This window comes from Panthera leo, chromosome A3, assembly GCF_018350215.1.
Source record: "Panthera leo isolate Ple1 chromosome A3, P.leo_Ple1_pat1.1, whole genome shotgun sequence".
In the NCBI taxonomy this organism is placed as follows: Eukaryota; Metazoa; Chordata; class Mammalia; order Carnivora; family Felidae; genus Panthera; species Panthera leo.
The window spans coordinates 30386730-30530908 of NC_056681.1; the positions used below are offsets into that span (position 1 = coordinate 30386730).

Consider the following 144179-nt stretch of genomic DNA (forward strand, 5'->3'; position numbering starts at 1 on the left):
AAAACCAGATTTCTCGAATCGACATTTTCAGGGAATCGGGGAGAATCTGATTGTTTCCGGCTGGTAGAAAGTGAGGAATTGAAGTCCATTGATTAACTCCTGGGGGCAGGGTAGGGAACTTTTGCCTTCCTCTCCCACTCAAGGTTTTTACTTGCTGGAAGCTGGCAAGGCTGGCTCCGAGCTTGGGATAGGACTGAGTATGAGGGCTGCATGTGTGAGGCTCAAAAGGCAGCTTGAGGAGTCTTGGTAGATAGAGATTTAAGATGGAGTCTCGGTAGAGATTGACTTAGAGCGTTTTCTTTCTGCTGTGCAGAATAATTTAAATAACCCTTCCCCTTGGAGATAGAATATTGTTTGGAGTCTTATCTTGTGTATTTTTGTGCCTGCATTGCTGTTGAAGGCCATGAAAGGTCTGTATAAAGCAGCCTTTGAACTAGAAGGTAACCTCAAGGCCCTGCAGCCTCCTTGTGCCTGGCAGGGACCTAGGTTGGAAGAGTGCAGGGCTGGGTCACCAAGGGAGGAGGGGCGGCCGGATCCCTTGGCACCCTTTTGTGTTGGCCGCGTGGGGGCAGCAGAGGCACGTGCCAGCTCTGGGACCAAGGGCAGCTGCCTGCGGGGCAGAGAGTGGCCATTTCTTAAGGGCGCCCCTCAATGCAGCTGGGCACCAGCGGGTTGTGGGTACTGTCAGCCTGGTGCAGGCCAGCCGAACTGGAGGAAAGCTGTGGGAATGGGACTTGTGGCTCCCGGGAGCCAGTCAGCCTCTCTTTTGCTGCTGTTGGCCTTTGTGGGCCTCGGCCCGAGTCCCCTCTAATCTCGTCTGCGCTTGGTGGCCCCACCTTCCCTACAGCCATCAAAGACCATGTCCCTACCCACCTGCTGATACGCAGTTGTGCTCCTGGGAGCCCCTGTGCCCCAGACCCTCCTCCCCGCTTGCTCTTCTCCAGAGGAGGTGGGGGAGGGAGGGAGCCTGCTTCCCTGGTGGAGACCCAGGCGCCTGTGCTGGGGTCCCCTGCTCTCCCCACACGTACTGTGCTCATGAGGCTGTGACCAGTGCTTACATGGCTGGCCTCATACAGCCTTTGTTCTCCCTGCAGTTTAATGGGAACAGACCTGCCTGAGGTCACACAGCTAGACCTGGGCAGAGCCGCCTCCTGCATTGCGTTCACCTTCCGTGTTCTGCATCCTTGCCACTTCCTGCTCTTGAAAGGCTGCCTCTGTGACTTCTCTGCACTTTGTGTCCAGCCAAAGTGTCACTGCCTGGGAGGGTGCCTGATCAGTCACCAGTGGGTCGTTACTAAGTCTAACGGACATTTCACGTCCTCTTCTTCCGTTCTAACACAGCAGACCCCTCTTGCTTTTCCTTCTGCCTCCCAGGCCACCTCTGCCCGTGCCAGCCACTTCTCCTCTGAGGACAGATCTTGCCAGCCCCCTGGGCGCAATTCTGGACTTCCCTAAGCAGTCATCAGCCCTGGACATTGATTTCCAAGGTAGCGGCCCCTCACAGCCCTTGCCTTTGAGTTGTAGCCCCCCCGGCAAGGACTGCCTTCCCCTCTTAGCACTGTGTGTCCCCAAGGCCATCTCTGCACGGGAGTTGCTCACATTCTCTTCTGAGCCTGATCCCGTTTACTGCCACTTTGCTACCTCTGGCTTGTGAGATGCATGTAAACTCCCACCGCCTGGCACCACTGCCAGTCCCTGGTGTAAGCTACTGCCGTCTCAGCAGCGTCCTTTCCAGTCTGCCCTCCGTGAGTTGGCGAGGGCCCCCCGCCCTCCACTGGAGGCAGTATGTGTACGTGTGGGGTGGCTGCGGTTAGGACCCAGGTGGGAAAGGAAGGTGGCCTAAGCCAAGATTGGAGCAGTAGACGAAGGCTGGGATGCGGTGACTGGATAGTGGTGAGGGAGTCCCAGTGAGGCACCCAGGCTTGTTGAGAAGGCTTGGTTTTGGATTGCCAGGTCTTGATACCAAAAAGGCAGCTGAATATTTGGGTTGGAGATTAAAGACCTGCAAATGATGTCTATCTAGGTGGGAATTTAGTGAATATGAAGGTTAGAGGGAGAATAACTAGATGGGCAGAGAAGGAAAAGGCTGCAGAGCATGGTCTGAGAAGGGGCTGAGGGAGAGGAGCTCTCCAGGCACCTGCATTCAGAGGAGGTTTAAGAAGTGGTCCAGATTTGTTGCAGGGTCACAGATGGCCTTGAGGGGGCCAGTTTCCCCCAAGCTGCGGAGCCAATGCTGACCTGCAGGGCTTCTTGTGAGTGGCGGTGAGGAGAAACAGCAGTCACCACGGGGGGACTTTGGGAGTCTAGGTGTGTTTTTTCCCTCCTGACAGAATAGTTGGTATTTCCAAGCCGGAGATGCAGCTAGAGAGGTGGGGGGCAGGGTGGGCTAGTTCCACCACCTCAACCCCCCTGGGCGCTGACTCCTGCATTTGTGAGACAGCTGGTGTGTCCCGTGGCATCTGCAGGGCTGAGGCCAGGGGGGGCAGGTGGGGTCTTGGCCACCTCCTTCCTTGCTGTGGCCTGGTGCTCTGCTCACCTCTGACCTGCTCCCCACCCCATGGGGGTGCAGGCCCGAAGCTCCTTCATCACAATCACATGTTGCTGGGGACCAGCTCATTTTGATCAGAGCCACTTACCTTGACTTTCCGTTGCTACACAGGCTCAAGAGGGGTGTAGGTGATCTCAGGCTCCTCTGAGTTGAAGGGTACATGCTCGGCACAAAGTATTTTCAAAACCTGCTTTTTATTTACATTTAAGTCAATTACATGCATGTTTTGTTTTTAAAACAGGAGTAATTAGCCAAAAATGCATTAAAATTTTAAAATAGCAATTAAATATACAAAAATATAGCTTACAAAAAACTGCGGATGTTTAAAAATATTCTGCTGCAGAATTCTTAGTGTACAAACACGTCTATGAAACCTGAGGTTCAGAGTTTCATAAACTTTTTTTTTTTTTTTTTGAGGGAGTTATACAGTATCTAGTGAGTAAACCCCAGTGGGCTAAACTACAGGACTAAACTACCCCCCTCCTTCCTGGCAATGATGTCAAGAAACCCAGAGACGACAGTTATGAGGAACACTCTTGGAAGACCAGGCTCTCTCCAGGAGGAGCTTCCCTAACACCGGCACCACCGGCCCCACCTACCCACCTGGCTGTAGCACGGCCTGGGAGGGACCGTGTGCAGCTGGCCCTAGATGCAGGTACAGGGAGCTGAGAGGAGCTTCACCAAGTACAGACCGGTCCCTTGACATTGGCGGGGACCACATTCTAGGTCCATGTCCCTGGAGCAGGGAGGGTGTTCTCCCTGACCTGAGAGCCACAGAAGTGAGCACTGGATTGGTAAGCAAGGGTGCAATGCTCGGTCTGAAAATGGAACCAAACTATTAGCATTTTGCAAAGTTGGGCTCTAAAGCTGAACTGGACAAAGACAAACTTATTGAACAAGCCCCTCTATTTTTCTTGTGATATTCCCACTCAAGTGGAAGCACAGTCCATGGCATGGGGGATCTTTCATTAATATTATCTACTAAAGAACCACTCTGGTTAACAACTGCAGATTTCACCAGAATTTAGACATTGTGAATTTAGACACATTCATCTCTTTTACTTAAGAAACTCGTAATAGCTGATGTGAAAGACATTCTAACCCAGGGCCAGCTAGTCAGGTGACAGAAGGGTGGCATTTCACATACAATTCCTTTCAAGTTTCAGGTTAGGGGCCTAAATTGCACTTTTAATCCAAGGAAAGCACTGGGCTGCTGCTCTGGGAGGCAGGAAGCCAGGGAGGGGGGTGAGAACCAATGTAGGAGTCCATGCCCCTCACCCTAGGGCTGCCTGGAAGAAGCAGCTTTGTAAGACATTTTTTTCTTAAAAGATTTCTGTTGTCGAATGGAAAAAATTCTGTGGCAAGCATTTTCTTTTTAATGTGTGCATAAAGAGTGGGGAGGGAAAGGGGGCAGAGCCAGGACCTTGAAGATGGACACTGAAGTGTGTGTATCTATGGTTAGTCTTGAGGAGACTGGCCACCTACCTGCTTAGCGTCATCTGAGACATCTGTCCCCCAAACAGAAGGATGCCTCAGGCTTCAGTTGCTGCTGCTTATCAGACTCCTGCCTCAGAAACACAAGAACTCGCCTAAGAAATGACAGTTGTAGCCAGACGTCACCCCATCGGATGGGGTTGGATGGGGACCAGGGAGGTGTAAAAGCTGTTGGACCTGGACGAGAGGCCTGCATTGCTGTTCTCAGCAACACAGCAGAGCCTGCTGTTGGGTGTCCTGTCACAGACCAGACTGTCCTTGTGCAGTCTGGAAACTGGTGGTGCTCTCATATTATCTGAGTGTGTGGTAAGGGTCAGGGAGGGATTGCTATTTCTGCTTTGTATGGAAAACTAGAATTTTAGTATGCTGCAATCAATAAAAAATGCCTTATTCAAAAGGGAATGTGATTGCAAAGACATCCTCCAATTATGGGCTCACCTTTTACAGGTATTCGGACTTCTGAGATGGCTCTTCCCCCATGAATAGGAATGCTCCTTGGATATACTGGTCTGGTATCACATGAGTAAAAGAGAAGAGTTATATATACACGTGTGTAATCCCTGTTTATGCGTAAATGGCCATTTGAAGGATCTGCATGGAACATAGTGGAACACAGCGGGTGTTCAAGGGGCAATAAGTTGGGCTCGCTAGGTCAGGGATGCAAGGAAGACTCATGATTTGTGAATTATATGAAGGGATTACCTATTCAAAAATTTATGGAATAGCTGCCACGGAGCACCATGGGCAAAGACAGATGGAGGTGACTGGCAAGATCAGGAGAGGAAAAGGAAGGGACCCAGGTAAACGCAGGCCTTACCCCAAGGGAGCTCCTGTATCTCAGGAGGCTCTTGCTGAGGTTTTGTTGCTACCTGAGCTACAGAGGAGCCCTATGTGACTGGCATGATCCTGCCTATAATAAGGAAGTTCCACAACCCCAGGCCTACTGCCCACCAGGCTTTGGACATTGTATGGTCCTCATGAGAGCCAGCAAAAATGTCACTACAATTCTTAGAGGGCAGAGAAGGAAATCAGCTTCGGGAGGCTACCTTGCATAAAGACACATGGCTGGTGAATGGCAAGGGATGATTAAACTCACTCAGCACTTTTTCTGTCCAGAGCCTCCCTGTGTTCATTCCATAATTCTCAGAAAGCCTTTCAGAAAAACTACTACAGTTCAGAATAGCTTAGCAGAGCAAGACCAGGCCACAGAGGTGGCAGGCTTTGGAGTGGGGCTGTGGAAAGGTACAAATTGGTCCTCTAATGGGTCCAAGGGACTTGGCACTGAGGCAAAGGATCTTAATTTTGTCAAGATGTGTTAAGAACAGGCTATCTGGCAATGATGGAATGTTCCCTGTATTCCTCAGCTTAGACTTCCCCTTGGGCCATCTACTCGCATCTGGCCATTTCTGTCTAGTCCAGCTCCCTGCCTTGGTGGGCACAGGCTACGAGGACCTCACCTGCCAGGGACAGGCCCAACCACATCACACTGTGGCAGAGAGAATCGGCAGATGACAATGTCTTATGCCTACTTAATCAGGAATCAAGTCAGGCTGGTTTTGTTCCCTGTTTCTAAAGCCACCTGAATTCAGCTGTACTCCTAGCAACAACTAGATAATGATGCAGCCACCCATGGAGTTCAGTTGGGGCTGAGTTACATTCTTTTAACCCACAGCATACAAGTAACATCCGATCTTTGAGCTGCTTAGACACAGCAAGACAAAGTAAAAAAAAAAAAAACAACCAAAACCTGCCATGTCACCCCCCAGTGGCCCAAGAGCAGACCAAAGTCCCCACGTGTCTACAGATTAACAAAAGATCACCAACAACTTCCCAACAAAAGATAGATGTGGCCAGGGTGGCCTCAGTGTAAGGTGTGAGCCTGTGCCAAGAGTATTAGGGGATCCTTAACTCATTCTTTAAAAAGTTCAGATGAAGATTTAACCTTGTCCACAGACAACTGTGTTTTAATCAGAATTGAAGATATAAATTAAGCCCTGGCCATTGGCAATAATGACAGTGCAGCACAGAGTCCTGGAGGAGGAGGACCCAGGTGTGGGGAGCAGGTGCATTCAGGTTGTCTTGCTAAGAGTGGCAGGAACTACTACTCTGGGTGACACTGGCCGAGCTGCAGTGGGACACCGAGCCAAGAAAGGAGATGGTGAGCAGAGTGAATATTCACCACTCCATATCCAGCCCCACCCTGGTGAAAGGGTGGCATTTAAAAAGCCCTCCGCATTCACAGGTGTGGAGGTCACGTTAGTGGCACCTCGTGGGGGTTGGTGCCCAATGGAGAGTGCACGGCATTCTGGCGCTTTCCTCTAATGGCTGGAAATATGCACCAACCATATCAACTTGCCCTTCCTGTGACAGGGAAATGAACTAATCTACCCACACATACAGGGGCAGAAAAAAGCTGCAACTGATGAGTTATAATATTGCCAAAGCTGTGAGCTGAAATCATTTGCAGTTTTTAGAGCATGCGAATTCCTCCCTTCAGGGGAAAAATTCTCTTTCCTGTTGGAACCTTGTAACAAGGTGAGATCCGTCCCAAGCCATCCCATGGGGAATGGTGGGTGTTGGCCACAACTGAGGCTAGTCTAGAAGCAGACCTACTTTTGACACTGGTCACTGGAAACATTTCACTGTAAACTGGGTGCTTTGCAGCATTCAACTCCATTGTGCTACCAACACAATGCAGAAATGGTGAAAGTAGCGCATGAAAATCTTTTCAAGGATGCCCAACAGGCTAAGGCTTTCATATAAAAATACCCCACACTTCCTTGCTCTGTTGAAGCAGCCAGTTGGCGTGACATGAATAGGTCACAAGGAGGAAACAGCCAATTCTGACCAACTGGATTTGTAATTTTCCAAACTGGATTTTGTCCAGCACTTTCCTAGGCTAATGGGAATTTTCCTCATCTGACCCCAGCCATCTGAGCCAAGGACAGGTTCTGTCTCCCATTCTAAGATGGTAGAGACGAATCCAGAAAAAAATCCCTGGAGACATGCCATGAACAGAGTAGTAAAGCTTCCCCCATTCTCTCTCCATACCATGCAGACCACATTTCCAATGAGAAACTGTCCTCACTCACACCTGGGGAATGGAGCAGAGGCAAAGCTGTTGACGAAGAGTCCACCCTATAACAGAAGGAGGTGGAAAGCAGTGCCGTGGAAAAGAACTTTCTATCTGACCCAAAGCCACTTCAGATGGCAAATTTATACAGTATTCATGAATCCGAATGGACTCTTCAGTCATTTCTAGAAAAGTTGGACAGAAAGAGCCAAAGAGCAGCATGCATTTCTCTCCTATAAAGACACTTTAAATTACTTATCGCAAGTCTGAATACTGAGGCACACACCAATGGGTGAACAGCCCTACGGGAGCTTCCTGAAACTATTTACAATTTCAAGTGGATCCCTCGCTTCAGAATTACAGAAAGATCTTATTTGGGATGCTTCAAATTGTTAAAAAGCCAATGACAGGCATTTTCTCTTAAGTAGAAACACAGGGCAGGAGAGGGAAGGAAACGGAAGGAGTGGAGAGAGGCAAGGGAGTCAGCATCCTCTCATCTCAGCAGGGCCCGGAAGACTGGCCATTCTCAGGAAGAAGCTCCCCTTGGGAGCCATCTGAGAGGCTCACAGCAGCTCCTTACTGAGGCAGTGGGCTAAGACCAGCAGCTGCACTGGAACCCCACTGTAGGGGTGGGCAGCACCCTGAGGCTCCCTGGGTCACACACAGACAGCACATCCCCTGCTGGGGCTCCAGATGGGCGGCCTGGCTGGGCTTCACTGGGGAGTTTGGGGGGGGGGGGGCGGGCAAGAATAAGAGGAAATGACTTCTGACCAAGCCTTTCCAAGCGCATCTAATGTGTTTAGATGATTTGATAAGCAAGTGTCATGAACTTGAGGGAGAAGGAGTGGCAAGAGGGCACTGCTGCTCTGTGGTAACCAAAGCCCCTGGGTTCCAAGATGACCTTATCAAAGGAACATAATGTGAAAAGCCTCGTTGGCACTGCCTCACCAATCACTGGCAACCAGTCGGGCTTCAACTGAGGTAACCGCTGGTTTTACTTGGCTCAGGGACTGCCAGGAGGGTCTGCTACTGCAAAAGCATGCACGGTCTGCATAGAAGCTCATCTGTCCGCAGGGTGGGGGTTGGGGTGCGGGGGGGGGGGCTTTAAACACCTGCCCTCAGTTCCCTTCTCTAACAGTCCTATCTTCCCTTCTGCTTGATAAAGATTCACCTTGACATGGAGAAAAGTATCTGGGAGACAGAGTAATGGCGTCAGCAAGAGACCCTCGTGAAATTTCTTGAACGTAACCGGAAGGCTTATCCATCATCCACTCCTCTTCTCTTGGCATGGGGTAGTGTCAGCGTGCTTTGGTTGTCACAAGACCCAGCAGTCTGGCTTCCCAGTGTAGCTGGCCCGAGTTCTTCATGAGGCAAAGGAAGTGGCAGCTGGTGCCCCAGGTAGAGCAGCCAATGCAGAGACCGCTTGTGTTCCTCCTGGCTCCATATGGATGTCGGATCCCACAGCAGTTTGGTCCTTGGGGGAGCTATACGATGTTCTCTGCCCCGGGCAGGGGCCCCTGCGGGGGTCCACGGTCCTGCTTACTGTGCAGCTGGGCCAGCTGCAGAACTGGCATGTTGCACAGTGGACATACTTTACGAACCTCGAGCCACTTAATAAGGCACCTGCAGGATGAGACAACACAGGAGGAAGATGTCAGTCCCAGGCTTATGGCGCCCCCTGCCAGATGCCTCATGGGTTAAACACATCTGCCCCTCTAGCCAGGGGCTGATGTGAACACTCAGATCCCAAGCAGCTCCACCAGCAGGTGGAGAATGCCTGTAACCCTCTGGAGAAATCAAAGCCTCTAATCTTCTAAAAGGTGATACGAATCAGCCACAGCATGCTATACCCTCGAATCATCCATGACTTCTTAAAGGATGAAGTACACTGAGGAGGGTGGTGGGAAGTAGGAGAAATAAAAGTTTTTAATAGAAATGAAAACAAAAAATTGTGAGAGAAGAGGGAATATTAGTATGTTGGCATAGGAGATGGCTTCACACTCCCACTTACATTCATACTTTATTTATTTTGATTTAAAATAACTGGTTTTAAGTTTTTAGGAATAGAAACTCTCGTTGGAAAATTCCATTTAAAGCAGCTGTTCGTAGCCTCAGCTCTAAGGAGGTGTGGGCTTATTTGGCCCTCTGCCCAAAGTCCTGCCTGGCAGTCATGTTCCACCACCCCGGTCCCTCCTGATGTCACGTATGTACACACACACACGTGCACGCACACACCTCACTCCACAGGGTGCGTTGAGCTTGCTGCATTGCAGACTAATCATGAAGCTGTCCGGCTTGTCTGGCACTGCTCTAAACCCACAAGTAAGTGGCTCAATGTGCCTCAAATTCAGGTCCCTTTAAATAATTCCACACCAGGGGCACCTGCGTGGCTCAGTCAGTTAAGCGTCCAACTTTGGCTCATGATCTTGCCACTGGGTGAGTTCGAGCCCCGCGTCGGGCTCTGTGCTGACAGCTCAGAGCCTGGAGCCTGTTTCGGATTCTGTGTCTCCCTCTCTCTCCCTCTGCCCCTCCCCCCTTGCTCACTTGCTCTCTCTCAAAAAACAAACATTAAAAAAAATAATTCCATACCAATACTCACTTTCTGTGAAAGGCATGCTTACATGGACAAATGCCCAACTCATCTCGAGGCTTGAAGTCTTCTAGACATACTGCACAGAGCTGAAAGACAATTGCACACATGAAGCAGAGTGCTAAATACTCTCCCAGGCCCAAAAGTAAAGTGCAGGCCCCCCGAAGCCAGCCATTTGAAGGGACTTACAAGGTCCCACAACTCCTTAAGTGAAAGAAGCAGGCTTGAATGGGCGAGGTCTTCTGAAGAGTCTCCTGCTCTTCCTGTCATACATCTTCAAGATGGAGGGCAGACAGGAGAAGACAGAAAGCAAGAAGCAGCTTCCTTTACTTCAGTAGTCAGAAGAGTCTGACTTGGCTTATTCTCAGTAGACAGGCTAAACATAAAGCGGTTGTCCTGGGTGGGTGAGGGGCTGGCTTCGCCAGGGAATGCTCTGCCCGCTCAGCAGCACGGCCCCTGAGGGGAGTGCTCATGCCCCGGGCCAGGCCCTGGAGCCCTCCTTTGGTTTTCACAATGTAGACACTATAAACTACATGGCACAGCCTGTGGTGACGTGCTTCTCACAGTCCCTGGGGTCCCTCACTTATGGGCTGCCTTGTCAACGTCTTTGTCATATATAAAGTTATTCAAGAGTCTCTAATAGTTAAACTTACGAAAATACACAGACGGGGCCAGGCTCACTCTCTGACAGGTGGCTAGGCTCCACTGCCTGGAAAGAGGCCTTCACTTCCAACCACTACTCCTTGGGCACACAGCAGCGTCCAGAGACATCAAGTATTGTTGCATATACCCACTTCACAGGCAAGAAAACAGAGGCCTGGAGCCACCCTGGTGAGTGGCCGGACCTGGCTGAGGACCCAGGTCTGTTGCACTGATGTGCTGCTGTCCTACTTGTCTCCTGCCCAAAGGTTGAACTCCTCCCTGCTTGTTTCCCTGTCCATCTCCAGGGATCCTGATTCAACCGTCACCATTTCTTGTCCATCCAGCTGACACGGCCTCCCTGTTGCCTGTTTCTTAACCTATGATGTGTAGCCCAGTGTCTTACGTTATGTGATAGGCCACGTGGCTCTTGGTGCCCTGTGGCCAGTGCTGTGAATCTCAGTTTTCCAACACCCTTCTCTGGGGAGCTCTCAGGAGCCTTGTACACAGCAGATAGGATCTTCACAGGAGGAGAATGGTAACTGTCTTATCAAGACTCAGCCTTACCATGGAGACAGCAGGAGAGCAGGGGAGGAGGAAGGACAGAGAGCTGGCCTTGGCTCAGACACCCACTAGCTGTGGGACCTCTGTTCTCATGTGGCCTCTCAAGCTCTGTTCCTTCATCTGTAGAGTGGGGACACTACCTGCCCCACTGTCATCAGTTCAGACTGGGGACAGGGCTGAGGAGGCAGTAAGGCAGTCTACCAATACCAGTTGTTTTTATTTATGTTTAAATTTCATGACGGGAACACTGTTTTTAAGCCCATTTTTGACTTCTGCAGGAAGGCTGAGAACGAGCTGTGTGGGTAAAGGTGAGAAACTAGCAGTTCCAGCCTTGGGGGTGATTTTTTGGGCTTCTGCTTAAAAGGAGAAATGATGTTCCCATCTGGTAGGCATTCTGGGAAGGCCCAGCTTTCCTCCCAGCACAGGGAGGGAAACAGGGTCAGGACTGCTGGCTCTGCCCCGTGGAGATTCAGCACTGATCCTACCAAAGGGCAAGAAGTTGGACAAGCCACTCAATTTTAATTTGCTTATTTTTCTAGGATCCAAAATTAGATGTGTAGCCTTTTTAAAATGGAGTTACAATTAATGGTTATAATGTGCTATTATGTTGTTAAACAAATTCTAAAACCATAGTCACCTGTAAGGAAAAAAAGGTTAAATTCTGACATGTTAAGTGCCAAAGGTGACCAAAAGCAAGGGCAGTCATGAAGAGAAAAGCCTCCGATCTGACTTTTCAGAAGTTCCATGAAGGGCCAAACTAATTTTACAACTTTACAGGTCCTATTTTGCACTTTATAGTATTTCAACAACAAACTGCTTCTCCATTGTAACTTCCCATACCTTTTTAAAAAGGGAGGTATATTTCACATAATATTCATCCCTTTAAAGTATACAATTCAGCATTTTTTAGTATATTCACAGAGTTGTGCAACCATCACCACTATCTAATTCCAGAACATTTCATTCCATGCTCCCAAAGCCCACACCCATAAACAGTCACTCCCCATTCCCCCTTCTCGCAGTCCCTGGCAATCACTTACAACTTTCTGTCTTGATGGATTTGTCTATTCCGGTCATTTCCAGAATGGAATGGAATCATGAAATGGTATCACACAATAAGTGGTCTTTTTTTGTCTGCCTTCTTTCATTTAGCAAAATGCCTTCAAGGTTTATTCATGTTGTATCATGAATCAATATTTACTTTTATGGCTAAATAGTAGTATGGATATACTATATTTGTTTATCCATTCATTAGTTGATGGTTACTTGGATTGTTTCTACCTTTTAGCTATTATGAATAATGTTGCTCTACTCTAAACAAGTAACACACGTTTTCAATTCTCTGGGTATATATCTAGGAGTAATTGCTAGGTCATATGGTAATTCTGTATTTAACTTTTTGAGGAATTACTAAATTGTTTGTTTCCCAGAATGGCTACATCATTTCACATTCCCACCAGCAGTGTATGAGGGTTCCAATTTCTCCATATCATCAGGTAATTTTTATTGTCTTTTTGATTATAACCATCTTAGATGGTATGAAGCGGTAATCTCATTGTGGTTTTGATTTGTACTTTCCTAATGACTAATGATGTGCTTATCGGCCTGTTGTATATCTTCTTTGGAGAAATGTCTGTTCAAAATTCTTTGTCCACGTTTTTAGTTGGGTTATTTTTCTTTTTACGGGTTGTAAGAGTTCTTTATATATTCTAGATACAATTCCTTATCAGATAGCCAACTGATTTTGACAAAGGTGCAAAAAAGCATTTCAATGGCAGGACAACCTTTTCAACAAATGGTGTCGGAGCAATTGGACATCCATAGCTGGCTATCACCAAAAGCCCGATATCACGCCTAAAGCATAAGCAATTGAAGGAAAAAAGTAAATAAAATGGACTTTATCGAATTAAAAAACTTTTGTTCTACAAAAGACCTTGTTAGGATAAAAAGGCTGATATAAAATATTTGCAGTTCTTTTTATTTTGTAGGCTTTTTATTGAATTGTAACTGTTATTTCTATGTTGTGGATACTTCCTACTCTTATCAGATAGAAGATCTCCAAGTATTTTCTCCCTGTGGGTTATCTTTTTACTTTCTTGATAATAAGGGTTTTTAAATTTTGATGAAGTTCAATTTATCTTTTTCTTTTGGTTGCTTGTGCTTTAGGTGTCCTATCTAAGAAACCATCGTTTAACCCAAAGCCACGGAAATTTAGATCTATGTTTATTTCTAAGAGTTTTGTAATTTTAGTTGTTACATCTGGGTCTTTGGTCCATTTTTAATTTTTATATATGGTGTGAAGCAGAGCCCTAACTTCATTATTTTATACAATTTGGTTATCCCAGCACCATTTGTTGAATCAACTGTTCTTTTCTTATTGAATGTCTTGATGCACTTGTTGAAAATCAATTGACCATAATTGTATACATTTGTCTTTTTTTCTTAAAATAACTTTTTTGGGGGTGCCTGGGTGGCTCAGTCAGTTAAGCGTCCAACTTCAGCTCAGGTCATGATCTCATGGTTCATGAGTTCGAGCCCCGTGTCAGGCTCTCTGCTGACACCTTGGAGCCTAGAGCCTGCTTCGGATTCTGTGTCTCCCTCTCTCTCTGCCCCTCCCCTGCTCTTTGTCTCTCTCAAATAAATAAATAAATAAATAAACAAACAAACAAATAACTTTTTTTTTTTTAAGTTTGAGAGAGAGAAAGAGTGTGTGCATGCGTGTGTGAGTTGGGGAGGGGAGAGAGGGAGAGAGAGAATCCCAAGCAGGCTCCATGCTGTCCAGCTCAGAGCCCCGATGTGGGGCTTGAACCCATAAACCGTGAAATCATGAGCTAAGCTAAAACAAAAAGTTGGATGCTTAACCAACTGAGCCACCTAGGTGCCCCATATAGGTTTGTTTCTGAACTCTCAATTCTATTCCAGTGATCTGCACATCTCTCCAACTGGTAGGATCACACTGTCTTCAAACTGAGGCTTTGTGTTAAGTTCTAAAATTGGGAGATGTGACTCCTCCAACTCTGTCCTTTTGCAAGATTGTTTTCAGCTATTCTGGGTCTCTTGCATTTTCATGTGCATTTTAGGATCTGCTTGTCAATTTTCACCAAAAAAAAAAAAAAAAAAAAAAGGCAGCTGTGATTTTGATCGGGATTTGTCGATTCTGTAAATATTTGGGGGAATATTGCCATTTTATCAATAGTAGGTCTTCCAAACCACAAACATGGTAGGTTTTTCCACTTACATAGGTCTTCTTTAATATCCTTCAATGGTATTTTGTACCTTTCAGTGTACAAGTCTGAGCTTTTGTTAAATTAATTCCTACCTGCTCTTTTTGATGCTGGTGTAAATGGAATAGTTTTCTTAATTTCACTTTTGGATTATTCATTGCCAGTGCATAGAAATACAGCTGGTTTTTGTATGTTGATCTTATTTGTTGCACTCATTTATTAGCTCTCATGATTTTTGGTGGATTCTGTAGGGTTTTCTGTTTTTATAAATTCATGTCATCTGAAAGTAATAGTTTTCCTTTTTCCTTTCCAATCTGGATGCCTTTTATTACTTTTTCTTGCCTGACTGTTCTGGCTAGACCCTGCAGCACAATGCAGTACAATTGCAGTACAATGCTGAATAAAAATGGCAAGAGCAGACATCCTTGTCTTGTTCTGATCTTAGGGGAAAAAGCTTTCAGTTTTTTACCATTAAGTATGATGTTAGCTCTGTGTTTTCCATAGATCAAGTTGAGGAAGTTCCCTTCTATTCCTAGTTTGATGAGTGTTTTTATCATGAAAGAGTTTTCAATTTTGTTAAGGGCTTTCTCTGCATCTACTGAAGTGACCATGTGTTTGTTTTTTTTTTTTTCTTCTCCCTTTATTCTGTTAATAGGGTGTATTACATTGATGGATTTTTCTTTGTTAAACCAACCTTGTATTCCTTGGGATAAATTCCATTTGATTATAGCATATAATTCTTTTTATATGGTGGTGGATTTAGTTTGCTACTATTTTGTTGAGGATTTTTTCTCCTATGTTCATAAGAGATACTGGTTTGGAGTTCTCTCTCTCTCTCTTTTTTTTTTTGTGTGTGTGTGACGTCTTTGTCTGGTCTTTACATTAGGGCCTGATAGAAGGAGACAGGAAGAGTTCCTCATCACTCTTCATTTTTTGAAGTCAAAGAATGGACTATGATAATGTTAGCCCTGCCAGAAGCTGGGATAGGAAGACACATTTACTGACTGGTTAGTCTATAAATACTTGAGTTTGCTTGTTTTACATGTTAAAAGTAGAAAAGTTCTTAACTGATGGCACCTGCAGAAAGCAGAAGGAAGCTGAGTCAAGTAGCTCCAAAGTAATTTTTTTGCAGGTTGGGGAACAGCAGAAGCTTCAAGTCTGTGGGGGCAGTTGGGACAGCATGTGATGACTCCAGACTCAACACCTAGGGCCACACTATTTTTTTTTTTTTTGTATCCAAAATGTGTTTATTGGGATGGTTTCCCACTCGTCTTGATTCAGGGTGCTTTTAGTGCTGCTTTTATCTGAAGGAGCATCCTTCTGTTAAGTCTTACTTTTCTTTGTGTAGGTTGGCAGAGGAGAGTGAAATAGCTAACGCACAAAATTACTATTTGTGCATGGTTAAAGGTGGTGGTGATTTTACAGCAACCTGGGCATTTCACATTCATGAAGTAGGAACTGGGGCTCTGCACTAGATGCTTCTTCTTGCGTTTCCTCTTCTCCTCTTCTGGAGAGGGAATGGAGGAGCTTCTGTGTGAGGGCATTTTCTGGTTGGGGGAGGTTATCACCATGGGAAAGGCTAGGGTCACACTCTTTCCCTATGCTCAGAAGCTGGATAATATACCCATTCTACTCAACTTTCTTAAATCTCAATTTCTACAAATGCAAAATAAGGAATAATACCTATCTTATCTGAGTTTTTAAAAATGTGAGTTACCTTGCTCTTAAGATAATTATATGAAGTAACAGACATGTTGGTAATCTTGCCACCTTGTACACTGATTCCAGAGGCAGCATTTCTAGTTCAGAGGTGTCATTTAAGGTTGGAATCTTTGGGAACTATGAAAGCAACCTACAGATAGTTCTGCCATTCAGGAAAGGTCCAGCTTTCTGGTTCCAAATGAAGTACAGTGGACAGTCCCTTCCATGGCCCTCATATGTTCATATCCTTGGCCCACTGCTGTACATGCCTCATTGATTTGTGACCTTCTCTCCTACGGGGCCAGTGTTCTCTAACGGAAGGGAGGGACTATACCCACTCAATCTCTAGGGTCCTACATACTTTCAGTTCTTTAGACACGCTTTGGATTTTTGTTGTTGTTTGTTTTTAACTATTTTTGCAATTTTAACAAACCTTGGACAAACCTCAGTTGGGCTCCAAATATTTGTATATTTTTAAAAGTAAAATTCGAGAATGTGATATGTAAGAAGATGGATCAATAGTCCTAGAAAGACTGAATGGGTTTAAATCTCTTTCTATATAAGACAAGGATGTGGTAAAACTTGCACTGCCAGAGCCACCTCCTCACTGGAGCAAAGGGAAGGGGATGAGCCTATGGGGAGGTGAGGAGAAGAAGGAAAAGATATTTTTTACTTTACATAGGGGGCAACTCCAATGGGTCCAACCTTTCTGTAGTCTCTTCTTATGGAAAGCAGGGCAGAGCAGGGCTACAGTGTACCTGCCACATTACTCCTCTGCCTGACCTGAGAAAACCGATGGCTCTTTCTAGTCCTTGTGCAGCTAGGTTCCCAGCTGGTGCCGAGATGCAGAGGGAAGCAGGGTGTCCTTTCCCTTTTGTATGTACAGGCAATACCTGATGGAAGGGGGGTTGGGCCTGAATTTATTCAAACTTGGAAGCTACATGGATGGCTCTACCACTGTATTGTGGATGTGGACTCAGGGTTCTACAAAACTATGCATATTCTGATTGACCCATATAAGCACAGCAGGTAGATGAGGCCTTCTCTGGTGGGGTGGCAGGACAGAAAGAGTGCAGTGTGGGGGCACATGGATGGTTCAGTCAGTTAAGCATCTGACTCTTGATTTCAGCTCCAGGTCATGATCTCATGGTCGTGAGGTCATGCCCCTCTTCAGGCCCCATGCTGGGCGTGGAGCCTGCTTAAGATTCTCCCTTTCTCTCTCTCTATCTCTCTCTGTTCTTTCCTCACTCATGCATGAGCTCTCTCCCTCTCTCTCTTCCCCCAACCCCCCAAAAAATGCAATGCAACAACAAAATCTGAATAATGGCTGAAAATCAGCCTTGGTTAAAGTCAAACCTACATATTTATGAAGCTGAGTAAACCACAAACAGGATAAATCCAAAGAAATCTATGCTCAGATATATCATAATTAAGTTATTGAAAACTAAGGACAAAAAAAACCTTTGAAAGCAGTTGGAGAAAAAAGACACTGATAGAGGATCAATGACTTGAATGACTGAATTTCTCATTGGTAATGGTGAAGGCCAGAAGAAGTGGCACATTTTATTTTTATTTATTTATTTTTTCAATATATGAAGTTTATTGTCAAACTGGTTTCCATACAACACCCAGTGCTCATCCCAAAAGGTGCCCTCCTCAATACCCATCACCCACCCCCCCTCCCTCCCACCCCCCATCAACCCTCAGTTTGTTCTCAGTTTTTAAGAGTCTCTTATGCTTTGGCTCTCTTCCACTCTAACCTCTTTTTTTTTTTTTTCCTTCCCCTCCCCCATGGGTTTCTGTTAAGTTTCTCAGGATCCACATAAGAATGAAACCATATGGTATCTGTCTTTCTCTGTATGGCTTATTTCACTTAGCATAACACTCTCCAGTTCCATCCATGTTGCTACAAAGGGCCATATTTCATTCTTTCTCATTGGAAGTGGCACATTTTAAAAGTGCTGAAAGAAAAGAAGTGTCAACCTAGAGTTCTACGCCCTTCCTTCAGGAATGAAAATGAAATAAAGACATTCTCAGATGAAGGCAAACTAGTAGAATTCAGAACCAGCAGATTTGCTCGAAAAGAAATGCTAGAGGAAGTTCATCAGATAGAAGGAAAATGACATTAAGAAGGAAACCTGATGGTAATGCAAGCTGGTGCAGCCACTCTGGAAAACAGTATGGAGGTTCCTCAAAAAATTAAAAATAGAACTACCCTATGACCCAGCAATTGCACTATTAGGCGTTTATCCACAGGATACAGGTATGCTGTTTCAAAGGGACACATGCACCCCCATGTTTATAGCAGCACTATCAACAATAGCCAAAGTACGGAAAGAGCCCAAATGTCCATCAATGGATGAATGGATAAAGACAATGTGGTATATATATACAATGGAGTATTACTCGGCAATCAAAAAGAATGAAATCTTACCATTTGCAATGACGTGGATGGAACTGGAGGGTATTATGCTAAGTGAAATTAGTCAGAGAAAGACAAAAATCAAATGACTTCACTCATATGAGGACTTTAAGAGACAAAACAGATGAACATAAGGGAAGGGAAACAAAAATAATATAAAAACCGGGAGGGGGACAAAACAGAAGAGACTCATAAATATGGAGAACAAACTGAGGGTTACTGGAAGGGTTGTGGGAGGGGGGATGGGCTAAATGGGTAAGGAGCACTAAGGCATCTACTCTTGAAATCATTGTTGTACTATATGCTAACTAATTTGGATGTAAATTTTAAAAAATAAAAAAAAAAACAGTGCAAAAAAAAAAAAAAAAAAAGAAAAAAAAAGAAAAAGAAAGTATGACCCAGAAAAAAAAAAAAAGGAAACTTGAAGGGGCACCTGGCTGGCTCAGTTGGTTAAGTGTCCGACTCTTGATTTCGGCTCAGGTCGTGATCTCACAGTTTATGAGCTTGAGTCCTGCATCAGGTTCTGTGCTGACAGCATGGAGAGTGCTTGGGATTCTCTCTCTCTGCCGCTCCCCTGCTCTTTCTCTCTCTTTCTCTCTCAAAATTAAATAAACATTAAAAAAAAGAAGAAGAAGAAGGAAACTTGAAGGGGCATCTGGGTGGCTCAATCAGTTAAGCGTCCAACTCTTGATTTTGGCTCAGGTCACAGTCTCACAGTTCATGGGTTCAGGCTCTGTACCGATGGGATGGAACCTGATTGGGATTCTCTCTCTCCTTTCTCTCTGCCCCTCCCCTCAGCATATGCACACACATGGACTATATATATATATATATATATATATATATATATATATATACACACACACACACACATTAATAAAAGAAACTTGGAATATTAGGAATGAAGAGCAACAGAAATGGTAAATATCTGAATATTTATGACTATTTTTCCTTTCCAGAATCCTTTAAAATATATTTGACAGTTATGAGTAAAAAATATAACACTGTCAGATGGATTTTCAATGTATATAGATGTAATATGATAGCAACTGCATAAGTGGAAAAAGGTAAAAGGGTCTATCTACATGGTGGAACGTTTCTACGTTCCAACTGAAGTGCTAAAAAAATAGTTCCAGGTGTATTTATTTTGTAATTCTCTAAAATATTACACAAAAAAGATAAAGCTAAAATCACAAAAGATACTAAAAATGGATTACTAAAAGTCTTCAAATAATCCAAAGGTGGCAGTAAAAGGGAAACGAGAATGAAAGAGGGAAAAACAGAAGACAGGTAATAAAATGGTAGACCCAATTACAAACATCAATAACTGCCTTGAATGTAAATGGTCTAAACACACCAATTAAAACAAAGATTGGCAGAGTGGATTAAAAAAAAAACCATCATGACCCAACTTTATGCTATCTATAAGAAAACTCACTTCAAATATAATTCTATGGGTAGACTGAAAATAAAAGGATGGAAAAATACAGGCCATGGAAACATTAATCAAAAGAAAGCTAGAGGTGCTGTACTAATATCACACAAAGATTCCAAAGCAAAGAAAACTGCCAGAGATGAAGAGGGATATTATGTCTTGACAGAGGGATCAATTCACCAAGAAGACATAAAAATCCTAAATGTATAATAAGCACTAAAAACAGAGCTTTATATAAAGCAGTATATACATACATGGAAAGACATAATGTGTTTTTAGATCGTAAGACTCAACATGGTAAAGATGCCAATTTTCCCCTGACTTACAGATTCGATGCAATCCTAATCAAAATCCCAGGAGGACTTTTTCTTCTTTTTCGTAGATATAGACTAGCTGATGCCACAATTTAAATGAAAGAGCAAGGAACTAGACTAGCTAAAACAGTTTTGGAAAAGAAGAATAAAGTTGGAGGAATCCTATTGTCTTATTTTGACTTATTATAAAGCTGTGGTGTTGGTGAGGGAATGGGTGCATAAATCAATGGAACAGAATGGAGAACTGAGAAAGACAGTCACAAAATATGGCCATTTGATTTCTGACAAAGGAGATTTAATGGAGAAAGCAACTACTCAACAAAAACTAGAGTTGGGGACACTGTGGTGAACAAAGACTAAATGCAAATAGGGAGCAGATCGTAAACTAATGCCAAGATTCTCCAGCTTTTCTTGAAGAAACCCAGATCTGGCAACAAGTGGCCATGACAACAATTAGCTAGAGCTGAGTGCTAGCAACTCCTTTAACAGGACCTGCATTCCCCAGTATGTCACAGATTCCATAGCACCTTTCTGTTTTTCGACACTAGATGTCAAGAAAATGTTTTTCTTGACATTAGAGGTCATTTAGGACTCCACTTACATGACTGTTCTGTTGTTTCTCTTAGAGATCTCCTTCTCTGTATCTGTTTCTCTATTAAAAGATGGAGAAATAAAAACAGGGAAGACTATGGGTATTAAGAGGATATTTTTCTTTGTAGAAGGATAATATATTATGTTTTGAATATGTATATAGTACCTCCTTAGCTTCACTCAGTGTAAGTGTTGCTTGACCCCTATACTGGTAGAAAAAATTAAACAAAAATGATACAGTCATAGATGTAGAGCTAACTAATAAGCTGGAGGGGGCAGGGGTGGTGTCTGGGCATCTGAGTTGGTAAGGTCCCAGGAAGGCTCCCTTAGGGGAGCAAAAGCCAAGAAGTAGCTATGTGATTATGCAATATCAGACCCCTTAAGAACTTCTCAGTATATGTCCCAGATAACACACAGCACCCTTTTGCACACCCCAGTGTGACTTGCTTGTTTACAGTCTTCTGTACCAGATTGTTAACTGCCTAAGGGCAGAAATTAGTATTTTACGCTCCTTTGTGTCTCTGTAGTTTAGTAAGTGTCTGACATGTTTTACGTATTCGATAACTCTAAAATTACTGTAAAAGTAATGTATTATTTTCCTTCTTTAAGACCATTACATATAAAACTAACATCACTTTTGGGGCGCCTGGGTGGCTCAGTCGGTCAAGCATCCGACTTTGGCTCAGGTCATGATCTCGCGGTTCGTGGGTTAGAGCCCTGCGTCAGGCTCTGTGCTGACAGCTTGGAGCCTGGAACCTTTTTCGGATTCTGTGTCTCCCTCTCTCTCTGCCCCTCCCCTGCTCGCACTCTGTCTCTCTCTCCCTCAAAATAAACAAACACTAAAAAAAAATTTTTTTTTTAAACTAACATCCCTTTGACCAACTTCCCCTAATCTTTTTTCTCTTCTCTCCATGTCCCACGTGATCATGTGTCCTTCTCAAACCCAGTAAAACACCTTGCAGTATGCACATAAATCCATGAACAATATGGTGTTTATTTTAGTTTACATATGTGATATAAACATTTATATCACTTTATAACTTGTTTTCAGATCCCATTAGAGATCTATCCCAATTGACATATTTACAGATAGAGCTCAGTCCTTAATTTTGTCTGCTTTTATAGTACCTCACTGTATGAATCACTAGATCAGGTTTCTCTTCCTTCCCCCCCTCTCTTGGTAGATAATCTTTGGTAGTATATCATGTTTTATTTATTCACTACACCACTGAAGGACATTTAGCTTGTCTTTGATTTTTCACGATTCTAATTATTCACTAATAACAGTATCCATATCAAAATTCCATGTGCTTACATGGGACAAAGCTATGTCATCACTGTATAATTAGGCTACAGGAATGCACACACACATAAAAGTCTGACAAAATAGTTTCATCACCAAGAAATGCAACTGGAAAAAACCAAATGAACTGCAAAAAATACATGATTGCCTCTGGAAACAAGCTATATATAGAGCAAGGTTAGGTTTTCCTAGCTACAGTTTCAAATAACAGGGAGAGGGGATCAGCAGCTTAGTCCAATTTAGCAAAATTGGAATTGGTGAGTGCAAGTGAAATACTAACTCTGATACATAATGATGCAACCAACACAGTGTACTCATTCAAGATAAAAGATCCATTATAAACTAATGGGTCAAAACCAATAAGGAAGACTTTGTTCCTGAGGAACCTGGTTATTCAATATGGGTAATGTATGTCAGAATTTAATTTTTCCATTTATGGTCATCAAAGAGACCCCAAATAGAAAAGAGATCATCCTCTATTACTTTATGTTAATTTTGGGAAAATTTAAAAATCAAACAAATTGATGCTTGGGTTTATTCCAAGGTTAGATCTAAAATGCTATAACACAGCAACTCTTTGTTAAAAAAATGCAGATGAACTATTGGGACTTCATCAAGATAAAAAGCTCTGCACAGCAAAGGAATCAGTCAACAAAACTAAAAGGTGATTCCATTCCAGTGGAATGGGAGAAGATACCTGCAAATGACATATTGGATTAAAGGGTTAGTATACAAAATCTATAAAGAACTTACCAAACTCAATACTCAAAAAACAAGTAATCCAGTGAAGAGATGGGCAGAAGGCATGAATAGATACTTTTCCAAAGAAGACATCTAGATGGCTGACAGACACACGAAAAGATGCTCAACATCACTCATCATCAGGGAAATACAAATCAAAACCACAATGAGATACCACCTCACACCTGCCAGAATGGCTAAAGTTAACAACTCAGGAAACAAAAGGTGTTGGCGAGGATGCAGAGAAAGGAACTCTCTTGCACTGTTGGTGGGAATGCAAACTGGCACAGCCACTCTGGAGAACAGTAGGGAGGTTCCTCAAGAAGCTAAAAATAGAACTATGATCTAGCAATTGTACTACTAGGTATTTATCCAAAGGATATAAAAATGCTGATTCGAAGGGGCACATGTACCCCAACTGGTGTGTGTGTGTGTGTATACATACACACACATACATGTATAATGGAATATTACTTGGCAATTGAAAAGAATGAAATCTTACCATCTCCAACAATGTGGATGGAACTGGAGGGTATTATGCTAAATGAATTAAGTCATTTAGGAAAGACCAATATCATATGATTTCACTCATGTGGAACTTGAGAAACAAAGCAGATGCACATAGGGGAAGGCAAGGAAAAATAAGATAAAACAGAGAGGGAGGGGCACCTGGGTGGCTCAGTCGGTTGGGTGTCTGACTTCGGCTCAGGTCATGATCTCACAGTCTGTGAGTTCGAGCCCTGTGTCGGGCTCTGTGCTGACAGCTCTGAGCCTGGAGCCTGCTTCGGATTCTGTGTCTCCCTCTCTCTCTGCTCCTCCCCTGCTCATGCTCTGTCTCTCTCTGTCTCAAAAATAAATAAAAACATTAAAAAAAAAAAACAAAAAAAACCCAAAAAAACAGAGAGGGAGGCAAACCACAATAGACTCTTAAATACAGAAAACAAACTGAGGGTTGCTGGAGGGAAGATGGGCGGGATGATGGGCTAAATGGGTGGTGGGTACTAAGGAGGGCACTTGATGGAATAAGCACTGGGTGTTATATGTAAGTGATGAATCATTGGGTTCTACTTCTGAAACCAATGCTACACTATATGTTAACTAACTTGAATTTAAATAAATTAAAAAAAAAAGGAAAAAAAATATGCAGAAATAGCAAAGGTGCAGTAGAAATTTTCAAAGTGTTTGACGATAACAGAAATCATTGTTTTATTATTATTGAAATAATTTCACAAATTAACTCTTTTTGAAGAGACTGGCAATGTAGCTGCCCCACAATGAGATTATATAAAACACAGATATTATAATTTGCAGCTTTCCAACTCCTTGCTTTACAAATAAATTAAAGAACTCAGAAAGGAAGAGAAAAGGGTCCTAAAATTAAAAATAAAATCACTGGGTTCTACTGAACGATTGTAGTCAGAGATGACACAAAGAGTAAAATGAAAAAGAATTCTGGGGCGCCTTTGTGGTTCAGTCGGTTAAGCATCCGACTCTTGATTTCAGCGCAGGTCATGATCTCACAGTCCCTGAGATTGAGCCCCACATCGGGCTCTGTGCTGACGGTGCAGAGCCTGCTTGGGATTCTCTCTCCCTCTCTCTCTGCCCCTCCCCTGCTCGTGCTGTCCCTCTCAAAATAAATGAACATTAAAAAAAATTCTCATAGACAATGTGTATGAAAGTGTACAGCAGGATACACACATACTTTTGATTTACGTTACAAAGCACAGTAAAATTGTGAACACCTGGGAGCCAACCATGCAACCTCATCACTAGACAATCCTAAGGAATCATATCTTCCCTTATGTTCTTCTCTATTCTATCCCCTTGCCTCATCTCCCCAAATCCCCACCCCCAAGAAGTAATCATTGTCTCTTTTGTGCCATTGATATGAAGGAACTACTAGGAATATTTTTAAGAGTGAAAGTAGTGCAAACTCATCTTGAGTAGAAAAACAAATTTGTATCTATCTACTACTCATATCAGGGACAACATGCAGCATCCCTATTACTATGAAATCTTACATCAGCACCATTTCTATTAAAAATATGAGTTGTATTACTCTTTTTTAAAAAAATTGCTTTTAACGTTTATTCATTTTTGAGGGATAGAGTGTGAGCAGGGAGGGGCAGAGAGAGGGAGACACAGAATCCAATGCAGGCTCCAGGCTCTGAGCTGTCAGCACAGAGCCTGATGCAGGGTGTGAACCCACGAAGAGGGAGATCATGACCTGAGCTGAAGTCGGACACTTAACTGACTGAGCCACCTAGGCACCCGAGTTACATTACTCTCTTATGTCTTCTCACAATTGATTTTTATGTGACCTCACTTTCAATTATCCTATTAAGGGCTGATAAAAATAAGCCTAATTTTTTTAACTTCTTAAAATAAAGATAGTTAAGCATATCACTTCTATTAGATAATAGCTCAAGAAAAGATTAAAACGCTTAACAGGGGGCCTGGCTCAGTTGGTGATCGACTCTTGATTTCAGTTCAGGCCATGATCTCATGGTTTGTGGGATCAAGCCCCACGTCTAGCTCAGCACTAACAGCATGGAGCCTGCTTGGGATTCTCTCTCTCCCTCCCTCTCTGCCCCTTCCCCAGTCGTTCTCTCTCTCTCTCTCTCAAAATAAATTAATAAACTTGAAAAAAAGATTAAATATTTATAGGCAACTTACCTCATGTAAATTCAGTTCTTTTACTTTCTCTTTTAATATAACCTGTAAGACATAAAAGTATGTCATACTCATTTAAATGTGTAATTAAAAAATATCTCATTATACTCACATATTTTTCTATTGTATATGTTACTCATTTCCCCTCTTATTCAATATTAGAGAAAATCTCTTTTATAGCTTGAGACAGAACATTTTTTTAGCAACATTCTTTCTTTGAAAAAAAAATTTTTTTAATGTTTATTTTTGAAGGAGAGAGAGATAGACCACAAGCGGGGGAGGGGCAGCTAGTGAGGGAGACACAGAATCTGAAATGGGCTCCAGGCTCTGAGCTGTCAGCACAGAGCCCAACACAGGGCTCAAACTCATGAACCGTGAGATCATGACCTGAGCTGAAGTCAGATGCTTAACCAACTGAGCCAGCCAGGTGCCCCAGCAACATTTTTTCAACTTGAGCAATGATGCAATGTTCTCCCAAAAAGCAATTTTAAATCCCTTTGGGTATAGATTAACTTTTAGGAAAAGACATTAATACATTCTCATCTGGACTAAGTGCTAACCTAGGAGGAAAATAAATGAGGTCGACTCTCATGGTTCAGTAAAACACAGTATTGGCTGATGGGAAGTGAACGATTACTAATATATAAAAGATTAAAAAATAAGGTCAATCTTAATTTTAGAAGTTTTGCTTATTATTTTGCATTACTATCCCCAGGAAATTTTAGCTCTACCCAGAGTTATGTAAATGAACTTAAAATTCATCCAGTCCCTAACCTGACTCTGTGGTGACTGGATACCAGTTAAAAAAAAATGCCAAGTGATACGAGGATGGATTATTATTTAAAAAGAAAGTTTCTGAGAATAAACAGCTTATTAGAACTACATGCCATCTTAAAGTGAAAAAACCGGCAAGTGAAATTTGGAGAAAATCTCCCAATTTTGAGTATCTTATATTCCTGAACCAAAAATGGTTTTCAGGGCATATTACATTATCAGAAATCAAAAGCTACCATCCGGCCACACAGGGATGTACTAAATTTCCAACTCAGTAGATTTTAAAGACCATTTTACTTTCTGTCTTCTTACTGTATTAATTCTATCAGTCAATTTCACTTCTTGAATAACCATCAAGGCCAATTTTACTTTCTACTTAGCTTACATACAAATCTTATAGGCTGTCAAGTTTACGATAATGTTGAGACAACAGGATTCATTCATTTAGAAAAACTAAAACATTCAACTCTGTGTATAAATCCCACATGAGACCTATGGGAAAGAGCGTGGGGTTACCTATGAACATCAGTGTATACATCTAAGGAACTTGACAAGGAGCTCAGGTTTCAAAAAGACACGAACAAAAGATGTATAAAAAAAGATACGTAATCCTAAAACAGTGACATGGTCCTGTAGTGTCAGTGTCAGTTAAAGGTTAAAGGCCCAGGGGCGCCTGGGTGCCTCAGTTGGTTGAGCGGCCGGCTTCGGCTCAGGTCATGATCTCACAGTCCGTGAGTTCGAGCCCCACGTCGGGCTCTGTGCTGACACCTTAGAGCCTGGAGCCTGTTTCAGATTCTGTGTCTCCTTCTCTCTGACCCTCCCCCGTTCATGCTCTGTCTCTCTCTGTCTCAAAAATAAATAAACGTTAAAAAAAAAAAAATTAAAAAAAAAAAAAAAAAGTTAAAGGCCCAAATAAGCTAAAGCTTGCCCCACAACCCTTCAAAAAAAACCAACAACAAAACCCAACAAAAAAACTAAAAAAAAAAAAAGCAAACAAAATCTAAACAACAGAAAGCAAAAAACTAAGGACAACAAAAATAATTTCATACTTTTGACCAAAACAAAATTAAGGAACACCTAGACCCACTGTTTGGAGTAAAATGTTAATGGATGACACATGGAAGAAAAAACAAATTTTACTTGGCCGTCAAGAAAAGCTAAGTTTATTACCTTAAAAAACAAATCAGTAAAAGGATGATAGTACAAAGGGCTAGGGGTTAACAATAATGACCCAAGTATTTGGATTTCTGGTGGTGTGACATTAATAGAAAGGGGGAGGAGATGAGATCACTATAATACAACTGGTCCCCTCTGAGGAGCTGGTGTCTTCTACTGGAAGAGGTGAAAAAAAAAAAATTCATTTCATGGAATCTCTGAATGCCACTAGATTAACCATAGCTTTAAGGATTATAAACCACAGCATCTCCCTTTAGCAAAATGTTGGCTAAACCTCCCTGTTATATTATTATATCATCTGAACTTTCTATAACTTCAAATAATACTTAAAGAAAATACTTAAAGAAGTTGACCTATTTTGTATTACAAACTGGCAAGTGAAATGCTAAAATGAACGCAAGTAAATTCAGCCCCAGATTAAAATATGAGTGGAAACCTAAATTCTCATTTTTTGGCAACAAAACAAAACAAACAAAAAACAACCAAAAAAACAAAACAAAAAACATAAAGATCAAAGCCAATCTGAAGTAAATTTCTCACCTGTTTGTAGGCATAAAATTCTTTGTGTGCTTGATGTCTTAGCCTAAAACACAGAATATGAGTAATGTGATATTGAGGTTTCCAATGTAACAGTTTGATAAAAATCTTAAACAGATTTTTGATATTAATTTATATCATTTATTGTTTAAAATCCAAAACCTTTATCCTGAAAAATACCCACATGACCTGTTACCATGTTATGACAATAACCATAAAATATTTTCAAAATATTAACTCAAGTGAAATCTCATTAAAACAAAATCTTAACACAACAAATATTTTAATGAACAAGCCTCAATTTATATTGGTGATAGTCCACTGGTTTCAGTAATATTTAATATATTACATTTTTCTTAATTAAAAAAATTAAGTATAACATCCATCTAATAATGTACAAAAACTTTAAGAATACAGTTAAATATGTTAAAATATATGTATTTATACACTGCTGTAACTATCACCCAGATCAAGATATAGAACATTTCCAGGACCCTTGAAATGACTCGTCCCAATCAGTATCTACTCCTAAGAGGTACCCCACTATCTTGATTTCTACCATTACAGATTAACTGTGCTTGTTTTGAGCTTCACATAAATGGATCATTTGGTACACTTTTTATGTTGGCTTTCAGCTAACAAATACTTGTGAAATTCATCCATATTGCAGTAAATCTTTCTGACTGACATATAGTGCTCCACTGTGTGAATATAAGACTATCCATTCCACTGTTGATGAATATTTAGGTTACTTCCAGTTTGGGGCTATTATAAAGCTGCTATACAAATTCTTTTACATGTCTTTTAGCAGACATATAGACTCAATTCTGTTGAGTATATACGTAGGAGTAGAATTGCTAGTCAAAATGCTTATACCAATTTCTACTCCTAGATGTAATGCATGAGAGCTCTAGCTGTTTTACATTTTTGCCACTACTTGGTAGGGTTGATTAAAAATTTTTTTAGCTGGACTAAAGCCCAGGGCTCTGTCGGTTAAGCATCAGACTTTGGTCAGGTCTTGATCTCATGGTTCATGGGTTCGAGCCCTGTGTTGGGCCCTGTGCTGACAGCTCAAAGCCTGGAGCCTGTTTCAGATTCTGTGCCTCCCTCTCTCTCTCTGCCTCTTCCTCATTTGTGCTCTGTCTCCCTCTTAAAAATAAACATTAAAAAAAAATTTAGCCAATCTGATAGGCCTATTCAGTGGTAACTCATTTCAGTTTTAATTTGCATTTCCCAAATGATGTTAAGAACCCTTTTATATGCTTATTGTCCATTTGTATATCTTCCTTTAAAAAATACCTATTTGGGTCTTTAAAAAATGAGTTACCTTTTTCTTATCAATTTTTCTTTACATATATTATATATATATTAGATATCTAATATATCTAATATATATATGTATACATACATATATTAGATATACTCTGTTGGGTCTATGTACTGCAATTATCTCCTACTCTGTGGCTTGCATTTTCACTCTCTTGATGGGTGTATCTTTTGATGAACAGAAGCTTTTAATTTAAATTAAGTCTAATTTATAAACTCTCCCCAATAATGTCAGTTCTTTTTGTGTCCAGTTAAAGAAATCTCTGTCTACCCCTAGATCATGAAGATACTCTCTTGTGTGTACTGTGAAAACAATGTGTTATTTTACCTATCACATTTAGGTATCCATTTGAAATTACTTACAATCCATCTGAAATTAGTCTTTATATATATGATGTGAGTAGGGGTTAAGATTCTTTTTATCCACATGCAGATTTTCATTTGACTCATTTATTGAAAAGTCCCTATTTTCCCTTTTGCATTTCAGTGGCATATCTGTTGGAAGACAGACCCAATATGTGGGTCTGTTTCTAGAGTTTCTATTCTGTTCCACTGGTCTATTTGCCTGTTCTTGTATACTAGGTTGAACAGTGTAAAAAATTCATGTCTGCTGGAGCCTCAGAATGTAGCCCTATTTGGAAATAGAGTCTTTGTAGATTATTTAGTTAAAATGAAGTCATATTGGGATTAGGGTAGACCCTAAATCCAATACAACTGGTGTCCTTAGAAGAGAAGAGAGAACATACAGAAACACAGGGAAGAAGGCCAGGTAAAGATAGAGACAGACTGAAATGATACAGCTACAAGCCAAAGAACATCAAGGATTTCTGGTAACAACCAGGAACTAGCAGAGGCAAGGAAAGATCCTCTCTTAGAGCCTTCGGAGGAAGCATGGACCTGCTGACACCTTGATTTCAAACTTCTAGCCTTCAGAACTGGATTTAATGTTTATTTATTTTCGAGTCAGAGAGAGCGCGAGCAGGGCAGGGGCAGAGAGAGAGGGAGACACAGAATCCAAAGCAGGCTCCAGGCTCTGAGCGTCAATGCAGAGCTGGACATGGGGCTCGAATCCACAAATCATGGGATGAGATCATGACCTGAGCTGGCCAAAGTTGCATGCTTAACTGAGCCACCCAGGTGCCCCTAGTGGGTTAGGTGTATTAAATGCATTTTTGATTATGATATTCTCAACTTACATTGGGTTTACTGGGATGTAACCCCACTGTAAGTTGAGGAAGATCTGTACGTGTATATTGTTCTCCAGTTACTTTCATCTCTGTCTTAAAAAGGTATTCTCCTACTTAAAACTAATAGCAGTATAGGGATGCTTGGCTGGCTCACTTGGAAGAGTTATGCAACTCTTGATCTCAGGGTCGTGAGTTCTAGCCCCACATTGGATGTAGAGATTACTTAAATAAACTTAAAAAAAAAAAAAAAGAATACCACTATAACTTTTAAGTGTGTCTCCTCTCACCTCCATGGTTCATTCCTTCTCACAAATCCTTCACAACTAGCTCACTCTCCTTAATACTATTTATATTATACTGTATTTATTAATATGCCTGAATCTCTTAAGACAAACACCAAAATACTTCCTTGATTCTATAGCAAACTGCACACCTACCCTACCCCAACCTAGTCTTTTCTCAGCCAAGATTCTTCAAAGAGGAGGTCATATTTCTTGTATTCATTTTCACCTGCTGGTCAGGCCTTGCCCCATTACAGTCCACCTTTCATCACCCCTGTATCCATGCTACTGAAACTTTTCTAACTAAAATTATAGACGCAAGCTTAATTGTCAAATGTAATGGGAACTTTTGACATAACTGACTTAATCCACTGAAATGCTACTTGTGGGGTTCCTGTCCTATGATTTTTCTTCCTATCTTCTTCTATCCCCTTCTAGTCTCTTCTATGGGATCCTCTTAAATATCAGTGTTTTCCTAGGATTTTGTCCTGGATCCATTTTATTTCTCTATACACATTCTTTCTAGGGGACCCTCCTGGCCTCAGCTTCTACCTATTATTACATGACTCCCTTTTTCTAGACAGATTTCTTATAAGCTTTAGACCTATATATCCAACTGTGTACTAAATATTTTGACTGTTACACAAAAAAACTGTCATCCCATGTCTAAAATGGAATCTATCATCTTTCCACCCCAAACTTGCCTGTTTAGCTCTATAAAGGGACTGCTATCTTCCCAGCTGCCTAAACCAGAAGTCCAGGAACAATTCTGAGCACATCTTTTCTTGTCCATCATTAATATCTGGTCACCAAATTCTGTTCATTTTCACCACCCAAATATTACTCACAACCATCCATAACACCCTATGTAGCTCTACTGTCATTATCTTGGTTTAAGACCTTAAAATTTTTGTTAGATAACTCAAAATCCCCCCTATAACTTTAGTTTTCAATTTTTTCTTATTTTTAAGTGTTTATTTTTGAGAGAGAGAGAGAATATGAATGGCCTGAGAATGAGAATGAATGGGGGAGGGGCAGACAGAGAGGGAGCCACAGAATCCAAAGCAGGCTCTGGGTTATCAGCACTGAGACCAATGTGGGACTCAAACCCAGAAACTGTGGGATCATGACCTAAGCTGAAGTCGGATGCTCAACTGACTGAGCCACTTAAGACACCCCAGCTTTGATCATTTTAAAGGAGCTGAATCCATAAATCTCCAGATTAACTGCAAATGACTTGTTAAATCCAAATTTAATATATGAAAGGTTAAAACTAACACTAGGTTCATCAGAAAGGAAAAGCTCCTTACATCATGATTTAATTTTCAAAATGGTACCACTGACTTGTAAATGAAGTTTAGAAATGTTTGAACATTTCTAAAATATTGGTTTCTCTAATTAGACAAGATAATTTTATTTTAGTATAGCAGATCCCCGCTTATTTGCTTTGTTAGATAAATAATAAAAAAGATACAGAAAGGATAAAATGAAGTACAATGGTAATATATGAAGACAACCGTTATCATTTTTTTCCCTTTCTCTACCTATTTGCTTGATTATTCAAAGGAATACAATGAAGTAAAATGGTGTTTCACAATTGATTTCTCAAAAAACTTACCCAGAATCACAATTGGTATATTAGTGTTTTTCTTAAAACAAGGTTAAAGGCTTAATTCTTAGACATAGTAATAAAAACTATACTATGAGCTAGCTTGAATATTTTAGAATATTTTACATATATAAAACTCCTTCATTAATGAATCTTTAAAAAATCTTTTGTGGGGCGCCCGGGTGGCTCGGTCGGTTAAGCATCTGACTTCGGCTCAGGTCATGATCTCACGGTCCGTGAGTTCGAGCCCTGTGTCAGGCTCTGTGCTGACAGCTCAGAGCCTGGAGCCTGTTTCAGATTCTGTGTCTCCCTCTCTCTCTGCCCCTCCCCTGTTCATGCTCTGTCTCTCTCTGTCTCAAAAATAAATAAATGTTAAAATTAAAAAAAAAAAAATTTTGTTATATTATTTTATCTTTTAAAATATAATTTGGTTTCAAATATTAAATTCACAAATTTCTTAGTTAAAACCACTATTTATAGCGAAACCAAAAAATTTAGTAGATCTGAGAAAAGAAATAACAACAACAAAAAATCAGCAGTCCTCTGCCATCCTCCCCAAAGATAATCATATTTTAAGGTTATGAGGTCCTGTTTTTGCTATGGCTAATTCCTTCATTCAAAAAAAAAAAGCCAAATATTTACATAACATTTATCAAACTATTATTAAAAAAATGTTAGAAAAAAGAAATTTCTGCAAATAACATTTTTCCTAAATGCTATATTAGTTAAGTGTTTATTTATTACTCTGAGAAAGACCTAAAAATCCTAAGTAGCCAGCATATCTATGAGAGGTAAGAAGTGATTACATTTTGTGAGAACTTCAAAAAAGATTCAATTTCTGTAGGAATGCAGACTTATTTATCAGAATATTGGAAACAATACACTAAATTCATTCAAATTTGACCATCAGTGAGTAGTCACTGGTGGCAACAATTAATTATTGCTTAAAGACATCTGATGAGGGTACGTATCGTAACCATAATCACATTCTGTACAAGCACTAAAAATTGTTAGAGGTGTAGGTGTTTAATAAAATCCAACTTTCTACTCTTTTACTCATAAAGCTCTTTGAACAATACAGTATATTAATTTTTACAGTCTTTAAGTTTCAGCTTTGAAAACTTAAAAAGAATAAGACGTTTGTTTAAACAATTATGAGTAAGTCAACTGTGAATCTTTACTGGCCAAATCCATTACTCCTTCATGTGAGGTGTTATCCTTTGTCACTTCTCCATACACGTGCTGCAGAGCTTTTGGAATATTTAGTGTTTTATGCAGATAATCAATCACCTGAACACTTGACCAAAGGAACTTAAAATCTTAAGAGACCACAAGAACCTGTTTAAAGGCTTGGACCTTGTCTTGGACATTGTTTTCTAATCCCTAATGACTTTAGCTAACAATGACGCAACACCATCCTTGAAAAGATATCTTGAAATCTTTGTGAATGTAGATTAAATCTTGGGAACAGATAGTAAGTGTATCTGGACCAGGTGCTAATATGTTAGAAAAATAAATGGGGACAATTTTCTTCTATAGAGTAAAACACATCCATCAACAAATAGGATTGAAGACTGTATAAAGGTGTTTTATTCATTAGTAACTAACTCACAGAAGGTTAAAATGTTTAGCAACCTTAATTTTAGAAAATTTGCTAATTATTGCACATATACAATTTTTTAACCTAAGGGCAAAAAGCTGATTTATAATTGATTAATATATTCTGAAGTAACACAGAATGAAAATTGATTACCTAATCAAGTAGCAACAGAAGAGTAAACTAAGGATGAAGACAAATATAGCAGTGCCAAAAACCACAATATATATGTTGAGAGGCAGATTCTGGAATCCAATATTAGGCATCCTGAAGTTGTAATGTGGGAAATCCGAGCTCATGGATGAACTGTGGGGGGGAAGAAAAGAAAGGAAAAAAATTAGGTTATAAAGACTAAGAACCAAGATAGCATTATCTTTGAATGTATATAGACGCAATAATTTTCTTAAGACTTGACCCCATTTGAAATAAATATGATAGACAAAGAGTTAATATTCTTGCCATTCATTTATCATGCTATAAATATATTTTATTTTTAAAAATTTGTTTTTTAAAGATCATCAGTTTATTTGAAAGGTGATCACCAGAGGATAGCACTTTAAATTTCCAATATTGATAAATTTTAAATTGTGACAATTTAAAGTTATAAATAAGGTTATTTTCCCTTCCTTTAACACATCATAATATTGTTTTAAGGACTACAATGAAATATTTTAGGCTGAAAACTTTCTTAGTATCCTCTTAAAAAGGTTTTGAATTTCTTGTCTAGTTGTGGGGTTTTTTCCCCCTTTCTTTTAAATTTAAATTTTAGTTAATATATAGTGCAATACTGGTTTCAGGAGTAGAATTCAGGGATTCATCACTTACATACATCACCCAACTAGCCCATCTCCCACCTCCCTCCCTCTGTCAACCCATAGTTTGTTCTTTATCATTAAGAGTCTCTTGTGGTTTGTTTCTCTTCTCTTCCTCCGCTCCTTCCCATATGTTCATCTGTTTTGTTTCTTAAATTCCACATATGAGTGAAACATGTTATTTCTCTTTCTCTGACTGACTTACTTCATTTAGCATAATACACATCATTGCAAATGGTAAGATTTCATTCTTTTTGATGGCTGAGTATATATATATACATACCACATGTATGTATATATCCATTCTTCTTTATCCATTCATCAGTCGATGGACATTTGGGCTCTCTCCATAGTTTGGTTATTGTTGATAATGTTGCTATAAACATTAGGGTGTATGTACCCCTTTGAATCTGTATTTTTGTATCCTTTGGGTAAATACCTAATAGTGCAATTGCTGGATAGTAGGGGAGTTCTACTTTTAGCTTCTTGAGGAACCCCCATAGTGTTCTCCAGAATGGCTGCACCAGTTTGCATTCCCACCAACAGTGCAGGAGGGTTCCCCTTTCTCTGCATCCTCACCAACACCTGTTATTTTTTGTGTTGTTAATTTTAGCTATTCTGACATGTGTGAGGTGGTACCTCATGATGGTTTTGATTTATATTTCCCTGATGATGAGTGTTATTGGGCATTTTTTCATGTGTCTCAGCCATCTGGATATCTTCTTTGGAAAAGCGTCTATTCATGTCTTCTGTCCATTTCTTAACTGGGTTATTTGTTTTTTGGGTATTGAGTTTGGTAAGTTCTTTATAGATTTTGGATACTAACCATTACCAGATATGCCACTTGCAAATATCCTCTTCCATTCCACAGGCTGTTTTTTGGTCTTGTTGATTGCTTCCCTCACTGTGCAGCTTTTTTTTATCTTGATGAGGTCCCAATAGTTCATGCTTGCTTTTGTTTCCCTTGCCTTCGGTGACAAGTCTAGTAAGAAGTTGCTCTAGACAAGGTCAAAGAGGTTAATGCCCGTGTTCTCCTCTAGGATTTTGATGGTTTCCTGTCTCACATTTAAGTCTTCATCCATTCTGAATTTATTTTTGTGTATAGTGTAAGAAAGTGGTCCAGTTTCATTCTTCTCTATGTTGCTGTCCAGTTTCCCCAACACCATTTGTTGAACAGACTTTTTCCATTGGATATTCTTTCCTGCTTTGTCAAGGATTAGTTGACCATATAGTTGTGGGTATGCCACAAATATTTATTCAGTACTTACTATGTACTTGACACTACTCTAGAAACTTGAGATCCTACCTAAAACACCTTTACAAGTTACATTCATTCATGAAAAGGTACTTCACTGAAGTAATGCCAGGAATCAATAGACATATGAAAAAGTTCAACCTCAAAGTGCAAACTGTGCCCCACCCCGCCAAAACAAAAACAGAACAAGTCTTAAGATCTTAAAAACTTTGTAACCTTTAAAGTAAGGAACATTAATAATGGTAAAATATTGGCAATAACTTAGATATCTCACAAGGAGGTAATGATGAAATAATTTTGTTAAGTCATGTTACAGTATTATGAGGTCATAAAAATCTGTTTCGGTAAATTTTAATGTCAAGGGAAATATAAGGATATGTGGGAAAAATTAAGCAGGATATAGATTGTATATTAAACATGATCCCATGGGGCACCTGAGTGGCTCAGTCGGTTGAGCATCCAATTTCAGCTTAGGTCATAATCACACAGTTTGTGGGTTCAAGCCCTGTGTCGGGCTCTGTGCTGACAGCTCAGAGCCTGGAGCCTGCTTTGGATTCTGTGTCTCCCTCTCTCTTTTCCCCTCCCCTGCTTGCAACTTTGTCTCTCTCTCTCAAAAATAAACAAACATTAAAAAATATTTTAAAAAATGATCCCAATTTTGGAAAAGGTTAAAAAAAAGGATATATATGTACACCTATATGGGTAGTACACACTGGTATGTATGTGTGCGTGTATGGCAGAAAAAAGCCTGAGAGCTAATATGTCAAAATGTTAACGGTGGCTTGTGGTTTATTTTTTTTTTTATTTTTTAATGTTTCATTTATTTTTGAGAGAGAGAGAGAGAGAGCGAGAGAGAGAGAGAGAGAGAGAGAGAGAGAGAGAGAGAGAGTGTGAATAGGGGAGGGACAGAGAGAAAGGGAGACACAGAATCTGAAGCGGGCTCCAGGCTCTGAGCTGTCAGCACAGAGCCTGACGCGGGGCTCAAACCCACAAACCGCGAGATCACGACCTGAGCCGAAGCTGGATGCTTACCCAACTGAGCCACCCAGTCGCCCCCATTTTGATTTTCTTCTTTTTTTAACTCCCTTTATTAAGTCAGGCCCTGTTCTGAGCATTTTAATGACTTTATTTTATCTCCACATAAAACTTCTATGTAGGTAGGTACCATAATATCTCCCATTTTATAGATGAGGAAACCAAAGATTAGAGAGTTTTGGTCACATAGTCATGACTGACCAAGTATGTACAGGAGCCAGGGCTTCTCCACCTCCAAAGCCAGTGCGCCCTCACCCTATATGTTCTACAATCTTTTTCTTGTGTTGTTCTTATAATCAGAAAACAGCAAATATTGTTTAAACCTTAAAAAGGGGGATATTTCTGTCCGTTTGGTAATACCGATCTCACCACATAGTTCAAAACCCAAGAATGGAGGCTGCCCCCTTCATTAGATGATGAGCTACAGTAATAAAGTGGCTCATCACACCTTCTCACTAGAACTTTTCTTGTCATTTGGATCCATTGCAAAATGGTCAAAATGAAGACCAACTGCCAGGCTTGATTATCAAGACCACATATTGATAACTGAATTATAACAATCATTACTGCCAAAATCAAAACAAAAGTAAACAAAAACCTACCAAACAAAGCATTTCAACTTTTATTTATATAAGGTAAATTAAAAATATGTTTACTGATTTTTAATGTCTTTCTTGGTTCCCAGAAGAGTATACTTAAATTGCAGACACTACTGAGATATTGACTGGCTGTATCTAAAATCTAATGTCTTATTATTACTTTAATTTCCAGCTTCTAATAACTTATACCAGGAAGTCAACAGCACAAAGAACAACTTCATCCCATGGAAACTCTTCTCTGAGAACTTCCAAACATAAATAATGGTTAATATTTAGTTTTGAACTTTCAGCCATTTTCTGCAAGTGCTTTTTTACTCAGATAGATAATTTCCTTTTTCCTATACTCAGATCATCTTGGAAGGGAAGGAAAGAGTTAAGGACAACTTTACTAAATATATCTAGCACATACATTATAGAGTTGTAAGAAAAGTACAGCTGCACAAAACTTCACCCTTAATCTCCACATTGCTGACAGGGCCTCACCTGATGACCCTTGCTACAGTCAAGACTTTGATGATGTCCTTCAATCCCTTAGAAATATCCCTCACCAGACAAATTGGGCTTGGTAAAAGAACTCTCACTTTAGGAAACAAGAGATTAAACATCCATGCTAGAAGGGCTAACAGAGAGGAAATAGGCAAAAAGAAAGTGGTGTGGTAGAAAAAAGGACAGGTTAATAGTCAGCAACTTCAGATGTTGCTCCGAGGATAACAGTAGCTAGATGTCAGCATTTGGCCCATCTATACCTTAATTATCTCATCTTCAAATGGAGTAATGCCTATGCTACCAACTTCATTGGATTCCTGGAAGGATAAAATGAGACCACAGATACTGAAGTGTCTGAGAACTCTAAGAGTCATGACCAAATACTAAAGTTTTAGTGTGTGTGTGTGTGTGTGTGTGTGTGTGTGTGTGCGTGCGCGTGCATTTGGCAGGGACTGGAGGAGGGGTGACATTAAATAAAAGAACATAAAAGAAGCTCTGACAAAGATCAAGTCTCTGGAGAGGATTTCACCAAACCAAGCACTCCTTTCTCAGGGAGCTCCTCTGCACACACTGTCAAGCTTTGTGTCAAGGGGCCTGCCAATCCAGTCCCCAGTGGTAGGAACTGGAAACTTATCCTTTCTAAAGGCAGCCATCAATACAGGCCAGCAGAGCATGTGTCAGTGGTGTTGAGAACACTGCCCTGCAGGAGTCCTTGCACTGGGTGGCACCACCAACAAAGTCTTGAGGAATTTTGAACAGGTACACAGATATGCAGACTGAGAGGTAGCGCTGCCATTAGAGGGGAAAGACATCTACCTCGGTGCTCCTGAGAGCTGGCTGGCTGCTGAGACTTTCCTAGGAGTTCTCCCTTCTTAGCAAGGCCTTACAACCTATTACCAGAGGGGTGAGGTTGGCAGGGGATATGCTGATGCTGAACACATTTTAGGAATTTTCTCCTTTTCCTTTGATGAATGAAATTGCTTAGCTACAATTGATATGTTGGCCCAATAGCTAAGTAGAGGGTGTATTATTCCAAGATGTTAATCCTGGTGTAGTGACACATTAGTTTTAGAATATTTTCATCATAATATCTTTTCAGTATGAGTATTAATAACCCTTTAAAATGTCATCTTTAAAAAGAGAGCCACTATTCATCATCCTAGTAATAAGCATACTTTGCTACTGAGGTATCACAAATGTAAAAGTTACTTAGGAACTGCTCCTTGTGAGGAGAAACAACATACAATATGCTACTGGATTTTACTTGCCATTTCTGACTTAATTCACGTGAAAACCTTTTTCCTCCTTATGAAATTCATAGTTGCTGAGATCTGTAGTTTCAGCCTAAATTTCAAACCATCTATCTAATTAGGTTATTTATAAAAAGAAAGAAAAAGAAAAACACAGAAGATCTGAGTATTTTATGAGCAATGGGATTTCCCACCAAAATACAAGAGATATGGTTCCACAGGGGACCTGAGTTGAACACAATGCACCACAGCTAGACAGGCTACAGTAGTGTTCTTGAAGTGTGTTTGGTAGCCACATACTTCCTAGGCCAGTTCCTGTTCCCTGGACAATATCACATCATCATCTTCCCAGTAGTTAGTATTCTACTTTAGCTTCAAAAACGCTCAGACAGACACCAATAATCAGACTGCTGTATTTTATAATTTATGGTTCACAAACCATTAAAAAAAATCCTATACTTGTTTCTTATAATACAAAAGCCCAAGAAAAACTTAAGAACAATTATTTTGGGTTTTTAAAATCTTTTTTTTTTTTTTTTGAAACATGAGATTTTTAATTTACATTAAAAAAAATGCACCCATATTGTATGTACCGGTCAAAGAGTCTGGACAAACGAATACACCCATGTTACTACAACCCTAATCAAGATACAGAACACTTCCATTTACCCAGAAAGTTCCCTTGTACCCCTTTGCAGTTAATCACCACTCCCACTGATCTGATTTCTATCATTACCGATTAATATAACAGAATTCCTGGTTATCTTTTTTAGTTGTATTACTGATTTCACGGAAGAAATTTTCACTATGTCCTTTATATAGGTGTTCCTTTCCATTTTTTAAGTCCTTCTTCAGTGGAGCACTTTCTTTTTTCCTATTGTTTTTTAGGTCTTCAACAGAAGAAACATACAATTCACTTGCCATGTTTTGTCCCAATCAAATTCTACAAGAAAATAAGAACTCTGAGGTGCTCATGAATGAAGCAGTCAAGCCCCTTCTATGGTGAGGCATCTGCTGATATGGACAAGTCTCTAGTAGCTAAGAGAACAGAAGTGCTAGCTACAGCTTAGTCCAGTGGGCTCCCTCATTAAGCTAGGAGGGAATACAAAGGATGTGGATACGCACAGAATTTTCTTTTACTGATGTTGTTCTCTAATAAAAGGTGGTTTTCACCTTTTATTTTCATAGAATCATGAAAAAACCTTCAAGTCTATGGTCCTATACAACTGTTGGTGGGCAACATGTATGGCTAATGCACACATAACATGGTCGACACCCAGGACTGCCTAAACATTCTTGTGCACTTCTGCCCCAGTACTATTTCTTGAAAAGATATCGCCTGCCCCATTGAATTGCCTTGGGACCTTAACAGAAAATCAGTTGACCATAAATATGTAAAGATTTATTTCTGGGCTCTGAATTACTTCATTGATCTGTATGTCTTTCTTTATTCCAATTTCACACAGTCTTGACTACCATAACTTTGTGGTAAGTTTTGAAATAAAAAAGTGTTAAGTCCTCCAACTTTGATGTTTTTCAATATTGTTTTGACTATTTTGGTTCTTTGTTATTACAAATAAAATTTAGGATCAGCTTGTTAATTTCTGCAAAAAAGCCAGCTGAGATTTTGAAGGAGATTGCTTTAAATCTATAAATTTGGGAAGAACTGCCATGTCAATAATATTGTCTTCAAATGCATGAACATGGAATTTCTCTCATTTAGATGGTCTTTCATTTCTTTCAGATATGTTTTGTAGTTTTCAGTGTATTAGTCTTGCACTTCTTTTGTCAAATTTATTCCTAAGTGTTTTATCCTTTTTAATGCTACTGTGGATGGAATTGTTTTTTTAAATTTGTTTTGGGTTGTCCAATGTTTATATATAGAAATAAACTGATTTTCTCTATAATGATCTTATATCCTGTGACCTTACTGAACTCATTTATTAGTTTTTTTTTTTATTCCTTTGCATTCCCTAAATGCAGGATGATCACTTCATCTGTGAATAAAGACAGCTTTATATCTTCTTTTCTAATCTGATTGTATTTCATTTTTCTTTCCTGAATTAATTGGCTAGAACCTCCAGTACACTGTTGAAAAGAAGTAGTGAATGCAGACATCCTTTGTTTCCATTCTTAGAGGAAAAGCATTTAGCATTTTATTATTAATTATGATGTTAGGATTTTATGTAGAAATTTTATATGCAAATTTCTTTTATTCCTAATTTGCTGAGAGTATTTAATCATAACAGTCTATTATATTAATTGTTTTCTGATGTTAAATTAATCTTGCATTTCTGGTGTAAATCTCAGTCACAATCATTTTTATATATTCTGGAAATCAGCTTTGTGGAGGATTTATGAAGCTACAGTCATAAAAGATATTGGTCTATAGTTTTCTTTTTTTTTTTATAAAGTTTATTTATTTTGAGAGAGAGAGTGAGTGAGTGAGCAGGGGAGGAGCAGAGAGAGGGAGAGAGAGAGAATTTTAGGCAGGCTCCATGCTGTCAGCACAGAGCCTGATGTGAGGCTCTAACTCACGAACTGTAAGATCATGAACTGAGCCAAAACCAAGAGTTGGACCTTTAACCAATGGAGCCACCTACAGGTGCCCCTGTAGTTTTCCTTTCTTGTGACTTTTTTTTTTTTTTTTTTTTTTTTGGCTTTGGTATCAGGCCAATACCCAGGATACCAAGGTATCATGGTAAGATAACATACTAGTCTCAAAATGAGTTGTGAAGTGCCCCAGTTCCTCTATTTTCTGAAAGAGTTCATGAAAAATTGGTATTATTTCTTCTTTAAATGTTTAGTAAAATTCAGTGAGCCTATCTGGGTTTGGGTTTTTCTTTGTGGGAAGACTTCATAAGTTATTCAATTTGTTTACTGTTCTAGGTCTATTCAGATTTTTTATTTCTTGAGTCAGTTCAGTGATTTGGATCTAAGAATATGCCCATTTCATCTGCATTTTAACATTCATCGTTCATGGTATCCCTTTATAATTCTTTTAATTTTTCTAAGATTTGGTAGTGTGTATCCTCTTTCATTCGGGATTTTAGTAAGTTGTATCTTCCTTTTTACTTGATCAGTTTAGCTCAGAGGTTGGTAAACTAAGGCACATGGCTTATTTTCACATAGTCTATAAGCTAGGAATATTTTTCACATTTTAAAAGGTGTGCTAAAAACTCAAACAAACAAGAATATATGAAAAAGACAACCTGTGGCCCTCAAAGCCCCAAATATTCACTCTCTGGTCCCTTATAAAAAAAATTACCAATTCTTGCTTTAGCTAAAGTTCTCAATTTTGTTAATCTTTTCAAAGAACCAACTTTTAATTTTACTGATTTTCCTCTGCATTTCCTTGTTTTGTATTTCATGGATTTCTACTCTGATCTTTATTACATCCTGCCTTCTACTTGGTTTGGGTTTAGTCTGTTCTTTTTCTACTTCCTTATAGTGGAAGCTTAGGTCATGGGTTCGTATTCTTTACTCTTTCACTTTAAAAAAAAAATTATTTACTTATTTGGAGAGACAGTGAGTGCATGCATGAGCAGGAGGGGCAGAAAGAGAAGGAGAGAGAGAATCCCAAGCAGGCTCTGCGCTGTCAGCCTACAGAGCCCAACATGGAGCTCAATCCCGCGAACCATGAGATCATGATCTGAGCTGAGACGAAGTCAGATGCTCAACTGACTGAGCCACCCAGGTGTCCCATCTTAACTCTTTTCTAATACAGGCATTTACAGCTATAAATTCTCTCTCTAACCTCTGCTTTAACTAGGTCCCTTTAATTTTTTATAATTATCAAAGATCTATTTTTTTGAGCAATAATTAAAAAAATAATTTACAGAATTTATAAAAAAACAAGTAGCAAATGATTATTACAAAAGTGATACCTTTGAATATAACTTTCAAAATTTTACTTTGTCACTTTTTTTTTTTTTTTTTTTTTTTAGAGAAAGAGAGAGAGCGTGATTGGGGTCGGGGCAGAAAGAGAGGGAGACACAGAATCTGAAGCAGGCTCCAGGCTCTGAGCTGTCAGCACAGAGCCTGATACGGGCCTCGAACTCACAAACCATGAAATCATGACCTGAGCTGAAGTCAGACGCTTAACCAACTGAGCTACCCAGGTGCCCTTTGTCACAACTTCTTAAGAGGCATACCCTGCATATGCTTAAAAATTTTTGGGGTGAAATTCACATAACATAAAATTAACCATTTTAAAGTGAGCAATACCAGTGTTATTTAGTGTCTTCACAATGTTGTGCAACCATCACCTCTAAGTCTAAAACATTTCATTACTCTAAATTCAGAGACACCCTGTATCCATGAAACAATCATTCCCTACACCTTCTCTACTCCTAGCCTTGGCAATCACCAGGCTATTTTCTCTTTCTATGGATTTACCAATTCTGGATATTTCATATATATAGCATCATTCAATAAATGACCTTAGTATCTGATTTCTTTCTTCGCATGTTTTTGAGGTTTTTACCCATATTGTAGCATGCATCAGTACTTCATTCCTTTTTATGGGTGAACAATATTCCATTGTATGTATATATTACAACTTGTTTATCCATTCATCCGTTGATGGACGTTTGGGTTCTTTCCACCTTTTGGTTACTGTGCTGCTATCAACCTTTGTATATAAGGATTTGCTTTAGCACCTGTTTTAGTTCTTTTATATATATTCCTAGAAGTGGTATAAGTGGGTCATATATATTTCTACATTTAACTTTTTGAGGAACCATCAAACTGTTTTCCACAATGGCTATACCACTTTACATTCCCAGCAGCAATGTACTTTCTTCATAATTCAACTTTCTTCATATTCTCAATATTTCTTATTTTCTGTGATTTTTATTTTTTAAAATATCCACTCTCATGGGCATAAAAGTGGCATTTCACTGTGATTTTGATGTACATTTCCCTAATGAGTAGTAACGTTAAACATCATTTTGTATGCTTATTTCACTTGTCTATATTCTTTGGAGAAAAGTCTGTTTAAGTCCTTTGCACATTTTTTAAAATGGGCTGTCTTTTTGTTGCTAAGCTAATAAGAGTTCTTTCTGTATTCTGGATACTAAACCCTTAATAGACACATAATTTATAATTATTTTCTCCCATTGTGTAGTTTGTCTTTTATGTTTTGATAATTTCCTTAAATGTACAAAAAGATTAAATTTTGGTGAAGTCAAATTCATCTTTTTTCTTTTGTGGCTCATGCTTTTGGTGTCATACCTAGGAATCTATTGCTAAATCTAAGATCATGTAAGTTTACCTCTATGATTTTCTTCTAAGAGTTTTCTAGTTTCAGTTCTTATATTTAAGTCACTGGTCCATTTTGAGTTAATTTTTATGTAGGATATGAGAAAGGGATCCAACTGTATTCTTTCGCATGTGAATATCCATTTATCCTAGCATCATTTATTAGACTGTTCTTTCCATACTGGTCTTCACACTCTTGTCAAAAATCAACTGGCCATAGCTGGTTGGGATTCATTTCTGGACTCTCAAATCTATTCCATTGGTTTATACCAGTACCACATTGCTGTGATTACTGTAGCTTCATAGTAAGTTTTGAACTGGAAGTGTTAAGTTTTCCAACTCTGTTCTTTGTCAAAACTGTTTTGGTTTTTTAATTTTTTTATTTAAAAAAAAAATTTTTTTTTAGCGTTTATTTATTTTTGAGACAGAGAGAAACAAAGCATGAACGGGGGAGGGTCAGAGTGAGGGAGACACAGAATCTGAAACAGGCTCCAGGCTCTGAGCTGTCAGCACAGAGCCCGACGCGGGGCTCGAACTCACGGACCACGAGATCATGACCTGGGCCGAAGTCGGCCGCTTAACCGACTGAGCCACCCAGGCGCCCCAAAACTGTTTTGGTTTTGGGGGCCCCTTACAATTCCATAAGAATTTGTGGACTGGCTTTTCCATTTATGCAAAAAAAATGATTGAAATTTTTATAGAAATTACACTGACTCTATATATTGCTTTAGGTAATCAATCCATTATTTTGGTTATTGTATTTTCATTTTCATCCAGTTCAAATGTTTTCTAATTTTGTGTTTTCTTTACCCATGGGCCATGTAGAAATATAGTATTTAATTCCAAATATTTGTGGGTTTCCCAAATTTCCTTCTTTTGGTGATATCTAATTTAATTCCATCATGATCAGAGAACACATCTTGTCAGGTTTCACTCCTTTTAAATTTATAGAGACTTGTTTTATGACCTAGCATAAAGTTTCCACTAAAGTTTAGTGGAACATAGTCATGCTCATTCATTGATGCTTTGTCCATGGCTGCTTTTGAGTTAAAACAGCAGAGTTGAGGCTGTGACAGAGACAATTCAGGTAATAAGTCTAAAATACTATGTGACCCTTTAAGAAAATTTTAACCAACACCTGGTAGCATATGGTCTATTTTGGAGGTTATTCCATGTGTGCTGAAGAACAATTGGTATTCTGCTGTCATTAGGTAGAGTATTCTATAAATGCCTGTTAAGTCAAGTTGGTTGATAGTGTTGGTTCAACTTTCATAGATCTTTGGTGATTTTTGGTGTAACTGTTCTACCCATTGAGAGTGAGGTCTTAAAATTTTCAATTCTTATTGTTGAATTACCTATTTTCCCCTTTAATTTTATCAGTTTTGCTTTGTGTATTTTGGGGCTCAGCTGTTAGGTGGGTATTTGTTTTTAACTGTTATATCTTCCTGATAAATTGATCATTTTATTATGAAATGTCTTTGTCTCATAATTTTTTTAAAAGTCTATCTTGTCTGTTGTTGGCATAGCCACTCTAGCTCTCTTATGCATATTCTTTGCAAGATTTCTCTTTTCCCATCATTTTCTGTCTTTGAATTTGGTGTGTCTCTTGTGACAGAATACTGTTGGACCTTTTTTTAATCCAGTCAGCCAATGTCTGCCTTTTAGTTGAAGTAATCTAGTCACATTCAATGTTATTATTGCTATGCTTGGGTTTATGTGCCATTTTGCTATTTGTTTTCCATATATCTCATGTCTTTTTTCTGACCTTTTTTGTATTGAGTGGATATTTTCTAATGTACCATTTTAATTCCTTTTTTGAATTTTAAAATATTTTTCCCTAATTGAGAATTTATTGACATAATTGTAGATTCATATGTAGTTGTAAGAAATAATAGATCCTTTGTATATTTTTCCAAATGTCCCACAGTGCTAACATTTTGCAGTATAAATCATAACTATACAGGGCGCCTGGGTGGCTCAGTCAGTTAGGTGCTTGACTTCAGCTCAGATCATGATCTCGCAGTTCGTGAGTTTAAGCCCCCATTGTGCTCTGTGCTGACAACTCAGAGCCTGGAGCCTGCTTCGGATTCTGTGTCTCCCTCTGTCTGCCACTCCCCTGCTTGTGCTCGGTCTCTCTCTCTTTCTCGCTCAAAAATAAACATTAAAAAATCATAACTATATATTAGTTATATTTATAACGATAACATCACAAACGGGATAGCCATTGATATAACCAAGCTTACTCAGATTTCCTCAGTTTTCCTTATGCTTGTTCCTGCATGCATGCATGTGTGTATCTACCACCACAGAGAAGAATACTGAACAGTTCGAACACCAGAAGGATTCTTTCCTGACAACACACTACTGCCCTTCACTCTCAGGACCTAACCTTTGGCAATGACCAGTATGTCCTCCATGTCTAAGATGCTGTCATTTCAAAATTGATACATAAATGGAATAATTATGGAACTTTTTAGAGTTAGCTTTTAGCTTTTTCCACTCAGCCTAATTCTCTGGAGATTCAGGTAGGTTATTGCATGTATAGTTTGTTCCTTTTTATTCCACAGTTATGTATGTACCACAGTTTGTTTAGTCATTCATCTGCTGAAGGACATCTGGGTTGTTTCCAGTTTTGGCTATTACAAAAAAATCTGCTATGAACATTTGGGTACAACACACTTCTAAAATCCGTGGGTCAAAAGAGGTCTCAAAGGATACTTACAAAAAAATACAGTAAAGTTGACTGAAAATGGAAATACAATACATCAACATTTGTGGGACACAGATCAAGCAGTACCTAGAAGGAAATTCATACCACTAAAATGTATAACATTAGAATAGGAGAATTTCAAATCAATCTAAACTCTACATCAAGACTCTAGAAAATGAGCAAAATAAACCCAACTTAAACAGAAAGAAGGAAATAAAGAGCAGAAATCAATGAATTAAAAAAAGGAAAATGATCTAGAAAACCAATGAAACAAAAAGCCAAGACTGTTCTTTGAAACGATCAATAAGGGGCGCCTGGGTGGCTCAGTCGGTTGAGCGTCCGACTTCGGCTCAGGTCATGATCTCACGGTCCGTGGGTTCGAGCCCCGCATCGGGCTCTGTGCTTAGAGCCTGGAGCCTGTTTCAGATTCTGTGTCTCCCTCTTTCTCTGACCCTCCCCTGTTCATGCTCTCTCTCTGTCTCAAAAATAAATAAATGTTAAAAAAAAAAAAAAAAAGAAAAGAAACGATCAATAAAACTGACAAACCTGTAGCAAGGATTAAAAAAAAAAAAAAGGCACAAATTACCAATATTAAAAATTAAACAGGAGGTATCACTACAGATCCTGCAGCCATCAAAAGGATTAGGGCATACACACATAAATTTAACAACCTAAATAAAAAAGACCAATTCCTCAAAAAACACAAACTACCATAACTCTAATATAAAGTAATCTGAATAGCTTTGTAACTTTTAACAGTTGAGTGTGTCATTTAAAAATACACAAAAAAGAAAGCTCCAGGCCCATATGATTTTACCCGAGAATTCTACCAAATGTTTAAAGAAGAATTAAAACCAATTATTGAAGATCTCTTGTGGAAAACAGGAGGAAATACTTTCTAATTAATTTTTTGAAGCTAGTATTACCCTGGTTGCCAAAGCCGATAAGGACAGTATCTCATGAACATAAACATAAAAATTCTCAACAGAATTTAGCAACTAGAATTCAGCAATATATAAAAAGAATTTTATATCAGGACCAAGTGGAGCTTATTCCAAGGATGTAAAGCTGGCTTAATATTTTTTTAAAAAATCAATGCAATCACTATATTAAACAGCTAAAGGATACAAAAAATCATATAACCATAATAATTAATGCAAAAAAAAAGCATCTGACAAAATTCAACATCAATTCAATATAAAAACCCCCAGAAATACAGGATTAGAAGGGAACTTCCTTGACTTGATAAAAAGCATCTACAAAAAATAACAACAAAAAAATCAAACACAAAAATACATGTGTTAAAATGTAGTGAGCCACAAATGGGATGTATAGCTTTCATGACTAGGAGGGAAGACTATGAAGCAAAGAAAACTGGATCATTTTAGTAAAATCTGAGAAGGAACAAAAGTTGTATGTGTGGGGGAGTAGTCATAAGAAAGCAAATGAAGGAAATATAAAATAAAATGGTAGGAACAAGATCTAAAGTTAATTATGAGGAAAATAAATGGTTTAAATCCCCTTAATAAAAAAGAGACTCTAAGACTACATAAAAACAATAATCAGTTATATGCTGTTTATAAGAAAATACTTAAGACAATTCTAAGAATTTTCTAAATGAGGATGGTGATAGGAAAAATGAGCAAAAATATTTCACGTAAATATTGTATAAGTGTCAATTTCAAACAAGTAGAAATGAAGGCAGAAACAGGTTACATGGAACAATGATGCTTTATGATTAAAAAATTAGAGGTATATATAACCAAATAAGACATATAGACATAAACCTTTACTTAACACAGCATCCAAATACAAAAGCAAAGGTTATTAGAAACACACTAAGAATTTGGTAAAAATATAACCATGGTGCAGCCTAAAGAGAGAGAGAAAGAGAGAGAGAATATAAACAATACCATTAACAAATAATAAATATACATTTAGAACTTTGTATCTTACAGAGAAAACATATTCTTTTCAAATGACTCTGGAACATCTACATTTAGATAAACTGTTTATTATAAGGAACATTTAAAAGACCACATTCTGTGCCCACAATGCAATAAAATTAACTCAACAGTAAAAAGATAAACAAAAGAAAACTAACTACTTGGGAATTCAAAAAATAATCTTTGAAATGACTTGGGTCCAAGAGGTAATCAAAATAAATTATAGGCCATTTAGAAATTAATCACATTGGAGGCAAAAGCCTTGTACTAAGAGAAAAATTCATAATCTTCAATCTTGTATTACCAATCTTTATGAAAATAAATGAGCAAAAGAATTCACTTTAGAAGCTAGAAAAAGAGTAAATCAAACAGAATAAACTAGAAGAATGTATTAATAAAGGTCAAACAGAAATAGATGGGTTAAAACAAACAAAAAATTCCACAGGGGAACTGAAATCAACCAACTAACCAATAAAATATTAAGAATGTGAAAAAGATAAAAACTAGTGTTATGCTGACATTTAAAAAAATCTCTTATAAGAGAATTCATTTATAAATGTATGATTTTATAGGAATATATAGAATTTTACAGGAATAAGAACCAAACTGGCTCAAGAAGAAATCTTGAAAATATACAACTGTGTCTTCATAAAAAGGTCCAGACACTGATGGCAATGGAGGTGGAACTCCATCTAAACTTGTACAGATAATTCCACTACCAAAAAAACTGACCCAGAGTACAGAAACAAAGAAAAAACAAAAAAGGTAGAGAGCATCCCAACATCTTTAAGCAGGTAAGCATAATCACGAAACCAAAACTAAAACTATATAGTGGAGTTCACAAACTTGAGGCTTATGTGCTAAATCTGGGCTTGTGAATATGTTTTGTTTGGCATATACAAAGTTTTAAAAATTGAGATTAACAGTTTAAATTTGGGAGATATACAATTTGTGGGGCACCTGGGTGGCTCTGTAGATTAAACATCTGATTCTTGATTTTGGTTCAGGTCACGATCTCACAATTTGTGAATTGGCGTCCCAAATTGGGACTCTGTGCTGACAGTGTGAAGCCTCCTTGGGATTCTCTCTCTCCCTCTCTGCTCCATATATATATATATGTATGTATATATACATATACATATATATGTATACATATATGTGTGTGTGTATATATATATACATATATATATATAATTTGCAATGTCCAGCTTTACATGGAAAAAGATCAGAAGATCTAATAATTTTGGGCTTCATTCTTGCAGGGCAACAATTGCTCAGTGGCCTTGAGGCCTCCAAGCTACTATGTTGCTGTGCAACTGGGAGGTGAGGAGGGGACATTCTTACATAGTAGGGTAAAGCGCACCCCTGGGCTAAGTCACTATGCTCTCATTTATCACAATTTCCACTATCCCCTAATACTCCCTAACTCTGAACCAAATGTCAGTAGGTCACTTGTACTTATCCTGTTACTTTTCTCAAAGTAGATAAATATTTCTACCTCTATCGAAAGAAAGAAAGAAAGAAAGAAAGAAAGAAAGAAAGAAAGAAAGAAAGAAAAAGAAAAGAAGGAAGGAAGGAAGAAGGAAGGAAGGAAGAAGGAAGGAAGGAAGGAAGGAAGGAAGGAAGGAAGGAAGGAAGGAAGGAATCAAGGACTGTATGATTTTGTTTTCTACCCAAGTGTACTTGAGTGATTCAATTTTCTGCCTGGCCCTATTGCCACCAAGTTTGTTGCCTTTCCCTTATGATTTCTATCTTTGCTTTTCCCACATCAGATAATAGAAATTCTCACCTATATTCTTTCTTAATACCTACATGGTATTTAACCCATCTAGAAACTATTGCGTGGAAAAAAGGCCTAAAATTGTTTTTCCAAATGGGTAGTCATCTATTGCAAAAGCATTTGTAAAGCTCTTTCTCCACTGTCTTAAAATTCTACCTTTTTCAGAGTCACTTTTTACATATATCTGGGTCTGTTCCTGGATTCTGCAGTCCCTTCACTTTTTTCTATCTATTATAATGGCCTGCACCAGCATGCAATGTTTTGTTTTAATATAGCTTTATCATACCAATAATTAATACATGATAGGGCAATATTTCCATTATTACTCTTCTTTTTTAATATTTTCAGTAAGTCTTTATTATTATTATTATTATTATTATTATTATTATTATTAGAGAGAACATGTGCATGCATATGGGAGAGGGGCTGAGGAAGACAGAGAATCCTAAGCAGGTTCCATACTCAGAGTACGGAGCCCAACATGGGACCCTATCCCATGACCCTAGGATCACGACCCGAGCTGATACCAAGAGTTAGATGCTCAACGACTGGGCCACCCAGGTACTCCTCAAGGCTTTCTTATACCATTTTTTTTTTTTTTCAGATAAACAAAAGATATCCTGTTGGGAAGTTGACTGAAAGTATATTAAATTTATAGCTTACTTCAGGGAACTTATTTTTCATTTATTCTAGTTTCATTTTATGCCTTTCAGTGGACTTTATAGCTATATTCATACAGGTTTTATACTTTCCTTTAGTTTATTCCTAGTTGTTACATGTACTTTTGCTGTTATTATGAATGGGATCTTTTCTTCCATTATGTTTTCTAAGCTGGTTATTCCTGGCATAGAGAAAAGCTACTGCTTTTTGTATATTTACTTTGGAGCCTAACATGGAAAAATTTTTTAGGGTAGGTGTGACTAAATGCCTACATAAAAATAAATCTTAATAAAGCACTCACAGCTCTGAGCAGTGAGACCCCAAGAACAACTAGCTACAAAACATACACCAAGGCAAATGAACATAGTGACTTTCAATCAGGCTTTTTACTTATATATCACCTAAAATAATTGTTATAAATATATTCTCACCAAATATAACTTTACTTTGAACTAGGTGATCTCTGGCTCATTGTTCTGACAATAAAACAGAAAATTTACAAGTTGTCTCTCAAGACCCTGCCCAAATGGTACAGTGCCCAAACAGTATGTGCTTTAGAAGATGCAATCTTTTTGTTTCCTAAGCATAACCAAAGATGGTCTCAGGAATGAATTACAAATATAAGAAAACCAAGATACATCCTTGTTTGTTTAGCTAGAGCATAGGAAAACAACTGCAGAAGAGATTATTCTCTCAGACCTGTGACTGAGGTTTCAGCTGATGAGCCACAGTGTGGCCTTACTAGGCTGGCCAGGACCTGGCTCTACTGCAATAACTTGAGCCTAAAAGAATTAGATGGCAGGTTCTATGTCTCTATTAATAGTCAGGAGCAGATGTGGAGCCTCTGCAGCTCAGTCCAAGCTGACTGTTCTCTACTTTGTCAGAGGCCAATAAAACCACAACACATCTATTATGAGTTGGATTTGGTATATTTCACTACTAAAGAATACAGGAATTTGAATGTGTGCATCTCTGGAAGGATGCCTAAGAAATTGATAACATGAGCTGCTTTTGGTGAGGGGATGAGGTATCTAGGAGGACAGAGTCTTCATTATAGAATTTTCTGCATCTTTTAAATTTTTTGTATTTAAAGTAAAAGAAAAAATCCAGTGATGTATCTGACTAGTATTTGTCTATGTCTATAAAAGCTGGTAGAGCCAATGGTATTAAAAGATTTAATGTTTATTTTTGAGAGAGAGAGGAGCACAGAGTGCAAGTGGGGGAGGGGCAGAGAGAGAGGGGGAGACAGAATCTGAAGCAGGCTCCCTCTGAGCTGTCAGCACAGAGCTCTGCGCAGAGCTCGAACTCACAAATGGTGAGATCATGACCTCAGCCGAAGTCGGACGGTTAACCGAATGAGCCACCCAGGCTTCCCTGGTATTAAAGGATTTAAAGGGAGCAAGTATTAGAAGTCCATTTGTATAGAAGCATAAAGTATATGTACAGAATTAAGCATACATTTCCTGCCATATCTACAGTGCACCAGTGAATGTCAAGCATTTAGGTCCCCCAGAAAGCATCCCTATACCACGTTAGAATACTTCCAAGTTTAGCAGAGAAACACTGCTTAAAATCACTTACACTCCTTGATTCTAAATCTATTCTAATGTACCAAAGTTATACAGTAATTTTAATTCCGTTTCCCCCATGTGACTTACATAAGAGAAAGTACAAAAGTTTTACTCATGCCTAGTCAACACTTGAGTTCACCTGAAAATTCCTTTTTTTTTAACAAAAAACTTTTTAAGTTTATTCATTTATTGAGAGAGAAAGAACAAGAGAGGGAGGGTCAGAGAGAGCGGGGGAGAGAGAGAATCCCAAGCACTCGACGCTGTCAGCACAGAGCTGGATATGGGGCTCAAACTGTGAGATCATGACCTGAGCTGAAACCAAGAGTTGGATGCTTAACCAACTGAGCCACCCAGGTGCCCCTGGTTCACCTGAAAATTCTATTTCTCATGATAAGTCTGTAAATTGACAGTCTTCTGAGCTTTGGTCAACAAGATTTTCCTAGGCCCTGGTTATCCTTGAGTATAGGTTAGGGTTGCATTTCCGTATGTGCAGAGGCCCAAACCCCAGAATGCAGAACCTCAGGCAGAGGTCATGCCCTGAGGTGCTTTGTGCCTGAGTACCTAAGCTGCTCCTCTTAGATGGTACCACCAACTCACTTCCTTCAAAGTGCTCCAGTCTATCACTTTCAGAAATTTCCTCTGCATTCCCAGTCTTTTATAATCTCCTCTGGTACTGGGCTATTGGAGATTCTAAGATACCAGGGCTCAAAAATCTTTCATCTTCAAAAGGCAGACAACTAGACAAGATAATTGGTTGGTATTCTGTAAATATTTCTCTAAATGCATCTTGTGTTATCTGAGTTACAAGTCTAAGGTCATTTTTATCTTTCATCCTCCAGAGGATAGTTATTTCCAGTGTTAAACTGGTAAGTAGGTATGTGAGTATACTGTCTTTAAGTGTCAAATCTGGAAAATAAGTACATGCCAAACTCTCAACCTGGAGGCAAAGGTTGGTTTTTCTCTACAATAACTTCAGTTTTTCCTTTACTGAAACTTCTTCCTATTTATAACACTCCCCCCCCCCCCCCCATTATTTGGAGGAGAGTTGCAGGAGCAAAAAACTAGGTATACAGGATTTGTTATAACCTATTTGTCTATTCCATGAATTTTAACCTGAATCTTTCCATTTAGCCTTAATTTTATTGACCACTCCACTATTCTTTAAAAAAATTTTTTTAATATTTATTTTTGAGAGAGAGAGAGAAAGAGAGAGACAGAGTGCAAGCGGGGGAGGGCAGAGAGAGGGAGACACAGAATCCGAAGTAGGCTTCAGGCTCTGAGCCGTCAGCACAGAGCCTGATGCAGGGCTCGAACTCACCAACTGTGAGATCAAGACCTGAGCTGAATCAGATGCTCAACCCGCTCAATCCACTGAGCCACTAGGTGCCCTGACCACTCCACTATCCTGATAAGATTTTTTTCCCCTTAAGGGATGTACATTTTTTTAAAAAATATTTTTACCACGGTGCTTCAAGGTGTTTTTTTTTTTTAATTCTAACTAGTTCTTTTTAATAGTCTTTGTGTCTTTTACTCTTTTCAGTCCTATTATTGACAATTCCATTCCTTCTACATTTCAGTTTTTTTTTTTTTTTTCCTGCTTCTTCTATTACCATTGTTTTCTCTGGTTTTGTACACAGCTTTTCTCTTTGTTGGTATTGCCCAAGTTCTAAAATCAAGGCTGTGGTGCTACCTTTGCTCGCCACAACTGAATTGTCTTCTTATACATTTTATATTTCAGATGTTTGTTATTTTGGTGGGTCTCTTTTTACTCTGTCATATTCCCAGTAATTATTCTGTGTTGGCTCCATAAAGACTTTCTCTCCATTTTTGTGTTAAGTCTCTATTTTCAGTTTAAATCATTCCATCAGATTTTTATGAGACTTCACTTTGATGATGGTGAGGTATTCAAATTTGATGTCTTGTATTCCTTTCTGACCTCTGTCCTAAGCACAACCATACATACAATATAATTTCACAAATAATCCGCTTATCAGCACTTAATGACCAACTTCTATTTAATTCAGTCTTGTGATTCAGTCTTGTGATTAAGGACGGAACTCTTAAAAGAGTATGGATTGTAGGAAAAAGAGCAGAATAATGCTGAGATAGGAGTACAAAATGAGAAGTTGTAAAGAAGGAAAATACTCTCAGGTTGAACTTTACATCATAATTACAAAGGCAGTACAAAGAAATGAGATGTAATGAGCAGTTCTCATTCTTAGCATGAAAACAAACCCTAAATGTAATATACCTGCTTACTTTTAGAAATAAGCTGATTCCCCCCACAAATGTTTTTTCTCACAACAAAAGAAATAAAAATGTAACAGGAGAGCAATGCCTGTGTCACTCAAAACCATACTCTAATTACCTGGGGATGTTTAATTTTCAACATCTCTCAAGTTTGATGAATGGGCCAGTGAGCCTCTTTCTTTAGAGCCAGATCTTATTCTACATTAATGGCTCATCATCTCCTGGGTTCTTGTACAGGTGGGCATAATAGACACCTGCAGAGCACAAAACAAATATAATTCTTAAAAACTGGTAAGTGCTTCTAGTTGCTGGAGTAAATGTATTATTGTTGGTGTAATGCTAATCTACTTATTTACTAGAATTATTAAAAAGATGGATCATGAAAAGAAAAATCTTCAGTATGAACTTTAAAAAAATTTTTTTGATTATGTTATGGATATGTTATTTGAGAAATGGTTATCTTTTCTATTCCTTCAAGAAAACCAACTTGATTATACAGAAGGAATTTAAATGATTATTTGCAGATGACAGTAAAATAAAAAAGAATACTTACTAATAAATATACACAATCTATATTAAGAAAATATGAAAGATACAAAAGAAGATGTAAATAACTGAAAATATATATCTGCTTCTTGGTTGTGGAAACTCAATATTATAAAGATTATCAATTTTCTTTAAATCTATAGATTTAATGCAGACAAAATGAAAAATACTGCCATAATTTGGCTTTTTTTCTGGAGGCTGGAGGGTAGTTAGAGAAGCTAGTTCTAGTTCAACAGGAAAAATGAAAATGGGAAAATAGCAGACATATTCCAAAAAAGAAAAACTTGTGTTACTACCACATGAACTGACAGATTACAGGACAGAATAGAGATGTGATAATTAATCATAGCTGCAGTTTGCCAAATATCTCCAGTTTTCCATCTTCTGGGCACATGTATGACTATACTGATGGTGTGAGACTCTTCAGGGCCCTCTTCCCTTTAGCCAGGACAAAGAGCAATGTTCAAGATGGTGGCAACCCTGTTGGCCTAAGTTACTGAGTGAAAGTCATGGTGCTGAGCCTCCAGCGACCCTTGATGGACATGTACCAAAAGGAAAGAAATTTCTTATTATAAACCACTAAGAGTTTGAGGTGGTTATGGCGGTTTAACCTAGCCTACCCTGGTGGATACAAGAAAGCTGGAGAGCAGTCTAAATTCATATAGGAATATAATATATCATAAAGTTGATATTATCCAGTAGTTGATATTACCCATTAGTAAGCACTCACACATTAGTGACATTGCCAATTAGTAAAACTGTCAGCCTCCATGAGAACAACTTGACAAAATTATGCATGAATTTACCCATTGACCCAGCAATTCCACATTTAGGAATTTAACTTTCAAATGTGCTTACATGTCTACTCAAAAACACATATATACCAGGCTCTTCTTTGCAGTCCTGCTTGTAATAGCAAAAGGTTGGAAGCAACCTAAATATGTAACTGGTTACAGTTTATCACCATAAACTAATTTTGCAGTTGTTAAAAAATGTTGTAAATAAGATACCTAGGAATAAACCTAACCAAAGAGGTGAAAGACCTGTACTCTGAAAACTATAAAACACTGATGAAAGAAAGTGGAGACAACATAAAGAAATGGAAAGACATTCCATGCTCATGGATTGGAAGAAAAAATACTGATAAAATGTCCATACTATCCAAAGCAACCTACACATTTAATGCAATCCCTATCAAAATATCAACAGCATTTTTCACACAGAACTAGAACAAACAATCCTAAAATTTGTATGGAACTACAAAAGACCCCGAATAGCCAAAACAACCTAGGAAAAGAAAAGCAGAGCTGGAGGCATCACAATTTCAGACTTCAAGTTATATTACAAAGCTGTAGAAATCGAAACCGTATAGTACTGGCACAAAAACAGACACATGGTCAATGGAACAGAATGGAAAACCCAGAAATAAAGCCACAATTCTATGGTCAATTAATCTTTGACAAAGCAGGAAAAAGTATCCAATGGAAAAAAGTCTCCTCAACAGATGGCATTTGGAAAACTGAACAACAACTTGTAAAAGAATGAAACTGGACCACTTTCTTATACCATACACAAAAATAAATTAAAAATGGATTAAAGACCTAACTGTGAGATCTGAAACCATAAAAATCCTAGAAGCGAACACAGGCAGTAACCTCTTTGACATTGGCTGTAGCAACTTTTTTCTAGATATGTCTCCTGAGGCAAAGGAAACAAAAGCAAAAATAAGCTATTGGGACTACATCAAAGTAAAAAGCTTCTGCACATCAAAGGAAATAATCAACAAAACTAAAAGGCAACCTACAGAATGGGAGATGATATTTGCAAATGATATATTCAATAAAGGGCTAGTATCAAAAATACATAAAGAACTTATAAAACTCAACACTGAAAAACAAATAATCTAATTAGGAAATGGGCAGAAGACATGAAGATATTTCTCCAAAAAAGACATAAAAAACGAAACAAAAAAATTAACCAAAAGACATACAGATGGCCAACAGACATATGAAAAGATGCTTTACCATCACTTATCATCAGGGAAATGCAAATCAAAACTACAATGAGATATCACCTCACACTGGTCAGAATGACTAAAATCAACACAAGAAAACAAAGGTGTTGGGAGGATGTGGAGAAAAAGGAATCCTCTTGCACTGCTGGTGGGAATGAAAACTGGGCAGCCACTCTGGAAACCAGTATGGAGGTTACTCAATAAGTTAAAAATAGAACTACCCTACGATCCAGCGATTGCACTACTGGGTATTACCCAAAGGATACAAAAACACTAATTCAAAGGGATACACGCACCCCCATATTTATTGCCCCATTATTTTTTATTTTTTTATTAAAAAAATTTTTTTAATGTTTTTATTTATTTTTGAGACAGAGAGAGACAGAGCATGAGCAGGGGAGGAGCTGAGAGAGAAGGAGACACAGAATCCAAAGTAGGCTCCAGGCTCTGAGCTGTTAGCACAGAGCCTGACGCGGGGCTCTAACTCACAGACTGTAAGATCATGACGTGAGCTGAAGTCGGACGCCCAACCGACTGAGCCACCCAGGTGCCCCTGCCCCATTATTTACAACAGCCAAAATATGGAAACAGTCCAAGAGTTCACTGATTGATGAATGGATAAAGAAAATGTGGTATATATATATATATATATATATATATATATATATATATATATATATATACATACACACACATACACACACACATACAGTGGAATACTACTCAGCCATAAAAGGAATGAAATCTTGCCATTTGCAACAACATGGATGGATGGAGCTAAAGAATGTAATGCTAAACAAAATAAGTCAGTCAGAGAAAGATAAATACCATATGATTTCACTCATATGTGGAAGTTAAGAAACAAATGAGCAATGGGGAAAAAGAGAGAGACAAACCTAGAAACAGACTCTTAACTATAGAGAACAAACTGATGGCTACCAGAGGAGAGGTGGGGGGTGGGGGGAATGGGTAAAATACGTGATGGGGATTAAAGAGTGCACCTATAATGATGAGCACTGGGTGATTAAAAATGTATTTTGTGCTGATTTGGCACAGTTTGCATGATAATATTACTAAGTAAACAAAATAAAAACAAGGTACAGATCTGTGTATGTGGCACATTACCATAAATGTAAAAAGATTAAGAGAGAAACTAGCTTTGCATATGCCTAAAACATCTCTTAAAGGATATATAAAAAACTGGCACCAGTGACTGTTTCTGACAGGGCTGGAGGAAGACTGACTTTTCATCAAATATCTGTTTAAAATACTGAACCTGGGTGGTTCAGTTGGTTAAGCCTCCAACTTCGGCTCAGGTCATGATCTTGTGGTTCACGGGTTCGAGCTCCACGTTGGACTCTCTCTGCCCCTCCCCTGCCTATGCTCGCTCTCTCTTTCTCAAAACTAAATAAACATTAAAAAATAAATAAATAGAATACCTTTTATATCTTATAATATGTGCATACATTACTTACTAAGGAGGCTACAACAGAAATTTAACTGTAAATGTAAATAGAAAAAGGTTCCCTGTGTTGTTTGTAAAGATTTGTAAGGATTTTTCAAATTTGATTATTATTTAAAAGACTTGGTTGAAAATCCTGGCCTTTTTGGGACAGATTTGGTGAGGAAAATTTTCCATAAGGATTATTAGATATTTCATAAATATCCTATGGCTATCCATCTTAAATCAACATTTGCTTAGGATAATTATCTAATGATTTTAATTCTACTTTTACAAATTATATAAATTGTTTCTTCTCTCATTATCTAATATTTCTAGAACAATGTTAAAAATACAATGGAAATTGTTTTCCTCATAATCTTATGAGATTGTTGTTTTATCAATAAATAAGATGTGTAGGGGTGCCTGAGTGTCTCAGTAGGTTGAGCATCCGACCTTGGCTCAGGTCATGATCTCACAGTTCGTGAGTTTGAGCCCCACGTCTGGCTCTGGGCTGACAGCTCAGAGCCTGGAGCCTGCTTCGGATTCTGTGTCTCCCTCTGTCTGCTCTGCCCCTCCGCTGCTTGCACTCTGTCTCTCGCATTGTCTCAAAAATAAATAAGCATTAAAAAATAAAAAATAAAATATATAAATAGGATGTGTATAGCACTGAGACACAGACACAGGCACATATATACATACCATATATTAAGGAAGTTTCCATCTATTCTTAATAAACTACTTTTTTACTAAATTGGAAAATGCATTGCTTGAGGATAACAGATTTTATTTTTTCATTTTACCAACTCGGTAACAATCTTTTTAATATTTCTCTTCTTCAAAGATAAGCAATTGAAAAAAAAAAAGAATCTGCTGCAGATCAGCATTTTTAGAATGTACCAATATATTGATACTAATACAAAGTTTAAAATTATGTGTTTCTGCCCTGTCTTGAGAGACATTTTGTTTAATTTGTGGTTCACTAAAACTAGATACTCCAAAAAAAAAAAGATAAGCAATTGAGGACTACCGATGAGCAGCTCTGACTTCACGAGATCTTCTATTTCTTTGGCCTTTTGGTCTTGGCTTTAAATTAAAAAAAATTTTTTTTAATGTTTACTCATTTTTGAGAGGGAGAGAGAGAGACAGAGCACAAGCAAGGGAGGGGCAGAGAGAGAGGGAGACACAGAATCCAAAGCAGGCTCCAAACTCTGAGCTGTCAGCACAGAGCCCAGTGAGGGGCTAGAATTTACACTGTGAGATCATGACTTGAGTGGAAGTTGGATGTTTAATCTACTAAGCCATCCAGGCACCCCTGGTCTTGGTTTCAGATTGGGATTTTTGAAAAAGAGCCTGATTGATCTACATGAGGCTGCTTTAATGAAACAGCTAACAATCAAGACAAAGCAAGAAGAATAATTAACATCTGATTGAAACCAGACAGCAGTCCTTCACCAGGTACTGAATCAGAGCATTAAACCACCTGAAATATGGATTTAGAATCAACTTTATAACCCTTAGATGTAAAATTTAAAAAAATTAAATTTCGCCACAGACACCTCAGCACTACTTAAATATATTGGCTGAGCTTTTTTTTTTTTTTTCCAATTTGTTATAGAATAACTTACTTTTGGAAACAAACTACAAGTTTGTATATAAGCCTCATATAATTGGTAGACTGGACATTGTACCTTTCTAGGGTCTTTTTTGAAAGTAGATCCACAGCTTCCACTGATGACTTTCACTTTAAATTTCAGGAAAACCAACAAATTTGGAGCTTTCATATTTGAAATTCTCTTCTTAGTGTTATGACTTCTAAAGCAAAAGGGCTAGACATTGGCTTAAATAAGTAAAAATAATGTTCATGTAAAATCTCTATATTAAGTATACTATACAATATTCAGCTTACTGCTTTGTGGTTCTTAGTCATATTGGTTCAAGTTCAAACTGACTGTTAATGATAAAAGACTCAAAATAATGTAAACACAATTATAAATATATCACCTATGGATTCTGATTGCACTCAATGCTACAATACAATTAATCTAGGGAAAAAAATAACCTTAAAAATCTCTGAAACTGGAGAATCTTTTTTCTTCAAACAATTCTTTAGGATATGAACCAAAGTGAACATTTTGCATAGTGTTTTAGAGTTTATAACTAGCATTCACATATATAAATCTCATTTAATTCTTAAAATCACTGTGGGATGGGTATTATACTTTGTATTCAGATGAAGGAATTGAGACTAACAAAGGTCAAGGTAGCTGCCCTACAGAAAACAATAGTGAATGGTGGAAGAGGGACTGAAACTCACATCTGAATCCAAATCCTTTCTTCTTCCCATAAGATCCTACTGCATCCTACTGTTGCATCCTACTGTTAGTGTTTCAATGGATGTACAAATGATTTCTGGGATTCCTGTGAGCAGTGAGTATGCTGATGCATCCTGGTTCATTGTTGTTGCCTTAGAGAGAGACTCAAGAAAGGCCAACAATATAATTACCAAACAATTTGGAGCTGTGAATATACATGTATATTTAAACTTTTAATTTTGAAATAATTTTAGATTTTCAGAGAAGCTGCACAAGTTACCATAAACCTTTCACCTAGCTTCCCCTAATGTTAAAATCTTACACAACCACCAGGACAGGAAATCAAGACTGGTGTAACACTACTGTACTGCCGACTTCATTCAAATTTCACCAGTTTTTCTATTGATTTTTTTTCTTTTCTAGGATCTACTCCAAGATCTCACATCCCATTTAATTGTGTCCCTTTATTTTTCTCCAATCTGTGACAAAGAACTGTGTCTTTTAAATTAAAATTAATTAAAGTTTATTTTATTCTGATTCTGAAAATGTCATGGCATTTCTGGAAACAGCACTGACTATTGAAAACATCACTTGGGAATGGCTGGGCATACATGATAACCAAGAACACATCCTGAACAAAGAGCCAGAGTGGCCTGAAAGACAGAAAAAGAGCCACTCTTTAAATAATGGAAAAAGTCAGCTGTGATAATCTGGAGAGGTCAGTTGTATTTAAGACGTTTGTCTACAGAAAATACACGAACAATCACTTGTAACTCCCTGGAAAAACACAGGTTACCAGACAGAAATCAATGCAACTCTGTTTAATGGAGCTGTCATGAAAGGTTATTATTATTATTATTATTATTATTATTATTATTATTTTTAATTAAAGGACTTGAGTTTGTTCAGTCTATAGATAAGGTAACTTAATATATTCAAGTATACGAAAGGTTATTAGAAGGCACTACATTTCCTTTACATATGGATCACCTTTTGTAAATTGTATCATAAAAGTGGCTGAGTTGTGGCTAACTCTAAATCAAACCTGAACCACTGGGAAGGTGCACAGACAGACCCTGTTCAAGTTACTTTGGGGGAAGTGCCAAGAAGGTCCTCTATAAACTTTTATAGGTTACCTCCTATTCTTGAAAGTTCTGGGTTGAGCACATTAATTCCAGAACTTTATTGGTGAATTCTCAATTACCAAAAAGGTAATGGTTTTTTAGAATTCATTCGTACAGCTTAGAATCCCTGAAGAAGAAAGATTACATGGCATAAACTATACGTACTAAAACCTAAACAAGGAAGTTAAGTAAACCACAAGCACTTCTAGAGTAGTAAAACAAGAACAAGTTAACAAATGAAAAAGATTCTGTTGATTGAATATTCTGTTATTGTACAGCCTTAAAATGAGAGAAAACAATGTCTCTGTGGTTTAGAAATTCATCAGCCAGGAAATGAGGGTAAATCAGAGGGCTCCACCGCAGTAAGTGAGCTCTATGGAAGATGCCATAGCAGAGGCATTAAGTGCAGATTCAACCTTAGCCATTTCCCTCACTATGGCTGTGGGCAAGTCTCAATTCCCTCATATGTTAAGTGGGGATAGTTACCACATCTGTCTCTGGAGGGTGTACCTGGTATATAGTGAGTGTTCATCAACATTATCAGGGTCTTTTCTAGTTCTTTGTTGCAAGGTTAGCATTGGAATTAGCGTCTGAATTTTCTCGTGTCAGGGATAATATGAGTCTAGGCCGCGTTTTCCTGGGTCATTCTTTTCCAATCCAAATCTTTGAGCCTGGGCCACAAGTGGACTTCTTTCTGATGTGACTTGGAATAGGGAATTCTGGGAAATGGGAATTAGTTTAGCTACATTTCTTCAACAACAGTTATAGATGGCTGATCTGTGTAAATCAAAAGCCTATCAGTTTTTAGATCTTAATTTTGTAGGAGAATTCTACAGCCATAAAACACCATCTAAGATGTTCATGACTAACTTAGCAAACCTCAAATAGTTATGAAGCCAGCGAAGTGTACAGGCTGTCTGGTACTTTGACACTGGTGATGATTACCTTAAGTTTATAGATAGTTTACCTTGTATTGCCTCAGGTTTATAGATATTATAGTCCTATGCATAGCCTCAAAGGCTCTCCTTTGTCTACTGGGATCGCTTTGTTCTTTTAAGAAAGATATGGGAAGACATCATCCTTAAGAGGATTTTAGGCAGACTATGGAACAGCTGAGATAATGGCACAGATGAAACATGTTATTTCAATATTCTGGGGGTGAGTCTGGTTCTGCTGATTTTGTATTTTCAAAAATTCTGAAAAGGTCATAATCATTCCAAAACAGTGAATAATTCTTCTCTAAATGGGTTTTTAAGAGTCAAGACTTGCAATATCATTAGCCCTTAGAGGCTCTTTCCTATATAAAAAAATTTTTACAAGACCACTACTAATCTTCATCATGCAAAACACTATTATTTTGATTTTGTAGATGGATATATTAGAGACTATTTATAAGTTTGTAATTTTTCTCCCTTTTCAAGATCAAGAATAAGATGGGTGGCTCAGGTCAAATGAAGCCTTACAAGGCATATGTTCTCTCTAAAGTCATTGTACATCTAGGGTTGGGTCTATTCTCTGCTTGATCAGTTCTCTTGGGGGCTACTGGGCTCAGTGGGAAAAATTCACACTAACTAAACTCACAAGAGCCTGGTTCATAAATCTTAATATCAACTCATGAATTCAAACCAGGAAATTGACCTAGCAATTCTCTCTTGGAAGATCTTATGCATTAACCCAGTTACAGAAAAGAGAATCACATATTCTTAAGAGATGTTCCCATTACATTGTCAGCTCTTCACCTATAAAATGACATTTCCATTTTGAGAACCAGTATCACCTACTAGAAATAGAAAACACTCCTTCTTTAATGGAAGAGATACAATGGCAAATGCTCCTTAGTTTTCCCTTTCATTTATCATCAACCAGATTGTAGTGGACTCCCCACCCCCAGTATCTTTTCTTCCTTTCTTCCACTATAGGTAGAACTTTTAGTGAGGCACATGGCTATACTTCCCACCTTTCCTTGCAGCTATGCATGGCCATATGTCTCACGGATTCACATGTGATGATTCACATGGAAATATCTCATAATTATGCTTAACAGAGCAGTGAAGGTACCTTCTACTTTCTGCTTCATCCCTCTCTCCATTCTGCTTCCTGTAATGTGGATATCACCATCTTGCTCAATAAGAATATGGTTTACACCCAAGAGGGAGGGTAGAGTGCTAAGAAGGAAAAAGGGACAATTTTAGGTAAGCAGTCCCTGATGTCATGGAGCTCCATACCAGACTTGTGCCAACTATTACATGAGTGAGAAATAAAATTTAATCTTGTTTTAAGCCACTTTTTGTTTTGGGTTTTCTGCTACTCATAGCTGAATATTTATCTCATATATAGATGTTCTGGGTGAGTATTATTTTAAATTATTTTATACTAATAGTCCATTTGGAATATCAGACCATGGCTCCAAATTCTATTTCAGAAAAATCTGATTTTCGCTAAATTGATATTTAGCCTTCTGTCATGACACCACATTAGAAAACTAATTAGAACACAGGAAATCCGACATTACAACACCCTAACCTCTTGATGTAATGTAGGAAGTAGCCTGGGCCCATCAGTAGTACATTTACCAATTACCTTCACAGAATCACAGAGTTAAAGACCATCAGCACTAATTAAGTATCATAGTCCAATTGCTCCAATTTATAGAGGAAGAACCTGAGGCACAGAGAGGTCAGGTTTTTCAAAGTCAAAAGGCTGGCCTTTGTTTTTTGTTCTTTTTTTTAACTACATCCACAAATTTGAGGGGGAAGATGCTCTGAAGATTGTATTTCTGTGTATCCTATCTCCAACATTTATACTAATATCTATCTATCTATCTATCTATCTATCCATCTCATTGGTTATCCCCAAATAAAATATCTAGGCTTTAGCTCACCAAGCTCACATAAAAATAAAAAATGCAGTATGTAACCACAGACATTAGCACGTAACAGGTAGCACGTAAACACAGACATTATATGATAATGTCTGAGGTATGCAGAATATTCAACAGGAAAATTAGTTACAAAAGGAAAATAGCAAATAAAAATGAGAGTGTGCAACAGTTTGTTACAACAGTCCCACAGAGTTATATCTTATTATCCATATTGAATGATGTACCTATAATTATGACATTATTCACATACACAAATGAAGCTAAAAAGAATGCTGAGACATGAATGAATCTTTTCCACAGTCTATGTTAGAACACCATTCTTGGGTTGGCAGTTACAGTAACTATTTGTAGAACTTTTCTCATCATCTGTGATTGACAACCAGTCCTGAGATACCAGTCAACTTTACTTAAAAGAAAATCATTTCATCTCTTCTCCCTACAGGATAGGTTAGTGTACCTCTATGAATCTTTTTAAACATGTTTACTCATTTTTGTGACTGGAGGGATGGGCAGAGAGAGGGGACAGAGGATCTGAAGTGGGCTCTGCACTGACAGCACAGAACCCGATGCAGAGCTTGAACTCACAAACTGTGAGATCATGACCTGAGCTGAAGCTAGATACTAACTGACTGAGCCACCCAGGCGCTCCCAGCTCTAGGAATCTTAGTATCTCTTTTTGTTATAAAAGAGAACATAGATAGACCTTGAAAATATCATGCTAGGTAAAAGAAGCCAATCACAAAGGACCACATATTGTCTGATTCTTTTTATATGAAAGCCCAGAATAGGTAAAATCTATAGAGATACAAACAGTAGATTAGTGATTGCTTAGGGTGGAGAACGGGCGAGCAGAAGGGGCAGGATGGAAGAGTGATGGCTAGGATACGGATTTCTTTTTGAGATAATCCAATAACAATGAGAATATTGTTAATATTAACAATGAGAATATTCTAAAAGTGACTGTGGTGATGGATGCCTAACTCTGAATATACCAAGAACCACTCACTGCATTGTACACTTTCAATGTATGGGCTATAAATTATGTCTCGGAAAAGCTGTTTAAAAAAAAGGGGAGAGGGAAGAGAACAGACTTAAGACAAACATTAGAAATGATGTATCCAGAATCTCCTAAAAAGTTAAGAAAGTATGCAGAGCAGTTAAGTGGTAACAATTTTTTTTAATATCATCTGACTGCTATTGGAATGGAACCAGCCACAGCTCAGTAGCCAGGTGAAAATGGCAGCATCACGGTCTCATCCTTATGAAAAGGAGATCACTGACATGTAGCGAGGATTGTTTGTTCTTGTGTTCCATTTTGTGTTCAACTCTTTCCATGTTCCATCAAATTGCCTAACAGCAAAAATCATTAGGAGAGCACTTTATTAAATGAGATAGACCATACTCACAATATCTCTGAAGTAACTCAATTATAAATTCAAAAACTCTGAAACATTCCATTAGAATTACCTTCATTGAAGCACACAGTTAACAAATAGTAGGGCCAGAACTTAAATACCACATGCCTTTTTTTGCCTTTAGGAAATTAAACTTGTAATTAACTGCAAAAATGTATGCTAGGTTTATAAGAGTTGGAAAGTTAGTCTGAATAAAATCTAAATGTGAGTTCCACTGATTTCACTACATTTGTTCTTATTTATCTTAGCCTGCAGAAAGTATTGAAATTCCTTATGAGGAGCCAGTTTTCATTTGCTTTATAGGAACTTTTAAGTCAGATTATATTTAAAATGTCAGAAAAAGAATATTAGAACTACAACCTCAGATCTAATAAATTCAGAATTGAACTATACCTTAACTTCATTAAACGTACTGGAGCTATTTAATAACAGTTATTTACCACAACATGTGAGATTTCTATAAATTCAGACTGAACAATACCTGGCTCTTAAAAGATACTCAGTAAGGGGGTGCCTGGGTGGCTCAGTCAGTTAAGTGTCCAACTTGGCTCAGGTCATGATCTTCCAGTTCGTGGATTCAGGCCCCGCATTAGGCTCTGTGCTGACAGCTCAGAGCCTGGAGACTGCTTTGGAGACTCTGTGTCTCCCCCTCCCTCTGTCCCTCCCCTGCTCAAGGTCTGTCTGTCTTTCTCTCAAAAATAAATAAACATTAAAAAAAAAAGATACTCAATAAGAATTTATTGATATGAATAAAGGCAAGACAGTAAATCCAAGCAGCATACTGGATGAAATAATTGAGATATTCCTAAGAAGACAAAAGCCACCCTTGTGTGAGAATACACAAGCTTTGTGGCCTCCAAAGAGGAGAGTTTCAACCCCACAATTCCAGTACTCCACCACTTTCTAGCCCATACAGCACTTAACAAACAAGGAAACAAGACAAAGGCTGCATCTTGGGGCCCAGGCCCAGGGGCTTCCTGCTGCATTAAATGAAGGTGAGGAGGCAACAGCTGAAATACAATTTCCTAGAGGGCTCTTAAAAACAACAACAACAACAACAACAACAACAACAACAACAATCTTCATCCTAATAGTGAAATCAACTCTACTACTCAGTAAGTGCAATGACTTAAAGAGAGTAGGTGTTCCACAAGCATCTGTGTTAATTCTAAAGTAGGAAAAGGTAATGGGTTTTTGTTTGTTTTTGTTTCTTGTTGGGTTTTTTTTGGTGCTGAAACCTAGGAAAATATAATTTTCAATACTAAAACCATTTCAGAGTCCTGATGAGGAATAGTTAGTTTTTATACTTAGCTCAAATGACTAAAAATAAGTATAGATCTTATTGATGGTCTCTTGAAAGATCCCTTTATAACAGCATTCTTTATCTTTCAGAAAAGACACACGGTATTATTATTTAAAAATAATAGTAGGCAAGGGTATGCCTATGAAAAATCATATTAGCACAAACTTTTAACGGCTTTCTCAAGTAACATTACAGACTCTCTAGAGATGGTCACTAAGCTAAGAACACTGGCCTCTTTAATTTTCATTTGGTATCAAGGTTACTTTCCCCACAACACACAAATTCAAAAGATGAATAAAAACAATCTGGATTAAGGTAAATGAAGCATGACAAATAAGTAAGGCTTTTTTTTCAGCATGACTTTATTTAGTAGTTTTACTGGATAAGAATATGAAGACATGAAGTTAAACAAGAAGTATTAGGAGAAATGGTGATCAAGAGACACATAAAGTACAATTTAAATAAAAAGAATGATATCCAATAAAGAATTCTCCCTGTCTTTAAAGATATTCAAACAGGGGCGCCTGGGTGGCGCAGTCGGTTAAGCGTCCGACTTCAGCCAGGTCACGATCTCGCGGTCTGTGAGTTCGAGCCCCGCGTCAGGCTCTGGGCTGATGGCTCGGAGCCTGGAGCCTGTTTCCGATTCTGTGTCTCCCTCTCTCTCTGCCCCTCCCCTGTTCATGCTCTGTCTCTCTCTGTCCCAAAAATAAATAAAAAACGTTGAAAAAAAAAAATTAAAAAAAAAAAATAAAGATATTCAAACATTAGTTCTACAACATACAACTCTGATTTCTTTACACACAATTTCACAAAAACACTGACAATATTTTAAGGACACACACACAAAATGCTCAGCCCGGGAAGAATGAATGGATAGATATTCAGGGGCTGGGCCAAATTGACTCTGGAAATCCCCTGATTTTTTAATCCTAATCTAGTACTCTTTCCTCTTCACTGCTTGATTCTAGTCTATAACAGGCTTTCATATATACACCTTGGACTTTCAGAGCAACTGGAGTCCACATTCTCAATTGTAAAAGAAAAGCAATCGTTCACATTTTGCTATAGTACTCAGAATTTCACTGTGACACTCATTAAAACAAAAGATTAACTCAATTCTTTTTATTCTGATTCAAACTCATTATCTTTTATCAAGAACACAATTATTATAAAAATACTTGACAGGGGCGTCTGGGTGGTTCAGCCGGTTAAGCGTCCGACTTCAGCTCAGGTCATGATCTCACAGCTCGTGGGTTGAGTCCCGCATCGAGCTCTGGGCTAACAGAGCCTGGAGCCTGCTTTGGATTCTGTGTCTCCCTCTCACTCTCTACCCCTCCCCTGGGTCATGCTCTGTCTCTCTGTCTCAAAAATAAACATTAAAAAAATATTAAAAAATATACTTGACAGCCTCTTATACAAAGCATATTTCAGGGTAACCCTAAATAGCCCTACTTGATGAGATAGTCTTCTTTACAGAATTCCTGTTACTAAATGTGGATCAGATAACAGAATAAGAAAATCACCATTCTGCTGCAATGGATGAAATATGACACTGACATGACCATCAGTGGAGTCTTTTATCATTACTACAAGCAGGGTAGCCAGGCACAACAGCAGGCCTCTGGATGTGGTATAATATTAAGCACCTCCTAAGCATTCTTGCCAAAGCACTGAAGTCTGATTTTAGTCAAGCCTCTAGAGCTAACTTCCATTTGTAGGAAATACTAGGAATAGATTAATAAACTCACACCATGAAGAAGCCAACAGACAAATCCCAAATGTGAGATATTCCACAGGACAAATGACCTGGTTCCTGCAACTAACTAGTCCATGACATACCAAAAAAGGTGGGGAGAGAGGGTGGGAAGAGGATGTGCCCTAGATCAAATTAGACACGAGAGACAAAATGACCAAAAGTGGTCCAGGGACTTTGAATCCTGGTATGAACAAGACATCTCTAAAAAACATATTCTTGAGATAATCAGGCAAACCTGAATAGGGTCTATCTATTAGATGACACCAAGAAGTAAATGTTAATTTTATTAGGTGTGAGAATGGCATTTGGGGTCTATAAGACAATGTCTACTTTTTTTTAGAAATACATTTAGAAATATGTCAGGGTACATACACTGAAATGCTGGAGATTTGCTTTAAAATACTTCAGCAAACAGGGGCGCCTGGGTGGCTCAGTTGGTTGAATGTCTGACTCTTGATTTTGGCTCAGGTCATGATCCCAGGGTTTTGGGACTGAGCCCGCACTGGGCTCTGTGCTGAGCATGGAGTCTGCTTAAGATTCTCATTCTCTCTCTCTCTCTCTCTCTCTCTCTCTCTCTCCCCCTCTGCCCCTCTCCCTTGCTCACATTCTCTCTTCTAAAATAAAAAAATTAAATATTAAAAATTAAAAAAAATACCTCAGCAAAAGAAGGTGAAAGAAAAAAGGATAAATGAAACAAATGTGGCAAAACGCTGGTAACAGCTGAACATCTTGTGATGGGCATATGGAGGTATGTTGTACTATCTACTTTTGAATATACTTACAATTTTTTTATAATAAAAAAATGAAAAAGAAGAACCTCACTACCAGAGAAGTATGAAAAACAGTACAGGTGGGTGTTGTATGGAAACCAATTTGACAATAAACTTCATACACTGAAAAAAAAAAAAAAGAAAAAACAGTACAGGTAAATCTTTTAAGTCATATTAATCTTGGGTAGAAAATAAACGGATCAATAAAAAAAAATCAATGGCAGTTGATTATTTAGAAATCGAGTTATAAGGAGAAACATCAATTTTCTCTCTGTACCATATGGTCAGTGCTACAGACTGAATGTTTGTATCCCCCAACCCTCAATTCATATATTGAAACCTAATCCACAATGCGACTGGTATCTGAAGGTGATTACATTATGAGGGTGAAGCCCTCATGAATGGCATTAGTGCCCTTATTTTTTTTTAATGTTTATTTATTGGGGTGCCTGGGTGGCTCAGTAGGTTAAGCGTCCAACTTCAGCTCAGGTCATGATCTCCTGGTTTGTGGGTTTAAGCCCCACATCATGTCAGCTGTGCTGACAGCTCAGAGCCTGGAGCCTGCTTCAGATTCTGTGTCTCCCTCTCTCTGCCCCTCCCCCACTCACACTCTGCCTCTCTCTCTCTCTCAAGAGAGCGTGTTCGTGTGCAGGCAGAGGAGGAGCACAGGGAGAAGGGGATAGAGGATCTGAAGCCCATGTGGGGCTCAAACTCACAAACTGTGAGATCAAGATCTGAGTTGTACACTGAGCCACCCAGACACCCTGGGATTAGTGCCCTTATAAGAGGCCCAGCCCAGATAGCTCCCTTGCCCTTATCCACCACATGATGACACAGCAAAAAAGCAAAATGTACAATCTATGCACTAGGAAGTGGGTTCTCACTAGACACCAAATCTGTAGGCGCCTTGATCTTGGACTTTCCAGCCTTCAGGACTGTGAGAAATTTCTGTTATTTATAAGACACCCAGGCTAGGGTATTTTGTTATAGCAGCCCAAATAGACAAAGACATTCAAACAGCTACGGAATATATCATTTTATTCCTGAAGTAGGTTATTCCACTGAAAATCCACAGCAGAGAACAAGCAGTTTCACAGACTACATTAAAAAAACACAACTTTTAAGAACACAGCTGTTGGCTTTCTCTCCTCAGAATTGTGTCATGCTTTTATATAATTCTGGAGTTCTAAATGGGTGGTGGTAGTGAACTGAAATAACAAAAATTGAGACACAGAAAACAGAAATCACAGCTGCATTTTGAACTGAATGCTATGAATTTTTTTCTTTTTATGTAATCATTTGATCGCTTTTCTAAGAACCCTGGACCTACTTCACATCCCTCCTGAAATAGTATTTTAACTTTTTAGTATGCAATGTTCATAATGTATTCCACACAGAGTGCTGATTAAGGCTCCTTGGAGCTCCATTTTCTTATCTTCCAAGTAGTTCAAAGTAAACCAAACAGAAAAATCAATAATCTTCCAGAAACATCTTCAAAGCATAAAACATTTCATTTCTAATGGAGCAGTGGTCCTTAACATTTTTTTTAGGGTTATGAATCCCTCTGAAAATCTTTTTATAGAAAAAAATGTAGATTTTTTTCCAAAGATTTTATCATAGCTCTGAAGGCTCCTGTTAGAAACCTTTGTAATACAGTGTTCTCATGGATATGCAACTCTAAACAAAGTACAAATTCATCAACTCAACACTAAAGGCCTCCCATGAATTGGCTCAGACTTTTCAACCCCATTCACCACTATTTCTCTAAGTACCACACTTTAGTCAAATGCATTAGTTATGGTTCCCTGAATATGCCTCCCTATCTTTGTTCTGGATATTTCCACCATCTGCACATTTCAGGCTATCTCGACCATTTATTCTTCATGGTCTGTCATAAGCAATACAACCTCCATGAAACCTTCCGATTCCCTAAACCTCCCTCTGAACTTGTCTTCTATCCTATACTTTCAAGACTTTTCCCCATTTTGTATCATGGTTTATCAAATACTTATCTAATCTGGGATTCTGAGTAACACAGCAGTGAAAAATGAAAATTATCACTAAAGAAGTTCTTACCCCTACAACAGGTTGAATGGTGGCCTCCCAAAAGATATGTCCACATCTTTACCTGAGGAATATGACCATATTTGCAAAAATATGCAAAAAGGGTCTTTGCAGATATAATTAAGAATCTGGAGATAAGATCATTTTGGATTGTCCGGGTGGCCCCAAGTCCAAGGACCACGTCTTTAGAATAGAAAGAAGAGAAGGCCATATGAAGAGAGAAGCAGAGATTAGAATTATGTAATCACAAATCAAGGAATGGGTGGAACCACCAAAAGCTGGAAAAAGCAAGGAAGGTTTCTTTCCTAGAGTCTTTGGAAGGAGTGTGGCAGGCAGCCTTGCTGACATTTTGATTTCAGACTTCTGATCTCCAGAACTGGAGAAACCTGGAAGCCATCCACTTTGTCATAATTTGTTATGACAACACTAGGAAACTATATAGTCCTTTCTAGTTATTTTTATTTGCTTCATTTTTTGTTTACTGTGTAGTTCTGCAATGGTTAATTACTTCAAGAGCATCAGAAGAGATTTTAAAAAAATGTACAGGCTCTTCAAATCTCTCCTTATTTGCTTGCTATTTTCTGCAACAGTCTCTGAATTCCCTTTATCAACAATCTTCTCAAAGTACCAGTGCAGGATAGCATCTGAATAGGAAAGAGCTGTATTCTTGTGAAAGTTGACATTATCAACTGTGACATGTGGTGGGTTGGAGGACGAAAACCTGGGTTCTAAACTTGGCTTCTGACCTTGTGAACCTGAACAGGTTACTTCTTAGACCTCTTATCATCTATGAAAAATCCTTTGAGGGTTGCTGTGAGGAGAAAATAAGCAATACATGTAAAGCTACTGACAAAAAAGGTATTTAGTAAAGGTTAGCTAATGTGAAGGATGATTTTCTGGGTATAATATTGCCCCTGGCTATTAATCTACTGTTCTATGATTAAAAAAAAATCACTCTTACTGCCATAATAGTTCATCCTGGACTGTTTTCAAGGACAATTAATAACTTTAAGTAAAAACTTTAATTATAGCCAAGCATGAGACTTTCCAGCATATTTCCAAAGAAGTTTTGCAATTTCTTTCCTGCTAAAGGAAAAGAATGAAAGCCTACACCTCTGATTTTCCTTCCCACCCACTTCCTATAAACTACATTAGCTCATACTTTGGTGTTTCATTATCTGCCAAACTTTTTCTTTCAGTTCAAGATGAAGAGCCTATTTGGATAGGACACCTACATTCTATTTGAAGTTTATATCATTGAGCATAATTTTTCATGCTCAGAGTTGGGAGAAAATAATAAAGAGATACAAATAGTTCATAACTTTTTGGTTTGCCTAGATGAACTTAACAAATATAGATGACGCAGCACCATTCAATCTCCAAATTAAAAAAAAAAAAAATTTTAAAGGTAACATAAAGCGTACTGATAGACTGTGGCAAAATTATTAATTTTTAGAATTCAATAAACACTGTCATCAAATGAACTGAATGCTCATACTTGTAATGCCATATTTGTACTTCTTTTGTTCTCAAATTATTCTGACATTCCAATTTTAGTATATGCGCTGCCGAAGGGAACACCCAAATTATTCTGACATTAAGTTTGCTAATGGAAGAACTGTATCTGATATAAACACCTGCCTAGTTGTGAAAACATAAATAACAGACAAAATGAGACACAGATTTTCAGGCAACACACATAATTAACCTTCTACAGAAACCTATGGTTTATATAGGAGCAAGTTCTTTGACAAGGTGAAAATTTACTAATCTGAATGACCAAAACTTTAGAAGATTAAGAACAGGAAAACCTCACTTTAAGAAAAGTCAATAAATGGGGTGCCTGCGTGGTTCAGTCAGTTAAGTGTCTGACTCTTAATCAGGTTCGTGAGTTCGAGCCCCTCAGCGGGGGCTGTCAGTGCAGAACCCACTTGGGATTCTCTCTCCCTCTCTCTCTCTCTCCCTCTCCCTCTCTCTGCCCTTCCTGGGTGCATGCTCTCACAAAATAAATAAACTTAAAAAAAAAGACAATAAAAAAAGGAACTTGGAAAGTAGGTAGGTAAACTGGAAGTTATTTACAATGTAAAAACATTCATTATGGTTACTTTAGTAGTAAGCAACTCTAATACACCTAATAGCACTAAATGCATAAAAATTCAAGTTGCATTACACTTTTTCAGAGCAAATTCACAATTTAATGTGAGATTCACTTGTAATGGCATCTAAAAAGTGGCTTTCTTTCCTTGCCACACAGGCTTGCTCCAACTCTCTGGAGTACCATGGAGGCAGAGAGCAACTCTCTGGTGTCAGACCGTCCTTAGGGCAGATGGAAGGCCCAGGCTGGTTTTCCCAGGAATGACCAACCAAAAGTAAGGCCGCTGGCCAGCTACTCCTGGGCCAGCTGGCATGGAACAAAGTGTCTGGTTCCTACCTCCAGAGCAGGGGAAACTCAGCCAGCTGGCTTTCAATGGACGGCACTAGTTGGAGTGCTCACAATTCCTTTCAAACCATCTGGCATTCTTTTTGAACCCTAAATTTACCAAGCACTACACTCTGCTCTCCGAAATGCTCAGATAATTGGAGGAATCCCCACTGCCTACCTAGATAAGAAAAGAAAGAGGTAGAATAACTGCTAAATCAATTACTTCAAGAAATAATTTCTCAAGTTAAAAGTTGCTTTCAATTTTAGCTTGTACATTATCTACCTTAAAATCTAAACTATTCCCATGATTATCAGGTAAACTTTCAAAGTAAAGATCAAGTCAAATAATAAGGAAATAGGCTAAACAGACAATTTAACATGCAGAAAAGTTGTAAAAATCCCTTAAGGCTTGCAGGACCTGACTCACTCTACTCTGAACTTCTACAGAGCCTGTCTGTATCCTTCAAAGTCCCTAAAAGTGGACTTTGTATTGCTACATATACTTATCTTCCCAGCCACCAAGTTAAGTGAAAACAACAGTGTCTTACAGCTACTTCTGAAAAAATATCTATTAATGATGTATTGGGTGTTTTAAAAGTTCCATTTCTAGAAATATTAGAAAACTTAATGTGGAATAACATGAAGAAAGGGCCTCACTTCCAGGCAAGCCAAAGAACAGGATTTGGCTTGAAATAAAAAAAATATTTTATCAAGTGTTCAAAATGATTTATTAAGTGACCAACTGTTGGGAAGTGCAGAACTTGCTATAGGGTGTTCACCTATCAATTGTAGATCATTTTACTAATCTATCACATGGGGTAATATGAGGAATAGAGATGCAAGCAATCAGAAAAAGGACAAAAACAGGTGAGTCACATTTATAGCCAATATACCTTATGTGATGTAAGTACTCTGAACAAAAATATTAGATCAAATATTAGAAACTGAAGAAGGCTATACAAATAACTGCAATTGTAATTTTCACTGTGTTTACCCCCATGCCAAGTACTGACTTTAGCATTTTACATATTATTTCATTTGACCCACACAACAAACATATGAGGTGGGTACTATTATTATTTCCGTCTTGCAGGTGAGGAAACACAGTCATCAGGAAACCTGTCCAAGATCACATGGCCAAACTGAAAGAGCTGGAATTCAACTCCAAGCATCTGGGTGCAAAAAATGACAGTATTAAGTTATACTTATGAAAGAATGAAATGTAATATAGAGAAAAATTCAATTAATATAGTCTTTGTAATGTTTTCAACTCTAAGTGTAGCATAAGGTGGTAATTAAAAAAATAAACACTGATTTTTTTGTCAGAAAAAATTTTTTTAAAAGCAAAAGCTAGGGGCGCCTGGGTGGCGCAGTCGGTTAAGCGTCCGACCTCAGCCAGGTCACGATCTCGCGGTCCGTGAGCTCGAGCCCCGCATCAGGCTCTGGGCTGATGGCTCGGAGCCTGGAGCCTGTTTCCGATTCTGTGTCTCCCTCTCTCTCTGCCCCTCCCCCGTTCATGCTCTGTCTCTCTCTGTCCCAAAAATAAATAAAAAACGTTGAAAAAAAAAATTTAAAAAAAATAAAAAAAAAATAAAAGCAAAAGCTAGTCTACCAGGTTAAAAATGTCAGTTTTACCCTTTTTTGCCCATACATTGAGTAGGTACTTGTGCCAGTTGCTATTCTAAGGGACATGGTGGTAAACAGGGCAGATGGAAGTCATTGCCTTCTTGGACCTGATGTTCCAAGGGGGTAAGACACACACACACACACACACACACACACACACACACACACCAGTTAACAACAGAATTTCAGAGAGTGACACATTTTACAAAGAGGTAGGGAGGAAATGTACAGTTCTCTTTTGAGACATTTAACCATGACGGTAAATGAAGAGGATGGATGGGAGGTCAGAGGGAAGTTTTTAATTCTGTTGTAATTTTAAAATTATTTTTAAAGATGGGCAATGTCAGAGCATGTGTGCATGCTGACATGGATAGTGGCCGTGGAGAGTTGCTGATGATGCAAAAGACAGGCATATATTCAGAAGTGAAGTCCTTGAGTAGGTATGAGGGGGAATACAGAAGGGAGGGAAGTTAGCCTCTGATAGGAAGAAAACATGGGCCCTAAAGAAGGTGGATTTCTAGATTCAGTGAAGGGAAGCTGAGTGGTATCTGTCTTATAACTTCTAAACCTCAATGAAATATGAAGCCTGCTTATCTGCATGAGGAAGGGTGGGCTGCTCATGAGTTAAAGAGTGGGAAGAAATGATTAAATGGTTACAGGCAAAAACATTAGGAATCTGATAGCCTTCCTGGGCTGAGAGCATACTTCAGTTTTCTGGTCATGAATCTGAAGTTCTCTAATATTCAACTACTTAATGTGTACTCAAGGAAAAGCTAGATGAGGGATAAGGCAACTGTAAAAAGAAAACAATTCAAGGCTAAAAAATAAAATAAAAAATATGTATCCATGAGCTATATATCAGAGTCACTGACAATGTCCAATTAAACTGTTGTCTATCTACGTAGCTCCATTTGTCTCCATCTTCTCAGAATAGAAATTCTTGTAAGTAATATATTTGTTGTATTTAGTCATGACATATTTAATTATGAAGGTTAAAGATTGTTTCTTTTTGGTCATGAATGGTTCTGTCACTTCCTAAGGTGGATTTAAAAAAATGAACTGGATAGTCTTATTGTAGATTCCAGAGGTGATTCCATTTCATGGCTTGAAGAAACTTCCTCTGTGTTAACTGAGATCCTAAAACAGAAACATCCTAAAATCTTCCAAAGTGGGAGAAAAAAGAGAATGGGGATTAGACTTGGGTTGGACTTCTTAACAGAAATACCAGAAGCCAACAGAACAATGCCTTCAGAAGAGGGTGGCTAATTTTTGATGTAGAATTCAATATTCAGCTAAACCACTATTCAAGTGTGAGGGTAAAATGAAGACATTTCCAGATACGCATCTTCTGAATTCAGGAAGAAATTCAGTTTGTATGTCCCCTTTCTCAGGAAGGTGCTAAAGAATAAGGAAGAGATAGGATCCAGGAAATAAAGGATCCAACACAGTAGGAGGGCAAAAGGAATTCCCAAAGTGATGACAAACGGAAGTCCTAGGTGACAGCTAGGAAAAAGAAATACAACAGATTACCTGGAAATACTGAAAGATTATTAGTTTTGTCAGAATTTGAGAATGAGTCAGTGACTGGGACAAAGAAAACTAAGCAAATGAAAAACAAACAAAAGAGGCAATTATTTAATTTAGAGAAACAAAGTCATACAAGACAGCAAATGTAATTGTTAGTACCCTACAGGGCTCATCTGTGAATAACAGGTACACTGTCAGTCATATAAATACTGAATACTGACTTGACTGGGAAGTATAGGTAGGAGTGGGGGGATGGAAGGATGGTTATGTAGGACAACCAAGTCCTCAACTTCCAAAATAGAACTCCGCAGATAATGTCCAATGACAGATAATCAAGAAGTTTAAACATTAAAAATCAAATATAAAGGTAAATATCCGAAGGAAGTGTTGAGAGTTGAAGGTGGTTCAACATTCTGAAATTGCTGGTTTTTCACTACTCCCTAATCTAAAAAATGGCAATTTCATATAGTTTGAACTAATACATTATAATAACATAACTTTATTACTGATTTTTAAATGAGCTACCATTTGAAACAAAACAATTATTGATAGAAAATGCTCAACAGAAAACAAAATTCTACTTTCTGTTATCAGACATTGTTGGGGGGACAACATATCCCAGTTTGGAGTAAAAAAGTATCACCATACATGCTATTACCATCACTGACATAACAATATTAGTATTGCTAACAAAGAATACATTTACTAGTAAAACAACATTTAACATAATTTAATCTATTTTCATGACAAAGACATTACTTTAGAATTTTCCTTCAAACATCATACTACACAAATGCTAATCTATGGGTCGGTAAAGACTTTGATTAACAACATGGCTGAATAAAATGGCCAAGATGTTTTTCAGTTCCTTTCTTGATACAAATAATAGCTAAGTCACTCTTGCAAAATTAAAGTTCCACAATACTGCGGTACTATGCAAGCCTATTTCAGTGATAATTCCGGTTATACTACTCTGTTTATCTAAGTCTTCCCCTTGTGGTTTGTTTTAAGGGAATTCCTAAAAAAAAAATTTCATGCCGGCAGTTATAAATTATCGGGTTTGCTTCAATATTAGTGACACTAGTTTATGAAATTAATGAAGCCTTTATTTGTAAGTTAACTTCTTTTATGTTCAATGACATTGAAATTTTATTTAAATTCTACCATAAAATCAAAACTTCTCCAAACTGAAAAGCCAACCTTTACTAACTTTAACTTCTACAAAAAAAGAATTTGACTATGCTAACATAGACTTTTACCAAGAATAAAATATCCTTATCCAACCAATGGAAAATTTCCCCTTCAAATTAAAAGCAAATGTTTTTAATAGAGGAAATATTCATAAACAAACACATGCTATGGAAGACTGCTTAAGTTTGGATTTCATTTTGCACTGAAAAACACCAGGAATTAAAATACACGTGATTAAAAAATAAGCTTAAAGAGAATCTTAAAACTGAACCAATTCAATTATTCACATCACCCAATAAGATCCTCTTATTTTTTTTTTTTTACCACCACTATGTTCAATCAAAAGATCATCATAAAAATATATTTTGGAAATATGTTTCTTATCAACAAGTGTAGCTAATTTCCTATCACTCTGCAAAATTGTAAGAGTAAAAAAGAAACTGAAAATGCAACCAACAATCTTCTAAAACTTACAAGATCTGGTTTAAAAAGAGAAAAAGGTCCAACCGAAACAGCAAGGAATAACTGGTACTCTTAATGCCTCCTTTTCATCGGTCTGCATCAACTGTAACTCTTCCTAACTCCACCAAGACAACAAAGTGAGGCGGTCCGGCCCACGGAACCCAAGTCTGTGGGAACCGCAGAGCTTCCCTCTCTCTCTGGGGATGAGGACAAGGATAAAAGGTGTTCTGTTTTCCCCTAGTCCTGTAAGAGGAGCCATTGAGCTGGGCCACACAACCAGACAACAGAACACAGGAAAATTCAGATCAAAGCAAGGGCGCATGCCAGGAGAATATGCAATAAAACCCTTTGCCAAAGCATTTAGGAAAAAAAAAAAAAAAAAAAAAAAGGGCAGCAAGGAGGTGAAGAGACCATCTTCTTAACACAGGGAGGCAGGGAGAAACAAAATCTGCTTGTACTGAGGAGCTGAGAAAACAGTGTCCTAGATATACCGAAGTATTTCTGTGGACGTGTATAGGAGTGAGTACCTTGACACCACCAATGAACGAAACCCCAAAGGCGGTGTCCTATACGTCCTGGAGTATTCCCATACACACATATATGAGCATATTTCCATTAACTAAACCCAAAAAGCAAAGTGTTGTAGGTATAGAGAGGAGAATATTAATTTCCAACCAACATATAAAAACATTCACTTTCAATTAAAACACGCTGGTTTTGCAGTAAGAAACATACAATATTGTTTAAAGAACACCAGAGGCAGAATTGGGTGGAGGTCTGATAAAGTAGTGTCTCTTTTTCTTCAGACCCTTTTTAATGATCTTTGATTCTCTCATTTCATAGGGGACACGGAGGAGGGACACACACACACACACACACACACACACACACACACACACAATTAGGTCTCCAGAAACAAAGGAGGGTCTCCGGCCTATGGAAGCACACACGCCCCCACCCACAGACAGGGGGCCACCACCTGACTTTAATTAATGGGTAAGCTGAGGCAAGAGGTCTCACCCCAGCCCACAGCCATACGCACAGTGACAAACGGGCACGAGACCAACGCCACAAAGAAAGGGGAGGGGCAGGTGGGGACCAGGAAAACACTGCCACGCCGCGCCCCCTAAAGCGCGTTCCCATCGCCAGAGCAGAGACAGCCGTCCTCACCATCCTCGTCCTCGCCTCCCCGCTTATCCAAGCCGCCACCCAAGCCCGGGGACCGACGCCGGGCAAGGGCTAGCGGGGCGTGCGGGGAGCCGCGAACCTTCCCTCTGTGACCTCCGGGTGACGGACAGCCTCGCGCCGCCCTTTGTGCGGGACGCACCCCCGGCCCCGGGGGACCCCCTCCGCGTCCCTCCCGGCCTGGGCCGCTGTGCCACCCCTCCTCGTCGAAACGCCCGGAGAGTGAACGGGGGAGGCTGGCGCGGGCCCGCGGTCTCCTCAGCATCCCGAACCCGGAGCCGCCCGGTCCCCTAAGCCCCGGCCCGGGGGCGACGGCCCCCGGCGCTCCGCCCTCGCTCCCTCACTTACTCGGGTGCGCCGGCTGCGGCGGCGGGTGTGCGGAACGGTCAGCGCCGGGAGGCGGGCGACGGGCGGCAGACTGCTGGCGGCGAGCGTCCGTCGGGACAGAGCGCGGCTGAGGTGGCGGCGGTAGACTGCGCTCGGCGGCCCCCGACGAGGGGCGGGCCCGGCGGGGGAGGGGCGGGCACCGCGCCTCTCATTCATGCAGCGGGGGCGGGGTGAGGGACCCGGATGCCCGGGCAGCTCCCGCCCACCTCACTGAGGGCGCTGTGGCTTCAGAGTCTGCAGTGCGCACGCGCAACGGTTGGTGGCCTGGCCTGGTCCCGCCCCGCCCACTGGAGGGTGGGGGCGGATACTCCACGGGCCGATTTGTCGCGGACAGATCTATCTACTCTCTCATCTGTTTAGTATTTTTGCATGTTCTATAAACATTTTTTTTCAAGAGAGGGCTTGGAACGCTACCTCCTGCCTACCATCCAGTCTGCCAGTCTCCGGGGGCACAGGAATGCCCATTAGTTTGATGGAAAGACAGCGCACACCGCCCCCACCCCCCGTTTCTCTTGCAGCAGGTCCTGTCAGCTGAATGCTGGAACCACAGTGGGAGATGAGACCCAGAATATGAACAGAGTGAACTGTGTGCAAGAAAGAGTGCATTACATTGTTTGTTTGGGGTCCTCTCAGCCCCCAGCTGTCATTCCACAGGGCAGTCAAGAAATTGACCTTGGTTTTGGAGTGGGCTCAGCCTTTTCTGTAATATCAAAGCCTCAAGTTTTGCAGCTCCACGGATCTGTGCAGGCCTCTCATCTTTCGTAGGCAGTATATTTTGTGGAGACACCCTTCTGTTCTTAGCCCTTTAGCTTTGCCACTCCTGGGCCACAGAAATCTTTGTCGATGCTGGGAGCCTGCGGGAGGCCTCACACCCTTCCCCTCTGAGGTTCCGCAGCTGAGTGTGAGGGTACAGCTCAGTCCCCCTGTCCCCTTCTGAGGCTCTCCTTCCTTCTCTTACCTTCCAGGTTTTCCTCAATTAAGCCATAAATAACTCAGTGGCTTAATTTTGGGAAGCAAAAAGTCATCGTGGAAAGTGCCTGTAGACAAGTTCCTTCTGCTTTGGCAAACCATAAGCCTCCGGCAAGGGGGAAGTAAAGACAAAAACATCAGTGAACATCTCAAGAAGTTACTCAGTAGTTACAGGCCTCCAAGGTGAGAGATGGTTGGAGGCATGTGCTGCATAGAGTGTAGAAAAAGGAAGGATGTGGGAGACCCATTCTTCCTCTAAAGCTGCCTGTCAACACTTATCCCTCCCTGCCCTGAAAGAACCTCAGGGGGCTTTTCCTTCTACCTTCCCTTCTAGATCTCAATGAAAGCTGTTACCAGGATGGCCTTCTCAACTGTGGTTTGCTGATACCTGTCACTTTTTAAATTTAAATTTTTATATTTTTACTGTTTACTTATCTTTGAGAGAGAGATACAGAGATAGAGTGCGAGCTGGGGAGGGGCAGAGAGAGGGAGACACAGAATCTGAAGCAGGCTCCAGACTCTGAGCTGTCAGCACAGAGCCCGATGCGGGGCTCGAACCCATGAACTGTGAGATCAGGACCTGAGTTGAAGTCCGTCGCTCAACCAACTGAGCCACCCAGGTGCCCTGATACCTGTCACTGATTAAACTGGGCCTCCTCATCTCTCTCCTGGCCTATTGATTCCCATGTAAATCAATTCTCATTATATGCAAATCTGTCCATATTGCTCTTTTTCTAAAGTATCCCACTTAGTACTTTGATCCTTATTTTCCAGGCATTTCCAGAGCAGCACCCTCAGTGCCTGTATTCTTGCTGTTCTCTGCTAGGAAAGCAAGCTTATCTAGGAACGCTTAATAGTTGCTTTTTAAAATATGTATTTTTAAGTTTATTTTGAGAGTGAGAGAGAGAGAGTGAGCGCATGCATGAGCGGGGGAGGGACAGAAAGAGGGAGAGAGAAAGAATCCCAAGCAGACTCAGTGCTGTCAGCACAGAGCCCAACATGGGGCTCGAACTCACGAACCGTGAGATCATGATTGAGCCGAAATCAAGAGTTGGATGCTCAACTGACTGAGCCACCCAGGTGCCCCATAGTTACTTTTTAATGAAGTCTTCCTATCCCTACCTTGTTGACAGACTTTCTTTTGGAAACTTTCTGGGTCCTGTACCCAAGTCCATCCCAGCCCCAGGCACACTTAGGATTCATACTCATTTGCTAGTATTTTCCTCCCCAACCAGAATGTGAACCCTTTAATGATGGGAACAATGTCTTCTCAAGACCTAGCAGGTGATTGGCAAACAATCACCAACAATGGTTGTTGGGGCAGGTGATGTTCCCTGGTAGGCCAGGAAGGTTCCACAGGTGTGAGAAGAGCTAAGCTCTCTTTTCTTTCTCCTCCCTTCTTGTGGCTTCCTTTCCCTGCTGCCACTGATATGTGTTTGAAAACCTGTCTTATTTGTTTGTTTAAAAAGCTTGGTTAGAAATTCTCCAGTCCAAGAAGGCTATAGGGTTGAGGGTGGAGTGGCGTTAGCTTCATGTCCTTTGTCCTTGTGAAACTCAGGAGAGAGAGAGTATAATAGATTGTTCCTTGTTTCTCTTGGAGAAGTCAGATTTTTTTGATCTCCTTGTGTCTCCAGCTGGAGATTCACAAGCTGATCCATGATCCTATCTGCCTACTGATACAGAAGGTTGTACTTCCCTCTCACTATACCCAGCCACCCCCACCTAGACAAAATGCATGTGGGGGTGATTGTGGGTACATTAAGAGAGGCCTGGGCAGTTTAGGTGCATACCCCAAAACAGCAGGCATCCAGGACTTGAAGTAGCTTTCTCAGCTAACATGGTCCCTTGTTCCTTGATGGAGGGGTGTTTAGGGCTTCAGAGGATGTCCCTCCTTCTATGTTCTCTTCCCCCTCCCCCCAGTCCTCTTCCTACCTTATACTTCTTTTAAAGCATTTTCCTCACCCCCACCCAACCCATTACTCAGGAAATTGCCCTTACCCACATGGTCAAAAGTCCTTCAAGACTCCTCTATCTTCTGGAAAATAAATGGCATCTAATTTTAAGTCAAATGTTAGTAACCAATTTTGGAACAGTAACTTTCTGAATGATAACTGTTGTGGGAGCAAGGGCTACCAGTCATCTTGGATCTGGTGCTCAATACAAGTTTGTTGAATGTGTGATCAATAAAGGGAAAATCAGTCTTTCAAAGAGAAGCTAGAAATCGAAGAGATCATGTGGGTTCTCAGCCCAGCCCCTCTACCCATCCTCTCCTCCTGGTGAGGCCTATCCATCTCTTGAGTGGTGGGCACTATTCCAGAAACACATTCCTTATATTGGCCAATGATTTGGCTGCTTAATTATCTAGAGCTCTGAATAACCCTTCCAAGGGTTGAGCATTCAATGCTTTGACCCTTTGGACTAGGTCAGCAGAGGAGTCCCCACCATTTCTGTGAGAGCTTGAGGCATACTCCTGTGTTCCCTGAGTCCCTTCATTCGAGAATTCCAAAGTCTCCTGCTGGGCTTCCTCCTACAAGAACCCTCCTGATAGCCCATGTGGACCTCTAGGTGGGGTCTGACCCTGCACATAGCGTCCTGAATTGCTTCTTGACGAAGGATGTATGTATACAACGAAAACAGTGCAAGTGGGGGAGGAAGTGTAGGCTTCCATGTGCATGGTAGCTTTGGGTAAGGCCACGTCCACCCTCAGAAACAGGAGTCAGGGATTCTGTTTCCTTAGCCACCAGCAATCCATTCTGCCTTTCTGGCACCCACAGGCCCAATAACCCAAATAGAACTCAGAGCCCTCAAAACATAAATGTGCTCAGGATTCCATGTGGGAGCTAGCTGAGACCAGCTGTAGATGGAGAAAGTGGAGGCACAATTCCTCAGGGCTGGTGCAGCCTGCTCAGACTAGTTACTGGATTGGAGTACACCTGTCTTAGTGTGGGTTCTCCCCCCATATAGACCCACGACAAGGACTGGAATTCAGGTAATTTACTTAGGAGGTAATCTCAGGAAACAGAAGGGGGAAAATGGGAAAGCAGAATAGGGAAGGGAGAAAAGCCAATACAAAGGTGTGTTGATGAGCCAGTTACTGCTCTGGGTGACTTGGGCTCCATTCTGCTGGCAACTCAGAGAAACCTTGTGGAACAGTCTCAACACTGTCCTTCCAAATGTTGATGAGGCTGGAGTATTTACCTACTGACATCCATCTCCCTTTTGCTTATAGATGACCACCATGGAACATTCAAATTATGACTGTGCAGCAAGGCATGCTACCTAGCTCAGCTCCTCCTGCCTCTACCACTACCATCACATTAGAATACCACCATCACCACAATTCCCACCCCTCTTCAGTTTTCCCACCCAACTGTGTCACTACCTTTTCTCTTTGTTTGTAGGTCTGATCTTGAAAGAGGAAGTGAAGTGGGGTGATATCTTTGCCCACAAACTGTTCTAGGAAAAAGGAACTGTAGTGGTTCTTCCCCCATTTGAAACTATCTGATCTACCCAAATAGCTCTCTGCCATCATCACCTCATCCCAAATCAAGGGACAGGAAAGAGAGACAGGCAGTCTTTCTGGAAGGACTGCTGGCATCACAGAGTCATAGAAGCAGAGCTAGAAGGGATGAACTCTCTCCCTAGAAAAATGAACCTATGTTTTGCTTCTCCTGCTACTGTAGCACCTCCTCTAAGCAGCTTTCCCTAGTTTATCTTGGCTTTCTGCCCTTCCAACCCACATGATCATAACTCATGAACTGTGAGATCATAACCTGAGCTGAAGTTGGAATGCTTAACCATCTGAGCCACCCAAGTGCCCCCTCAATGGATTTTTTAAAAAGACACAACCTGGGGCACCTGGGTGGCTCAGGCGGTTAAGCATCCAACTTCAGCTCAGGTCATGATCTTGCAGCTCGTGGGTCCGAGCCCCACGTTGGGCTCTGTGCTGACTGCTCAGAGACCAAAGCCTGCTTCTAATTCTTTATCTCCCTCTCTCTGCCCTTCCTCTGTTCAAGCTCTGTGTGTCTCTCTTTCTCTCTCTCTTTTTTACATTTAAAAAATAAAAATAAATAAATAAAAAGATGCAAACTCAGAGGACAGAGAAAATAGAAAGGGAGACTGGCAAAAACAATTTTGTAAGCTGGAAAACAGATGGATGAGTGGTAACTGACTTAGCAGCACCCCCCTCCCCCCAAAAAGCTAAGCCCAGGAAAAGCAAAGAACAGCCCTATTTTCATGGCAAAATCCTAAAACAAAACAGAACAAAAACAACCAAAACCAAGCAAACAAATAAAGGAGTTGGCAGTCCTAGATACCTCTGGAACTGAGGAAGCCAATATCAGAAGAATCGGGTGAAAGGTGATTGGGAAACAGTTAAAATCCTAGTTCTCTTCTACCACTCTCCATGCTGCAGAGCCCCTCTCCCAACAGGCAGAGCGCTGGAAAGTAGTCTCCAGAGAGGGTAAAACAAGGTTTCTGGATTGGGTACATCAGGAACAGCTGAGAACAAAAGGTTTCAGGTGAAGAGCAGGGCCATTAAACGAATATTTACTCACTGCAGACAGATCCTCAGCTTTCTTTTCTGCTCACTTATCAAATCCCTGGCAGCCACACTCCATCCCTTGTCTCTGGAATTCTGACCAGTCCAAAAGGAAAGAACTAAAGATACTGACATTAGAATTTTCAATAAATGACAACCCATGTCTCCCTACAGTGAATCTCTGAGTTGACATGTCTGACTCCCACACTTTCAATAAGTTTTTCAGGGCTTTGCTCTTAATCAAAAGCAGACAGCAAAAGATCACCTTAGATTCCCTAGAAAAGAGGCTTAAATGAAGATTCAGGTGCACACGATTTATTGAGGGTGAGCTCTCAGCAGACACCTTCTCTACTCCTCATATCTCACCTCCTCCGGAAGGAGCTGAGCAAGGATGTGGTCTCAGCTGGAGTCTAGCCTCAGTCTGATCCTACAGGGAGCCCTGGAGTGTGAATTGCATGACAGGATTGATTTCGCCTTGAAGCAAGAGGGCTGTTTTGTGCCCACACATTAATCAATCATTGATTGTGGGCTGCCAGGGAGGAGGTCATAATCTCCCAAACAAGGAAGCTCCTGTCTGAGGTCAGTTCTCTAGAGAAAGGGGCAACTCTGATCCATTAATAACCAACACTCGCAGCAGCTGAGGGTATGGGTAGGCCACCAATAACATCTGCTACAGATTACTAGATATCTGAGGAAAACTGCTAACATGCAAGAGAAGAAACAAATAATAATAAAAACAAATAAAAATAAGCAAGCAAACTAACAACTAAAAGAAATAGAAAAAAACAACTTGGAAGAAACCAAGACTTATTCTCAAGGATAAGAGATATTACATCCACGAAACAAGAATAAGATGCTATTTTAGAAGACAGGAAACAAAAATAAGCTTTTAAAAACAAACAAACGACCCTGATGGCAGAAATGAAACTCGATAGAGGGTTTAGGAAATAAAGTCTGGGTTATCTCCCAGAAATAGATCCAAAAGACAAAACAATGAAAAATAGGAAAGAAAAGAGGAATGCAGAAGGAATAGTCCAGAAAGCTTAAAATCTGAATAACATGTATTCTAGAAGGAGAGGAGAGGAAATTAATAATGAGATAAATCAAGAAAAATCTCTCAAACTGAAAAAAACAAATTTCCAGGTTGAAAGGGCCCATCACGTGCCTAGATCAACATATAAAATAGGCCCAACCAACACACATACTTATGAAACTTCAGAACCCTGAGGACAAAGAAAATTACACAAGCTTGAATAAAGAAAAAACGAGTCATATACCAAGTCTCAAGAATCAGAATGGCTTCAGACTTCTCTTCACTGAAACTGTTCCAGAAACACTGGCAGGTAGAATACTAAAGTAATATCTTTATAATTCTAAAGGAAATTTGTTTCCAATGTAGAATTCTATACCCAGTGAAACTATCAATCAAGAACTAAGTAGAATAAAGACTTTCAGATATGCACAATCTCATGCTTTCATTAGTTGGAAGTAACTGAAGTATGTGCTTTACCAAAACGAGACTACACCATAGAGAATGACACAGAATACAGGAAGAAGGAGATCCAACACTGTGGGGAATCCCTGTGAGGCCGATATAGTATGAACCTAGGAGGATTGGAGCAGAGAGATGCAAGAAACAGAGATGTTAAGGATTGTCGTTACCAAGATGTCATTACTAAGATTGACACCATAGCACTTTATAACCAGTTTTTCTTTGAGGTACAGACTTCTGAGGTAAATTGGCTAAATGACAGAGACCCCACTTATTGTTGGAAAGATTTCTAGCCTAATACTGTTGAGAGTTGGTATCCAGTCCTGGCTTTGGCTTGAAGTGGCTGTGCTGGGAAAGTCTCTTTCCCTTCCTGGACTTCTAGATCATCTTCTGTAAATGTCAAGAATGGGCATGTCTTGAATGGGCAAGAATTCCATGTGTCTTTAAGGCTATTTGTGCCTCTGTGAAATTTATTCATTATATATCATTCTATGAGTTTTGAAAAATGCATAGATCATTTAACCACGTCCACAGTCATGCTACAGAAACAGTTCCATCACCCTAAAAAAACGCTCTCATGGTACTCTTTTGTAGTCAACCATCTCTCCTCCCCTTAACCCCTGGAAACCACCAATCTATTCTCCATCCTTATAGTTGTATCATATAATTTATCATATGAATGGAATCATACAGTATAAAGCCTTTTGAGTCTGGCTCCTTTCATTTTACACAGTGCAGATGGTTTGACACACTAGCCATCAATTACCACTAATCTTGTTTTCAGTGTTCCCTGAAGCAGATTCAGAGACAAGAATTCAAACGTTAATAATTGATGTAGGAGATGATCTCTGGAAGCGCTGCTTAGGGGAATGAAGACAGGGAAGGGAAGGGAGCCAGTATAGGGTGTGTTTTTTTTCAAGGGGAATATCACTGTTTTTTTCAAAAACTCCACTCTCTTGGGACTCTGGGATCTATTGCAGAACTCACAACCCAGAGCTGTCCAGCCTAATGAGTGAAGAAGCTAGGATATTTATCTACCAACTCTTCTTTCACCATTGGTTGAGGGTTGCTTCTGGGGGCCTTAACTCCCCAGCATTCTGGCTTTCCTGGTATGTGGATCAAGAATGTTCTTGCCACCAGAAAAAAAGCCCTCAGGCAGAAAGTTACAGGTGTTCACATTAAGCAGCATTTGGTGTGCAGTAGTGAGTGCCATAAGAGATGTGTGGGGCATTGACACCATCAGCTATGCCCTGCCCCACCAGTGAGAGAATGAAACCAGCTTCAGAGAGGAGCATTGAGGACTTCTGTGATTAGGGTGTGAGAAGACAGCCAGGACAACGAACCCCCTGGTCCCACTGGATGAATTCTAAGGATGAGAACTGTTTTGCCTTGAGAGTAGGAGGGGAACTCTGAGAGGTAAAACTGCCCCCTCTTAGGATGGATGGAGACCACCCCAAAACAGGGCTACATCCCCACTGCTGAATCACACCCATGCATCTTCCCCCTCCTCTATTAGAGTCCCCGATGTGAACAGTAGAGCTTTTTCTCTAGACAGTTGGTAAAACAGGCTTGTATTATTAGAACTCTTGGCTCTCTTAGCAAATTGTTGGTGTAATGGATGTGCAACTCAGCAGAAAAATGCAGACGTGTAAGAAATACCTTTCAATTTTCACATCCTAAATTGAACTCAGTTTCTATTGTGCACTTCATTGTGTATTGGTGTCACCTTAATATCAATCAGTTGTTGCCCGTTTCCAGGAGGCTTTCAGAAATCCAAAGCGTCAGCAGGTGGCTTCCGGTCTGCATCATCACTGTCCACGTCAGCATCACATGAGATGTGCTCTCTTGATGTTGTCTTTGGTGGTCAGTTCACACAAATCCTTGCTGGCCCAACCCTCATTCTTGACTGCTTGACTCCTTGGGGGCTGGCTGTCTCTCAGTCAACTCCTGTGCCCTTCTTGATTAATGGGGTATTCTAACATTTTGTGATGGGCTAAGAGCACTTGGTGGATTATCCAGGACTCTTCAGATTTTCTGGGCTATTCACAGATGGACACAACTCGTCCTGTTATTTCCACACTTTCCGGACTCTTGGAAGCCCTGACAAGGTTGACTCAACCTGCTGCATGCACACAACTATCTCCTCTGGGAGGTCTTATTGCCATCCTGAGCTCTATCCAGGGTTATCTCTACACTTGGATTTTCTAAGCCGATATGGGTTTCATTGAGGAAAAAAGGCAAGATGTAGAGCTAACTTTCTCAGGTATCCACCATCATGTAATTCTCCTTATCACTCAGTTTGGGGATTTATTCTAGTGTAGGTATGGGTGAGTGCTTTCTTTCAAATCATTGTATTTTCTTAAATATGTTATACCATATACGTATATTCCTCTAGGTTTCTTTCTAGTGGACTGTTTTTTAAATTAGCTTTTTATTTTGAGATAATTGTAGATTCCCATGAAATTGTAAGTAATCAGAAAGATCATTGTACCCCTCGTTCAGTTTCCTCCAATGGTAAAATCTCGCATAATTATAGCTCAAGAGCAGAGCCAAGAAATTGACATTGCTACAATATACCAATCTTACTCAATTTTCTCTAGTTTTATAGGCACATGTGCGTGTGTGCGTGTATGTGTGCATTCCATTTTATGAAATTTATCACAAACGTAGATTCATGTAATCACCACCATAGTTGAGCTATAGAGCAGTTTAGCCACTACAAGGATCCCTTATGCTGCCCTTTTATAATCATACCCATATCCTTGCTACCCTACTCCACCCCATGCTGTCCCTAAATCCTGAAAACTGCTAATAGATTCTCCATCTGTATAATTTTGTCATCTCAAGAATGTTATATAAATGAAATTATACAGCATGTAACCTTTGGGGATTGGCTTTATTTACATATAATTCTCTGGAGATTCATCCAAGTTGTATGTATCAGTAGTTCATGCTTTTTTATTGCTGAGTAGTATTTCACAGTTTATGGAACCATTCACCGATTGAAAGACTCTCAATTGGTTCCATTTTGAGCTATTATGAATAGTAAAAACAATACAATAGTGATGAACCTTTATGTACAGGTTTTTGTGTGAACATAAGTTTTCTGGGATAAATGCCTAGGAGTGTCATTGCTGAGTCATATGGAATTTTATAAGAAACTGTCAAATTGTTTTCTAGAGTGGCTGTACCATTTGCTATTCCCGCCAGCAATGTATCAGTAATCCAAATTCTCTGCATTCTTACCCGCATTTTGTGTGCCACAGCTTTTTATTTTAGCCATTCTGGTAGGTGTGTAGTGATATCTCATTGTGGCTAATGATGTTGAACATGTTTTTTTCATTTCCCCAGTGGCTAATGATGTTGAACATTTTTTTCATGTGCTTATTAACCATCTGTAGAACTTCTTTGGTGAACCGCTTGGCCAATCTTTTGCTCATTTTCTAACTGGATTATTTGTGGGGGGTTTGTTTGTTTTTGATTTTTTACTGTTGAATTTTCAGAGTTCTTTATATATTCTAGACACTAGTCTTTTGTTGGATATGTAGCTTAAAAATATTTTCTCCCAGGCTGTGGCTTTTATTTTCATCCCCTTAAAGGTTCCTTCACAGAGTTTTTAATTTTGATGAAGCTCAATTTATCAAATATTCCTTTTATGGATTATACTTTTGGTGTCAAATTATGAACCCTTTATCTGGCCTTAGATCCTAAAGATTTTCTCCTAAGATTTTTTCTAAAATTTTACATTTAAGTCCATGATTCATTTTGAGTTAATTTTTGTACAAGGTATGATATTATGCTAAAGGGTTTTTTTCCTTTCTTTCTTTTCTTTTTTTTCTTTCTTTTCTCTTTTTCTCTCTTTCTTTTTTCTTTCTTTCTTTCTTTCTTTCTTTCTTTCTTTCTTTCTTTCTTTTTTTGTTATTGTTGTTTGCCTTTGGATGTCAAATTGTTCTAGCACCATTTGTTGAAAAGGCTACCCTTCCTCTGTTGAATTGGTTTTGCATCTTTGTAAAAGGTGAATTGGGCATATTTGTGTGACTCTACTTCTGGGTTCTCTCTTCTGTTCCATTGACCTATATATCTATCCCTATGCCAATACCACAAAGTCTTTGTTGTTGTTGTTTTTGTTGTTAAACTTGTTTTTTTTTTTTTTTTTAAGTAGGCTTCACACAGAGCAGGAGCCCAACTCAGGGCTTGAACTCAAGACCCTGAGATCAAGAGTCAGATGCTTAACCAACGGAGCCACCCAGGCACCCTGATAAAATCTTAATTACTATAGCTATATAATAACTCTTTAAATTTGGTATACTAATTCCTCTTGATATTTCTTCTTTTACACATTTGTTTTATCTGTTCCAGGTCCTGTGCCTTTCCATATAAATTTTATATTATTTTCCCCAGGTTCTTTGGGATGTAATTGACATATAACATTGTATACGTTTAAAGTATAAAACATAGTGATTTTATATATGTATATATGGTGAAATGATTACCTGAATGAGATTAATTAACACTTCCATAACCTCATATAGTTATATTTTGTATGTATGGTGAGAACTTTTAAAATCTACTATCTTAGCAGCTTCCAAATATATAATACAGTATTTTAACTATAGTCACCCTGATGTACATTAGATCACCAGAGCTTATTCATCTTTTAACTCTCACTTTCTCCTCCTTCTCTTCTCCCACTTCCCCTTCTGCTGCTTTTTCCAGTCTTTGTCCAGTTTTGGTATCAGAATAACATTGGCCTCGTAAAATGAGTTGGAAAATGTCTTTTCCAGAAGACATTGTATAAATTGGTATTACTTCTTTAAATGTTTGTTAGAATTCTGGAAAATTCTGGAAATGTCTTTTCCAGAAGTCATTGTATAACTTGGTGTTAATTCTTCTTTAAATGTTTGTTAGAATTCTGGAAAATTCTGGAAAATGTCTTTTCCAGAAGACATTGTATAAATTGGTGTTAATTCTTCTTTAAATGTTTGTTAGAATTCCCATAGGGACCTGGATATTTCTTTTGCAGGAGTTTTTAAGTTATGGATTAATTTTATTTAATGTGGGGCACCTGGGTGGCTCAGTCGGTTAAGCGTCTGACTTCAGCTCAGGTTACAATCTTGCTTGCGGTTTGTGGGTTCGAGCCCTGTGTTGGGCTCTGTGCTGACAGCTTGGAGCCTGGACCCTGCTTCAGATTCTGTGTCTCTCATGCTCTCTCTGCCTCTTCCCTGCTTTCAGTCTGTCTCTCTCTAAAATAAATGAACATTTAAAAAATTTTTAATTTATTTAATGGTTATAGGATTACCCAGATTATCTATTCCATCTTGGTAGAAATTTGGTAGTTAGGTAGGTTGATTGGTCTATTTCTTTTAAATTGCATAAAATTCTTTTAAATGAGCATAAAATTTTTTATAGCATTCCCTTATTATCCTCCTAATAGTTTCAGGAATGAAGTGATATCCTATTTCTGATATGGTAATATTTGTCTTCTTTTTTTGATCTTCATCAGTTTTGCTAAAAGTTTATAAACTTTATTAAATTTTTCAAAGAACTAGCTTCTTGTTTCAATAATTCCTCTATTATCCTATTTTTAGCTTCATTGATTTTTTTTGTTCCTCATTTATTCAGACTGATTTGGGTTTATTTTGCTGTCATTTTGCCTAGTTTCTTGAGGTAGGAACTTAGATTATTGTTTAGAGGCTTTTCCTCTTTTCTAATGTAAGCATTTAGTGCTTTATTATTTTTTTTAATTTTTAAAAAGTTGTTTATTTATTTTTGAGAGAGAGAGAGAGAGAGAGAGTGAACAGGGGAGGAGCAGAGAGAGGGGGAGACACAGAATCCGAAGCAGGCTCCAGGCTCTGAGCTGTCAGCACAGAGCCTGACATGGGGCTTGAACCCTCGAGCTGTGAGATCATGACCTGAGCTGAAGTCGGACGCTTAACTGACTGAGCCACCCAGGCACCCTATAGTGCTTTATTATAAAAAAAAAATTTTTTTTTTAAATTTGAGAGAGACCGACAGTGCAAATGGGGGAGGGGCAAAGAGAGGGAGAGAGAAGTGCTGCCCAGAGCCCAACACAGGGCTCTAACTCATGAAACCATGAAGTCATGACCTGAACTGAAACCAAGAGTCAGATGCTTAACTGGCAGAGCCACCCAGGCACCCCACCATTTGGTGCTTTAAATGTCCCATGCAGCATGGCTTTAGTCACATCCCACACATTCTGATATGTTGTTATTTCATTTTAATTTAGTTCAGCCTTTAAAAAAAATATTTCTCTTGAGTCCTCTTTGACCCATAGATTATTTAGATGTGTGTTTAGCTTCTAAATTTTGGAGCTTTGCATGTTGTCCATCCATTATTGTTTTTTTACCCTGCTTCCAGTGTGGTCAGAGATCATACTTTGTTGATACGGTTTCAATTATTTTAAATTGGTTGAGGTTTGTTTTATGGCCCAGGATATGGTTTATCTTGGTGAGTATCCTATGAATTCTTGAAAAAAATGTGTATTCTGCTATTGGTGGGTGCAGTATTCTTCAGATGCCAGTATCCTAGTTGATGATGTTGAGTTTTTCTCTATCTTTAGTGATTTTCTAATAGTTTTATCACTTGCTGAGAATGGGGTTGAAGTCTCCACTTGTAATTGTGGATTTGTCTATTTCTTCTTTCAACTCTATCAGTTTTTTGCATCATATATTTGGAGGCTCTTTTCGGCATGTACACATTTAGGATCCTTGTGCTTTCCTAGTGGATGGATCTTTTTATTTTTATGTAATGTTGTTCTTTGTCTCTAGCAGGAAAAAGTATTATCCCCATTTACAGATGAGGAGACTGAGGTGCAAAAGAATTTAAAACTGGGTCTAAGAATGCTGGAAATCAAAAACCCCCATTAGGTAAACCCTGCAGTAATAATATTTGCAGGCAAGATCCAGTGATGGTTGCTAAAATTAGTAGGTGAAAATTTGGCAGGCAACAAAATCTCAAAGTATCTCCTCAGCATACTTCTTATAATTATTATAGTTATTAATTATAAGAATATCAAAGTGGGGAAACCCTGCAGACACCACTATAATCAAGGGATCAAGGTTAAGATCACTAGTAATAGCCATACTGACATTGCATACTCCTGACATGATGCACTGAGAAAGGCACAATATTGCTTGTTACCTCGATCTAATCATAATAAAATACCAGACAAACCCAAAGTGAGAGACAGTCTACAGAATCCCACAGAGGTGCCTGGATTAGAATCCGGAGCCTCTATTCTTTCCACTTTGGTCCCGGAGGGTATGGAAGCCAAGGATGTGGGGGTCCCTCATTTTTGAGGGGCAATGCACTGCTGGCTGGACAGGTACCTATCTCACTGTTTGGGACTCTTTGCTGGAGTGCTTTCTTCAAAGCATGAAGGTGGTTTTGGGTATGCTGCCCAGACATGAAATCACTCTCCCATCACCCCTTCCACAGCCCTCAACCAGTGACTGATGAGAGCAGGTGTATAAACATCCCAGCTCCCTTTCCCTCCTGGGGTCGGGAGAGGTAAAACTGCGGCATGTTCTCCATTGGCTCCCAAAATTCCTCGTGGGATTGAACTGTAGTTGCCTGTACTGGTAACTTGTTGATAAGGTACCTTTACTGACTGTCTTCCCCTCCCTGTCTTACTTCCTCATTCCCCTACCAATGTTTCCTAACATCACCTCTCAAATTTCTTGCATCCAGTTTTTTGTCTGAGAGTCGGCTTCCGGCTTCCGAGGGAACCTAAATTAAGGTAATTGCTAAAGGGCACCATTATCCTTCAGTCACACACTGACTGTGGCCAGCAAAGGCATTATGCAGGGGCAGCACCAAACTAGGCTACCATGAACAGCTATTCAGGCAGTGCACTGTACAACTGCTGCAGCTGTACAAATCCGTACCTGCACTAGTTTCCTATTGTTGCGGTAGCAAAGTAGCTTAAAATGATACACATTTGTTATCTTGCACTTCTGGAGGTCAGAAGTCCCCAATGGGTTTCACTGCACCTAAATCAAGGCAGCTCTTGATTTTTGGCAGCTCTGGGTTCCTTCTGGAGGTTCTGTCTAGGAAAGGATCTGTTTCCTTGACTTTTTCAAAGACTCCTTGAGGCTTTCTGCATTCCTTGGCTTGTGGCCCCCTCGTCCATCTTCAAAGTCAGCAGTGTAATAGCTGAAATTTTCTTTCTCTTTCTCTCCTCTGCTTCTATCATCACATCTCCCTCTCTGACTCTCCTGTCTCCCTCTTTACTTTATGAGGATCCTCGTGACTGGACTAAACTGGATAATCCAGGATAATCGCCTCATCTCAAAATCCTTGATTTAGTCACACCACAAAGACCCTTATGCCATATAAAGCACCATGATCACAGGTTCTGAGAATTAGGACAGGAATATCTTGGAGCGCCATTATTCTGCCTACCATAGTGCCCACGGTCAAGGGTCTAGAATAAAGGGGCAGTGAGTTGGCAATACCTGCCCAGAGGAAGTCAGCACTGTGAGGAAGGGGAAGGTGGCAAAGAGGCTATTACCTAAATTGGAGAATACAAAGAAGATATTTCAGTGGCTTTATATACAGTATATATTTATAGTGTGTGTGCATGCATGTGAGCGTGCGTGTGTGCACACGATCATGGGTGGGGGGGACGGGGCATAGAGCTGGAGGGAGCTAGATGACTCTAACAGTGACAGGGGCCTCTGGAAGGAACAAGAGGAACCGTAAGGAGGAGACGGGTAGGGTGGGGCTATTTCTGAGGAAGTGACCCTGAGGTAAAAACAGAGGAAGGGAGTGTGGTCCGGAGCTCCAGGCAGAGCACAGGGTGGGCGGAGCCTTCTCAATGAGTCCGGGATTGGGGGGGGGGGGGGGGCGGGGAGAGAGAGAGAGAGAGGGAGAGAGAGAGAGAGGAAGCAGGGTTCTGAGACCAGGAAGGGGAAAAAGAAAGAGAAACTAGGTTTGTTCTGGGAAATAGGACTGTGGTTTTTATATTTGGAAGTTCCGGGCGTGATGAGCATTAAGTGTAGAATGTACTAACTGGTTGGGGAAAAGTGATAAATTTGCAACTTCTATCAAGCATTTTGTCCCCTATTAAAAGTTCCCTGTAAATTTCAAATGAGATTCATCTGTGAATTCATGTAATAAACATTGAGCTACTGCCAGGCACTGGGCGATATTTGCTGCACTGGAGATACAAACAGTGAGTAAATGAGGTGAATGAACAGATTCAGAGAATCAGTGTGAAAGAAAAAGAAAGACAAGGGTATGGAGGAGGGAGAGGGGAGTGGGTGACAGAGGCCAAATAAGGGATGCAGTGCGATTTTCAGTATCTTTGTCACATGTGGAGGGAGGCTTGCCCAGTCGCCATCCTCCTTCCCACCTGACGTGGGAAGCAGCTTTGAGGCACATGTTCCCCACTCTCCTCTTCCTTGGAGCCTTTCCCTCTTTTCTTGCTCTTCTTCCTCTCTCCATGTCTTCCTTTTCCTAGAGCTTAGGAGGACCAAGCCTGGAGGAGACAGTAACTGTGGCTTCCTTCTTTTGCCTCCACCTTTAATTCTTATTCCTTGGACCCAATTCAATAAACAAAGATGAATAGAGGCTTACTCTGGCCCTGGAATATACAAGATGGGAGACTCCCATGGCCAAGGGCAATTCTCCAGCAAGGAGGCATCTGGGAGCCATTAGCAGCCAACAGGCACAGCAGCTGGGCCAGGGGTGTCCCAGCCAGCAAAGGGGATCTGTGTGAGGCAACAACAGCGGATGATCTCACACCCTGCTCAAGGGAGTGCAAATTGGTATAGGACTTTGGAGAGCAAGGTAATATAGAGTAGAAGGCTCACGTATCCTATGACCCGGCAATTCCACTCTCAGCCATTGACCTAGAGAAATGTTTGCATGAGCAGGAGAATATGAGCAGAAGACTATTGCAGCGTACTCTGAAATAGCAAGAATTAGAAATAAACAAAATGCTCATCTAAGTTGGATACATTCGCACAGTGGAAGGCAGCAGGTAAAATGAACAAGAATTACAAATATCATCGGAGTGAAAAAAGCATGCTACATAACAATATGCATGATGTTGCAATTTATACAAAGCTTAAAAGTATGCAAAATAATGTAGCATTTACGTGTGTGTGTGTGTGTGTGTGTGTAAACATGCTGTGACTCCATTCCCTCTTGTCTGTCTGTCCATGTCTTTATTCTGCCACTTCCTTCTCTTCCTTTCCCCTTTTGCTTCCCTTGACCACCCCCAGTGATCACCTCCAGCCCCAGCTCATCCTCTCTTCAGCCTCCTGCCCCCTTGGGTCCCTATGGCAAAAAGGCCCAGACTGGAAGGAGGCCTGGGGCAGTTGAGGCTCTCTGGGACCGGGAGCAGAGCAGGAGGTGGACAGGGACCCCTCTTTGTTCCTCCTTTTAGCCTGAAAAGCTCCACTGAGCCTTCCTGAAGGGCAGGCAGCCAAAGGCCTCAGGAGAAGGTAGACTCATTTCCTTATAAATGATGTGGTTATGAGGGCGGGAGTTTCACATGTGGCTTTTTGCATAATCAAGTTATCAGGTAGTTAGCCCATTAGAGGGCTCATAAAGTCTCCAGCTGCTCTGACTCAGGGCGGGAAACATCCGTGAGATGAGCCAGCAGGGATGGAGCTCTGAGGACAAGGCTGCCCACATGGTGTCAGGTGGGGATACTCTCTGGGGCTCATGTCACAAAAACCTAGGCTTTAGAATGCGTCTGAGTTCAAGTCTTAGCCTCACCGCTTGCCAGCTGTAGGACCATGGGCAAGCAACCAACCCTCCCTGAGCTTTTATTTCCATATTAGGGCAATGGTGGTTTCGAGGTAGAAGATTGGCCTGGGGAAGTGCAGCCGGCCGCTCTGACAGGAGGGCAGTCCCTGGATGTGGACACCAATTTTTGGACTCTAGTCCCCAGACTTCCCTCAGAAAATTAGAGGTTGGCACTTTGGTGACTGTGGACGGTATCAGCTAGACTCACCGTATCAGATTCCTAGGGCCACCATAATGAAGTGCCACAAACTGGGTGGCTTGAAACAACAGAAATTTATTCTCTCACAGTTCTGGAAGCTAGAAGTCTGAAATCAAGGTGTCAGTAAGGCCATCTCTCTCCAAGGCTCTAGGGTGTCCTCCTGTCAGGGAGGGGGGTGGTCACCATCGCTCCCTTGTCCAAGGTGGTAACTTTTCTGTGGAGGCCAAGGGTAGGGCAAAATGATGTATTTGTCAGTCCTGATGACATGTGGAAGGGTTGGGGGCCCTCACTGCATGAAGACAGGAGGGAACATTATAGAGCCTAAGCTTATTAAGGGAGGATATTTTGGGCATTCTCATATCCCGTCTTGTCCCCTAGAGATGGCCTGGGTCCTCAGCATCCTGGTGAGAACACCAGGAGTGAATGGGAGCAGAGAACTCTGCCAAGTGCTGCCCCTTCTGGGTCTCTCTCTCCCCATTCTGGGGATTCACTCCTCTGCTCATGTCTCTACCACCTTAGGTTAAGGAGGGATGGGGTGCAGAAAAACTGGAGGCAGGGCTGGTGGGAGGCACCTCAGAAGTGGAGTGCCCACCTGAAGAGTCTGTTTGGGGGATCCAGCTTAGTGGATGCCCGGAAGGCTGGGAGAGAGGTGCTCTGTCTTGATTCCCAAGAATTTGACCTCAGACATGTAGGAATTTGGAGTGTCATGGGCTTCCTACAAGCATGGTTTGGTGGTACATAGGGCCATGCCCTTGGACAATGATGTTGAGCCCTGAGATGCCCACTTCCTGCTCCCTTTCTATGTGTAGTAGTCTAGGTTCTTCAGAGAAGTGGACCAATCCAAAATACATAGGGAGAGGGAATGAAGGGGGGAGGGGAAGGGAGAGGTTGGTTCATGTGATTATGGAGGCTGATAAGGCCAAAATCTGAAGGGTGTGCCACCAGGCTGGAGACCCTGGGAAGAGATGATGTTACAGTTCCAACCCAAAGGACATCTGATGGCAGAATTTCCTCTTGTTCAGGGAAGGTCAGGCCTTTTCTCTATTCAGGCCTTCAACTGATTAGATGAGGCCCACCTACATTATGGAAGGCAATCTGCTTTACTTAAAGGCCACTGAGTTGAATGTTAATGTCGTCTAAAAGAACCCTCACAGAAGTATCCAGATATCCAGAAATGTCCAGAAATATCTGGATGTCCAATTTAAGCCAGGTTGACACACAAAATTAACCTCCTTACTAACATGACTTCACCAAGCAATAGGAATGGTAGCTTTTAGTCACTGAGGACTTACCTTGTACTGGGGGCATTGTGCTTACTTCCCAGCACTTACCACATGTGTGGTAGATTTTACATTCCTTTCCCAGAGGAGTCAACTGAATCTTGCCCGGTGTTACAGCCAGTGTTGATGGCTCTCTTTTCCCAACCAATGACTCCTGCTCCAGCTGCTGCCAGTGAGGTGGCTAAAAGCTTACATCTGAGACCATCTCTGGAGGATTGCGTGTGACCGATGGGATTGCTTTTTTCCAGAACCTTCTGGGAATTTACATCCTCCTCTTCCACTGCCACTGCCCCATCCTTCAGGGATGGACAATGACTGATTGACCCAGGGGTACAAAAGTTTGGCCTGCTTACCTCAAGGGGAGACAGTGCTGAACAACTTACTCCCTAGAGCTCCCCGTGGGATCAGACAGAGGTTAGACACCAGCTGAGACCCCATTCTTGCTGAGCATCTTCTTCTACCTTGTCCTGGTTTCCTCCCTCCCTTGCTCTTGAGATCATTTGCTCAGTAAATCATGTGCCCAAGAATTCGCATCTTGGGTTCTGATTCTAGACAATGAGATCTAAGATACCTGTTAATGAGGAATTTAGAGCTAGATCTAGTTGACTTCGAAGTTGGCCCACTGAACCCCTGCATTGTCCAGAGTTGGAGGAGGTAAGCTGTCAGGTGATCCTTGAGGGCCCCTGGTCTCAGCTGAGGAGTGGAGAAGAGTCCTAGCCTTTAGGAAGTTCTTAGTGACTTTGTCACACTCCCTCCCTTGCTTGCTCACCCCTTGCTGCTGTCTTATTCCACAAACCACGACACCAGCAACAAGCTGCCCAGGTAGGTACCTCTACAAGGGCAGGGAAGGGCAAGTTGAAGGCCAAGCTTGTGAGTGAAGAGACCATGGGTCTGTGTGTCTCAGGCCTAAGTCTTCCGAGAGCAGGGAGTCAGCTTTCAGTAGGAGGAGGCCAGATGTGCAGTAACAGGACCGTACTTGAAGTCCTGAGCTGCAGCTTGGGAGAGGGTGTGAGCCAGACCCGGGTGGGCAGGCTGCCTGGTCAGCAGGCTCTGGGCCTAGGCTGCGGCCCGAGGCCCCATTCGCACAGCCCCCTGCCTGTGGGAGTGCTGAGTCACCACCCTGGGAAGGTCTCAGCCGGATTTTTCCATAACTTAGAGGTTTGGAAGTGCTCCAGTCATGCCTGCTCCAGTTAGAATTTTGCCTCCAGCTTTCCCAGGAGGCTTCCAGCCCTCTCTGAGAGTCAGCTGCTCAAGGATAGCAAATAAGTGAGAAACGAGCTCTCCCAGGTGGAGATGAGAGAGTCTGGACCCAAGAAGGTAGAGCCAGAGCCTGGCAGAGAGATTACTGAGGGCGGCTGTGGAGTTGGGGAAGGGCTCCTCGCTGGCCCCCAAAGAACCTCCTACTCCACCTGGCCGGTGAAGACAACAAAGGATGGGGTACCCGTTGGCTGAAGACTTCTCTAAACTAAAAGAGACATGTCGGACTGTTCTCTTTGGTTAAAGACCTTTATTACTGCCTTCTCTATGAAAGAATATGGCGTGGGGCCTTTGGTATCAGGTAGACCTAAATAAAAACCTCTGTTCCATCCTTAAATTCTGTGATTCTGGGAGAGTTACTTAATGTTTCAGCGTCTCAGTTTCCTCATCCAGTAAATGGGTTGCCATGTTCAGTATATAGGCTTATTGTCTGGAATGGGGCAAGTCAGATGAAGGAAGTAGATCATCAAGAGGCAGAGATAGGGGTGCCTGGATGGCTTAGTCTGTTAAGCATCCAACTCTTGATTTCAGCTCAGGTCACGGTTTGTGAGATTGAGCCCCATGCCAGGCTCTGCACTGACAGTGTTGAGCCTGCTTGGTATTCTCTCTCTCCCCCTCTCTCTCTCTTTCTCTCTGCCCCTCCCCCGTGTGTGCACCATCTCCCTCCCTCTCTCTCTCTCTCAAAATAATAAATAAGTTTTAATTATAAGAAAAAAGAGGCAGAGGGGTGCCTGGGTGGCTCAGTCAGTTGAGTATCTGACTTCAGCTTAGCTCATGATCTCACAGTTCATGGGTTTGAGCCCCGTGTTAGGCTTTGGGCTGACAGTGCAGAGCCTGCTCTGGATTCTCTGTGCCCCTCTCGCTCTCTGCCTCTCCTCCACTCATGCTTTCCACCCCCCCCCCCAAATAAACATTAATTAAAAAAAAAAAAGAGGCAGAGATAGTCTTGGTGGACTAGGAAGGCTAAAGAAAAATTCATCCAACTTCACCATGAAGGAAATAATTTACTTCTAGAGCCAGGGTGGTGTATATAAGGTCACTGCTTACCTGTTTCAGTGCTCAAGGCAGATATCTCTAGTTATATCTGCAAACTGTAACGCTGGATAGAGCTTCCAGGTAGCTTCTATTGTTTGATCAGAGGTGGCACTTGAGCTAGAACCTGTGTGTCTGTCATCCTTGCCCTCAGGTCAAGATGGCTTGACAGCCATCACACAGGAATCTCTACATGAGTATGTGAGAAGCAATTTAAATGGAGAAAATTTGTCTTTAGGATGTCTTCTAGCTTGAATGCCTGGGGATGGAGATGGTTCTGATTGGGCAGCCCAAAGGCTCTATTATTTTCAGGCAGCTTGAGTTACTGGGCAGAGATCAGACTTGGTGTGGACCTTACAGAAGACTACTAGCTTGGCAGACCTGGACTCACCAAAGATGGACTCGTAGGCTGCACCCGCACCCCGCCCCCCAGGAGCAGACCCCAAGACAAGGATTACACAAGTCATACAAGTAGCTTATTTGCAGAATAATCCCAGGACCACCCACAGGAAATTCAGGAAGTGAGACTGGGAAGAAAACGAAGCCAGTGCAAGGTGGATTTTGAACTAGGTTGTCATTGTAGGTGGATTTTGAACTAGGTTGTCATTGTAGGTGACTGGATCTTAATCCTGCTGAGGAAGGCTGGGAGACAGTGCAGAGCGCCTATGTGAGTTCTGGCATCTGAGGGGTGAGGGAGCTGGGGTATTTATATGCCACTTCCCACCAGTCATTAACTGAGGGCTATTGTGGTAAGATGTTAACTCTCTGGTTACAGATAGACAGGATGAGGCCAAGCAATCAGAGAAAGCTCTCAGGAAAAAAAAAAAAAAAATCACAGGTCCTGGCAGCCAGAAGTGGTAAGAGTCAAAAGGAGTTATCTGCTATTCATGTGGCCCCCTAATCCCAAGGAGCTCACATGAGTCTGTTCATTGAAAATCAGATCAGCCTAACCTTTTTCAGTGTGTATTTCTCTTAAAATTCCAACCTCACCCTGCTCCAGTCTGCTTAACCCCTAGGGACATAGAACGCATAATCCCTGGACCGAATGACCAGAACCCTAGTGATTAAAATAGTAAATATTTATTTTACATTTACCATGGATCAGGTGCTTTGGTAATTGCTTTCTAAGAATGATCTCATTTAATGATCACAACACCCCTATGAAACAGGTGCTATTATTATCTCTGAAGTTCAGAGAGGTTAAGTGGTTGTTCAAGCTCACACAGACAGTGTTATGGACTGAATGGTTGTGTTCCTCTAAAATTCATATGTTGAAATCCTAATCCCCTATGCGTATCTCACCTGAGTGGCACTGCCCCATGCCAGCCCATGCTGTCCTTTCTGCCCGCCCAGACTCTACCTACCTGCCTCAGGCTGGGCTCCACCTCACCATTTCCCAAAGCCTCATCCCATCTCTGAGTGTACTCTTGATTTGCACAGGCTATGAAACAGGGGGCTCAGGCCAAAGTGAGCTAAATCTCTGGGGTGGGGAGCAGGGAGAGCCCTAATGATGCTCTTAGTCTCTTCCAGAATCCAACAGCCGAATAATGAGCTCAAGGTAGAAGATGCCACACTTGATTCTCATTTTAATGTACACCCTGTGTCTCTACGTGTCTCCTGTTTGGTGCCTATGACAAGGCCAATGCTGTTGGGCACTGGAGACACAAGTGCAAACTAAAAAAGCCCTACCCTCGTGGAGCTGACGTGCTGATGACAGACAGACAGACAGACAGACAACAAACATGTCAACCAGTAAACAGACTGTGTCAGACGATGGTAAATGTTCTAGAGAAAAATAGAGCCGATAAAGTTGATCTGGCTGAAGGAAGGTAAAGGAGGGAGTCACGTGGACCATAAAAGAGGAAGAGCTTTGCATTCAGGGGAACAGCCAGTGCAAAAGTCCAGAGGCAGGAGCACCCTTAGTATATTAAAGGAACAAACACAGTATGACTGAAGAGGAGAAAGGGAAAGGGGATGATAGGAGAGAAGTAGCAGGGAGAGATCACATAGGGCTTTGCAGACATTGTAAGGACTGTGGCTTTTGCTTTGAGTGGGGTGGGGGGCCACTGGAGGGTCTCAAGCAGAGGCAGAACATGGTCTTTCTTAGCCTCTGTGGGGTTACTCTGGTGAGAATCACCTGGGAGGGGGGAGGAGTGGGGGTGGGAGAGAGAAACAAGGGTGGAAGCAGAGGAGAGGGATACTGCAGAGAGCCAGGTGACAGGTGATGGTGGTCCAGACCGGCTGGCAGCGTGGAGGAGATATGTAGTCAGGTGTTTTGAAGGCACAGATGATGGGATTGCCGATGGTTTGGTTGAAGGGTGTGAACAAAGAGAGGAGTCAAGGTTTCTGGCCTGAGCAACTAGTCTGGAAATACAGTAACATGGGGAAGAGTGTGGAAGGAGCAGATTTAGGGCCATGCATGAGAAATTCCATCTTGAATATGGACTGTGATTTTATGGGGAAACTCCATTCATCTGTCTTTCTAGCTGAGGTCTGTGGCTAACTTGGCAGAGAAGTAATCCAGCAGGGCAGGACAGCAAATCAAAACCCTGGGAGGCAATGATGTTTGACTACAGAAAAACTTGTATATTTTTCTTGTATATGAATGTTTACAGGTTTATTTATTAAAGACCAAACCCTAGAAACGATCCAAATGTCTATCAACAAGAGAATGGATAAGCAAATTATGGCCTGTACATACAGTGGAATAATACTCAGCATAAAAAACACACCAAAGCCAAAAACAAAAAACACATGCAACCTGGCTGAATCTCAAATCATTATGCTAAGCAAAAGAAACTTTACACTTAAAAGAGCACACACTGTATGATTCTTTTTGTATGAAGTTCAAGAGCAGGCTAAACTAAGCTAAAATCAGAATGGTCATTTCCTCTGGGGAGGGGGGTGGGATTGACCAGGAGGGGCACACAGGACCTTTCTGGGGTGATGGAAATGTCCTATATTTTGTTCCGGGTGGTAGTTTCACAGTATGTAGGCAAGTTTTAAAAATTTTATCGAGCAGAATCCTTAAGATGTATGCATTTTAAGATGTGTGCAAATTAAACATTTTCAATGTTTTTAAAAAAATGACACGATGAAAAGAAAATGACCTCTGAAGTTGAGGTCTGCTTGGAACACCCAGCTCCTTGTAAACAGATCCTAAAAGGATGGAGTGATGTGGGGGTCCTTATCACCTCCTTTGGTTGCCCAGTATCTAAACCTCCCCTTATACTTGGAGGTACCTGGCACTATGGGCTTGCTTTCTCCAGTGACAAAGGTGGGAGTCCAGAACCAAGCTCGGCCTCCCTGGAGTGCTTCCCAGAGCTCTGAGTCTGGGATGAGGCCACAGAGAGCAGAGAGCACTGAGAACACGGCCACAGTCAGAGACAGAGGGTGCCAGGAGCGGCAGCGCCTGGCCACATGCTTGCAGTGGTCAGTTCTTCTGATCAATCCCATAAGTCACCCTGTAATCTTCTAATAAATCCCTCTTCTGCTGAGGCCGTCCAGAGCCATTGCTGTGGTTTGAGACCAAGCGCCCTGCCTGGTAAAAACGCTCTGTGGAAAGAGCCCAGGGGTGAGTCAGAGAGACCTGGATGGTGTCCTAAGTCACTCTGGTTCATCAAGTCCTGGTGATCAGACAGCCAGAGGGAGCTTATCCCATGACCAGCCCAATTCATGAGGGAAAGCCAGAGGGCAGGGAGAGCCCCCTGGAAGGGTGGGGAGAGCTGCTGAGGGCAGCTGCAGGGCAAGCCGGCCCAGCAAGGGATTCCAGTTTTAGCTCTGTAGGGACATGCTGCAGCATACCGGTCTTACTGGACTTAGGGGCTTGACCCGAGCCCACAGAGCTGGATCCTTACAGTCTAGACAGAGCACTAGGCAGGCGCAGCTTTCAGGGCATGAGGGGCCCCCATCCCTGCCTGGGGAATGTTTCCTGGGGTGAAACAGAGCCTGGGCCTCAGGGAGCCCTCAGCAGAAAAGGAGACCAAACCCAAGATGTGAAATATGCCTTAGAGCTCACAAGTGTATGCATGCACGCGCGCGCATGCAGACACACACACACATACACACACACACACACACACACACACACACACACACACACACACACACACACACACACGTGCCTCCTCAAAGAGGGATCTCCTTGCTTCGTTCCTCAAAGAGGAACGCAGGGAAAAGATGGGAGAGTGCCCCTGCAGGCCCACGGCGCTGTTTACAACCATGGCAGGTGTTGCTAATCCATCACCAAACTCTTGCAGCATAACCGTTGACAGAGCTGGGATGTTGGCAGGTGGCTGTTGGAGAAAGACCTCTCTGATCTGCAGCCCCCCCCCCCCGCCCCGCACTGGAAGGCACACGAGGCCTTGGGAGATGGCAGCGGGCATGTTCAGCTGAGCCCCGTGGTCCCTGCTGCCCACAGGCTGGGCGATCTTGTCAAGTCCTCTGACATTTCCGGGGCTTGCTGTTCCCCTGTGTAGGAATTCGAATTTTGCAGGGCTGTTAGCTGACAGACTGAGGCACGGTATGGGGAGGCATTTTGTGAACTTCTCGGGGCTGTGCACATCGGAGTGGTTTTATGGCTTGGTTTTGTTTTTCCTTTGAGAGACATTCACCACTCAGGGATGGTGGCTACGAGGGACCTATGAACGACCTAGGAGGGGGCATGACGGGAGAAAATGAGGACTTGGGGTTCTGTTTGAGGGGGAGGGTTGCCTAGGAGGTGGGAGGGGTGGGAGGATCCAGAAAGAGAGAGGGCTTGGCTTTCCGGAGTCCCTCCACTTTGGGGAGGGGAAGGCTCAGGACAACGCGGTGGAGGGCGATTCACTCACGGCAGCCAGCCCCGCGCTCCCTCAAATGCTGGGCTCAGAGTCGGGAGTCAGTGGGGGGAGTGTGGTGGGAGAGCTTAGTCTCCCCGCCTGGCCTTCCAACTGCAGACTCCTGGGTGGTCTGGACCTACGTCAACACCGCTCCCCACTCCTCTCTTGGCCCTCCTCCCTGCGGCTCTGAAAAGTCCAGTGGCGTCACTTCTTCCAGATGTGGCTTCCAGATGTGGCTTGGAGCAGGTCAGGCAGATCAGGGATGCAGAGGCAGCCACCAAGCCCCTGGCTTTTCCTTCTCCCTCCTTCTCCGAGGGGGCCTGCTCCGTCCGCTCCCTCCCCTGCCTTCCTTTCACCGCTGGGTCAGTGTACCAGGGACCTAGAGGCACGGGTGGATGGATAAATAAATACCAGTTACGAAGAACCTGAGCCAGACAGTTGCGTCTTTATTCATGTTGGAAAGAGCGTATAATGGGGGGAGTGGAGAACTCTCAAATATTTCCGTTCTGAGCAGTCCCAGTGGCTCCAGGAGGAGGAAGTGAGCTGTCTCCTTGGCTGGGGACCTGCCAGGGCTCTGGGCCCAGGGCCAGCCAAGGCCTGAGAGGAGCTGCTGAAAACCTCCCCCTTAATGGGAACAGCCTGGCCCCTTGTGCCTCACTAGGATGGAGCCCCAGTTAGGGGGGAAAGGCAGCTGTTTTATTAGTGGCAGCCTGTGCAAACCAGGTGGCGCAGCTGGGAGCGAGTTCCCTGCCTGGACCAGCGTGTATCAAAGCGCACCATGTGCTCCAATTCCCTAGGGCTCTTGTTCAAATGCAGATTCTGACTCAGTACATCTGGGACCAGGCCTGGGATCTTTTATTTCTAACTAGCTCTCAGGTGATTCTGACGCTTGCTGGTCTGTGGACCACATTTTGAGCAGCAAGGCTCTGGACTGGGTATCTAAATCATGTCTATCTTTTTCGACACTTCTCTCTCTCTCTTTTTTTTTTCTGCTAGATTTTTTTCTCCTAGATTTCTTTCTTTTTTTTTTTTTTTTTTATTAAAAAATTGCCACAGGGTAGACAGCGAAAAATCTCCTATCTCTGCCTCCAGCAACACGGGGATCCCTTCCCGTGGTCAACCAGTGCGGTTGGGTTTTGTGTACCTCCCTCCCAAAGATATTTGATGAATATACAAGTAACTACATACCTTCTCTTCCCTCTCCCTGCCCTGGTACCTGATACGGTGCTGCTTTGCATTTTGCTTTTTCCATTAACGACAGGCCGGGGAGAGGGCTCCGGTTCTTTCTCTCTCTTTTTAAGTTGTACACCTTCATTATGTGCCATAACTTACTGAGCAAACCTCTTGCTGGTGGACGCTCGGTTGTGTCCAGTCTTTTGCCCTTGTGGATGGCAGTGCAGTGAACACCTTGGTAGCCTGTCGCTTCCTGCAGGTGCAGTCTATCTGGAAGACAGAGGCCTGCGAGTGGAGATGCAGGGTCAGAGTCTACGTGCGTTTGGAATTTTGATGAATATTGTCAAACCGACTTCCCCACAGAGGTTAGAGAAGTCCTGTTTCCCTTATTCTCCCAATGCCATGGCTAAAACTTCCTGATCTTTGCCAACTTGATATGTAAAAAATGGTAACTCTTTTTTTGGAAACTCCCCCCCCCCCCCCCCCCCCCCCGTTAGCGTCTATGGTCCTCTTCAATTATTTATCAGTGAGTCGATGCATCCATCATCTCTGGGCCAGCTGCCCTATTGGGTACTGGGGATCCAGCAGAAGACTTCCGACTAATCCCTGTGCTTTCCTCTAGTAGAGAAGATGAACAGTTAAACAGCCAATCATTCCTTTTTTAAAAATATTTATTTTTGAGAGACAGGCAGATTTGTGAGTGGGGAGGGGCAGAGAGAGAGACGGAGACACAGAATCTGAAGCAGGCTCCAGGCTCTGAGCTGTCAGCACAGAGCCTGATGCGGCGCTTGAGCTCACAAATCATGGCCTGAGCCAAGGTCAGACATGTAACCACCCAGGTGCCCCAAACAGTCAATAATTCCTAGTGAGCATGAAGAGCTGGGAGAAGGGGGTGAGTTCTCCAGGCGGCACTTCTCAAACTTCAACGTGCTCATTGCATCAACCTGAGGATCTCATTAAAATGCAAATTATCACTCAGCAGGGGGCCGGGGGGCTGGGGTGGAGTCCGGGGTTCTGCAGTTCCAACAAGCTCCTAGGCGAAGCTGGGGTGTTGGTCCCCAGATTGTGTGTTGAGTAAGGAGGACCCACCTGAAACAAGTTTGCAAACTTTTCCCGTAAAGGACCAGATAGTAAATATTTTCAGCTTTGTGGGCCACTGTGGGCTCTGTTGCAGTCCTTCAACCCAGTCTTTGAAAGTGGCCCTGGACAATAGGTAAATGAGTGGGTGTGGCTTTTTTCCAAGGAAAACGTATTTACAAAACAGGCAGTGGGCTGGATTTGGTCAGCGGGCCCTGGTTTGCTGCCCCTTGCCCTACAACACCATAGGCATCCAAATATCTGCTTGTTGGAGTGAGGAGGAAAGGGTGTCGTTGGAGTGGTAGCAGGGGGCTGAGCCTGTCTAGGGGTCAGTGGTGGCTGGAGGAATGGCGTATGAGTCAGAGTCCAACCAGGAAAACAGAAACCAGGGTTTAATAGAGGTCATTAAATGCAGGGGATTGGTTACATAGGTAATGAAGAGCTGAGCAGTCATCCAGGGACAGCCCAGAGATTAGCAACAGCAGGAAGCTGCTACACCCTGGGGAAGAGGAGGGGGCGTAGAGGTAGGGTAGAGGTGGTGTTACTGGGGCTCAGATTACCCAGGGGGAATGGGAACCATGGTGGGTATACCCACAGGGAACAGGAATCATAGAGGAGGTCCAGCCATGGTTGGAGACACAGGGAGGGAGTATCCTTGCATCTGCCTTTTTCGGGCCTTCCCATCTCCCACCCATTAACCAAACCTAGTTGTGATCTGACCTATGCGGGAGCCTGCATGGACCAGCCCCCATCATATAGAGCTAAGCAGGGGAAGTCAAGACATGACTTGACGCCAACAGGCCAAGGCCCAGTCAAAGGGACACTTAGAATGAGATTCGAGTGTAGGTAGTTGACCAGGCACGTGATGGAGGAAGGATGGGTGTTTCAGGCACAGACAGCAGGTGTAGGGTGTGTAGGGGTGAGTGTGTGGGAGGAGGTCAGCAGGGAGGCCACTCCCTTAAGCCGGATGACATTTATGCTTTAGAACAGGGGTTGGCAAACGTCTTTGTCACATAGTTTTCTTTGTTTTGTTTAAAAACAAAATGTAGAAACGTAAAAACCATTCTTAGCTCACAGGCCACACCGAAACACAGCCAGCTTTTGGCCCATGGCAGTTTGCTGGCCTGTTTTAGAAAGTTCTACTTTAGAAGGCTGGGGGTGGATAGGAGGCTGAGAGCAGACAGAGAAGTGGGAAAGGAGGTGGCTGAAGACACCAGGCAGGAGATGGTAGCCGCCCAGCCAGGGTCATCACGGAGGAGAGAAGGGATGAGGTAGAGATTCGGAATGGACAGGACGTAGAATGAAGTTCTAGGCCGGGCCTGGAAGGGTTTTCTGACACCTTGAATATTCCCCTGAGTAGCTTGGAGCCCCTGGCTCCCTTGCTTCAGGGAGCTAAAGAGACACCTGTCATCCTGGCAGTGTACTTCCCTACCCCATCCCCCAACTCCTCCCCAGACCTCTCTTTAGGGCGATGGTGGAGGAGCAGGTCATGCTGCCTCTTAGTGAGCCAGGGGTCAGGGCTGCCCAGCGGATAGTGACTCACTGACTGCTCATTCTAGAATATTGGTACTGAGTATTTGCGATTCTCAGTTTCTGGACTTGGTGGCCATTCCAGAATGACCATGGGTAAGACCTCTCTGGCTTTTGGGTCCAGAGTAGGGCTGGGAAGCCCCTTAACCAGCTGTGGGTCCAGACACCTGCTGGTAGCCCCCACCATGATCTTGATCACAGGCTAATTGTGGTATAGACAGGGCTGGAATGATGTCTTAGTTTGGGCTCCCCAGAAGGAAGAGACAAAGATTCAAGTGCAAGTAGTTCAATGTACTGTGGGGGAGTGGGAAAGTGAGAGAGGGGAGGGAAGCAGCTCATACTGGGCACATTATGGAGCCAGTTCCAACTGTGGCCAGCTGGAACTTAGTTCTTCTGGAGGACTCTGGACTCAGAGTAGAACATGTGCCCCAGAGTTTGCCTGTCTGAGGGGCGAGGAGCTGGGTTATTTATCTATCAAGTCCTTCCTGGTTGGAGGTCTCTCCAAGGCATGCTAACTCCCTGGCACGTACAGCCTGTTACCTGGTTTTCTGCTGCTCAGGAAAGAAAGCTCTCAGGTGAAGACACGAAGGAGGAAGATAGCTGGAGCTTTCTGAAGTGGTAAGGCCCCAAGGAGATGAGCAGGATGTCTGTCACGCTATTGATAATTATCCTCTGTTTTTGACAGATGGGGAAATGGAGAAGCAAAGTGACAGCCCAAATCACAGGGAGCTTTGTGACAAATGGGCGGGGAGGTGGGGTGGGGAGGCTGGAGCTCAGAGCATGTGGGCCCAGCCCCTGCCATCAGGGGTGTTCTGGACCTGAAAGGCCCTGCCCTTAGTGTCTTACAGGCTGATCTAGTTGCCCCACCTGCCTGTCTTCAGCATTCTCTACGCTGAATATTCCCCACTTCCTTAGTCTACCCAGAGCCTTATCTGGGGAAAGGGGGAATGGCAGGACACGTACATGTGGCAAGACTTGGCTTCCTTACCAAGTGTCTATATGGGGCTTACAGAGCCGAGGAGGAGGGTAAGCAGAAAACAGAGGGGGGGCAGGAGTTGGGAGGTGGCCAACTGATCAAGCTGTGGGGGCAGGATGTGCTGAGCAGAGGCAGAGACAGAATGGGATGGAGTCAGTGTGGAGGACTCCCAAGGGGACTGTGAAGTGGGCTGGGCAGGTTTGCATAACAGGGAGCAGATGTCGCAGGCTTTAGCACTAAAGTCTGTGTGTGTTCAGAATTGAACATGAGCCAACCACTCAGTCATCTGTTCATTCAAAGATCACTTATGGGGGCTCAGTATATCCCAGTCATTGTGCCAACCTCCTTGGAGGAAACATGGAGGAACCAGGTTATTGGCTGTTCTCAGAACCTGTGGCATCCTGTTTGGGGAGGGGGGTGGGTAGGTCAGTTTTCTTCCACCTGAACTCTTCATTGAGTCCTGAGTTGGATGGTGGAAGGCAACACAGCCCTCAGGGAGCCCCTAGGCTGAGGGTGAGACAAACTTTGAAATCCAAATGTGGAGTTGCTCCTTGCTCAGGGATGCTTAGAAATAATTTTGTTCCTGAAGTCTTTGATACCCAAGAGGGGGTGGGGGTGACTGGAATTTCCACCTGAGTGGCCCAGCAGAACCCCCATGAAATCCCATCCTGTTCCTAAACCTAGCCTGTGACAGATCGTTAGCAAAGATTGCTATACCCTCTCACTCTCTGTGTGTGCCCTCACCCTTTGCAATGTGGCTTTGCAGCTTCTCCCATCAGGAATCTATTCATCCCTTGAATCTGAATCTGGGCTGGTGTATTAGTCAAGGCTCTCTAGAGAAGCAGAACCAAAAGGATCTATCTATCTATCTATCTATCTATCTATCTATCTAGATCTAGATAGAATTATCTAAAATTAGATAATTAATCTAAAAGTAACCACCACAGTTGGCCTGTCACTTGCTTTGGGCCACAGAGTATGGTGTAATTGATGGTATGTGAGTCCTGAACCTAAGCCTCAAGAAGTCTTCCTTAATTCCACTCACTTTCTTGGAATCCTGCCCAGCCACCATGTGAACAATCTTGGACTGGCCACTGGAGGATGAGAGACCATATGGAACAGAGATGATTCATGTCAACTGATGTCAGGTCCTATCCAACTTGGCAGCTGACTGCACGTATACAAGGGAGCCCAGCCAAGATAAAATTGCCCAGCAGAGCCCAGGCCAAATTACTGACCCACAGAACTGTGAGTTAAATAAATAGTTGTTGTTTTGCCACTTGGTTTTTGGAGTGGTTTGTTATACAGCAAAAACTAGCTGATACACAGTCCAGCTTCTGTAGTACCCTATCAGCCTGCCATCTTGGCTGATGGAGAAGACATAGGCAAACAGAGGGTCTATTTCAGGTCTGTACTGTAATGTACAAACAGTACATTTCAGGCATATGCATATGATAAGGCTCTCTGGGTGTCTATATCCATTGGGGGCATGCATGTAGACATACTTCCACCCTGATATTTAAATATAGCCCTGCCCAAGCACACTCTGGCCTGGCAGGCTCCCACGATAATGTGCCAGAGCAGAAGGAGGTGTGGCAGCTGGCAGCCAGGGAAGTGCATGCTGGGGGGACAAGGAAGACCAAGGGCTGGTCTCTGTGCCGCAGGCCTGGAGGAGCCTCAGGGATGCATCGTTGGATAGAGCACAGGAAAAGTCTTGGAAGCAAACCTGGGCCAAGTTCTGCTTCTATGACTCAACAAGTCTGTCCTGGAGCAAGGTGCCTCACCACGCAGAGCCTCAGTTTCTCCAAGGGCAGAGTTAGGTTTCGAGGGGCCTAAATCTGATGTAAGCTGGGAGCCCTCCTTCAACAGAAGAATACCAGACTAGGATCACAAAATTGCAGGAAGGGACTCAGGCGAGTGAGCTTAAGCTTCATTAGCTTTGCAGTAAATCGCTTCTGGCTTCCTCGCTGGTAAAATAGGAGAGTTAATAATAGTGATTGAACAGGATTGTTTTGAAGGTCAGATGAATATACCATATATGCATATACCATGTATTCATATTATAGTGGGTGTCCTAGAGGGTGGGATCTAGCAGGAAGGCATCTTTGTATGGAGGAAATGGTTCATGTGGCCGCTGGTGGGTAGGGATGGGTGGGGATGAGCAGGAGTGGAGTGAGAGGGATGGTGTGGTATCTATACTCCCACCCAGCTCTCTGGCTTGCAGAGAGGGGATAATGGCGGACACCAGATCTCGTTTCATGAGGGCCTTTGGGAAATCCTGGGGCCTAAGTGAGATTATAGCACGTTTCTGGACACAAAGTTGGGACATGTCTTTTCTTCTCTGGCATAAGAAGATGAAATGGAGGGGCGCCTGGGTGGCTCGGTCGGTTAAGCGTCTGACTTTGGCTCAGGTCATGATCTCACGGTCCGTGAGTTCGAGCCCTGCGTCGGGCTCTGTGCTGACAGGTCAGAGCCTGGAGCCTGTTTCAGATTCTGTGTCTCCCTCTCTCTGACCCTCCCCCGTTCATGCTCTGTCTCTCTCTGTCTCAAAAATAAATAAACATTAAAAAAAAAAATTAAAAAAAAAGAAGATGAAATGGAAACTCTTGAGCAAGTGATTTTTTGAGGGCATGCTTTCGGAGAAGTATAAACAGGAGGGAGGGGAAGCAGGACAGGGCAGGGGAAGATGCTCAGCAAGGATGGGGTCTAAGTTGGCATCTAGCCTCACCCTCATCCCACAGGGGGCTCTAGGGTGTGAATGGACCAGAGAGTGTCCCCCACTGAGATCAGCAGGGCAGGCTTTTTTCTCTAAATGTCAATCAGATGCTGGGAGGATGGGGAGCAAAACTTTCTAGAGTCACCCATCAGCCAAGGGCAATTCTTGGGAGAAGGGAGCAGCCTTGTAGCAGCTGGTGGATGAGCACAGTGGCCTGGGAAAGGGGATCTGGTCAGAGTACCAACAGAACATACCACAAGGGTTCTCTTCACATTTCTGCATGATATTCAGATCTATCATGGTATGGGGTTGGCAACTTGGGGAGTGCGAGGGGATGAACGGTTGGAATTTAGGAGGGACCACAGTGCTGATCTTTAGGGCACTCTGGCGGGGGTACTGGTGAGATGTTGCTCCCCAGTGCCTTCTAAGGACTTGGCTTTCTAGGAGGAGTCACGGTGCTAAGTTCATCTGGAAGGGCCTGGGAGCTTTCAGAAATAACTGGGGCAAGTTAAGGGGCCCTGAGACACCCGTGGTCTTCAGATGAGGGTAAAAGCGCATGAGTTGTGTATTTTTCCTGTTAATGCAACCTCATTTGTGTCCATGGGGTGGTGAGGCCTGGAGGAACTCTGGGCACATGAGGGAAAGGGCTTTGTTAACTCTAAAGGACAGGATGATTTCCAAGGCCGTGCATGTGATCAGATGGGAGAGAGTTTCCAACCCTGTGGAAGGACCAGAGATTCATTCCAATCCTGGCAATGGCCCACTGGCTGGTTCATAAGGCAGAGGAGCTAGGGAGGATTGTACAGCAGTTTGGTGGAACTGGGGTCCTGCACCTTGCTGTGTCCTGTAATCAAAGGCGATGTTAGTTTTCTTTGGTGAGATGGGTCTTAGAGAAAAGCAGGTGGACTGGTACATGGTATAGGCTGGAGCATAAAATGGGATAACCGCTTTGGAAAACTGGCAGCTTTTTACGAAGTTAAACATATATCATAGGACCTAGCAATTCTTCTCATAGGTAGTTACCCAGGAGAAAGGAAAACATACCATATTAGTTATCTGCTGCTGTGTATTAAATTATGCCCAAACTTAGCAGTTAAAATTAAAAAAAATTTTTTTTTATTTATGAAAAATAAATATTTTATTTTTGAAAGAGAGAGACAGAGACAGTATGCGAGCAGGGGAGGAGCAGAGAGAGAGAGGGAGACACAGAATCCAAAGCAGGCTCCAGGCTCTGAGCTGTCAGCACAGAGCCCCATGTGGGGCTCAAACTCACGAGGTGCGAGATCATGCCCTGAGCTGAAGTCGGACGCTCAACTGACTGAGCCACCCAGGCGCCCCATAACTTAGCAGTTTAAAAGAACAAAACCCACGTCTCATCTTCACAGTTTCTGTGGGTCAGGAATCCAGGAGCAGCTCAGCTGGGTGGTTCTGGCTAGAGGTCTTTCATAAAGGGATAGTTTGGTGGCCATCAACAGGAGGGTTGGATGGAGCTGGAAGGTCTGTTCCTAAGACGACTGACTCAGACACCTGGCAAGTTAGTGCAGACTGTTGGTGAGAGGCTTCAGTTCTTCTCCACATGGGCCTCCCTATAGGGCTGCTTGAGTGTCCTTAGGACATGGCAGCTAGCTTCCCCCAGAACAAGAGGTCCAAGAAAGCGAGGCAGAAGCTGCAATGCCTTCTATGACCTAGCTTTTGAAGGCACATACCGACATTTCTGTATATCCTACCAAAGGCTTGGTAGCTCTGTCCAGTGTTGGAGGGTTCCGCATGATGTCATGAATAGTAGGAAGGGTGGGTCATCGGGAGCCATTTTGGAGGCTGGTGACGTCAGGGGTTAATGCAGCCCTGCCTCCTCTGTTCTGCACAGAGCACCACATGCAAACCTTTGGTATCTTGAGATTCTAGTGCATTGAGTCCTGAGTATCCCTGGGGGCATCTGTGTGGGGGCTCCATTTCCAGTGGAGCTGTAACAGCAGTAACAGCAGCAGAAGATTGCAGTGCTCAGCAAGAGGCTATGCAGAGGGGCCGTATGGCTTGGCTGGAGGGTATGGGTTCTTGAGTGAACATAGGCTTGCTCCAGAAGCCAGCCATGGTGTGCAGTGAGGTTTGGTGTGGGTTAATTAGGCCCAATGGGAGGGGCCAGAGGAGTCACTTGGTCTCCACTTTCATATACCCTGAGACAAGAGTCCAGGACACCCAAGGCAGCCTCTCAACAGGCGTATGAAGTTCAAGGAAAGTGGATGAGGGATTTCCAAACCCAAGGGCTTGTCTTTCTCATCCTGGAGTCTCTTTGGCAGGGCAGGGAGTGTGTGAGGAGTCTCTGTGCCACAAAACTCAGGCATAGTGCCCGTTTCCAGATTGTGGTCCCACGATACCTCTCCTGCTTTCCAGGACAGGAAGCAGGACTCACCCTCCAACTATTAAGGACCTTTATTATCTGGCCATGTGCTTTATGAATAGGTCACTTCAACTGAGTTGCAGAGAGTTCTGACTGCTGGGCTCCTCTCCAGGAGTTGAGTCTTTGGCTGAGTGTATAGGTCCTTAGACCCCAATCCTTTTCCACTGATCCCATCAACTCAGTTTCCTGTCTGGGAGCTGGGAGGTGGGGTGAAGTTGTGCCCCCCTCCCCATCATACGGGCTATATTAGAGGATGGAGATAGGAGAGCCAAGATATAGCCTCCAGTCCTTGAGGGCAGCCTATGTTTCCATAATGGATTTTGGGGCCCCAATGGTGGATTTTGAATGAATACAGAAACTTAGGGACCCCACAAACAAGACGGCTCCTATTTCATTACCAAAGCCCACAGTATTTAGGGGTATGGGTTCTTTATTCCCATGAGAGTGGAATGGGACAGAGAGGCAGTAGCCCTTTAAAGGGGAACCCAGGGTTTGCAAAGCAGTGCAAATTAACATGCAAATGGTCTGCAAAAGTAGACTTGGGACCCACGGCAGTGGACTTGGATGAACCAAAGGGTTCTCGTGCCAGTGTGCCCAGCCCTGAATCATGGTTCCCTGCTGGATGTGAGAAGAGGTGCTACAGCTCCAGAATTTCTATAAAGGAGGCACTGGGGTGGGGGTTGCAATCTGGCTGGGAAGGCGGGAGGCTGTGGAGAGCCACTGAACTGAGCCACATACTTTTTAATGATTGTACATTTATTAGAGGGCAGCTTTGATTCTCAGTTTCCTATCCCTAATCTGTTAATGTGGTAGCAGGAATCAATGTCACTTCAATAACTCCTCTACCCAATTATTGGGCTACCTCTTTCCAACTTGACAGTCTATTTTGGAATTTTGTAAACCAGTCCTCCCTTCATATTCCTTTCCCACCCGGATTCAGCTGATTCCCGCCCGGATTCAAAGAATTTGACATTCTTTTCGTGTACTTGCCTCGTTTTAAGTTGATTCCAATGACCAATGCAGACCCCTTCCTGGAGCTCTGAACTCAAGTAGCGCAGTGTTTCCTAAACAACTCTCTCTGGATATCTTCCAGGGACCTCAGGCTGAGTGGATTTGAGATAGGACTCTTAGTCCTCCAAATCTAGTTCTTGGGAGTATTCCACACCCTACTCCATGTCTTATTAAACTGGCAGCCCCATCCATCTAGTGTATAAGCCAGAAGGCTGAGGTCAGACTAGATACCTCCCTTACTCTCCTGCCTCTCCGCTCTCCCACCCTGCCCCATGCAATCTATCTCTAAGTCCTAAGTCCTCTTCTATTTCATTGGCTCTTACTATTCCTTTACTATTTCAATGGCTCTTAACTGGTCTCCCATCACCAGCTCTTACTACTCTTGTACCATTCTATCCCCAACTCCTCCAATCTTCACTCAGATGTCAAGGTTATTCATGTCCCCTCTGTGATGCTATAATCTATCTGTGTGATACTCGGAAGGCTGCTGCCCTTCTCTGAGCCTTAGCTCCCCATTGGTCAAAGGAGAAGTTGGTCTGGAGGATTGCCAAGGACCAGCACAGATCAGTTTCTGGGGTGCCATGCTCTGAGAGGCTGGCTGCTTTCTGGGTAGAGAGTAACTCCGTAATGAGGGGAAGGAACCCTAGGGTTTAGGAAACTACAGTGCAAGCAGTCCTTGGAGCCTTCACTTTCCAGGTCTTACAGTCTGCCTGCCACTTTCTGCCACCAGGATGAAAGAAGTGTAAGACACAGCTGAAATTCATTTGTCTATTCTGGTTCCTCTCCCTTTCTCCCACATACCAAAAATATGTGCTTGTTTCTCTCCCATTCCAGAACTTCAAAGCCAACACGGTCTAACCCAGGCTGTCATCACTGGGAACTAGCATATATTGATTAAAAAAAAAAAAAAAGCTTTAATTTGAATTTGTTATAAATTCACAGAGAGTTACAAAGATAGTAAGAAAAGGTCTCATGTACCCTGTACCCCTCATCTGGCTTCCCCCAATGGTTACATCTAACCTAACTACAGTACATTATCAAAACTGGAAAATTGGCATTGATACAATGCATGTATAGTTCTATGTTATTTTGTTACGCGTATGGATTTGTGTAAGCATCACCCATGTCAAGATACAGAGCTATTTCATCACCACAAAGATCTCCCTCTCTCTAATCCTCAGTAGTCATATTTGCCCCTCTCCTTACCGTCCCTAATCCCTGGCAATCACTGATGTGTCCTCTATCTCCATATTTTTGTCATTCTGAGAAATGTTACACAAGTAGAAGCATGTAGCATATGACCTTTTATATTCCTCCCCCCCCACCATGTTCCAGAGAACCATCCAGGTTGTCACATATACCAATTGTTTGTTTCCATTTTTGCCTAGTAATGCATAGTGTGAATGTACCTGTTTGTTTAACCATCCATTTGCAGGACATTTTGATTGTTTCCTGTTTTTGCTACTTTATTTAAAGCTGCAGTGAGCAACTCTTGACAGGCTTTTGTGTGGACATAATTCTATTTCTCTGGGATAAATGTCCGGGAGTACAATTGCTGGGTTGTATGGTAAGTGTATGCTTAGCTTTTAAAAGAAATTGCCAAGCTATTTTCTTTTTTGTTTTCTGTTTTTATTTTGAGGGAGACAGAGAGAGCGTGAACAGAGGAGGGGCAGAGAGAGAAGAAGACAGAGAATCCCAAGCAGGCTCTATGCGGTCAGCATACAGAGCCTGACATGGGGCTCAAATTCATGAAACTGTGAGATCATGACCCGAGCCAAAACCCAGAGTCTAATGCTTAACTGACTGAGCCACCCAGTCACCCGTTATCTATTAAAAAAAAATTGTTTATTTATTTTGAAGGGGGGGGAAGGGGCAGAGAGAGAGAGGGAGAGAGAATCCCAAGCAGGCTCCGTGCTGTCAACACAGAGCCCGGTGTGGGGCTCGATCCCGTGAACCATGAGATCATGACCTGGGCCAAAATCAAAGGTTGAACACCTAACTGACTGAGCCATCCAGGCGCCCCTTCAGGTCTTTTGCCTATTTTTAAAATTAAATTATTTGTTTTTGTTTTTGCTATTGAGTTGCATGAGTTCTTTATATATTTGGGGTATTAACCTCTTATCAGATACACTGTCTGCAAATATTTTCTCCCATTTTATAGGTTGCATTTTCATGCTGTTGATTGTTTCCTTCGCTGTGCAGACGCTTTTTAGTTTTATGTAGTCCCACTTGTTTATTTTTGCTTTTGTTGCCTGTGTTTTTGGTGTCAGACCCAAAAAACCCCAGCTTTCCAGCTGCCCTGCTCTCTAAGGCCACTTTTGTATGTTCAGGACAGGTTCCAAGAGTATCAGGTCATGGAATGATTTCCCTTAGGCTCCCTTGGTCTGGATTAACCCTCACTCTTTTACCTCTTCCCCTCTGCATGTTCTTTGCCAGCCTATAGATTCTATCATGGGGACTCCCACCAGACCCCTGCTAGTGCTTTGTTTTTTTCAAATACGTTCTCTGAGTGCATGAGATAGAAAAAAACTACAGTTGATTTTTTTATGTTGATCTTGTATGCTGCAACCTTGCTGAACTTATTAGTTTCAGAAGTTTTTGTTTGTTTGTTTTCTGTTTTTGTTTTTTATAAATCCCTTGGGATTTTCTAGGTAGGCAATCATGTAATTTGCAGAGGAGTTTTCTTTCTTTCTTTTGAATCCGCATGCGTGATATTTATCTCCTTGCCTTGCCTTTTTGCGTGGGTTAGATCTTCCAGTGCTATGTCGAATGGCACTGGTGAGAATGGAAAAACATTCACTCTTTCACCCTTAAAGATGATGTTGTAGTTTTCTGTAGAGAAAACTTTATCAAGTGCTTTATCAAGTTGGGGACATTTCTATTTCCAATTTTCTGAGAGTTTTTTTTAAATCATGAACAGATGTTGGGTTTTGTCAAATGCCTTTCTACATCAATTGATATGATTTTCCTTCTTGTTAATATGGTGGATTACATTGATTTTCAAATACCAAATCAGGCTTTCCTACATGGATTAAGCCACAATTGGTGATGATATACATATACATGCCTTTTAAAAGATATCGTTGAATTCTATTTGTTAATATTTGGTTAAGGACAATAGCATCTATATTCATGAAGGGTATTGGTCTATAGTTTTCTTTTTTTTTGTCTTGTCTTTGCCTGTTTTTGATATCAGGATAATACTGGATCCAGAAAATGAATCGGGAAATGTTCCTTCCACTTCTATTTTCTGAAAGAGATTGTCTAGAACTGATGTTAATTCTTCTTTACACACTGGATAGACTCCTCCCGTGAAATCATCTGGATATTTCTTTCTTGGGAGTTTTAAGATTATGAATCCAATGCCCTTACTAGCTAAAGGTCTGCTTAAATTATCCATTTCGTATGGGGGGAGGGAATTGTGGTAGTTTGTGGTTTTCAAGGACTTTGCCCATTTCATCTCAGTTGTCAAATTTGTGTGTGTGGTCTTCATGGTGTTTTCTTATTATCCTTTCAATGTCTGCAGAGTCTGTAATGACAGCCCTTGTTTCTTTCCTAATATTGGTATTTTGTGTTTTCCCTCTTCCTTCTTTTGTCTGTTTTGTTAGAGGCTTATCTATCTTATCAATCTTTTCAAGGAAACAACTTTTTGTTTTATTGTTTTTATCTATCATTGTCTTGTGTTCTGATTTAGTGATATCTGCTTTTATCTTTATGATTTCCTTCTTTATGCTGGATTTTTTTTTTCTTCTTCCTTTTCTTGTTTCTCTTTTCTAATGTAGGTATTTGGTACTACAAATTCCCTGTCATTGTTGCTGGTCAAAGAACACACCTTTGTGTGATTTTATTTTTATTTGTTTTTTTTTTTTTTTTTCATGGTGAAAAAAATTTAGACTTCTAAATTTAGCCAGCTGGACTCAGTTGAGATGATCCCAATTCTGTTGGCAATATCCAAAGCATCATAGTCAGGAGCCAGTTGAACATACACCTTCTTCTCTCCATTGGGCCTGATCAGGGTAGTGACCTTGGCCATATCAATGTCACAGAGCTTCTTCCCAGCCTGTTTGACCTGGTGTTTGTTGGCCTTGATGTCCACAATGAACACAAGTGTGGACACAAGTCCACATCGGTCGTCAGGGGGAACTTGATGATGGCATGTTGGTCAAGTTCGTTTCTCCTGGGGGTGTTTTTTCGAGCATGTTTGGGCTGCCTTTGGCAACACGGTGTCTTGCGCTTTTGGAAGGTGGGTGACATGTAGATCTTATTATCTTTTGTGCCTGTGGATGCCTTACAGTGCTGCTTTCTCGGGCCTTCAAACCCTTTGCTTTGGCTTCAGCTTTGGGAGGGGCAAGGACTTCCTTCTTCGCTTTGGCACCGTCTTCACCGGTGGGGGGCAGTCTGAGACCAGGATTAGAGGTCCCACTAGGTTATTAGGCTAGGTTGTTACAGCATAAGCTCCCATTTTTGGCGCTGAAACCTGATTGGTTACGGGTCTGCTTATTGGGGCAAAGGTTTCTCCGAGGGCATCTCACCCCTCCCAGCTTGAGGACCCCTCATGGGGTCAGTGGAGCCACCGGCTGTTTATTTTATTTTTTATTTTTTTAGGTTATTTATTTTGAGAGAGAGAGAGAGAGAGAGAGAGAGAGAGAGAGAGAGAGAATGTGAGTGGGGGAGGGGCAGAGAGAGAGGGACAGAGAATCCCAAGCAGGCTCTGTGCTGTCAGCGCAGAGCCCCATGAGAGGCTTGAACTCACAAACTGTGAGATCACGACCTGAGCGAAACCAAGAGTCTGTTGGCTTCACTGACTGAGTCACCCAGGCGCTCCTGGCTGGGATTTTTAAAGCACCATCTCAGCTAGTCAGAGTCTGGCTTGCTTTCTGGGAGGAGCTGCTGTGCCGATTGGCAAGGCTGTGGGGCTCACCACTGCCCCCTGGCGGCCAGCCTCAGCCCCCTCCAGCTCTGACTTGGTGTCCTCCTAGTCTCAGGCTACAACCGCACATCCTGAGGACGGGTCCCACGAGTTCTCAGGTGAAGGAACAGGAAAGAAGGCTCACCAGCTCTCCCGCTCTGCCCTCCTTTCTGCTGCATGTTCATCAGGGAAGACCTCAGGGAAGGGCTTGGGCATCCACGAAGAGACCGCCAGCTCCCTAGCCCTCGCTGCTCTCCAAGGCCACTTTCGTATGATCGGGACAGATTCCAAGAGTATCAAGTCATGGAATGACCTCCCTCAGCTCCCCCGGAGTCTGGCGTGACCCTCACTCTTTTGCCTCCTCCTCTCCGCATGTTCTTTGCCAGACTGTAGATTCTATCGATGAGGGAGCCCCAGAGGCCCCCCCTGCTTCTGCAGGTGCCTGCCTGGAACTGCAGGCACAGGGCCTTATGAGAGTCAGATGAGCACACACTTTGAACAGGCAGGGGGCTGGGGAAAGTCCGCCATTGCTGCCCCCTCTTTCCCCAAGGCTCGGTGCCCCTCAGCAAGCCTTCCCCAGAACAGCCCTTTGGACATCCTCTCCCAGGGGCTGTAGCCATTGCTAACCCACACCCACCGGCAGCTATAGTAGACAGAGAGGCCACAGGCCCCCATATTCTGGATCACTGATGGATTTATCCCCCAACATGCTCTGACATTGTTTGACAGAGAGCCCAGGATGAGCAGCCTCCATGGTGGGGGGCATCTGGGGTAGGTGAGGTGGATGTGGGCAGGGCGACAGCTGTTTCTATGCCCGGAAGGACAGGCATCCCAGATAACTAGGCTGAAGTATGTGTTCTTCACGCTTTCAGGCCCATCTGCTTTATCTACAGCCTCTCCCTAGTGCCCAGGAAAGAAGATGTGAAGCAGGTTCTCCCTAGGTCTTGGGAAGAGTCTTCACTTCCTCCTCTCTCTCCTCACATGGCAGAAGTTCATGATAGAAAGAGAAAATTGTGTCTCCACCAGGCCTAGATGCCTCTTGTCTGCCAAGGAAAGATGTAAAGTGAAGATGTGAAAATTATGTCAGTTGATGGGGTTTTACTCAATAAAGTTGTCCTTTCTACTGTGTTCTGGGAAATCTTTACTCACAGAAGGCAAAACAGAGGTCCTAGGTCAGTTCCCAGCTCCCCATCTCCACCAGCTGCCTGGGGGCCTTTGAGTTTGGTGGGACGAAGTGGTTTCTGGGGACCCACACAGGCTGAGACTTACACAGAGCCTGGCACTCCCTGGGGGCCCAGTATTGAGTATCGGGTGGAGAGGAGCAGAGGGCAGCCTGTCAAAGAGGTCATGGAAGGATCAGCGAGTCACAGAAGCTCTAGAAGGGCACAGATGAGGCCTTGAAAATAGGAACAAAGGAGCATGGGGTCCCCCAGCTGCTCTGTGCTGGGGCCTAGTGTCTCCTTAAGGGTTTGAATCTCTTCTGAGATTGAGAACCCAGGCTCATAGAGCATTTTGTGACCAGCCCTTACCTACTTGGAGGACTCAAGCAAAGCAAATCTCAAAGGCCAGCAACAGGGACTGATGCTGGGTGCAGGGATTCTGGGATATAGGCAGACTTCTGAGGCATAGGAAGCCCAGGGGCTGGCCTGAGCTGCGGCTGGGATGCCCAAGAAAGAACATTAAAAAAGCAGAGCAAATTCAAATATAGTAAAGGCAGACTTGGGACAGGAAAGTCCAAACTTGTGGGTAGAGGAGATCACCACCAAGATCAGGTAACCAGAGATACTTGAAAGGCCAGAGGGTGATGGGCTTGAGTCAGGATGGATCTCTCTCTCTCCCTCTCTAGTATCTATCTATCTATCTATCTATCTATCTATCTATCTAATCAGTTATTTCTTGCTGCATAACAAGCCATCCCAAAACTTAGTGGCTTAAAGCATTAACTATTTATTATTTCTCATGGGTCTATAGGTTGGCTGGGCTCAGCTAATCTTAGCTGGGCATGAGTGAGCAGTTGCTGGGTTGACTGGGAGCTGGCTGGTGTGGCATGGCCCTCCAGTAGGCCAGTCCAGGCTTGTTCACATAACAATTGCAGGGGTCCAGGAAAGCAAGTGAAAACATACAAGTCCTCATGAAGTTGTGATTTGGAACTGATACACTGTCACTTCCACCCCGGCCTCCTGGCCAAACAAGTCTCAAGGCTAAGCCTTGCTTGAAAGTGTTCGGAAATAGGCTTTGCCCCTTGATGGGAGGCACTACAAAGTCACATTGATGGTAGGGGAGGGAAACGGGGCCATTTTTGCGATCAATCTCCCACACCACCCATTTACAAAAGACAGAAACCTGGGTGACATCACGATGCCTCCTTTCTACTTCTCCGCCATCCACTACATCACCAAGTCAATGTGATTTTGCCTCTAAAGTTCCATCCAACTTCTCCCACTGGCACCACCCATGCCCGAGGAGCCCTAAGTGTCTAACTGGTTTACTCCCATTTGTCTTCGCTGTGCTTGGATTTCTTCAAAGTGCAAGGCAGATCAAATCAAGATCATATCACCTTTCCTTGCCCAACCCTTCAGAGACCCTGCATCAGTCAGGTCACAGTTGTAAGCAGCAGAAACAGGCTATGACTAGAGCAGCAGAGGAATCTAATGAAAGGGTATTGATCAGCTCACAGGACACCCGGGCAGCTGGACCCAGAGATCACACCGGCACAAGGAACGGTGACTGAATAGCCAGCACCACCATCAAAACCACACTGTTAGAGCATCTGGGGGTGGGTGTGGGACACCGTGGCCCCCACTATCCCTAGCCCCTAGATGTTGCTGGAAGACTCCACAGTTCCCCTTTCCTCGCATCACTTGCTACAGACTTTAAGACCTGTGTGGAAATGTCGGATTGGCTAAGCCCCTAGTTGTGGAGATGGGAGTGAAAAAAAAATCTCATTTAAATTTCTGTGCTGATTCAGTCAGCGGGGATTGCTTGTCACAGGCAGGAGGTTCAGATGTTGGACATTCATTTTTCTCAAACTTCATGGTGCTTAGTGGGCTCCCAAAGCCACCGGGAGCTGGGTGGGTATCTTAGCTGGTGTGCGGTGTTCCTGCTTTAATAAGCGTCCTTTTAGTTAAAAGTCACAAGTCCCTTTTAGTTTAAGTGATAAAGTGGTGAGGATGGGACCTTGGTTTTTTGCAAAGCCATAAAGAGGAAAAAGTCAGCCTCGTCCTCTGGAGAAAAAGAAATAGGTCAAAAGCTAAAAGTATGACCTAATCCCTCTGTAGTCAGGCAAGAAATAGGAGACAGGCAAATGTTGTGCAAGAGATTCCCCTGGGCTCGGCCAGGAGGAGCCGGCTAGAGGATCCAGTGCAGGAGGCCGGGCCTCAGGACCCATTAGACTCTCACGAACTTTGTCAAGCTGTTATGAAAACTCCCAGGGTCTGTGTCTGCAGGATAGGCTCCCCATTCCTACCCTGGAAAGAGCGAGAGACGCTGGAAGGGGACAGGAGTAAACTGGACAGGGGACTTAAGGAGTCACTTGTTGGTGCCTCCCCCAGGTCCCTTTACAGGCTAGTGCGCCACCCGCAGCTGTAGTGCACGTTGCCAGCTGCTGGGTCACCACTGACTTCTAGTGCTTACTAGGCTCTGTGTCCCCACCCCCGGCAGCCCGCAGCCAATGGCTGACTGCTACGTAACAGCCCCGCCCTCTGCCTCCAGGTGAGTCTTGCCGCTGAGGCTTCACTCCAGCCGGAACCACACACTGCCTATAGCAGTGGCGGTGACAGAGGCCCTTCCCACCGTGGATATGAGGGTGGGCGGGGGGGAGAGGGGGAGAGGAGGGGGGCAGTGGACAAACTCCCGGTTCCCACCCCCTTCCCTTGGCCCCTGCCTACCCATCCCAGCTCAGAGGCGGCCTCCTCTCTGCTCCGCGTTCCATTTCCTCCTCCCGGGGCTGGGAGCCAGAGAATGGATGGCAGCACGCCCGTTAGCTCTCTTTTGCCCCCTCGTGGATCTGGTGAGAACTTTGGTGACTCCCGAATCGTTTTTTCCCCCCAGCCTATTTGTGGTTCCAGAAGTGGAACACTGGGACTGTGGAGAGCGGGGGAGGGGTCAGGGTAAACACTTGTAGTTGGCATAATTGAGGGTAGTTTTACAAGCAAAGGGGTTGGTGGGATTAATGGGGGAATGCATGGTAATTCGACTCAGAAAACGTTGGGATTCATGAGGGCCGGGCATGGAAACTGGGCGAAAGGGCTGGTTAATTCCGTGAGTGACTTCTGTTACCACGTAACACCTCTTTGGATCACAGATTCCTCTTCTGTCAAGTAGGGAGAACCGACCGGCTCCCGTCAGCTGAGGTCATTGGTGGATTTCGAGTGATTACAGATCTGAGAGAGATTTGCTGTCTCAAGCCATGTGGATCTCTTGCCTATGAATTTCCATCATATGTCCATTTAACTATGCGACTTTGTATGTGACTATTTTTTAATTACATTAAAATTTTTAAATCCAAGTTAGTTAACATACAGTGTAGTCCTGGCTTCAAGAGTAGAACCCAGTGATTCATCTGTTACATTTGACACCCAGTGCTCATCCCAAAAAGTGCCCTCCTTAATGCCCATCATCCATTTAACCCATCCCCCCACCAACCTCCCCTCCAACCGTCCTCAGGTTGTTCTCTGTATTTAAGAGTCTCTTATGGTTTGCCTCCCTCTCTGTTTTTGCCTTATTTTTCCTCCCCTTCCTCTATGTGCATCTATTGAGTTTCTCAAATTCTACATGAGTGAAATCATATGATATCTTTCTCTACTGACTTGTTTTGCTTAGCATAATACACTCTAGTTCCATCCATGTCATTGCAAATGGCAAGATTTCATTCTTTTTCATTACCAAGTAGTATTCCATTATGTGCATATACCACATCTTCTTTATCCATTCATCAGTTGATGGGCATTTGGGCTCTTTCCATAATTTGGCTATTGTTGATAGGACTGCTACAAATATTGGGGTGCGTGTGCCCCTACGAATCAGCACACCTGTATCCTTTGGATAAATACTTGGTAGTGCAATTGCTGGATCATAGAGTAGTTCTATTTTTAATTTTTTGAGGAACCTGCATACTGGTTTCCAGACTGGCTGCACCAGTTTGCATTCACACCATCAGTGCAAAAGGATTCCCCTTGCTCCACATTCTTGCCAACACCTGTCATTTCCTAAGTTGTTAATTTTAGCCATTCTGACAGGTGTGAGGTCGTATATCACTGTGGTTTTGATTTGTATTTCCCTGATGATGAGTGATATTGAGAATCTTTTTTGTTTTTTTAGAGAGAGAGAGAGAGAGAGAGATGGAGGAAGAGTGAGAGCACAAGTGGGGGAGAGGCAGAGAAAGGAAGACAGAGGATCTGGAGCAGGCTTCATGCTGGCAACAGAGAGTCCAATGTGGGGGTCAAACTCATGAACCATGAGATCATGAGCTGCAGTTGGACTCTTAGCCAACAGAGCCACCCAGCCAGCCACTGGGTTATTTGTTTTTTGGGTGTTGAGTTTGGTAAGTTCTTTATAGATTTTGGATACTAACCCTTTATCTGATATGTCATTTGCAAATATCTTCTCCTCTTCCGTCAGTTGCCTTTTAGGTTTGTTGACTGTTTTCTTCACTGTGCAGAAGCTTTTTATCTTGAGGTCCCAATGGTTCATTTTTGCTTTTATTTCTGTTGCCTCTGGAGACATGTCAAATAAGAAGTTGCCGTGGCTGAGGTCAAAGAAGTTTCTGTCTGTTTTGTCCTGTAGGATTTTGATGGTTTCCTGTCTCACATCTAGGCCTTTGATCTATTTTTAATTTATTTTTGTGTACGGTGCAAGAAAGTGGTCCAGATTCACTCTTCTGCATGTTGCTGTCCAGTTCTCCCAGCACCATTTGCTAAAGAGACTTTTTTCCATTGGATGCTCTTTCCTGCTTTGTCAAAGATTAGTTGGCCGTATATTTGTGGGTCTATTTCATGGTTCTCTATTCTATTCCATTGATCTATGTGTCTATTTTTGTGCCAATACCATACTGTCTTGATCGATGATTACAGCTTTGTAATATAGGTGAAAGTCCGAGATTGCGATACCCTCCAGCCTTGGTTTGCTTTCTCAACATTACTTTGCTATTCAGGGTCTTTTGTGGTTCCATACAAATTTTAGGATTGTTTGTTTTAGCTCTGTGAAGAATGATGGTGTTATTTTGATAGGGATTGCATTGAATGTGTAGACTGCTTTAGGTAGTATTGACATTTTAACTATATTTGTTCTTCCAATCCATGAGCATAGAATGTTTTTCCATTTCTTTGTGTCTTATTCAATTTCTTTCATAAGATTTCTATAGTTTTCAGTATATAGATTTTTCACCTCTTTGGTTAGATTTATTCCTAGGTATTTTATGGTTTTTGGTGCAATTGTAAATGGGATCAATTCCTTGATATATCTTTCTGCTGCTTCATCATTGGTCTATAGAAATGCACCTGATTTCTGTGCATTGATTTTATATCCAGTGACTTTGCTGAATTCATGTATCAGCTCTAGCAGTTTTTCTGTGGAGCCTTTTGGGTTTTCCCTGTAGAGTGTCATGTCATCTGCAAAGAGTGAGAGTTTGACTTCTTCCTTGCCGATTTGGATGCTTTTTATTTCTTTTGGTTGTCTGATTGCTGAGGCTAGGACTTCCAGCACTAAATTGAACAACAGTGGTGAGAGTGGACATCCCTGTCATGTTCCTGGTCTTAGGGGGAAAGCTCTCAGTTTTTCCCCATCGAGGATGATATTAGTGGTGAGTCTTTCATATATGGCTTTTATGATGTCAAGGTATCTTCCTTCTATCCCTATTTTCTTGAGGGTTTCTTATCAAGAAAGGATGCTGTATTTTGTCAAATGCTTTTTCTGCATGTGTTGAAAGAATCATATGGTTCTTATACTTTCTTTTATTAATGTGATGTATCACATTGATTGATTTGCTAATATTGAACCAGCCCTACAGCCCAGGAATAAATCCCACTTGATCATGGTGTATAATTCTTTCAATATACCGTTGAATCTGATTTGCTAGAATCTTGTTGAGAATTATTACATCCAAATTCATCAGGGATATTGGCCTGTGATTCTCCTTTTTAGTGGGGTCTTTGTCTGGTTTTGGAATTAAGGTAATTCTGGCTTCACAGAATGAGTTTGGAAGTTTTCCTTCCATTGGTATTTTTTGGAACAGTTTGAGGAGAATAGGTATTAACTCTTCTTTAAATGTCTGGTAGAATTCCCCTGGGAAGTCATCTGGCCCAGGACTCTTATTTGTTGGAAGTTTTTTTTTAAACATTTATTTATTTATTTTGACAGAGAGAGGAGAGAGAGAATCTCAAGCAGGCTTCATGCTCAGCACAGAGCCTGACATGGGGCTTGATCTCATGATTGCGAGATCACGACCTGAACCAATGTGAAGAGTCAGATGCTTAACTGACTAAGCCACCCAGGCACCCCTGTTGGAAGATTTTTGATAACCAATTTCTTTTCTGGTTATGGGCCTGTTCAAATGTTCTATTTCTTCCTGTTTGAGTTTTGCTACTATGTGAGGGTCTAGGAATTTGTCCATTCCATATTGTCCAGTTTGTTGGCATATAATTTTTCATAGTATTCTTTTATAATTGTTTGTATCTCTGTGATGTTGGTCATGATCTCTCTTCTTTCATTTGTGATTTTGTCTATTTGGGTCCTCTCTCTTCTTTTTTTTTCTTTTTTTTCTTTTTTTCCTCTCTCTTCTTTTTGAGAAGTCTGGCTAGGGGTTTATCAATTTTGTTTATTCTTTCAAAAAACCAGCTCTTAGTTTCATTGATCCATTCTACTATTTTTTTTTTATTCTGTATCATTTATATCTGCTCTAATCTTTATTATTTCCCTTCTGCTGGCTTTGGGCTTTATTTGCTTTTCCTTTTCTAGCTCCTTAAGGTGTAAAGTTAGGTTGTGGATTTGGGACGTTTCTTGTTTCTTGAGATAGGCCTGAATTGCAGTATATTTTCCTCTTAGGACTGCCTTTGTTGTTTTCCAGAGTGTTTGGACTGTTGTGTTTTCATTTTCATTTGCTTCCATGTATTTTTTAATTTCTTCTTTAATTTCATGGTTAGGCCATTCATTCTTTAGTAGGGTGTTCTTTAACCTCCACGTATTTTCCAAATTTTTTCTTGCAGTTGATTTCAAGTTTCATAGCATTGTGATCTGAAAATATGCATGGTATGATCTCAATCTTTTTGTACCTGTTGAAAGCTGATTTCTGACTCAATATATGATCTATTCAGGAGAATGTTCTATGTGTACTCGAGAAGAATGTGTATTTTGCTGTTTTAGGATGGAATGTTCTGAATATATCTGTTAAGTCCATGTGGTCCAATGTTTCATTCAGAGCCTTTGTTTCCTTGTTGGTTTCCTGCTTAGATGATCTGTCCATTGTTGTAAGTGGGATGTTGAAGTCCCCTACTATTATGGTATTATTATCAATGAGTTTCTTTATGTTTGTGATTAATTGATTTATATAATCGGGTTCTTTCACTTTCAGGGCATAAATGTTTATAAATGTTAGATCTTCTTGGTAGATAGACCCTTAATTATGATATAATGACCTTCTTCATCTCTTGTTACAGACTTTATTTTAAAATCTAGATTGTCTGATATAAATATGGCTACTCTGGCTTTCTTTTGGTGGTCATTAGCATGATAAATGGTCTCCATCCCCTCACTTTCAATCTGCAGGTGTCCTCGGGCCTAAAATGAGTCTCTTGTAGGCAGCATATAGATGGATCTTGTTTTTTTAGTCATTCTGATACTCCATGTCTTTTGATTAGGGCATTTAGTCCATTTGCATTCAGAGTGATTATTGAAAGATATGAATTTAATGTCTTTGTGTTATCTATAGAGTCTATGTTTATGGTGATGTTCTTTGGTCCTTTTTAGTCTTTGCTGCTTTCCACTCAAAAAGTCCCCCTTAGAATTTCTTGTAGGTGGTTTAGTGGTCACAAACTCCTTTTTTCGTTTGTTTGTCTTGGAAAGTCTTTATCTCTCCTTCTATTCTGAATGACAACCTTGCTGGATGAAGGATTCTTGGCTGCATATTTTTCGTATGCAGCACATTAAATATTTTCTGCCACTCCCTTCGGGCCTGCCAAGTTTCAGTGGACAGGTCTACTACTACCTTTATGTGTCTACCCTTGGAGGTTAAGGACCTTTTTGCCCCTAGCTGCTTTTAGAATTCTCTGTCTTTGTATTTTGCAAGTTTCATTATGATATGTCATGGTGTTGACCTGTTTTTGTTGATTTTGAAGGGAGTTCTCTGTGCCTCTTGAACTTGGATGTCTGTTTCCTTTCCCAGGTTAAGGAAGTTTTCAGCAATAATTTGTTCAAAGAAACCTTCTGCCCCTTTTTCTTGCTCCTCCTCATCTGGGACTCCTATGATATGGATATTGTTTCATTTCATGGAATCACTTAGTTCTCTAATTCTCCCCTCATGATCTAGTAATTTTCTTCCCCTTTTTTCAGCTTCATTTATTTTCTATAATTTTATCTTCTATTTCACCTATTCTCTCCTCTGCTTCTTCAATCCTTGCTGTCACTGTATCTAGTTTATTTTACATCTCAGCTATAGCATTTTTAAAATTCATCTTGAAGAATTCTGAGGTCTTTGATCTCTGCAGCAAGGGTTTCTGTGGTGTCTTCTATGCTTTTTTCAAGCCCAGCTATTAGTCTTATGACTGTTGTTCTAAATTCTTGTTCAGATGTATTGTTTCTATCTGTTTTGGGCAAGTCTCTGGCTGTGATTTCTTCTTGATCTTTCATTTGGAGAGAATTCCTCCATCTTGTAATTTCGGCTAAGTTTGTGTCTTTTAAATATTTTAAGAGTGTGTTATGTGCCCTGCACCTGAGAGTACTACTGTATTAAAAAGGAGTCATACACCGTCCGGGGCCTGGCACTCCAGGAAGTGTTTCTTGTATGATGTGTGCACTCTGCTGTTGCATTTTGGCTGCTCTAACCACTAGTCAGTCCTCTGCAGAGCTCCTCCTTACTTGCAGTGTGGAGTGTTTGGAGCTTTAATTAGGTGTGCTTTGATTTGTTTGTTGAAGTAACCCTGGGGGGAAAAAAGCAGTGGGTGGGTGGGTGGGGGGAACCTGATCCCATAAAGAGAAAAAACGGAAAGGGGAGAAAAGAAAACCAAATAGAGAAACAAAAAACTATAAGGCTGATTCCAAGAAAAGAGAAAGGAAAAGAAAGAAAAAAAAAGCAGAAGAAAAGAGGAAAGAAGGAAAAAGAATAAAAAAGCCTGATAAAAAAACAAAAAGAATATATAATAAGAAATGACAAAAAAAAAAACAAATCAGGCACTATGAGCCTGATTCCAGAAGAAAGAAAGTGAGGGTGGAAAAAAGAAAGAAAGAAAAAGAAAGAAAGAGAGAAAGAAAGATAAAGAAAGAAAAATAGAAAGAGAAAGAAAAGGAAAGAAAAGAAAAAGAGTTGTCTGTTGGTGCCTGGGGTGGTGGCTGTGCTGGTCTGGAGGAGAGGCAGGCTACATTGGGTCAGTCAGTCTTGCTCCAGTAAATAATCAGTTGCCAGGCACAGAGGGGCGGGTTTTGGTGTAAGCATGTCCTGCCTCCACTGGGGGCCACTGTGCTGCTCTCTGAAGTTCCACCATGTTGGTGTTGGGGGGAAAATGGTGTCACTCCAATCCCTTCTCCCTGGACCAGAGATCTCAGCCCAGGCTGTTCAGGCAGCCCTCACAGAATAGCGTGGGAAGTCAGCTTGACCTGTGCCACTGTTCTTCTGAGTCTTCCCCTTGGCGCTGGGCTGGGATTCAAAGCCCCAAGTCTTAAAGGACCCAGCATAGCATGACTCTGCTCCCCTGCTCCAGGGTGGAGCCTTTCCACCCTGCTAATGAAAGACCTTTGGCTGGCACGCAGGGTCTTTTGTCCTTGAGGAGGCAATACATCCTCTTCCTAAACTACTCTAGGATGGGGACTGTTCTCTACCAGGGCTGCCCTGAGATCTGCTACACCACACTATGCAATTCGGGGACAGCTCCCTCCTCCCCAGGAGTGCACACCATGGCTCCACTCTGGAGAAAGTCATGCACTTCCAAAACCTGGGAGTTTTAGCTTCAAAGGTTGTTTGCAAAAAATGAGCCGGGATACTCAGTACTTCTCGTTCTCCACTCGGTGGTCCAGAGAGGTTTTCCTCTTGTGCTAACTCAATGCTGCACTTGCACAATTCCTCTCTCTTTCTTTCCCTTTTGTCTCCCCACAGAAAGGGTTCCCTCTCCTCCGTACCTCCACCATTTTATCTCCCCCAACTCACATACATGCACCTTGATCCTGCCAAGCCGTCCCCCTCCAACTGTGGAGATCCTTCTGCTGCTCCACAGATCTATTTCCTGGGTGTTCTAAGTGATCTGACCTCAATCCAGCTGTATTTGAGGGACAAGGAAGATTCAGGTCCCTCTACTTCTCTGCCATCTTAACTCTCATCTTGTGGCTATTTTATTTCTTCAACCTCTTCCTACTGGTCTTCAAGCTTCCACGTTGCAAATGGCAACTAGAATTCTCTTACTCAACACCATTTGGCTATGACACTAAAAAGCCTTCAAGACTTTCGCATTGCACCTCAAGTCCCATCTGTGTTCTGTGCTCCCCCCGCCCCAACCCTGTGTGCCCTGGAGCTCATCTCTTTCTCCAGCCTCACCCTTACACTCTCTTCTTTGCTTTCTCTGGTTCCATGCCTTCCTTCAGTTCTTTCACCAGCCAAGCTCTTTTCCATCTCAGGGTGTTTTCACCTGCTATTCCCTCTGCCTGGAAAGTCCTTTTCTTTTTTTCTTTCTTTCTTTAATTTTTTAAAATGTTCATTTTTGAGAGAGAGATAGAGCATGAGCAGAGGAGGAGCAGAGAGGAAGGTACAGAAGATCCAGAGCAGGCTCTGTGCTGGCAGCAGTGAGCCTGATGTGGGGCTCGAACTCACAAAACATGAGATCATGACCTGAGCCAAAGTCAGCTGCTTCACTAACTGCCTGAGCCACCCAGGTGGCCTGTATCTTTCTTTCTGTGTGTGGTCAGCTCCTTTTTAGTTCCTTATAGCTCAGTTTAACTATCATATCACAAAAGGAGCCTTCCCTGGCTATACCCAGTTTCCCTTTATTTGTTAATTTGTTTTCATAGTAATTACCACAGTCTTACATTATCTTGTTTATGTATTAACTCTCCCCCCCCCTTTAAAATGTGTCTTTCTTTCTTTTTATAAAAATTTTTTTTAATGTTTATTTTTGACAGAGAGACAGAGCATGAGTGGGGAAGGGGCAGAGAGAGAGGGAGACAGAATCTGAAGCAGGCTCCAGGCTCCGAGCTGTCAGCACAGAGCCCAACACGGGGCTCGAACTCACAGACCGCAAGATCATGACCTGAGCCGAAGTCAGACGCTCAACCAACTAAACCACGCAGGCGCCCCTAAATGTGTCTTTCTACCTCAAGGGCGTTATTAATCCCCAATGCCTAAAATAGTACCTACTGTTCTTCTAACATCAGTTAGGAATATATTTGGCTGCAAGTAACAACAACAACAAACCATGAACTTAACAAATTTTAGCCACGTAAGAAGAAATCCAAAGGTAAGCCAATTGCTGGTATTGTTCCAGTGACCCCAAATACCGTTAGGTACCCAGGCTCTTCCCATATTTCTGCTTCATTATCCTTAGCACATTGATGTTTCTCCCCTCATTTATTACCTCATGGTCACAAGATGGCTACTCCAGATGTAGGCATCACATCCACAAGTAAGCTAGGGAGACACAAAGAAGGATAAGTACTAATCATGTCTCCTTTTGTGTGAGCAAAAGCTTTCCTGGGATTCCCTGAGCAGATTTCCCTTCACATCTCTTTACCCATAACTGGGTCTAGCTTCCCTCGAAGCTAGAAAAACAGGAAACATATGATGGTTAATTTTATGTGTCCACTTGACTGGGCCATGGGGTGCCCAGATATTTGGTCAAACATTATAGGTGCTTCTGTGAGGTTTTTTAGGGATGAGATTAACATTTCATCCCAAATGTTGACTCAACGGAGCACATTGCCCTCCCTAATGTAGGCTTCACTCAATAAGTTGAAGATCTGAATGGAACAGAAAGGCTGACTCTTGCCCAAATAAAAGAAAGTTCTTCCTAGATGACTGCTTTCAAACTGGGACATTGACTTTTTTCTTGCTTTCAGGTTTGAACTGAAACATTGGCTCTTGTTGGGTCTGGAGGCTGCCAGCTTTTGGATGGAAACCACACTGTCAGCAATCCTGGTTATCAGGCCTTTGGACTTGGACTGGAACAAAATCATCGGCTCTCCTGGGTCTCCAGCTTGCCAACTCATTGCAGATCTTGGGACTTACCTTCCTCCATAATCACATGAGCCAATTCCTTGCAATCAATTGCTCAAACTTATTGGTTCTGTTTCTATGGAGAACCCTGACTGATACAGAATGATATTGTTATGATTGGTTCAAAGTGCTGTACAACAGAAATATAATGTGAGTCATTTGTGTAATTCAAAGTCTTCTAGTAGCCACATTAAAAACACAAAGAGGTGAAATCACTTGTAATAATATATTTAACCCAAGCTATTCAAAACATTTATCACCGTGACATGAAATCAACATACAGACGAATAATGAGGTATTTTACAAGTTGGGCCACTAAATCTTTGAAATCTGTGGTGCATTTTATACTTATAACAAATCTCCATTCAGACCAGCCACATTTCAAGTACCCAATAGCTGCATGTGGCTAGGGTCTACCATACTGGCCCGTGTAGGTTTAGACCATCAAGGCACATTACTCATATGCAGAATATATAAGGAACTCTTAAAACTCAATGATAAGAAAACCAACAGCTCAACAAAATATGGGCAAAGATTTGAACTGATACTTCATCAAAGAAGAGATACAAATAGCAAATAAATGCACAAAAAGTTGCACTCATTCATTCAACCTAGCTCATCATTAAGGAAATGTAAATTAAGCCACAATGAAATCTTACTATACACCTACCAGAATAACTGAAATAAAGAGAAAGACCATAACGAGTTTTGTTGAGGGCAAAGGTCAACTGGAACTCTCACACAGTGCCGTTGGGCATGGAAATGGTAAAACCATTTTGAAAAAGAGTTTGGCATTCCTTAAAAAGCTAAACACACACCGATCACATGACCAAGCCATTTGCATTCACCCAACAGAAATATAATGTTCCTACAAAGATCTATATGTGAATGTTCATAGATAACATTTGACCAAAGATAATATTACCACAGATAATAATGTTTGACCAAATATCTGGGTACCCCATGGCCCAGTCAAGTGGACACATAAAATTATTTTATTATTTGTAAATAATAAAAATTGTAAACAAACCAAACGTCCATCAGCAGATGAATGGGATACAAAGGAACACTTCAGGAATAAAAATAAATTATTGACACCTGTAACAATATAGATGAATTGCAAAATAATTATGGTGAGTGAAAGAAGTCATATTAAGAAGGGCATTTTAGGTGGGTTCCGAGGTGGTACAGCCATGTTAGGTGGAGAAGGAGGTAAAGCGTTTTGAAGGAATAGCTTTCGGTCTGTGTCATGGAAGGGCCATGGTATCTTTTCCCTTGACGCCTCAGAGCGTTTAGCTGAGCCATCTGCTTTTGGAAGTGGGAACCTCAGCAGGCCGCATGATGACTGCTCTCGTCCACATGAGGGCATCAGTCACACACCCAACGGTCACGAAGAAAGAGTCATTCCTCTGAGCCTAGCGCCAGTCATGCCTTATGCTGAAACATGATGCCATGAGACACAAAGATAGGTTCATGACCCAAGGCCACGTTAAGGAGGGCTCCAATCCCATACTCCTGTTCCTAAATGCCAACTATTGAAAATTCCAACTTCGGGTGGAAAAATCTATTATTGAAGCTCAGTAGGACTCAGCAAATGCAGCACAAAGCAGCAAAGCTCAAAACACGAGGAGGGAGCAGAACCAGTTAATAAGCTAAAGCAAGAGAAGACAGACCGCCAGTGGTTGTGGTCATTATCTAGACCCACTTGGTATGCCAGTTGTTGGTGACAACACATGTTGAAGTATTGCGGGATGGTGTGTCATGATGTGTGCAACTGGCTTTGAAAAACTTCATCCCGAAGGTAGTGGGGAGCCATTGAGAGCTTTAGGCAGAGGCGGGACAACATCGATTTGAGCCAGAGAAAAATCACTGGGATGTACTGCAGTGGGGAGGAAAGGACAGAAGTGGGAGGAGTGTGTCAAGGTGATGAGTCTTAGGTGACCATCTTTTTTTTTTTTTCTTTTAATTTGTTATGTTTTAGAGAGAGGAAGAGAATGTATGCAAGTGGGGAGAGAGGGTCAGAGGGAGAGAGAGAGAGAGAGAGAGAGAGAGAGAGAGAGAGAGAGAACCCTAAGCAGGCTCCATGCTCTGCGTGGATCCCAACACGGGGCCGGATCCCCGGACCCCGGGATCACGATCTGATCCAAAACCAAAAGAGTCGGATGCTCAACCGACTGAGCCACGCAGGCGGCCCTAGGTGACCATTTTAATAGTCCAATGAGAGTTGCAAAAATTCTCAATCTGTGGTTGGGCGGGGAGGGGGAGGGGATGAGGACAAGGGAAAAAAAGAACATGCTTTGGAGCCAGATAACTTGAACTCAGGTAATTGTTGGCACATCAATTAACCTCCATGTGCCTCGGTTTCCTCACCTGTAAAATGAAAGTGCATTTCGTCTGCAAGAACTTCCATAACAAAGTATCATAAGCTGGTTGGCTTAAACAACAGAAATTTACTTTCCCACAGGTCTGGGTCTGGGATCAAGGTTTTGTTGGGCTTGGTTTCTTCCCAGGCCTCTGCTTGGCTTGTAGAAGGTTTTCCCTCCGTATGCGACTGTGTTCAAATTTCCTCCTCTTCTAAGAACACCAGTCATATTGGATCAGGACCTACCCAAATGGCCTCATTTTAACTTAATTATGTCTTTAAAGACATATCTCCAAATGCAGCCACATTCTCAGGTACTGGCAGTTAGGGCATCATATATGAATTTTTTGGCTACAAGTCAGCCCATACAGGAGGCTGAGAGGATTTGTGAAAATTAAGTGAATTAGGGCATGTAAAGTACTTACAGCAGTGACCAAAATGTTTTTCTGTTATTAAATATCACATAGGGAAAGGAGGCAGCCATTTCACAGGGGCCCCAAAGCTACTGCCTCCTCCAGAAGTAGTCCTAACTGTTCTCTGAGCCCAGCACCCTCAGAAGCCCTCCCACCAGCTTCTGGTCTCTTCCATCTGAGGTCATGGCTGTTAAAGGTCAGGATCCTCTTTAGCCCCCTTCTCTCCGGAGGAAAGCTTGATCAGGTGATCGCTTGGAAACAACTAAGGCTGTGGTTCTCAAACTGTGGTCTCCAGACCGTCAACCTCACCTGGAACTTGCTAGGAGGGCAAAGGAATCAATTCTGCTGGACTACCACATGGGGACAGCACAGGACCACTGGTAAGCACGGGCTATGCAAAGCATCCACAAATGCAAAAGCCTTTCAGGGCCCTTTCTGCCTCCAGTCTGGCCCCAAGCCCCTCTGTTCTCCCCCCACAGCTTGAGGGACCTCTTGAGATCCCATACTCCGTTGTGTTACTGGCTCAGGAATCTTCAGCGGCAAGAAAGGCCATCTCCAGCAGTATCTCCTTTCTCCCGCATCTTTCGGGTTTGCAAATTTCTGTTTGTACCTTCCCTGGGGTCAGACTGACCTGGATTTGAATTTCAGCTCTGGCATTTACCGTCGGGGTGTGACTTGGGCAAAAAACCCAAGGCTCTGCTTGGGCTTCTGAGGCTCTGCTTCCTCATCCGTGAAATGGGGGCAATTAATAAGACTCCTGGGGTGTTAGGAGAGAGTGCTTGTTGATAAAGGGATTTTAGCCTAGGGTCTCGCAGACAGTGGGTACTTGGTATGCAGCAACCCCGTTTCCCCTTCTGCATTGCCAAGCAGGACACGCAGTCAGGGTGCACAGGCCCACATTGATGCCATACGCATGCATGCTGTGGAGCCCCCCTGCCCAGTGTTTTCACTTCCAGCTGCTGGTACCCGCATCTCTTTCCCCGGGGGCTTCCTCTGGCTGCTGGTATCCATTCTGCTTAGAGCTCTGCACAGTGGGGATAAATAGTACCTATCTCATGGCACTGCTTGAAGGGCCTGGTTAGTGCCCCTTAGAATAGGTCCTCAGACTGTTGCTGTTGGGGTGACCTCGCCCTTGCCCTTCTCTTGCCCGTCTCTGTGACATCCCCCCCACCCCCCGCCCAGGAGTGGCAATATCAGAATATCGGGCAGTGGACAAAGGTTGGGGGATACCTGCAGGGGCCTGGCTCACTGATGGCTCCCTGCTCTACCGCTTCTGACCTCCCGCCCTTGGGCCACACAGGCTGGCTGGGGCTCACCCCCCTCGCAGATACCTAAGATGCCCCAATTGGTGTCATAGGATGTAAGAGGACACCGGACGCCGGACACTGCCAGATAACCCTGGCACCTTGGCAGGGGCAGCTGGTGCTGTGTGGGCTCTCTGAACCTGGACCTTCTTAGGCTGGGGACCTGGAGGTGACACAGCCCCTCAGCCTGCAGCCTGCCGGGGCCAGGGACCTAGGCCTTATCCAACAGTCTCGTCACCAGGACCCCCCTGGTTTCTGTGGCTGCCTCCTGGGGGTGGTTTGTGCTTGGCCTTCACTTTCTGTGTGGGGCTAGTCCTGCCCCTGGAAGTGGAGGCTTTCATCTACAGGACTTGGTGTAAGGGCCTCCACAAGCACACTCCCCAGCCCCCAGCACGAGTCTCTCCCCCCTTGTGGCTGTCGCTGTCGCACTGTGTGTGCAGGAAGTCAGGGGCAGAGCATTACGGCCTCGAGGTACGCTTTGCAAAAGTTAGCAGACTATAGTCAGGACCAGCTACACAATTTATGGAGCCCTGTGCAACATGAAAATGCAGTTTTTCCTGTTCAAAAATCAGGAAGAGTTTCCAGACAGGGACAACGGAGCAGTAAGCCAAGTGGGGGGAGGGGGGGGGGCTGCGTGACGGCACAGGGGGCAGGCGCCTGAAGCCGGCTCTGACTGCGACCCTTATCTCTCTGTGCGACTGAGTTTGTCAGAACTTTCCTTGCACCCTGGAGCACTCGGGAAGGACGCAAGGGCACAGGGTCGAAATGGGCCCCTTCCCCAGCTTAGGACATCTGTCATCTCAGAGATGCTTCGAGCCGGTGTTCTCTGTGCAGCTGGCCTTTCTCGCTAGCTGGCCCCCAGGTTCCTGGGGTCATGGCAGCCTGTGGGGCCTTTGCTGCCTCTGACTTGCCGTGTTCGCTGTGTCTGCTCTGGGGTGTGGGGTGGATCCCTTGAGACCCCTTTCCTTTTCTGCGGCTAATCATCAGACCTTTGGATTTAGGTCTGAGCAGCCCCTGGGGAGCCCCCAGACATATTCCTGGTGCACAGGGTGCTCTAGGCTCTCCCTAAGCCCATCCCTCCCAGCTCGTCCACCCAGCTCTGTGTCCCAGGGGGCTGGGCTGGGTGGCTGCCCCGGTGGGCTGCCTGCACCCTGCTTCTGGTTGAGTGTCACCAATGGGAGCAGGAGGCAGAAACTGGAGGGAGCGAGGAATGGGCGGGGGGGGGGGGGCATTTATTCCACCAGCTTCCCCCACCCGGAAACTCCCACCCCCTGTCTGGGTCCCTGTGCCAGGTCACAGCTCCTGTCAGGCAGCTTCCTCCATATTGCCCTCCCTGTCTCTAGGGTCTGATTCTCCTGGCTAACAGCTCCTTCCCCTTGGCTCGCCAGCCCCAGCCAGTGATGGAGTCCAGTTGTCACTACTATTTTTTTCCCCTGAGATGTCCTGATACCCTGCCCAAGCCTCTGTAAATAGGCCCTTTATCAAACTCTCCCAGAATTACCGCGATTTGATTTTGCATCTATTTCCTTCTGGGACCCTGGCTGGTACAAGGATCTCTGTTCTCTGTTGCACTCCCAAGTCTATGTTTGTAGCTCCCAGTCCCTAGGGATAGCGGGGTCAGGGACTGGATGTCCAGGAACTCAGGCCGGGGTCTACCCCCTGGCTTCTTGGAGAGGTGGGAACCTTCCCTCATGTTTTCCCGAAGATGTCCGCCAGAGCTCCCATCTTCAGCTAATTGGGAACCAGGGACCTAGAAGTTGTGTCTTCTCCTTCTTCAGTTTCAGGGCCTGATGGAGGCAAGCTGGTTCCCTCAATTGCACCCTACCCCCATAGAGATCCCTTCTGATCAGGCGACCAGGTACTCAGACAAGTAGAAACTCAGATAACTAGACAACCAGGTGACTGGACAGCCAGGCGTGCAGACGTGTAGACATCAACACCTGCTGAATGTCTAGCTGCTGGGTCTGCAGCTCTACAGCCCCTACTCTCCCTTCCTTTGGGGAGCCTCTCTTCTCCTCCTGTCAGCCCCTTAGTTTACCTTTGACCTAAACCAATCAGCCAATCAGGCTTCACCAAACTGATCCCAGGACCTTCTAACCAGGAAGAGGTTCTCTCTTGTTGGACCCGCCGAGGGTCTGGAGGGGCCAACCAGGAAGAAGGCAGCGCTGAGAGGCAGACATTGTTTGAGTCCTGATTAAGCCATTCCTGAAGCTAGTTACCCTGGAACGTCTCAGTTATGTGAACCACTGAATTCCCTTTTTGCTTAAAGCCAGTTTATGTGGAGTGCAATAGGAAGAAATCTGTGTATTTGGTCTTTGTCTCTGTTTCTGGCCCAGAGCTCCTCAAAACCTTGTAATTTCTTAGGTGATAGGAATGTCTTTTGTCATTCCTAACAAGGCCTTTGGATCATAGGCGAGTTTATGCCAATGAGGTGATTCAGGGTGGGGTCCCTATGTAGCCTCTGGTCGGAGGGGGGAGGGACCCTTCCCCAACTCCTATGAACCTCTTCATCTGGTTGCTAATCTGTATCCTTTATATTAACCTGGTAATGTAAGTGTGAGTAAATATTTCCCGAGTTTGTGAGCCATTCAACCAATTACTGGAGCTGAGGAGGGGGTTGTGGGAACCGGTTTTACAGCCAGTCAGTCAGAAGTCTGGGTGGTCTGGACTTGGGATTGGCATTTGAAGTGAGGAGC

General features: G+C 41.9%; 1 protein-coding gene across 5 annotated transcripts; it reads right to left on the minus strand.

Moving 5' to 3' along the window:
• Nucleotides 1-8199: 8199 nt before the first annotated feature.
• On the minus strand, nt 8200-81887 carry RNF24 (ring finger protein 24). Of its 5 annotated transcripts, none has more exons than XM_042931535.1 (7): nt 81806-81887; nt 55534-55669; nt 33956-34105; nt 27803-27845; nt 25316-25357; nt 9715-9794; nt 8200-8738 (listed from the first exon to the last, which is right to left on the minus strand). In XM_042931535.1, the coding sequence occupies exons 3-7, from the start codon at nt 34096-34098 to the stop codon at nt 8600-8602; spliced, it is 447 nt and encodes a 148-aa protein (XP_042787469.1). In that variant the 5' UTR covers nt 34099-34105; nt 55534-55669; nt 81806-81887; the 3' UTR covers nt 8200-8599. The 5 variants fall into 5 exon arrangements, with proteins under 5 accessions (XP_042787469.1, XP_042787471.1, XP_042787467.1 ...); XM_042931537.1 differs by lacking the exon at nt 81806-81887 and adding an exon at nt 61108-62598; XM_042931533.1 differs by lacking the exon at nt 81806-81887 and adding an exon at nt 35438-35609 and having other exon boundaries at nt 55534-55916.
• Nucleotides 81888-144179: the final 62292 nt, after the last annotated feature.

What these genes read in the sequence shown, in the direction of transcription:
- RNF24 (XM_042931536.1), bottom strand. Translation starts at nt 34,098, where the DNA reads ATGAGCTCGGATTTCCCACATTACAACTTCAGGATGCCTAATATTGGA. An exon ending in TTCTGTTGCTACTTGATTAG is followed by an intron (nt 27,846 to 33,955) that starts GTAATCAATTTT and finishes TCTGTGTTTTAG; the next exon opens with GCTAAGACATCAAGCACACA. An exon ending in AAGAACTGAATTTACATGAG is followed by an intron (nt 9,795 to 25,315) that starts GTAAGTTGCCTA and finishes ATTGTCTTTCAG; the next exon opens with CTCTGTGCAGTATGTCTAGA.